The sequence below is a fragment of the Lissotriton vulgaris genome, chromosome 7 (assembly GCF_964263255.1).
Source record: "Lissotriton vulgaris chromosome 7, aLisVul1.2, whole genome shotgun sequence".
Classification (NCBI taxonomy): Eukaryota; Metazoa; Chordata; class Amphibia; order Caudata; family Salamandridae; genus Lissotriton; species Lissotriton vulgaris.
In genome coordinates, this window is record NC_141695.1 from 98,098,486 (window position 1) to 98,242,664 (window position 144,179).

The window sequence follows — 144,179 nt, forward strand, 5'->3', positions numbered from 1 at the left end:
CTCTGTGACCACTTGGGCCACCTTGTGGGAGGGGTTCAAGGCCATCATTAGGGGAGTCTGCATCACCAAGCATGTGGGGGCATTACGTGAGATTCGCGCTACTCTTGGCCGAGTGGAGGCAGAGCTATTGACGGTGGAAAGCGAGATTCTCGCTGACTCCTCACCGAGATGCGAAGCTAAGCGTCTCGAGCTGCTTTTTGAGTTCAGGGAAACCGCGGACAAGGAGTTGCGGTTTCTGAGCAAGTACCACACGGCACGCCGATACAGTGAGGGGGATCGGCTGGGCAGATTATTGGCTCAGCTGCTTCGCCCACCGCGACAAGCTGCATACATCACTGACATAATTGACGCACAAGGCACGCACCATTTTTCCACCCCCGATATTTGTGATATTTTTTGGGCTTACTACCGGCACCTCTACACATCTGCATTACCGGGGGTCGTATATTAATGAAATTGCCATGGTATACTTGGAAAAGTACATGCAGGACTTTCTGGCCCATCCCATCACATCGTACTCTATAATTGAAGCCATTGACTTCTTGAGGTGTTCTTCGGCGCCTGATCTTCCTGGCTTCACGGCCGACTTTTATAAAGAATACAAGGAGGAATTGGTACCCAGGCTTGTCGAGGTGTATGCGGAAGCTCTGGAGTCAGGTGTTCTCCCCCCCACGCTCAGAGAGGCGGTCATTGTTTTGCTGCCCAAACCGGGTCGCGACCCCTCGGTGTGTAGCTCCTATCGTCCGCTGTCGCTGCTTAATCTCGACTATAAGATTTTGGCCAATGTCCTGGCAATGCGGCTAGCGCTGCTGGTGGATACTACTGTTTCACCGCCCAGTCCGGCTTTGTCCCTCACAGGTCTACCTCCCTGAATCTCCGTACACTTTTCTCGGTCCTACACAGGATCAATCCCTCCACTCCGGCAGCCGCTGTGTTTTTAGACGCCAAAAAGGCATTCGACACTCTGTAGTGGCCTATTTTTCTACAAGTGATGCGGAGGATGGGCATGCCCGCAATGTTTGTAGCCACGGTGGAGCTACTGTATACGGCACCCATGGCTCGCATTTGCTTAAATGGTACCATTACTGAGAAGTTCACACTCTCCAGAGGCACCTGGCAGGGGTGCCCCCTATCCTCACTCCTTTTCATCCTTGCTATGGACCCCCTAGTGCGACACTTTCAGGAGAAACATCTCCATAGGGGGCTCCAATTCCGCACCGGCCCTCTCTTAGTCTCGCTTTGTGCGGACTATATGGTCCTGTATGTCCGTACCCCGGAGGCCAACCTGCAACCCTTTGGCGACTACTCGGGCCTCAAAGTCAACTGGCACAAATCGCAACTGTTTCCGCTCACCCCCGCCACCACACGGTCAATCAATCAAGGCATTTATATAGCGCACTACTCACCCGGAGGGTCTCAAGGCGCTAGGGGAGGGGGGGTCCGGTACTACTCGAACAGCCAGGTCTTGAACTGGCAAGGTGGTCCTGAGTCAGGCGGAGGTGGGTCGGGAGGGAGTTCCAAGTCTTGGCGGTCAGGTAGGAGAAGGACCTTCCTCATGTGGTGGCTCTTCGGATCCGGGGGACGGCGGCGAGGGCGTGGCTGGTCGATCGAAGCTGGCGTGTGGGAGGGTAGAAGTGGAGGCGGCTTTTGAGGTATGCTGGTCCTTGGTTGTGCAGGGCTTTGTGTGCGTGGGTGAGGAGACGGAAGGTGATTCTCTTGTTGACTGGGAGCCAGTGCAGATCTCTCAGGTGTCCGGAGATGTGGCTGTGATGGGGGATGTCCAGGATGAGTCATGCTGAGACGTTCTGGATCCGCTGGAGTCTCTTCTGGAGTTTGGTGGTGGTTCCGGCGTAGAGGGAGTTGCCGTAGTCCAGTCAGCTGGTGATGAGGGCCTGGGTGACCGTCTTCCTGGTCTCGGTGGGGATCCACCGGAAGATCTTACGTAGCATGCGCAGGATGTTGAAGCACGATGAGGAGATGGCGTTGACTTGTCTGGTCATGGAGAGGGAGGAGTCCAGGATGAAGCCCAGGTTGCGTGCGTGGTCTGTTGGTTTGGGTGTGCTGCCCAGGGCGGGGGGCCACCAGGAGTCCTCCCAGGCGGAGGGTGAGGATCCAGGGATGAGGACTTCCATCTTGTCCGAGTTCAGTTTCAGGCGGCTGTTCATCATCCACTTGGCTACTTCTGTCATCCCTTCGTGTAGGTTGGCTCTGGCGGTTGCGGGGTCGTTGGTGAGGGAGAGGATCAGCTGGGTGTCGTCGGCGTAGGAGATGATGTTGAGGTTGTGTTGGCGTGCGATGGCTGCGAGGGGGCTCATGTAGACATTGAAGAGGGTTGGGCTGAGCGAGGAGCCTTGAGGAACGCAGCAGATGACTTCGGTGGCTTCTGATCTGAACGGTGGGAGGCGGACTCTCTATGTCCTTCCGGCGAGGAACGAGATGATCCATTCCAGTGCCTTCTCCTGTATTCCAACGTTGCTGAGGCGCTGCACTAGGGTGCGGTGGCAGACAGTGTCGAAGGCCGCAGAGAGGTCTAGGAGGATGAGGGCCGCTGTTTCTCCGTTGTCGAGCAGGGCTCGGATGTCATTGGTGGCTGCGATCAGGGCGGTCTCAGTGCTGTGGTTGGCCCGGAAACCAGACTGAGAGAGGTCGAGGGATCCGTTTGTCTCGAGGAAGGCGGCCAGTTGGCCTTGCTCCCACCCACTGGAATGGTGCGAGGACTCTGTTAAATACCTAGGGATCCACATACACCCTGACATAGTGTCCATTATTCGTCTGAATTACGGACAAGCCCTGTATTTTTTTGAGGATAATACGGACCGGTGGCTCCATCTCCCTCTGTCTATGGCTGGCCGGATCGCCATCGTCAAGATGGTAGTCCTCCCCCGGTTTTTGTACCTTTTCAATAATATCCCGATCCCTCTCAACAAGTTTTTTTTCACACAGCTACGCACTGCCCTGTTACGGCTGGTGTGGGGCGGTAAAACCCCCCGCGTAGCCTGGCGCACACTTACGCTGCCGTATGAGAGAGGTGGATTTGGTGTTCCGTATTTTTATCTCTACTACTTGGTTGCACAGTGTTCGTATGCTCATTCTTGGTTCCATCCGGATGCCAGAATCCCACATTTGAGACCGGAGGCTGATGCGGCGCTCCCAGTCTCACTTAACGCAGTCCTCCCCAAGGGTCTCCCACGGGACCCAAATGACATACACCCACTGTCCACAACGGCCTGGGCTTGGGGCAAGATTAGAACCTTACTACACATAGACAAACTGTACTCCTCCGCTCTTCCTTTACCCAACCCGCACTGTCTCCCCATCACTGGCGACTCGTTCGTCCGTCGTTCGCTGTCTAAATTCCAGGTATTCACGATCGGAGACTTGTTCCCAGATGGTCATGCTTTCTCTCTGACAGAAGACCCCCGCTTCAGCGACCGAACATTCATGGATGCCTTCAATCTCACGAGACTCTGCTCGATGTTACGGGCTGAATTTCCCATATTCCCCCTTCCACCTGAAGACAATCCCGCACTTACATTCATTATACAAAACAAATCGGGGGCGCATGTGGTGTCCAAACTCTATGAATTGTGCTTGTCCTCTCTTCCAACGTCAGACGAGGTGGTGCGCGCTGCATGGGAGCGTGATCTGGGTACACAGATTTCTGACGACCAATGGGTGGCATGTTGTGCTATGACCAGGGATGTTTCCATGATTAGTAGACACAAGCTCATACACTTTAAATTCCTGCGAAGGATGTATCGCACACCAGCGCTTGCTCATAGAATCGATGCCAATAGGCCCCACGTCTGCCCCAAATGTAACGCCCCGCAGGCGGACTTCGCACATCTGTCATGGACTTGCCCGAGGTTACACACTTACTGGATAGAGGTCCACCGGGTTTTGGGGGACATGTTGGGACTGTCGTTAACTGTCACACCTGAAATTGTGCTGCTGGGCTATGTTGCAAACTTTCCCCGCCAGCTTTGTAAACTGGCGTCCATTTACTTCCTCTTGGCCAAAAGGGAGGTGGCACTGCTCTGGTGCGCGCGACGCGCCCCGACGATCACTTTATGGCTGGGGAGTGTGGCATACTGCAATGTGAATAGTGTGGAAGATTCGGAACAACTTCCAACCTCTTCCCGCCCAACTGACATTTGGGGTCCATATCGGCAATACATCGCAAAACTAGCTCAGGACACGCCATCCCAGTCACTTCATCCTATCACTCCTACTGGGGTGGGCTAGAGCAGAGCGGCTCGTACGCCGCGCTCGACTACTTAAGGCTGCTCGTGCAGCTTGCATTTACCCCTCGCTTCAAGGAGCTGGGTGCATGCCGTCTGGTGGTACTTTGCCCTTCGTAACAACTACTGTCTCTTGACTGATATTCATGGGGGTTTTTTTCTTGCTTGTTCAGTCCACTGCCCTTTTTTGTTAATGCATATCTGTGCTGGTTATATATGACCGCCCATTCGGGGATTGTGGGGTGCTTGGTGGCGTTTGCTGGGTCTGAGCTGATGAGGTTGCTTATGGTGGTAGTTGACACATCGCGAGCCGGCTGGCTGTATTGGTTTTGCAATCTCATGGATATGATTTTATTTTTTTTCACTTTGCTTTCAACTTCTGTGATGCTAATTTTTTTTTTGGTGGTTTTCTGTTACTTTATTAAAAAATATGTATCTTGTATCATTCTCAATGCCCAAATACGCAATACTACTGTGTACACCAGTTTTTCCGCGTGATGTTATATATAGCATCTGACATCTTTTTGTACTTGCTCTGTCCTTTGTTTTTAGCACTGTGGATTGCCTCATTCGCTTCAATAAAGTATTTAAAAAAATTAAAAAAAATAAAAAATCTTACAGTTTCTGTGCAACTTGGCTTTTGACAGTAAAACAAATATTTTTCAAATTTTTATTTTTCATTGTGACATATTATGTTTCCGTTTTTTTTTTTAACCTCTTTCCATGTTTTGGTAGTAATTGCTTTGAAAACAAAATTCGATCCCAGTAAACTATACATTTCTGAAAAATAGACAAACATTGTAAGTCATCAATATGTATAATTTTCTAAATTCGCTAATGTATATTTCACAATAGTAAATATTTCACTAAATTATTAAAAAATATATCCATTTGTGTTAATGTTTCACCTGTAATTTTTGTAATTTTTCCAAATAATGTAACATTGAATCGTCATTATCCTTCTCTTTTTGGGATATATAGGACATATAGGTTCTCAAAAAACCCAACCAATCCAGATTGAAAAACTGAACTGCGTCTTGCACTTGTTTATCATTGTTTACTGTGTTTCTTGCAATTTATTTGCTAAATATAAACAGAGTAAAACAGGTACAAATGAAAACAATATATTTTTGAAACAAAATGAAGAGTTTATAAGCAGCGTTTTTTGCATATTTTAAATATTGTGGCTACCAATGCAAGCATGTTCTTCAGTTGGGATATGTTTTCATGTTTTCCTATTTCCCAATTTTCTTCTTTATGAATTTTTTTTTCCAAAGGAATTTAATTTGGAGTAGCAGTTCGTCTATTAATCTGTTTATCCATACTTCTCCCTATAAAAATGCTACTTTACTTATGTGTGAAGGACTAGTGCCAGCAACAGGAATTAGACCAAAACTCAATGTGGTCCCACAACATTTTTACAAATAAAACTGCCCCCCATTTTGCCTTAAATATGGATTTTTACTCCTTGCACTTCCGCCACCTCGCAAAACCCTGCTAACCTATAATTTAAAAAAAATTATACACTATGGGCCCCATGAGTATGCTTGCTGGACTACTTTAGCTGTGTTTTTACTGTCTGCCAGCTTTCGGAGGTCCCACAATGCCAATTAGTATGCAACCGCTAACGTGGCAGTCTCATCCTGCATCTTTGACTTTTCCAAGTGTGCCACTGTAACCTGCCCCCGCCGCAAAGCCCAATAGTCATGTTGTTCTTTGCCATGGACCAAGTGGCACGCCACCTTATGTATGGCATTGAGGTTTGCTACCACATGTACCTGACCAGTGCAGCCCCCCACCCTTTCAACCCACTTTGGGGTCCACAACGGTCCCCCAAAGCAATTATTCCCATCTTTTCCACATCTGCGAAGCCACCATGGAAAGTGCTTCACATCAATTGTTTGCAATTATCAGGTTTAGTGAACAAAAAATAACTTAAACAGTGGACATAGTTAGACACAATAAAATGGAATAGGAACTGTGTTACCTTGAGCAGACACTAAATTGCACAAACAGACTTTTTATTGAAAATAATCATTTTTTTTATTATTTATTTAAATTATTAAATATTCTTTGTATTTGATGTGGTAAACCTTGTTTTAACACATATTACTTTTGTACTTTGTTTTCTTTTTCAATTAATACACTAATTAAATAATTTCAAATAACAAGTAAATCAATTACAGACATATTCTTATATCTAACATGGCTAGAAGACAATGGTTAAAGATGAAAAAAATAAAAAAACAAAAGTCTCTTAATGATACGTGTGTTTCGGCTACAAGCCTTCATCAGGGAGCCATGGTGTTGTGCGCTTAGTGCCACCTACACAATAAACACAGACAACCAAAAGAAAATACATATCAGTGTCAATTATTACAGACTTACTTAAACATTATTGTAACACAAAAAATATTTATAATATATACAAACTTTTCTTATAACAATTCTAAAAACCTAATATATACATGTGTTTACATATATCTAGTGTAATAGACCACTTGTCACGACATAAAGTCACTCTGAAACTGTATGTTTGTTGTGCTGTCTACAGTTATGTATTGTCTTAACCTCACATTATGATGGCACAATGTAGGGACCCTATGTGCTCTCTTTTACGTAAAAGGGGAAATCATGTTTTTCTATCACACCATCCTATTATGGATGGCGGTGCTTGTTATGCACCACCACCATACTAGTTCTGCCCGGCTGACAATCTGAATCATTGTCTGCCAGATGAAAAGAGGCGTACGCACTTTGCGTCACTTTGATACCCCCCGCCATTGTAATATGAACGTGGTTTTCAATCGTTATGATGTGGTTGATGTCGCCACCACCAGCTCAGAGCTGGTGAACATCAGGACATCTTAACGAGCCGCCAAGTTAAATCCAGTATGTGGTCACTTGTGTGGCTCTTTTCAGGTTCTGTGTCCCAGAATTCCCTGCAAGCTCCAAAAATTAAAAACATTGTTTTTTTTCCTCCCATTTCTGAGATGGAAATCTTACTGTATTTACAAAATTCTACCCACCAGTTATTCCACAAGTTTCATTATAAAAACGGTAGCTCGCTTGTGGGTGTAGGCTTAGTGCTTGCAGTAGGAAACGGTGCAAAATATAACGTGCACCCACAACATTTTTGCATTGGAAACGTACCCTTTCTTTTTTAAAGTGCCTATCTTTCTATATTGAATCCTACCTCTGCTGGTACCTAGTGAAACATCTGAAAGCTATACATTTTTGACATTTAGTTATCCAGGCAAATCCATGATGTTTCTAACTTGTATGCCTTTTACCATGTTCTGTTACCCAGAATCCCATTTTTAACATCAACATTTTTTTTTTAAAACAATCAATTTCATTCACATTCCGTTGATGGAAAGTTCCGCTATTCGTGTGGTTACATCAACTTCCACCCACCCTGCATTCTCCAAAGTTTCCGATTACAATTGCAACCTCACTCATGTGGTTGTTCCAATTACCCTTGTCATTCAAAAATTTTAGATGAGACATTAAACATACCTATCCATAATCACCTGTTTTTAAAAAAATGCAATTTTTTTGCCGGGGGGGGACCCTGCTCAGTGGCCATCTATTGAAACCTTACCAAACCTACACATTTCTTTAAAACATACATCTCTGCTAGTACACGGAGGTATGGCGTGTGTCTAACGCCCAAAAAGTTTACTACCTAGAATTACTTGCAAACTTTGTGGCCCATTACGATGTCGGGCGTATTGCCTCCGCCTGGCGTAGGCAATACGCCCGACATCCATTCCGGAATCCCCCCACCATATTAGTATGGCGGGGGGATCGGGGCGGACGGAAAGACCTTCCGCCGCTTTTCCCTCCCGGTCGCCTTGCGGCCGGGGTGGAAAATGAATAATTTCTTGGTGGTGTCTCATAGACACCGCCAGTCATATTACAATGTGCCAAATTGGATGCCTTTCCGTGGCGTCGATGCTGCCAAGGAAAGGCATGCGATTTTCACTCTGGGGGCCCCCTGCTGGCCCGCAGAGTGGAGGAGGGGTGGGGTGTGCACACGGGGGTACCTGTGGTACCCCCCAGCATGTGCATAAACAAAGTGACAGGCACCACGCGCTGCCTGCCGCTTTCTTTAAGCAAATGTGTGCACTCATTTTTAACATTGTGGCGGGCGGTGCAGTGAGCACCGCCCGCCACAATGTTAAAAATGGTGGATGTACCCGCCACTGTGGTGGGCGCATCCTAATGCAGACTTCGGGACCCCCTCACGGTCTCGTCTTCTGCAAGGGTATCCTAATGGGCCCCTTAATATTTACTTTAAAAAATCCAATTTTCCACCTAATTTTTTGTGATCACCATGCCGGCTTAAATATCCTTCCTTAAATTGTCTTCCTCAGTCTCACAAACAAAATTATCCTTCACTTTCTTTATTGTCAAAAACAGATTTGGCTCAAGTGTTTTTTTTCCAGCTTTCAAGCTATCTGGAATGACCGTTTCAAACCTTTACGACTGCTCTTATGAAAATGAGGCACTTGTACTTTAACTTTACTGGCATATTACCATGCAGCTGTAAATTCTTTGATCAAGGGTGGGAGATTTTTACATCTGATTTTTTTTTATACCAATTAACAAATGTATATTAAAAAATATTATTTAAATTATAACTTCAACTTGAAATACATTTTTATACATTATATTTTTTCATACCATTTTTTTAGTTTATATAACTTTTTGAACAGTTGTGTATATATTTTGTTACAAATAAGTAACAAAAACTGGACTAAACTAGTTTCACTATATAGTTCAACATTTTGTTATATTAGTATATTAATTTCTATTTATTTTATAATTTCGTTATACTATTTTATGACATGTTTTCCAAATTGAATATATTTTTTTCACACCTCTACTCTTATAATCTTTGATTATACTCACTTCAAATGTACACATTATCTTTTTCTATTTTTATTTGTTTTTTCTAGTATATTTTTTCCTCTAGCCCTATTAATGTTTGCACGCTTTTGGGGAGACAAGCTTGCATTTTCTTGCTATTGTTATCGGATAAGGGAACTTTACTTTTCTAAATATTTTTCATTTCAATTACTTTAATAGTAGAGGGGAGGTATTTAAGTTTATGAATCATATTTGTTGTGTAATACCTAGTTACAGTTCGATGTTTACTACCATGAAAACCTTTATGGTTTACCAATATGTATTATATTAGTTTCTTTTTATGATCGACATCACATGCAGATTTACCCACCGCTATATTACCATGGAGTAGGGTATTGTGGCGGATACAAATTCTGTCCTCCGCTTTTCAGTTGGTGGCAATAACACCTATTGTCACGTGCATGGAAAAGGCCCACTAATATGTTGACGTTGCCTATCAGGCACCATCCCCCATAGTAGGTTGTGTCCTATAATAGCCCTTTCCATGCCTTTGGTGCTGCTGTTTAAAGGCTCTTGTGAAGAGCCATTTGTGCTTATTTGCCGGCTCCTTTTGTGGGGCGGGTGGTGGTACCTGCATTGATGTGTACCCATGGTACCACCCCTTCATTTCCAGGCACCAACTGTCAGTCATTTTGTGGAGCCTGCCACTTTGTGCAGTAAAATGCGGTGCAAGCACCTTTAACATTGCAGTTGTTGTTGCTTCCCCCAACACTTCCTGCAATATCAAATGCCCAGGATTCGCTTGCCCTTTTTATCAGGCGCATCCTTATGTCTGTTGTTGGACCGCTGCATGTCTGGTGGGCGGTACCAATCCACCTCTATAGTGGCGGGTGGTTAAAATCCACCTTTCCTAGTAATCAACACATTAATCATTTTTCGTACTTTTTTATTTGTTTTAGGTCTAAAATATAGGCCTTCATTATGAGCTTTTTTTTTAAATTATATCACCTTAGGTTGTAGCCTTTCTGACTGAAACCGTCTGTTTCCCTTACGACTGGCTGATTATAAAACTGCCTTTCTGAATTGAAACCGGCTGGTTATTCACGCTGTCTTCCGACGTTCTCCAGGAACCTGTTCTTCAATATCAACTGGTATGTAATTTATATTGATTGCGATTTAAACTGTCTGGCTTACGATTCACTTTTTTATTTTGTATTTTTTTTAATATCCTGCTTTCACACATTGAAAGCATGTTTGAAATCTACTTCACCTAGCATCCTACGGTTGGTGTTTAATGTGATAACTAGGATGCCCACTTTAGGATCCCTGCACCATGTGGCAAGCACCTGGTATTCCCTAGTACACGGTGCATGGATGAACTCCATCTTTTATTTCCATGTGTGAGCTTGAGCTACGGCCACTTTAATTCCTTAGCACATGCTCTTATAGTTTAATTTGATAATGCGACTGCAGCGCAACATGTTTGCTTTTATCGTAAAAAGTTGGTTTGGACAGCTTTTGGAGGTTGCCGGTTATGTTTCCGCTATGGTGCCGTACAGTATTATAAGTCTTCTAAAGGTATTTCAATATTTTTGTGGATGAAGTTTTTCATATGTAAGTGTTTTAAAAATTTTCCACATCTTCACTTCAATGGTTGATGTTGTTATCATTTTTTTCCTACTTTTATCTTTATTTTTATAAATTAATACCTTATTTAAATTTTTCTTTTCTTTTATGTTTTAATGAAGCATTTTTTTCGCAAACTTTTTTTATATTTGTTTTTTAAACTTTATATGCTATGGATGAATTTATATTTCTCTTTCATTTTTTCTCATTTGTATTTATAATTTTTTTGTGCAAATTTCAAAATGAAATCCCAGGGTAAATATTGGGCACACCTGCATTGTGCTACAATGGACTGTATATATTTCATGTATGTCATTTCTGTGATTTATATAATACATTGTTCACATTTTCTAACATCTGTGTATGATTTTTAGGAGTGAACAATTACATTTATTTTACATTTTGCATTTTCGAAATCCATAGCGCTTATTGTGTATTTTTTTGTTTTTATTTTTGAATTATTAGATTTCTTAATGAATTCATGTTCTTTTTTTTTTAATTGATCATAAATTTTTTTTTTTTTTTAGAAATATTTCTATCTTTTCTTTTGTTTTTTGAACGAGGCAAGTGCCTTGTTAACAATTCCATTATCTGCAATATGTCCTCATGGCCAGTGACTCACCCATCACTTGTGCATGTGATTGTCTTTAACATGGCCTGTGACTGTGCCTGACTCAACTGTGCATCAAATCAGCATACCTCCTCTATCCTTTCTTTAAATGTTTTTGCTTTTATTAAATTAACTTTTTCAATTATTTCTCATACTTAAAGCCATTACATTTTTCATGGTCAGAAGAAGTTATATACGTTCCGGTTGTTTTGCTCAAGTGTTATGTTCTGTAGTCATGCAAATGATCGTTCACTTTAACCACTTGCATTGTCTGACCTAACTGATTTTTAAGGCATGTGACTTCCTCATCAAATTTCCTCTCATGGTTTACTTTCCGAGTGTTTATAGTACCTGTACACAGAAAACTGATACTGCATTGTCATACCAAATTGCATCTCAGTTAGTAGCACAACTGATGCTTGTTGTCAGTGGCCTTGTACTATGTTGTCCTTATAAGTTAGGTCTCCTGTTGGGGTTGCATGAGATACAAGTAAAGGTACAGCAACACACAGACTTTCTTAGATATATGCTACAGTAAAATTCATGACATATTGTTTTTCAGAATTAATTTGATACATTAAATTTTGCTATTCATAAATATTGTGTATGCAATATTTGCACTAAAATTTAAGGCGTGCAACATTATCCTAATCAAGAATATTTGTTTGAAGGTAAATAATACAGTTGTTAGTATTTTTGAATTTATTACTATATTTTACTTATATATCCAACTGAAGAATATTGAACTATAATTTTTTCCTTCTTATCAAATTATTTATCTTATTTTATACGATATAATTTTTTTTATTTTAGATCTCTGTTATTCCTTTTTTTTATAATGGTAATTGACATAATTAAAATGAATAAAAAAAATTCAATACCCCATTAATCTTCCTTTGCCGAAGTATTTAGGGTTTTATCTAAATAAATGCAATTTCGTAATCAAGCAAATAAAAAATAATATATCAAAAATATAACTAATAATTGTTGCTTCTATAATTCACTGTCTTGTGGGATTTAAGCTTCTGGAGCAGCATATAGTTTGTTGTTGTATAGACATTGACGGAAATTAATGAATTATAAATAATTTAAAAATTTTGCTTTTTATTACTTCTTTATTTTAGAAATAATTCAGTAAATTATATAATACAATGTTGGCACTAATGGCCTCATTAGGTTTGCCTTCTCATAATAACCCCGATTGGCATGGTAGCATGACAAGACCACCCTGAAGAGCAACGGCATAACTTTTGTTTTAATTATTTTTATTCTGCATTCCAAAGACAAACGCGGAGGTACGTGCCTAGCCATTAACATTGCGGCGGATGTTTCTGCAAGCAACAACTTTGCAATGTCAAAAGGACCATGTCCTGCATTTCCCTGCACTGTGTTTCAGGCACTGTACAGGCTTTGCCACCGGTTACCCACACCCCTCCAACAAATTACTTCCAGAATTTTTCGTGCTAAATGTCGACCTACAAAAAACAATCGCCGCAGGCATATCTAAGTTAACAAGATTGACATCCTAATTACAACATGTTAAGTACAAAAATATTGAAAAAAAAATTAAGCATGTTAAAAATAATTTTTTCTTTTTAAATTAAAAAAAGTGTTGAATACATCAAATAATATTTATAAACCATAATAACATACTTATAAATATTTGATATTTTAAATTAACAATTTATATATATACCATTATGTATAATTAATTAAACATATATATAACATATTTAATATTTACTTATTTGATAATAACTTTTACAACTTATTTTATTAACCCTTACATTAGTAAAAAATGTTAGAAATTACATATACATCTAAACATAAAACGATAACATAAATAAAAAATATTTGATTTAATACTTGTAAATAATTACATTTACTTTCAATAATTTCAACTTTAGTATTACACTAAATTATCAAAAATATTAATACAAATTTGAAATAGCTAAATAATTTCAAAAACTATTCAATCTCCCCCCCAAAATACTGTAATTTTAACATTTGGTGCTACAGTAGGTAAATCGTTTGATAGCGTAGGGGTAATAATTACTACTCCAACTTCAGAGGTGGCAACATTAGATAAAGTGTTGGGATTTGTTGTCGTTAAAACTTTAATATTCCAAATCCAGAGGGTGGAACAGTAGGGAAAGCGTTGGTTAACGTAGGGGTAAAAATTACTATTCTAACTCCAAATGTTTGAACAGTAGGGAAAGCGTTGGATAGCGTAGGCTTTACAAACTATTATTCCAACTCCATATTTTATAGCAGAAGGGAACGCTTCGTATAGCGTAGGGGTCGAAATGACTTTCCTACTCCAGATGGGTCAGCGGTATTGGAAGCATTTTATAGCGTAGGGGTTAAAATTACTGTTCCAACTACAGAGGGTGGAACAGTAGAGAAAGATTAGTATAGCGTAGGGGTAAAAAAATGTTATTCCTAATCCAGAGGGTTCAACAGTAGGGAAATAGTTCATTAACGTATGACTTAAAATTACTATTCTAACTCCAAAGATTTCCACTGTTGGGCAAGCGTTGGACAGCATAGAGGTACAAATTACTATTCCAACTCTAGAGGGTCCAAATGTAGGTAAAACTTTGAAAATCTTAAGGTTTAAAATTACTATTCCAACTCCAGGAACTGAAACAGTAAGGTAACGTTGGATATCGTAGGATTTAAATATCACATACTTATAAATAAATGTTAGATTTCTATTAAAGAATTATTACATTTTTAAGTACTTCAACACCATTTACAAAAAATTAATAATTATGAAAAGGCATTACAATTTAAAAATGTAATTGACAATAAATTAACAATACATAAAAATGAATATTAATTGACAAATAGAGTGCGTGGAGGGGTGCTGCTATCGTAGCAGCATCTGGTGTTGTGGCGTTCGTGGGGGCCAGGGATTCTGTAGCTGGGTGCGGTCCAGGCACAGACGGGCTTGCCTTAGGCACGCCTTTGGCGCGCGCGCCATAAGAGGGGGGGGAGGTGGGTGGGAGGAGCAGCTGGGAGCAGACAAATGAGAGCGGGCGGGAAACTGGAGTGAGGAACAAGGAGGGGTACAGAAAGCAAAAGAGGTCACAGGGCACAGAATAGCGCAAGAGGGGAAAAAGGAGGAATGAAACGAAAACAAAATAAACAATGACAACAAAAAGCAATACAGTAACAGTGAGCAACCTAGGGCCTACCACTGGCCACCAGGGATGAGGCGCAGGTTGTAGCCTGCAGGTGGAGGAGGGCCTCCAACTTCTTCCAGCAGCAGCGGCAGCTGGGCTAAGGCAACAGGCACACTGGTGGTTAGATTTTAAAGTTGGACCAGTGCGCTTGGTTTTTGTGTGAGGTATGGGAAGACAACGCGGAGATAAGAGGTAGAGCCGGCAGATTTTGATGGTTAGCTAGGGATAAGGTTCATTTCCTAGGGCAGAGATTTTGTTGCAGAAGAAGGATGAAAATTCCTCGCTTGAAATTAGGGGTTTAGGTGTTTGTTTGGAGGTTTTCGCTAGTTTGTTGGATTGGTATTTGACCAAGTTAACCAGCTTGCGAGGTCTATTTTTGGCGGTCAAGCTCTGTTCAGAAGAATTCTTATTTTAGAGTGGAGGATTTTGTTTATTGTCGGAATTCCTGGTCTGGTGGAGAAGTTTTAGATGGGTTGCTGATGGGTGTTTCCAGTTTTGTTCAGTCTGGCGAAGGGCTCTCCTCTCCTTGTTGAGGGATCCGTTGAACCAGGTCATCGAGAATATCAGATATAGTGGAGGAAGTCTCACAATGTGCTGCCACTTTCCCGTGATCAAGGTTCTTGGTGTCTCTAACCCATCGTTTGGTAATCACAGGTTGTGCTGTTCATGGCTCGTGGGTGCTAGGCAGGCGGATGGTGATGGCGTGGTGGTCAAACCAATCACAAGGGTCAATAGAGATAAGTTTGACCTAAGCAATGATATGTCAGAGGCTCCCACAAAACATTGGGAGGAGGGATGGCGCCTCAGCAATACAGAGTTCTCACTCTCATTGGCCCATTACATCCCCTTAGCTGGGCATCTTGGCCAGGAAAAGCCTTGGAGTAGGAAAGTTGCCCACTTCTACTGTCCAAACATTTACCAGAAAGTGAAGGAGTTTTGCAACACCTGTGTTACCTGTCAAGCCAATGGCAAAACGGGTACCAACCCTAAGCCCTATTTTGTTACATCCAAGTTAAGATTTTGGCATTTCACAAACATAATTCTAAAAGAATACATAAAAATGCATTAGAGATATAGACATAGTAGATACATTATCATCCATATAGTTAAACATTCAGCTCATGATGCATCTGCCACCAGCTGCACATCTTATACTTTCGGTGGCCTAACTGGACCTCATCGATCGGATTCTCATGGCTGGCTCACCAGCCCACCCCCTCCACCCTTACAATAAGGCGTGATTCCGGCAACTTCCAGTTACGGACGATATCTTGTTTCCCCAACAATGTGGCCATCCCAATAACGTTTCTCTCCAGTCTCAGTCATCTAACTTCCTCCAAGAGGCACAACAGGGCTGTCCTCAGGCACCCCCGTTCTGTCTCTTGGAGGAAGATCACAATGACATACAAAAAGCGTTGGATGCACATCCTCTTAAATAAGGCTACCCGTCCTATAGCGATTAGAGGCAGCAGGCCCCATTTCCACAGGACCTAGTCAGGGTGATCATAAGGGGCTGAAAACTAAGAGTCCAGGCCAGGGCTTGGCAGCGGAGAATATCTAGAGATCTAAATATTTGAAGGAGACAACATATCGAGATCGCAGGGTGCCAAGAATGTCCTCTTGTGTCTTCAACTGGTACCAACAGCGACTTGTTCATGTTTTTCTGCAGACCACATGCTTCACAATATGGGTTGAGACGTCTGGTGCTGAAAGACTGCAGGTCAGCCAGAAATAATAGGATGTTATCCACTTACAGAGCTTTGCGCTTTTCAGGATCCTCCTCTTAAAGCCAACCCAAATGTAGGTGTTGCATCTGATAATACGTGCAGAGTTAGATTACTAGGGTAAGTAATGGAGACAGAAGACAGCCCTGGTTGGAGCCCCAGACTACTGAAAAGGGCGGGGGATAGGGCTCAGTTTACCTGAACTTGGGATGCAGGGGAATTGTATGGTAGGCTGGTGAGTCTGAGGAAGTAGGTTCCAAAACATGCATGCTTCAGCACAGCTTCCAAGGTCCACGCCCCAGTGTAAAGGGCCTTTTCAAAGTCAATTTGGGCTAAGACCAGGGAGCTGCTCAAACGGGACAGCTGGGACAGGGTGAGTTGTACCCTCCGTGCACAACAGCAGGGGATCCTGCCAGGCTTGAGCCAACATTTGTTCTGGGTGGACTAGGTAACTCAGTGTCTGACTTAATGTAATCACTCTGACTTCCGCAAACACTTTGATGTTTATTTTTTTGAGAGAGATGGGCATATACGAGGTGCAATATTCTGCCGGTTGGTTGGCCTTGAAAAATCACACAATAATGGCAGTGCCCAGGTTTGGGGGTGAAAGATCCATGCTCTGCCATCTAAGTTTAGAGGGCCAGTAAGTGAGGGAACAAACGGGCCAGGTTGCTTTATTGGAATTTTACGGAGAACCAGTCTGTGCCAGGTGTCTCGCCCGAATTGAGATCTGAAATAGCTATGTTTATGTCCACAGTTGTGAGCGGTTGGTCAAGTTCTCGGGCCAGAGACAGCAGGGAATCAAGTGTAGGGGGAATGTCCTTTAGCAGTGGAAATGCAGCTCCTGTGGGGGTAGAGGGGTTGCCACTTAGAAGTCTTGATACACCGCGAGGACCTGAGCTACCTCAGGCATACTTTCATGAAGCGTTCCATGAGAATTACGAATGGCCGGTACGGTTCTAGTCAAGGCCGCATAAGGTGCCGGACAATATAAGAGCTTGCTAGATTGGTCTCTATGTTCGGAGACCAGCTGGGTCAACGCTCTCCCGCACTGCCTAGCATCCTCATTGAAGATCTCCTTCAGGGTGGCCAGAACAGATTCTCTCTATGGACTGGTGGTCCTGCAACTGTCGCTCAATGTCACAGAGGCCCAGCCACAAGTCCACCACTCCAGAGAGGATCTGGGCTTCAAAATCCCTTAACTGTAGCAGTTGGAGTATCTCCTTTCCACTTACATGGCCCTTGGTCAGACCCCCTTGGGGTGTGTTTGCTGGACACCCATAGGGGTTCCAGCAGAGGGCTCAGTATTACAGTTTAGCTTAAATGAGATCTGGAGTTCCTCCGCTATAACGTCAATACAGTCGTGGTCTACTAGATGCCAGGCGTTGAAGCGCCACATAGCTCGTAAGTAGACCGAAGAGTTTCCATTACAGAGATAAAGGGTGTGTGACCTGAGATGCCTCAGGGCAGGAAGTCATTGGATGGGAGCCAAATCTGACTGATTCAATCAGGATTTGTAGAACACAGCAGCTTCACCAGTGAGGGTCTCTAGGTCTGGAACCTAGTTTATGCTCTGCTGACATGTAAATGTACAAGCGTGAAGGGTTCCATAATCTCCAAGCACTGCTTAGGACATTTGAGTAGGTCTACAATGTAAGTTGGGATGAGAGTGTAATTAGGCACAGCCAAAGGGCCTCGGAAATATCCAGAAAGGGGTCGGAGACAGCGTTAAAAAAACACCACATCTACCGATCAGATAGTCCAAGTAGCGGGGGCACCACAAGGTCATGGGGTGCCTGCAGTGTCCAGTGCAACATATGTTGGGGAACGTAGGCAGATATTAAGTTCTGGTGTCTAGTCTCTTGAGTGCCCTCTGTTTCTATGTACCTCCCCTGCGGGTCAATGTAGGAGGAGGACAATGCCATTGGGAAGGCCTTGTGCAGCAAGATCGCAACCCCTCATGAACCTCTGAAGAAACAAGCATGAAAAACTCAAGTCACAGCCAAACCGGATGAGCAAGGGACAGTGGGACCCTAAAAGATGTGTTTCGTGGAGCATGACCACATCCTAGCGAAACCGCTTTATGTAACAAAGTACAGGCAATCCCTTATCGATAAAGAACATAGTTTACATTCTAGGAAATTAACATTACCATGTGTGGCAGGGCTGCAAAGTGGTGTACTGGCCACTCTCCTCATGAGAGGCCTCCCGGTCCAAATAGGGATAGACTCAGTGGAGCCATAGAGCATGTTGTATGTGAGTGGACCCAGTGGAGGAAATTTGTCGTTGGTGCCTGCAAAAGAAAGTCAGAACAATAAAAGGAAAACAGAACATTAACCCATCCCACCACACCGCCCCCCTCAACACATACTCCTAACTATGAAGCATCTGTCGCCAAACATTCAAATATAAAGAAACTAGTAGGGTGTCAGGATTACATCCTAGCCTCCCTGTTGCCCAATAGAAGGATCATGCTAGCTGACAGCAATTTCTGATTATCACAATAAAACAACAAAAGAACGTAAGAACACAGGATAACACTCCCTCCAACCCATAACCAAAAAGACTATATGTAATACAGCAATAGAGTATTTCACAGCTTATGTAGCAATGGTTGGCCATCCATGAAAGGGTTATTCTGCACCTCTCCATCTGCGGGGGTCAAGTGAGTGGCTCATGATCGCCATCTCGAGTCTGAAAGATTGTGGGGGTGCCAGAGAGCGACACCTTTGGGTCAAGAGCTTCTGGTTCACTCCCAGTAGGAGATGAGCTCACAGGGCTCGGAAAATCTGAATAATTGTATTAGTCCTGTAGGTCCAATACCTTGAAAAATCACCTTGACCCAACAGCAACCTACTTGACTTCAGTCTCTGAAAGGGGAGCAAATGTGACAAGATTTAAAGGCATCTTTATTGCTCATTAGCTTGGTGAGCAATAAAAATGCCTTCAAATCTCATCTTGTCACATTTGCTATGTTTTCAAAGACAGAGGACAAAAGTTAGTTAGTTTGCCTATTCGCCAGAAAGGGTGAGTAGGACCTAAAATTAGCTCTTCCTTAAATCTACCTCGCAAATGCGAGCTGGCGAGTGGATTCGTCGAGCCCTAGCCAGTAACCCTTGTCTCCTGTGCTGGTTCGTTCGGCCCCTGCTTGAGTGGGTTGTCTTTCCCCCATGGTACTCGAGAGAGCTCTAGGGGACCCAGCTGTCCTAGAGTTTGTGCATCTTCAATTCTGGTGGATCGGAGTAACCGTTGCCCCATTGCCCACTTCCATGCTTGTTGGGGAATGTCAAAGAAATAGGTGGAAGAGTTGAAAATTACTTTGACGGACCAGGAAGAGTTGAAAATTACTTTCAGACGGACCAAGAATAGGAGCATATATTGGATATGATGGGCCAGGAGTTTGTTGAACACCCTCAAACAAGCATCTGTGCTGCAGGACCACCCGGGTGTAGTCTGAAGACCATGAGCTTGGTGTTGAAGCGCATATCTTGATCCTCCTTGAAGATGACATTCCGATAGTGGTGGTTGAAGATGCAGCCTATCATGGGGCGAGAAACCATTACAGGCGGCCTGTTAGCCATGACCCGATACTCCCTCTCATCCAAAAAACAAAGAGACAGCTTTTCCAATGGGACACAAGAACAGAACCATGGCTCCAGAAAGCTGTCTGTCCCGGAGGTCTCAACCCCCTCTGGGAACGCAATGAGGCACAGGTTGTTTCTCAGGAATTGCTTTCGGCACCCTCTTTTCGTTCTTCCAGTGTATCCATTGTGGAGAGCAACTAGAGACCTGCAGTTTAAGGGTGGTCACTTAATCTTCAACCACGGAGACCCAGGCTTCAGCCACCCTACCTACTATTTTGTGAGTATCTTAGTGCAGGAAGATTACATCCACCCAGAACTTATCCACTTTTGTCTGTACTGCTTCCCTGGAGCCTTGAATTGCTTTGAGGATGATGGGCATGGCGGTTTATTGTTATTGATGGGAGAGTTGGTTTGCGGTCTTCCCGGTATGTGCAGTAGGTGCAATATACTAGTATTTTTGTGGCCAGTTTGAGTTGTGAGGGCTTGTCAAACCCCATCTCCAACTGCAGAGCCACTTTCGCCATGGGAGGGTATAGGCACAACACAAGTGGCCCACTTGCTATAGGGCAGCACGAGCAGCCAGAAAAGGCAGACATGAGGTGGATCTTTGAGAATCATCGTTGCTGTGCAATACCCCAATTAGATAGGATTCAGACTTCGGCAGTTCCCCACACTTATCCAAGCGCCACAGAGCCATTGAGGCAGTCTACAACATCTTAATCAAGAAAGGATATATAAAGCATGGCATATTACCTGTGAGGGTCTCAAGGCACTGGAGCTGCTTAACTGCTTTGTGGTGATTTGTTGATTCAAACAGCCAGGACTTGAGCAATTTCCTGAATTGCCGGGGTGATTGGGGTAGTCAGGGGGTGCAGTGGAAGGCCGTTCCAAGCTTTGGGCACCAGGTGTGAGGAGCGCCATCGGCTATTAACTTGGCAGATCCGAGAAGTTGTGTGCGAGAAAGAGGGAAGAAGATGGCAGGTGTCTGGTCGGTTAGTGGAAAGTTATGCTTTTGTTGATTTATGTTGGTCCTTCACTGTGCAGGGCTTTGTATGAGTAGATCAGCATTTCTAACGGGAATCTCTTCTGGATCTGGAGCCAGTGAAGCTTCTGGAGGTGGGGTGTGATGCTGGTCTGTCTGGGGAGATTGAGGAAGAGTTTTGCAGCTGAGTTTTGTATTGACTGTAGTCTCTTCAGGAGATGTGCGGTGAGTCCTATGTACAGAGTGTTCACACCGTCCAGCCAGCTGGTAACAAGGGCCTGCATAACAGTCCTTCCAGTGTTGAGTGGGAGCCAACTGAAGACCTTGCCAAGCATGTGTAGGGTGTGGAAGCAGGCAGATGAGAATGCGTTTACCTGCTTATTCAGAGATAGCTTGCTGTTCCAGATGACGCAGAGGTTGCATACGGGGTCTGTCAGGCGGGGGAATCGGCCAAGTTAAGCAGGCCATCATGCATTGCTCCATGATGAGATGTTGTTCCCAAAGATCAAGACTTCCGTCTTGTCCGTGCAGAGCTTGGGATAGTTGTCCTTCCAGTCCGCAGCATATATCATACATCTGTGGAAGTTGCCTCTGGAGGTGGAGGGCTCTTTTCGCCAGCGAGAGGATGATTTGGGTGTCAAGTGAATAGGAGATGATGTGGAGTCTCTGCGATCTGACGGTGTTGGCCACGGGATCATATGCATGTCAAAGATTGAGGGGCTGATGGATGATCCATGTGGGATGTAGATCTTCTCAGGTTCTTAAGTGAATGGTGGGAGAAGGATTCTCAGAGTTCTTCCGTGTGAGGTGATCCATTTGAAAGGGTCTCACTGGATTCTCATGTGGTGAAGTCTGTTGATCAAGAGGTGATGGGAGACTGTTGAAGAAAGCAGATAGGTCCAGGAGGAGGAGGAGGGCTGCCATTTTGCAGTAGTCCAGGAGGGCCCGGATGTCGTTGGTGGCTTTGATGAGGGCTGTCTTGGTGCTGTGATTGGTTCAGCATCCAGATTCAAAGTAGTCCAGGAGACTGTTGTGTTCTAGTTTGGCGAGTTGCTGGTTGAATGTCTGAGACCATCTGTTGGGAATGGGCCGTTAGATCTTCAGTTCCGCTGGGTCAGCAGATGATTTCTTCGGGAGGGACTGCAATTCAGCGTGTTTCAAGTCTTCAGGAAAGGATGCAGAGGTAATGAAGGTGTTCAAGACTTTGAGCTCATCGTCAATAGTCCTGCTCCTGAGGTTGCAGGTGGGGTGGTGACAGTGGTCTGTGTGTGAACCTGAGTACACAGAGTTCATAATGGAGATTGTGGCTTAACTTGTGAGGGTCCCAATTGGTGATCAGGTGTTGAGGGTGCAGTTTACGGATGTGAGCAGGCTGATGCGGTCGGCGATATGGGGTTACGGTTTTGAAGTGTTCATAGTTGACAGATCTGGTAATGGAAGAAGTTAGTCAGGGTGTCACATTTCAAGGGAGGGGATGGTGTGGTTCTTAGTGGCTGCAGGGTTGGAGATCTCATTCATGATGATGAACAGCTCCTTGCTGCGGTTTGTGCTGGCTTCTATGCGGTCTGCTTAAGCGTACGTTTTTTCTTTCGGGGTGGGGTGTAAATGATTTAGAGATGTCTTGAAGCTGCTATGGTTGCCTGTCTCGTTGTTAGTGTGCCACTTCCTTTCAACTTGCCTGCAGTTGCATTAGGTGGATTTCAATTCAGCAATGAACCAGCTGGCTCTTCTGAAAAGTCATGTGGATCTGGCTGGCTTAGCAGTGGTAATTAGGTCAACTCATTCTGTGATCCACTGGGAGTAGTTCTTAGCAGCCGTTTCTAGGTCTGGGAGGTGAGCGTTGGATATTGTCCCACTGTTTTTCGGATATATTTTTACAGTTTCTGCGCATGGAGTTGGGGGCATGGTGCCGGTGTTGGTAAGTCTTGAGATGGTGAAGTGGATACGGTAGTGGTTGGCCCAGGTGAGCTGTTAGAACAGGTTGAGCTTGACTAGGTCTTTTAGATGTGAAAATGGGGTCGAGTGTTGTAAGTAGGGTAAGTGACAAGTTGTTTGAGGCTAATTCGGGAGTGGATGAGGGTGTGGACGGGGGGTGGGGGGAGAGAAAGCACAATGAGGGAACACAATGTAGCAGATTTTTAACAATCATAGTCTAACAATACGGAGTGGAGAGACCACATCATAATGAAAAGTCGACAACAGTATCATCGTCGGGTCAGTAGGGAGAACACAGCACACTAGGAGGAGATCTAATAGATCAGGCAAGAGAGAAAACAGCACACTTGAGAGATAGTAGTATAGCAAACAGGCAGAGGAGAGAGTGAGGCACCCAAACAAGTCATGCCAGGTATAGGCATATGACTTCTTGGCTGTCAATAGTGGCCATCCACCAGTAGAACCATAATGCAAGCCTTGCCAAAGTGCAAAAGCCTACTTGGGCTCCATGCCCAGTGCTCAACTGCGAGGCTGCATACACCTGGTGATATTGCTATATGGCAATCAATGAGGGATTCTTTAAGTGCATTATTCACCCATGAGTGTTTCAAGGCGCGGGGGCAGCTCCAGTCAGTCAAAGAGCCAGGTCTTGTGGTTCTTCCTGAAGATGTGCAGGGTGGGGCATGTCGGATGTCGATCAGGAGCTCGTTCCAGGTCTTGGCTGTGATATAGAAGGATCTCCTACCCATTCTTGCTCTGCAGATGCACAGGGGTTCGGCGAGGGCAAGGACGGCGGTTCCTCTTGGGTACATGGAAGGAGATTCTGTCGTTGAGATATTGGGGTCCGGTGTTGGAGGCATTTGTTGCCATGGGTGACTATCTTGAAAGTTAGTCTCTTCTCAACGCGGAGCCAGTGGAGCTCAAGCAGGTGTTAGGTGATGTGTCCATGTCGAGGGACGGCGAGGACAAGTCTGGTTTCCGGTGTTCTGTGTGGTCAGAGACTTGTTGATAGTGGCGTGGAGGGCGTTTCCTTAGGCAAGTCTGATGGTTATGAGAGCTTGGGTGACAGTCTTTCTTGATTCGGGGGGTGGGGTCAGGGGAAAGAGTCCATTTGAAGGTCTTTCGTAGGATGCAGAGGCTGTTGAAACAGGTGGAGGCGACAGCGTGGACCTGTTGGGTCTTGGAGAGGGAGGAGTAGAGTACGATGCTGAGGCTCCGGACGTGGTCAGTGAGGAGCAGCTGAAGGCAGTCAGCCACTAGATGCTGTACCAAGCCAAGGGGGGTGGGAAGAGTCAGAGGACCTATGTCTTCTCTGAGTTGAGCTTCAGGCAGCTGCTGCTCATCCGGATTGCACCATCCTTCATTCCTTCCTTCCTGAAAGTGGAGTCTGCTGGTGAAGGGAGAGGATGAGCTGGGCATCAGTGGCGTAGGATACTATGCGGAGTCCGTGCTGTCCAATGATGGCAGCAAGGGGGGCCATGTAGATGTTGAAGAGCGAGGGGCTTAGTGACGATCCTTGGGGTACTCTGCAGTTGATTCGGAGAGGAAGGGTTGTAGTCTGATTGTTTGGGTTCTGCCAGTGAGGAAGGAGCGGAGCTGGTGGAGGGCCATTTCCTGTATGCCGTTGTTGTGGAGTCTGGTGGTGAGTGTGTGGTGGGAAACAGTGTCGAAGGCTGCTGAGAGGTAGAGTAGGATCAAGGCTTCAGTGGGTCCTTGGTCGAGGAGTGTGGATGTCGTCTGTGGATGCGAGGAGAGCGGTCTTCATGCTGTTGCTGTGGAATCCGGATTGGGGGGGGGGAATTGGTTCTCTGCAATTAATTTTGTTAGTTGGACATTACCGGTCTTCTCAGTGACCTTAGCCGTAAAAGGGAGGAGTGAGAGGTGTCTTAGTTCTTGAGGTCCGTGGGGTCTGCTGAGTGTTTCTTTAATAGGGGTCTGACTTCTGAGCTTTTCCAGTCCTCAGGGAAGATGCTGGTTTTGAAGGTGGCTTGGATGGTGTGTCGTGGTTCGGGAGCGATGGTGACTGTGGAAGATGCGCGGGGGTCCGGGGTCTGTGGGGGCTCCGGAGTGAATGCTTTTCAGGTTTGCTGCGGTGTCTTTGGGGGTGACAGGGGTCCAGGAGGAGATGGTGGGCTGGCTGGCGCTGCTGGAGGAGGGGGTGGTTTCGGAGTCAGGCATCTGGTCGTTGAAGTTTTCGTAGAGTCCCTTGATTTTCAGATGATAGTAGGAGCCAAGCATGTTGCAGAGGTCCTGGGAGGTGGTGATGTCCGTGGTTTCGCTGATGAATTCTTGGATGATGCTGAAGAGTTCCTTGGGAGTTGCTGTAGGTGGCGAGGATCTCGTTCTGGATGAAGGTCCTCTTGGCGGATGTGATGTGTTGATGGTATTCCGTCATGGCGTTCTTGAAGGTGGTAGTCTTCCGCAGATTTGCTGTTTCTCCAGTTTTTCTCGAGACGTCTGCAGGCGAGTCTGGCATCTTGGAGGTTGTGTAGTGTAGTTCCTAGTTTCCCACTAGGCCCTGCGCATTGGAATAACATAAACAGTAGTATTGACGTGGAACTGCAGATATTCCAAGGCTCCACTGACTATGCTAAACTTAATTGGGTTGTGTTACCAACTAGCTCAGAGGTCACTGGAAACTTTCTTCTCTGCATAGGAAGTGATCAGCTTCCTTGGCACAGACAAGAAGGGATTCAGTTTTCCAACAACCGTGCCACATGACAACTTTGCTCCTCAGATCAAGAGTCAATCTCTAGGGTCGTGTGAAACAATAGACATGTATTTCACTCAGTCAGTCTAGTGCAGTTTACTTTCACGAGATGTAGAGAATAGAGAGACGGGCGTTTGTCAATAAAGGGTTAACATTTATTGAACAGTCTTTCTTCTCGTACAAGAGAAATGTATTGCCACAATTGCAATAATTGTTATTATAAAAAGTACGTACAGTAAGATAAGTATTGCGAAATAGAACTGTAAAAGCATTGATATGGTTTCTTAGCCATACAATGGTTTAAAAGTAATAAAACATATATACAGTCATATATACATTAGGCTAACATACTCAACTGGTGCTTCTAACTAAGCCTACCCCAGTGTGCCTGACCTAAGCCTAACACGTGGAAGGGGAGTAAGTAAGTAGCTTTAAGTTAAGTTGGTTTTGCCAAGGTTTGTTTCAAGAATTCTCGTCTAAGGGTTTAGTCAACACCATACCTCTGAATAGAATGATGGAGGATTGGTATCTCCTTCAGGGGTCTCTCTCGATATCACAGTCACCTGCGAGGGTAAACCGGAAACGCTGTAGCTGGATTTCTCTACACGAGAAAGGCAGCGGCTGCTCTTCAGCGCGTCGAGGAAGGAGGGGGGACAGCGTCCGCGGGCAGCTGGAATCTGCTGGATGTCTTCGCAGGGGGACGACTGTTCAGCTCCTTAAGCGTACTGCACCATAGTTCGCGCTGTAGCGGCGAAAATGGTATCAGCAGCTTCACCACCACAGGATAGCAGGCTGCAGCGACAGAGTGCTAGATTTACCAACACGGGGTCGTGCAGGCAGCTGGCTTCAGTAGCTCGTACAACAGGCGATTGCTTAAGGCAACGTTGGTAATATTTATACCTGACAGGTGCCGGGTTTGACGCAAGTTTGCTGGACATAAGACGTCAATTAAAGATGTCACTAGGAAGTGATAGTTATCAGTTGCTCATTAGAGTTCCATTACTAATCAAAACATAGCAAGCGGGGATTTCCAGGTTTGCTAAGTTTTTATCTTGTTGAAGAACTCGGAGTGTTATCTAGGAATATCAGATAGTGACTACTGCTCTGTCATTGCACTAATTGGTCGCAAAGGAAGTGGCAGAGGGAACTATGCTGAAATGTGGCTCTGTTCGTGTGAGGCCAGAGATGACTTTTCTGAAAATCGCACTTGAACGGTTATGCCAATATAGGGAATAAATGGATTTATAGCCGAATAGGGGCATAAGGTCACAGTATCGATCAGGAACCTAGATAAACACGCAACAGTTGATGGTGATCCATGTGGCCTTACTGGGGCGCGGTCTATCAGGAATACATAGGGGTGCAAGCTCGTCTGCACAGTTGGTGATCAATTTGAAGAGTTCTTTTCCTGAGAGGTTGGGTTGGTCCTGGTGGTGGGGGCATCGCGGGTGAGGGTGCAGTTGAGCTGCTCCTCTGTGACCATGCTCCAGGTTCATCGTGAGCGTCTTGGGTTTATTGATAAGGAAGTGTACACAGTGGTGGTCCATCCATGGGGGTTGTGTGGTGTGGCCGAAACGGATGTTGTTCTCACCTGTCAAGATGGGGGTTGAGGCTGTGTCATGCCTTGTGGGTAGGTGTGGTGACAAGCTGTTTCAGTTCTATGTTGGCGAGGTTTTCCAGGAGAATAGTGGATTGGGAGGGGTGAGGGGGCGCTTGTGTGGTCGAAGTGGAAGATCAGGTCTGTGATGAGTATGTAGTCCATGGAGGAGATGCCGTGGGGTGCAATGAGGTCAGTGATGGCGGCGAATGAAGTCTGGAGTCCAGGAGGGTGCCACGAGATGTGATTCTAGTGCTGGTCTGGATGGCACTTTACTCATGCATGCCGAAGCGGGGGGGGGGGGGGGGGGAGAAAAATACATCCCAGAAGCAGAGTGCTATTAGTGATGGGTGAATAGAGGCGGAATGCTAGGTCTCTGCCGCCAGACAGCCTCCCTTCAATAGAGGCATGAAAGAGGGTCTATCACACCACGATAAAAGTGCCACCGTAAGCAACTAAAAAGGACACCGCATTGGGAGGCAGTCGCAGGTAGATCGCCGCAAGCGTCATACATGTGGCAACCATTCAAAACAGCTATCAGCGCAAACCCGGATAGAAGTTTTGCAGTCTTGGTGCCGGAAATGCCAGCCGACAGAGTGTTAACAAGGTGCTCAAATCAGTGTCTCACCTCAATCTCGGTCTCAATGTCTATCCTCACGCAGCGCCAGGAGGGGAAATCAAAGGGTGCAGCAGCCATTGTGCAGCTGCTTCGTTCACTGGTGTGAAGACGGCAGCCATATTGTATTCGGTCCTTCCCTTTCAATGATTGGGTTAGCAGGAAATTATATTGCTGTGTCTACAACAATTATGCAGCTTAAGAAGAACAAATTAAAGTTTTTTTCCCCAAAGCTATAGATGCCCTGACCTAAAGGGAAATCATACGGTATACTGGCAGGACGCAAGTCTGGGGAAAAGTCGGTCACACAATAACAAATAACATCAAATGTAAATGTAATAGCACAAGACCCTTCTAGGAAACCAATTTGACTGCAGGCTACCAGGCATTTAAAACTTACTCCATCAACAATTCTGTTGTTGCTTCTACATGAATAAAAGATCACCTGTCTCTCGCCTAGTTGTCCTTGGATCCTAAAACTAATAATCAAACTTAAGCAGATGTGACACAGAAAAGTAAAAAATGGTGAGAATGCCAACAATGTGTGATAGTGATTGAATAGTGAACATTATTTGGCATACATGGAATTCAGAGAAATCGAATGAGATGGGGGTGCGGGGGTTGGGGGTTATGGAGAAGTAACCTAGGCCTTAAGGCAAGCAATAGAAGTAGGTCACCATGCACTGGTTGGATAGCAATAGACTGTATTTGGTACAATGGGCTACATAGTACTCATGGTCCACGGTGCCATTCCAACAGCTGCCATCTGCATGCCACGCTCGGACCTCACACTATAAGAAACAAAGCAGCAACACAATGTAAAACAGGCAAGAGACTAATCATCAACTCAATGTATAATGGACAAGAGAAAATGGGACGTAAGAAGTTGAATAACCATGTTTAAGAAATCAAGGTGGATGATTTTTAAAGATACATCTGTCATGTGGATTCTGCCCGTCACGCTCAACTCTAAAAAAGGTACAACCGTTAATATATAACGGGTGGGGGGAAATCAAAGGAGAGCAAAATCTGTCACATGTTAAAGAAATGCGGAGAGAAATACCAAAACACGAAATTTGCCAAACTCACTGTGGACACAAAGCAGCAAGAAATGTGGTTATGTAAATTTTTATGTAAATTTTGAAAATACTTCACCTGCTTAGCGTGGCTTCTGCCTGCCACACTCAAACTTCACAAAGCAGAACACTAAGTGTTTACTGGGAGGAGGGTAAACCTGCTGTCCAAAGGTACATATAATAGACATTTCAACCGCAAGTTTTAGTAAACATTAACGCTTAAATACATGTTTAAAGCTCAATGCAGCATCCTTCAATGTGAAACCTGGGTACTGGACTGAGGCCAACTCTAAGGCTGCTGGAAATGATGGCCTCCAAAACATCAAGTGGCAAATGGGGGCTATGGAAAAAGATCTGAAGTCTTTGTGGGCCCAACATCAAGGGGACATCTCATACTAAATTGATATTTTGGAAGACACTGCAAGAGCCTTCTTCTCATCCCTATACAGACCTGACAGTGAGGAATGCGTTGCTTATGGGTTAGGGGTGCCCACCTGTGAGAGGTGGAGATAAGTGGCCTCTGGCCGAGTTCCAGCCCCACATCAACCTAAAAAAGTGAAGGGCCAATAAATCAGAGCTGGTAAAGCGCAACTACTCACCGGAAGGGTATCATGGAGATTTTGGGTGGGGGGCCTAATTTGAAGAGCCAGGTCATGAACTCGTTCATGAACCATAGAGAGCGTTTGTGTCTGTTGGAGGTTGAGGGAGGATGTTCCATGCCCTGACAGCGAGGAAGAAGGAAATGTCTTCTGTTCTTCTTGATGCGTGACACTGTATCAAGGGGAAGCTGAGCAATCTTTGGGGTACGTGGAACAAGAGTCGGTGGTTCAGGTAGGTAGGCCTGGAGTTGGAGGCTTATGTGGGTGAGAAGCATGAAGGAGATTCTCTTCTCAACGGGGAGACAATGTAGTGTCCGCAGGTGTTGGGTGACGTGGCAGTCTCGAGGTAGGTTTTGGACTAGTCTGGTGGAGGTGTTGTGGACGTTCAAGTTTGTGGGTGAGGTTTTCGTTGATCAAGCCGTAGAGTGTGTTGCTGTAGTCGTGTCTGCTGTTCGTGAGGGCATGGGTGACGGTTCCCCGTGCTAGTGAGGAATCCAGTTGAAAGACTTTCATAGTAGACGGAGGGTGTGGGAACAGGAAGAGAAGACGGCATTGATTTGGCAGTTAATTTTGAGTTCAAAGTCCAGGATGATTCTGAGAATGCGTACGTGGTCCGGGGTGGGAGGGGGATGGTGGGGCGAGTTTGGGGGTCCCAAGAGCAGGAGGCCACCATGTGTCATTCCAGGTGTATGGGTCCATGATGAGTACTTCAGTTTTGTCCATTGAGTTGTAGGCAGCTGTTCATCAACCTAGCGACAGCTGCCATTCATTCTTGGAAGTTGTTTGGAGATATTGCGTTCGTTGGATAGTGAGAGGATGAGTTAGGTGTCGTCTGCATAGGATACAATGTTGAGTTTGTGGGATCTGAAAATGGGTGCAAGCAGGCCATGCAGACGTTAAACAGGGCGGGGTTGATGGAGGATCCTTGGGGAACTCCGCAGGCAGTCAGTGTGAGATCCAAGAGGAATAGTGGGTGTGTGAACTGCTGCGTTCTGCAGGATAGGAATAAGCAGATCCAGTCAAGGACCTTGTTCCGAATTCCTGCGTCTTGTAGTCTGTGGGCCAGGGTGCGGTGAGATACAGTGTCAAAGGCTGTGGAGAGGTCCAGGAGGATGAGGGCCACAGTCTCTCCTCTGTCAAGGAGGGAGCGGATGTCATCTGTCACGGCAAGAAGGGTGGTTTCAGTGCTGTCGTGTTTCCTGAAACCAAATTGGGAGGAGTTGAAGAGGTTTTCTTCTATGAAGGAGGCAAGCTGCCTGTTTACGCTATTTGATGGCTTTCGCCGGGTAAGGGAGTAAAGAGAACGGTCTGACGTTTGAGGTTGGTGGGGCTCTGCCAAGGGTTGTTTCAGGAGAGGGTTGATCTCGGCGTGTTTCCAGTCATTGGGGAAGGAGGCGGTCTTGAAGGATACGTTGATGATTCATTGAAGCTCTGGGCGATGATGTTGGAATCTCTGTGATAGATGTGGTACGGTCAAGGGTCTGTGGGAGCCCCGGAGTTGGCTGACTTCATAGCCTTCGGGGTGTCATTGATGGAGAGGGCAGTACAGCTGTTGAGTGATGGCTGCGTAGAGTAGGGAATGGTGATTATAGGTTCTGTGTGTAGATGGTCTTGATCTTGTGGTGGAAAAAGGTGCCGAGTCTGCTGCAGAGGTACAGGTGAGGGGGGGGGGAAGACAAGACATTGGTCGTCTCTCTGTTGGGTTGGGCAAACTCCGATGATGCCGGAGAGTTCCTTGCTGTTGTGTGCGTGGGTGGAGAGTCTGTCCTGGAGTGCTTTCTTCCTTGTGTATCTGATGAGCTTGTGGCGAACAGCAGTGGCTGCTTTGAAGTTGTCAAATTTTGCTGTGGTTTTGGAGTTCTTCTATCTCTTTTTGAGGCGTCTGCAAGTTACTCTCAATTCTCGGAGTTCGGCGGAGAACCAGCTAGCTCTCTTGGCTTCTGGGTTGATAGTTTTCTTGAAGGGGTGGGTGATGTTGGTGCAGTCGGTGAGCTAACTGTGCAGGGTTCAGGCAGCGTTGGCTGGGTCGTCATCCGTGTAGGTGGGAGTGGAACTTCTGAGGGAGGCGTTGAGCTGGTCACTGGTGTTCCAACTCCTGCATTGGAGCTGGTGTGGACGTTTGCGGTTGATGTTGGTTTTGAGTGTGTGGGTTGTGGTAGGATCTGTTGGGAGTCCAATGTTGAGGGGGTAGGAGGAGTTGGGGTCTTGGAGGTTGTTGAGGTGGGAGTGGAGTTCTCCCAGCAAGGTGTAATACGTGGAGGTGATGGCTTGCGGGATGATGTTGGTGATTGAGTTGGAAAAAGGTGTGTGGGGTCTATAGATGAGGGTGCCTCAAAGGGTGGTAGTCGGGTTGGTCTGCATGTTGAAGTGAAGGTGTTCCATCAGGTCTGTGGGCCTGTCTGTGTGGGTGCTCCGTCGGATGTTGGATTTGTGAGCGATGGTGATGCCTCCTCTGGGGGGTCCTTCTGAGTGATGTTGTAGCCTTTGGGGATGGCGATGGCAACACCAGTTCCAGGAGTCGTTTATCAAGGTTTCTGTGAGGAGGGCGACATCGTAGGAGGTGCGGTCGAGGAGGTCCCAGATTTCCTCCATGTGTATGTGGAGGGAACGGACACAGAGGAGGATACATTCCAGGGTTTGGGGTGCAGTGAAATTGTGGCAGTGAGTTGAGGTGGGTCCTGGGTCTCGGCGAAGGCGTGGCAACAGTGGCAGCAGATAAAAGGTCAGTGGGTGTGAATAGATTAAGAACCCTTGCAGTTGTCCAGGCCTGTGTTGAGTGCCTATAGGGCAGAGTAGATGCTGCACTGGCGGCCGGAGGTCCAGGGTCCCTGGTGATGGCCGCGGTTGGGACGCGCATATATGCCACAAATTATTATTAAGTAGAGGGTTAGCAGGGAGATGGCAGGACCATTCTGGAGGAGCCGCAGTGGAGAAAAACATGGGGGGGGGAGGGGAAGAGGCGAGAAATATGAAAGGAACAGAAAAAAAAAATTTAAAAAAAAAAAGGAACAGGAAAAGGCAAGGAAATGGGAAGCAAAAAATGAAAACTTAAAGGGCAGACATAAGGAGGAAAGAATTAGGCACAGAAGGGGAGACGAGCAGGAGGCACAGAAGCCTCGAACACCATTCTTGCAGCGATGGGGTAGGCAGTTAACGGTGGAGCTGCCTGAGGGGAAGAGCAGTATTCTGACCAGAAGTTCAGAGGTCTAGGCGGATTAATTCAGCAGTCAGAGCCTAGGAGGATCAAGAGTGGCAATAACACATGGAGCCAGGTCAGGTTCTCTTCCACAAATGGGGATAACCTTCGCTCTGTTTGCCACCGTCAAGTACAAGCAAAGTCAGCACTTCTGCAGACTGGTGTTTCAAAGGCATCTGTCACTCAGACATGCGTTCCGCCTTAGGTGGATTGTGGGACTCCTGTATGCCTTCTGGTGGATACCACTCCTGTCTCACGTTCTCAAGAATATTAGGACCAACTGGATCAAATTTTTCAAGAGGACCCAATTTGGGCACAGAAGGTAATGCTGGAGTATCTGTACTCTGATGAGGCTATGTCAACGGGAGGACCTGCTATTGCAGTAGCAGAGCTGGGTTCTCAGGCCAGGCATTCGCAAAATCCATGTCCATGCATGGAGAATGAGCGGCGACAGCTGAACATGTTTGATCTTACTCCAGAGGTGATGGACATACTCTTGGCTGCGAGGCATCCCTCAACAATAACGAAACTATATATATATATATGTCTGTTGCTGGGAACAATGTGTTGACTGGTGCAGTACTTGGAACCCAAAAGTGTGGATCCTCGATACAGATTTGCCCCAAAGACCATCAGGTGGGTGATCAGCTCTTTGTGGAGTTCACTGTAGTGAACAAGCATCAGCATAGCCAATAGGTCTCGATTTGGGACTTTACATGTTTTTTGCCATGAAGCACATTATCCTGGAAGCTGTGCCACCGGGGATTGAAGAGCTATACAATTATTACACACTTGATCATGCAGCCTGATTCAGGAATACATGCTTGTCTCAGGAAACAATAATGGACATATTCCAACGCTTTATAACGCACAGACAGAAAGACAAGTGCATTGATGCAATTCAACCGCTCAAAATATTCTGTGTGCAACTGAAATACTAGAGCAGTAAACAGCCTATGAAAAAAAAAAAAAAATGAAAAACATTTCAATGGCGGAAAAGTCATATCCCTCCTCCCCCAGGCCTCTATTCACCAGGCGCCCTTCTCCAGAGTTTTCCACTTAAAACAATGCATGCACCATCTGTACCAGCAGGCCATGGTCCCGAACTGTGTCCCAAACCCCTGGGTACAGGAGCACTAAACATGGCAACAGCCTCCAAATATCCCATTTGTCAGGCACGGAACAAATAATAAATAAACAAACAAGGGTGGCAATGGCTGGGAGTCCTAAACTATCTAAAGGAAAAGTGGAGAATTTAGAGCAATGACAAAGGTGGCTTAAAATGACGGACAATCTACAAACATTGCAAGTACCAAGAAATTAGTGAAGCAATTAATCATATCAGAACACCACATAACTACAAGGGGGAGGTCTATGTGATCAGTCCCACAGTAGTAGGACCAGTATCTGCAGTTTTACTGCAGCCAGTACACACCAGATAGTTGCAGGTGAGTGTTGTCTATAAAATCTGGTTTCCTGACCTACTTTTTCCAATTTCATCACAAGTAGCAAAGCCAACTACCTCTTTGGCAGTATCCACATTCCCGCTGAGTGCAAGTGATGTGAGTTTAAACTAAAAAGTGTGCAGGCCAATAGAGGCTTGGGCCAGATGCTTAGCTCTGGTGCCGCATGAGGGCCCCTTGAGAAAAAAGAATCCAAGCTTTCATGTGGCTCCTGGTTGTCGCCCACACTAAACTAAAGCACCACAAAGTAAACACATTATTAACATTAACCTTTGATGTAAACTACGAGAGGTCACATGATGCTCATCCAGAGGCTGAATGAGCAATGTAAAGTCAGAAAACCTATCATTTCTTCCAAGCTTCTCCGCTTAACCAATTAGTTAAGAATGCCCGTGTCTGAAACGTGAAGCTTGAAAATTTAGTTTGGTGTGTGTGCAAATCCTGCATTGCCAATCCCTGGCGAGTTGCCCTGCTACTGCTGAAACAATGACAATGGCGGTACCAATGGGTGAGGCGGACTGGCCTCAATGGTCCTGTGACCTCAGTGACAGTCAATGTTGCTCTAGGGAGTGCTGCTTCGTGAGATTACCCACAAGGCTGGAGATGAACTTCAGTATGGATTGTAGTGGACAGGCCTTCAAGCTTAACCCACACTTCCACTGCTAGGGTCCACCTGCTAGTGCTAGGAGAGCAGGGCTTCAAAAGGTCCAGTGAAGCCATCTAAATTCTAGTATGGAAATGTGCTCCCTCCAGAGAATGGTCTGGTCATTAAGGCTTAACCATGGTTCCTCAGTTCCAAATTGAACAGCTCTGGCCGTAGTGCCACATCCTTTCTCTCTTACTGAACACCATAATGCCCCACTGAGAGAAACTTGCAGTGCTTTCAGCTACAACCCAATTGGGCCCCGCTATAAACACCTGGTTGCGACTCAATTCAAATTATGCACTAGAAAAGAGTAAGTAATATGCAGCCTGAAAAAAAAGTAACATCCTAGAAAAAGCAAACACTCGTAGTGAATGCAAGATTTCGTAAAGCGTGTCAAATATAAGCAGGAACAACATGGTAAACTTAACTCTTTTACATTTTTCAGAAATCAATAAGAATTTTTGCCTGATAAGTTAAGTACATGACAGCAGTATGGTTTATAAAGACCACATTCCTGAAAACAGAGCAACGGTATACATTTTATAAACTAAAGTAAGCAAAAAAGTAGACACATATCGTATTAAAAGTTTAACACTCCACGCATCACAGAGTATTGAGTACCTACATGAATAGTGCACTTCCCCAACCAGGGAAAAGAATACTTTTCAAACAAAAAGAGCAGAAAACAACAGTAGCGCGTAACTGGCAAACTCTGTAAAGTGGCCCTAATGTGTTGGGGTGTGAATAAAACCCAATCAGGCCACTTTGCGATCACTCTGGCTTGTTTGATTTAATTATTTATATTTCAAACCTTTTTTCCCCCTCTCCATCTTGAGGCTGAACTTTGGAATTCAAAAATGTTAGAAAGACATTTCCAGCAAAAATGTTGCTTTGTTTATCCATTTCACAGGGGGAAAATGAAGGAATGGAGAAAATAGAGGGTAAGAGTCGGTGTTCTCACTAAGTGAGGAGCGAGACAAAGAGGGAATGGGGGCGGGCGTGCAGCGGCAGCGCATAAGTGGAGAATGTGCTTGTCTGATTTGGGTAAGAAGGAAAAGACGGTCAAGTCCTTGTCCTGCTCTGCCCACCCGTCCTCGAACGGCCAGGGAGGGCTGAATCTTATCTACAGGCCTTAGTTATTACTGACTTTCTAGGGCGCATTTTTAAAATAAAAGGGAGGGGGTGAAAGAGTGATATATCCATTTGAAGGCCAATGGAAGTTGAGGATTAGCATTGGACTGAGGAGCACTAGGGGGTACATCAGTTTGACCTGTTCACACCAGACCCCGCAGCTGAGCGTAGCAGGGATTAAACAGGACACCTGGGTACTGCGATCATTTGGTTCACCCACATGATACTTGCAAAACTACAAAGGCGACATGCAGGCATCGACGAGCCCCTCTCTCCTGCTCACTTATACCTCACATGCTTTCCCCACGGCGGCAACCACGCAGAGCACTGTGGCGGCCACGGAGGCCCTAGGAGACGCCTTCCATGAGGTTGCCATGTGTGCTCTCTGGGCCGAGGGGAGTGCCATCACACACTCTGGTTCTATTGTACAGCACTCTGACACCTTCGGGTAAAGTCTGCGCTTTAAAGAATGCATTAAATAAATAAACTCAGAGGGGCTTGACCGCTTCTGGATTGCCTGTCTAGCCCCAGAGCCCTTCAGCTACGCGGCCCACTGAGAAGCAAGTGGTGAGCACAGTTAGATGCGTTTATAACAAAGCCTCTTAATGACCGACAAATTACACAACGCGCAGTACCTGAACCAGCCTCTCCTGTCTTTAATTACAACCGATATGTATGTGACTATTATTCTGTGTGTTCTACAGAGAGGCACAGGACTGGATGAGCATGAAGACTGAACACCTTTATGACCAACTGACAGACAATGTGAGAAGCTCGCACTGTCTTCAGCATCTGCTCCCGAGCTCTGGGTAATGCCCAGTCAAGAACACCCATCCACAAACTAAACTCATCCAGTTCATCCAGTTCACAATATACACTATTCAAGAGGCATATGTTGCAGGAAATAAATGACAAAGACATCTAGAAAAACAAGTACTCTTAGGTAATGCAAGGTGAAATAAAACATGTAAAACGTAAATAGGGACTGGGCTGCTAACATGGGTTACTTTAATGGATTTGACAGGCATTGTTAAGTAAACGATCAGTGTTTTGCCTGTAAGGTTAAGATTATAAATATAGGGCCCTGTGGAGACCGGTTTCAAAATCGGTTTTTAATAACAGTCCGGTGTCAGATCTGGCAAGATCTGCCCCACTCAAAGTCCTGTTTATAACGAGAGATATTTGGCTCTGTAGATACTAACCAAAGCGCTTTATGTAAAACAAAGATACAGTGTTGCTTTACCCTCCCGGATTATAGCAAATTTCTGCTCTGAAGTACCTAAAATGAACTATAAAACAGTAATAAAAGAGATGTTACACAAAGCAGCCAACAACCCAAAAACGACCAAAACTAGTATTTCACCCACACAGCACGAAAATGAGACCAGCATGCAAGGCGTTAAACAACTTTTCTTCTGGTGGTGTTCAGGCTCAATTCCTTGCTGTCAGTGCTATTGTGTAATGCAAGTGTGTGGAAAACCTGGCTCTGTGACTCATCATATCAACATTCTAATGGCACCAGGGGAGCAGCAATGTTCTGCCACTGTGCCAGTATAAACAAGTGTTTGCACTGAGTATTACTATAATTATTCTTCTTTCTTGATATATCTACTTCTGCTGCTGGAGCTCCACCATCCCACCAGGAGATAAGATGAAGGCCATCACAAAAGGAGATTGCCATCTGGTGTTTATTTGGGGAGGATGAGGAATGTCCCTATGGTCCCTTCCGCCAGCCTGGCCCACTGCCCCTTCCCATCCACACCATCACCAGCACTGACAGCAGTCAGGATCCACCACTGCTGCCACCCAGCGGGAATCCCCCCCTTCATCATCAACAACAGATGGTATCCTCTTCCATGTGGGTCAACAGAACCTGGATCAAGAAGGGGCCCCCTTAACAACTGCCTGGATGCCCTCTAGGAAAGCCTTTTTAATAAATGTTTTTGTGTTGGAGAGACTTTTGTTGTGGGTGAAGAGGGTGGGAAGGGGAACAGAAGATTGAGGAAATGTTTGGACTTGGGACACTGTTGGGAAATTGAAGATATTTGTTAGTAGAGACGGGTGGGCCTATTGTGGGTGTAGAGGCTGGGTTTTCTTTGTAATAATAAATAGGTAATTTATTTCTTGCATATCACTTACAATCTGTCTTTTGCCTGTGCACATAGCACTGCCTTCTGTTTTTTGTTGACAAAATGCTACCCTCTGAACAGTCAAATAGTGTGCACATTGATTTATCCACCTAGACTTTCCCTATCTGATTCTGAAATCCCTTGCCATGTATATATTTGCTAGGTTACTTACTTTACTAATACCCGAAAAATAGCTCGCTGCCAGAGTGGGAACAACACAGACTAGGTCTGACTTATTGCTTGATGAGTATAACTTTTGCCACTTTTGCAGTACTTTTGTAGCACTCTGCCACTTATCAAAGTGCATAGTATACTAGTTAGCTTTACCCTTGTCCTACTACTCTTTGTAACTACATTGACCACTGGGGGGGGGGTATGCCTATGTTTCTTGGCTACAACATAGATACAAACATCGTAATCTTTTTTAAAGTTTGCTAACTAAACTAGTTCCCTTCACTTCTTAGTCCTCTTACCAGAAGGGTTAAAATGATAACTGGTACCTCTCTCAATCTTCCAAACCTTATTACATGGCTTCACAAGGTACTTCTTATTGGTGGTGGTAGGATAAGTGGGCTAGCGCTAACAGGAAGCACATCACAAGCGATGTCCCACTCTCATCTAGGTGAACTCCAACTGTTGGATTATTTAGAAGGAATAACTGTCACAGGCAACTAGACTGAAATAAATCAAAGAGTTAGTGGGTTGTTCATTATTATATCTTATCAAATGCTAAGGCCAGACCACTACCACACACATACCTCCTATTACAAAACTAACAGTAGTAAATTCTGTGCAATTGGTAGCTAGTATTTAATTCATTGAAACAATTAAAATTAAACTCACAAAATCCTTGACTCAGAGGTGAGCCCAGCAGGTTAAGAATTTCAACAACACAAGGCCTGATTCAGAAATGTAAAGTATGTTACACTTCTGAGGTTAGTTTACTTACTCTTGCGATGTAAGTTTATGACTCATAACCTTTCCAACAGTTACTTTAAGAGTAGTAACTTTGAGATTAGTGAATAATCCCATTCACGTACTTTAAAAGGAGTTACTATTACTAGTTAGTTACTAGTAGTAAGGTTAATACTTGTCATGGTAACCTTCTGGTAGTTCAGTCAAACTGCAATAGTGACATTATAGCAAAAGTTCAACTTTACCTTTGTGAATCAGGCCAGACAGTGGACATTAGTAATACGACTTATCATGAAACATTGGAACAGATATTGTTTTGACTCTGCACTATGATGAAAAATTCAATGATGTTAAATATCCCTTTCATGCATGGGGGTGACTGTGGCTGGTGTGGGCTATTGCTCAGGTAAGGAGATCCTTCAGTTGCTTGGTTTCACTTTCACCACATCCTCCCCAAGTGTGTGATCCACTTATACTGTAAATTCATAAGTCACACCTCAATATATCACACAGACTAGTGGAAGAATGTTAGGGTTTGATGAATGGAAGGGAACGGGTAGTTGGGGAAATATGTGACAAAGAAAAACACCAGACAACATTGTTCATTAGTACAATTAGCAACACATCATCATCATCAAATCTGTTGTGGAAGGAAATGAAGAAATGACACAGTTCAGCTAAATGCATTGCAAACAGTCCTTCAGCCCCAAAGACCCAAGTTATATGAAAGGGCAGAGGAGAAGCCGCTTAACATCTGGCATCCTCTTATAAGATGGGGAAGGGACTTAAGACTGATTCGGACACTCCTATGATTACACCATGTCCCCGGTACTAAAGGGGAGAAGGTCTGGTGACCCAAGTAAATGTCGTCAGCCTGGTGGCCCCTAGAGATCGAGTACGGCTGTAAAGGTTCCACAAAGACTTGACACGGTGAGATGAGGAGAAAAAAAAAAGACCCAAGTTATATCTAAATGTTCTGTCATCTAAGTTTGAAAAATACAAATCATGGAGAATTGTACCAACACAGTTCTAAAAATGATGATTGTTAAAAGAAAATGTATATGTATATAAATGCCAAATTGAGTTGTGCATCTGCAATCTTTTTGGAATGTCTGTGTTGGGTGGCTAGTTAAACCAATCCAACAAGGTAAGCCAGAGTGTTATGTAATGTATGTGTCTTGTAAATCACACTGCTGCCCTGAGGCGTCGTGGCGCTGTAGACCGCTGGGGAACCCGTCCTGGCTATCCCTGTGGGATGGTCCCTACTGGGTATCTCCAAGGTGAAACCAGGCATCCCCGGCGAATGTGGGGGGCTGTTGTAGAGATGAGGCAAACTAATGCCCAGAGTTGCCGAGTGTGATCCCTGGTTTGAGTAGGCACCGAGGCGAGAATTATCAAGTCCGCTGACCCTGGTCCACGACCCTGCCGCGTCAGGAATTGAACCCTGGTCCTGGGCTGTTCTCTGCTTCCGAGTCTGCCGCCTCCAACCAGTGAGCCACACCACTCCACTCCATGGAGTTTTCATCTTTTGTGCAGAAGAAGGGAAGGTCTGTGGATTGTAAAAGAGACAATTTGTAAAGTCCATGGAAAGGAGAGAAGGCAAAATTCATGATGGACCAAGAGGCAGAGCAACAGTATAGGCTGCTGGAATCATGATGACTCATGTGCGATTAACTAGGAGAAATTTTACAAACAGTCCCAGACAAGGAGCTCCATGATTCTCACAACTACCATAGCATAGAGCATCCATCATAATATCATTGACATGTCTGTCTCCAGTCATAGCCCCCTCAACCACAACCACTCCATTAGAGGAGTTTGACAATTGAGCCAGCACACTACTCAGCATTTCCCAAATCAAAGCACCACTCTCCACTGAAGCCCACAGGACTGAGTAGGCCTCTTTAGATCATGCTGGCTTTCCTTAGAACTTGAAGTAAATAACTTCTGTAACCTGGCTGGTGATAACCTGGCTGTTGAGATAGTCCTGTCTGACTCTGTCTGACTTCTAAGTTCTAGTTTTCCTCACCCTAATGAGAGATAAACCTGTAGTGCACTGCTGTAGATGAACAAGAAGTGCAATAGAATGGGATTATTTGTTGTTTAGATTGTATTTGTTAACTAAACTGACAGGTCTTTGAATAACCAGAAAAGAATTACAGCAAAGAGTAGACTATTCAACTCTGCCTTAATATGAGCACTGCTCCACTCTTTGGTCAGGTATGTTGTTTAAATGATACTGCACTGATGATACAGTTTGTACCTATTGATTTTGTTTGAATTTATAGATGGCATATTATTCTTGTATTATATTATAAGTTTCAGTTTGGTTGGAGTGTTTTTAAATATATGTCTTATTGGCACATTCAGTGATTACTTTTTTAGTCCTATCACCATGTAAATCAGAAATTTTTCTTTCGTAGTGCATGGTTTACTAGGTCTGACCGGCAAGGTTTTTTATTGTTTATATGCAAGATCCTGCCAAAGCAGTCCAGTCCGGAAATGTCATAAGTAAGATGCAGACAGTAACAATTGTAATATGTAATATGTGATGTAGCAAAAATGTGAGCAAGGCCACTCAGTGACCCCAGGACACATGCTCGCAAGATGCACGAATTTGTGATTTTGAATGGCATACTAATGTCACTTTTATGCTGTTGCAATGGAAAACATTCTTTTATATATGTGTTCTATGTTTTTGCCATTTATATTTGAGCACAGAAAACACCAACAAAGATATTTTTTTTCAAAAAGAGTGGACTATGCAAGTGAATCTAGCTAAGTTTGAAAAAAGGGCCAAAAATCACTTCCAGGCAGAATAACCCTTCAGCCACCAAACATTGCAAATCTTCAGTTTCTGCGACCACAATCAATCATCACAACCCACACTTACTCAATAATATCACTTATTGGTGTAATAATTACCTGTTCCAATCCAAGATTGGTAGTACAAGTTGTCTATTTGTGTATATCCTCTTAGTCCCATGGTAGCAACACAATGGCAGTCTTGGAAATGTATGCTCTTTAGTGGGGCTGCCCAGCTAGGGAATTAAAAAAAAGAATAGGGATGTGACGGAGGCAGGCATTGTCTTCATATCCTATAAGAGGATAGAGAGGCTTCTACTGTGCACACTGGTCCAACTCCAATCCAGTCATATATGTGCATAAATGATGTGGACTGCATAGTTCAGAAATCAAATATATCTTGTTCCTCTATCTCTGTCCATTTTTTTTGGGGGGGGTTAAAAGCAGTTCACCGATAAAGTAAAAATTCTTTGTGGCCTACTCAGTCATTAAAGCAGAGTTCATCCTTAAACTCAAGGGGTTCGCCCAGAAGTTGGTCAGCTAAGGCACTTGAGAGTGGCCAATTGTCGTTTTCCTCCTCCTTTGCAGTTTCAGGAAAGGGGTAATATTGTGCTATGAAGTGTTGGTTCATTTAAATCATAGTCACTCTCTGCAGGTTTTGACGCTAGAGACTGATGCTTCTGACTGTGACAAATGTATGAGCTGCTCTGAACAAAAGCTCAGCAGACACATGTCTACCTGACAAGCAAGATACTTTATTGCTACCCTGCTAAGCTCTGGCCATTGGTACATCTTCCAATACTAATAGACCAATGGGTTTTTATCTACGTAGATCTCTTTTGGGTCATCCAGATAGTCATGGACCATCCTCTGAATGATCATGGTGCTTCCACTTACCCACCCTCTGTAGACTACCCCTCTGTAGTTGATTTAAGTCCTGTCAGTTGAAAATAAGGCAGAGCAGATGTTGGGTTCAATTCTTCTGTTGCTGGTTTTGTTACTGCTGTTACCAGTATTGTTGTTGCTGGTGTTGGGTGGAGTGAGACAAAAGCACAGGCCTCTCTGGAGATTAAAGCCGGCTGCATACCAGAACGTCTGACCAGGCCTCTTACTTCCAGATGTTCTTCTTCCATGTTTTTCACTTTCTCAAAAATTCACATCTTGTATTGTGAAACAAAACTTTCTGAAAAAGGAATGGATGTGGACAGTAATTTTTTGTGTGTGGATCATGTATTGTGGCACAGATGTACTCTTTGGAGAGCACAATGTCTTCTTGCAGCCTCGGATTAACATCCAAGCGCAGGATTAGGCTCTCAATCGACTCATATGCTTCTTCATTCAAACCTGCGAACCTTTGCAACACCTTTTTTAACAGGTCTTGCAGCAAATGCAACAAAGGGATAGCTTGGCCTATCATACTTTCCTTCTTGCTGACTTCCCATGTAAAAACCACATAAGGAAGTAGCATTTGTGTCAGGTATTTTTCTATCTACATGGTCACGCTTTTCCCAGTTGCATTCCCTCCTTCTTGAAGGACATAGTCAGTGATTGGTCTGTTCTGCTCCAACAGATGTTGCATCATATATTAGGTCGGGTTCCAACATGATGGCACCTCCTGTATGAGTGCTTTAACCAGTACTCTATTAGCACGCTAAATTATCCTCAACTGCTTCCGGCTGTAAAAGAATGACTGGAATGAGTGCAGATTCTTCTGCAGGTGACCAGTATGTTGTTGACTATGTCTTCTTCTTTGTGAAAGTCCTACACAATCAAATTGATACAATGTGCCAAACACAGCACCCTGATATATCCATCATCTGCCATGGCCTTGACTACATTACTGCCAGTGTCCATGGCTACAAATCCAATTCTGAGACCTTGCTGTTAACATTTTCCCAGATGTTTGCAGCTGCATGGGATTTCTCCATGGAGAACATCATTACTGTTACATGCTGCCACGCCCGCCTAAAATGTTCTTCAGTGCTCAGATCTGCAGATTGTTGTTGCCTAACCCTCCCATAAGAGATTCAGTGTGCAGTCATAGACAAGTAATTAGTTGCTCGACAACTGGTCCACACGTCTGTTGTCAGGTGGATAGTGTGAACAGCACTCTGCTGCAAAGCTCGTTTGACCAATTGCAGTGCATCATGAATCATGATAGTCTGTAGCAGCAACAACGGTAAAAAAAAAGGTCAAGCTGGGAACCTTCCTTTGGGCAAAAGGCCTACACATCTTCTAAAAATCCCACTCCGTCTGCAAAAAAAAAGGAGAAGGTCCTGCAATGACATTTTAGCAAGCTTCCTGTTGTACAAACATGCCAATGTGTGGTATCTTTCATAGGGCCCTCTCCTGCCTAAACATGCCAATAATAATTGGATTGTTTATTTTGTGGTGCTAGCAAACTGATGCAGGAGACTTCTGGACAGATCCAGGAGGTGGTAAACTCAATGTGCGTCTTAAGGGAAACATCACTGTAAGAGGTGGTGTCTGCAATTGGGTCTTGTGCCATTTGGAGGTTGCTGATGCGGGAGATGCTGGCACACTGCTAGAGACAGAGCTGTTTGGTAAAGCTGTCATCCACTTCTGGTTCATCACCTCCTAACATGGTGATTGGAGCTGATACCCCTCTCTAATCACCACCAGCAACACCAGCAAATTTATTTAATGTGCTGGCCCCACACATTGCATGATATTTTTTCATTTCGGTCATTTGACCTCCAATACTATAGTGTGAACCAGGCTTACCACAGTGAGCACTAGCGTGGCAAATGGAGCATATCGCAATGTTACCCTCCTACTTGCTAATCGTGAAGAAGTCCCAAACTGGGGAGGATAACTTTTTTAGTGTGCCACACCCAATATCTGAAGAAGACTTGGAGAAAGGTAGGTGTACTGATTGTCTATCTGCTGTGCATACTTTGACTTAGGTAGGTATGAATGCACATCTCAGCAGGGGCCTTACAAATATGGATGCTGGTGGTGGAACATGTGCCAACATCCCTGTTAGCAATTTGAATAAAGGATGGAATATAGGTGTCCGCTGAGTCGGCCTCCATACTGACAATCAATGGCTTATCCTCATTACTGTCTCTTTCCATAATTCTAAGGCTTTTAGGAGCTTTCCTTTTCCCTTGTCTCTCGTGGTGGGTTTCGGACTCAGCCGGGGTCCTGTCCATGTCGATGTCATCAGAAGGGGAGAGCCTGGAGAACATGGTGAAATATCCTTTGTGTTTCTTGCTGGAGATCAGGAAGCCAATGGTTCATCAAGAGCTACATCTTGCTCAGCAGGAATCTCAACCTCCTGTTCTGCTCCTACTTCAGGAAGAACGGTTGCTGGCTGAAGCTCCTGTTCTCATTGGTCAGTTTCCTGCAATGTTTGGGCACTTTGCACCTGGGACAAATCTGATTCAGACTCACTGCTCGTCGCCATGATTGCAATGCTGCCTTGCTGGGAGACATTTCCTTGGGCCTAGATTGGGGTGGTGCCTTTGATGCAGGAGTGCTGCTCCCAGCTTGCTCCTTGGAGGATGGTGCAGCAAACAAATCACGTTTCCTGAAAAAATTGGGGGGCTGTGTGCCAGTGGGGGCAATCTGCTTCTTTGTCTCCTCTTCACTGGCCACCTTCTTGGCAGGAACACTTTTCTTTGGTGCTGTCTTCAAGCGCTGTCACTTAGCACATAGCAATAAAAAACAAGAGCAACCCATATGTCCCTTTGAACTGGGTTTTAGCTAATTAGCTTCAGTACAATCGTTCACAAGGAACTTGTTTAAACAAGGATTTTTTACTTTAGCAACTATCCCACTTTTTGCAATGATTTGATCACGGACCATAGATAACCATTGTATCAACAATCAGTACAAATTGGTTTGAACTATTCAGTGTATGATTCTAAATCTAACTAGAGAAGACTAGCCCTAAAAACAGATTTTTTTTTAAAACACTCACTTCAGTCGAAGTTGGTGATATTTATTTGCAAATACAAGTTCTTAATAAAAAAAAGTATATGTTGTCACAAAACACAACATATATTGTTACTATTTACAAACGTATTAAGAGGTAATGAGAGTGATTTATGTGACCCCAGTGCAGTGACAATAACCAACATGTGATCACAAAGTGACTGTTTTAAAAATAGAAAAGTCAGTTATTAGAATTCAAAGGATGTTCTTTATGGATTCTGAATAAATCGTTATGTCCTATAGTTTGCTCTACTGTTCTTTAGACTATCATTTACTGGTTGCTGTTGACGTTTTGACCCCACTACGGATATCAGGGTCTCTTCAGGACAGGAATTCCAGGGACTTGGGGCACTTCGGTATTTGCCAAGACACCAATTCTCTGGACCGTTAACTCTTCATGGTCCAAACCTCAATCTTGGGTTATAGGAAGGTGAACCCACCAGAGCAACAGAATGCCATCACCTTAATGGGTAGGAATTCCTGATATTCATTAAGGGGATTGCTTCAGTGATATGCCTATTTCGACTACGTGCACACAATCACAGTATTTGTTCTGCACCCAGCTTGCCACAAGTTCAAGAATGGGATCAAGGCTTGCCACGATCTGGCAGCCTTATTCCCTTGTACAGTGGTATCCCATATACCCAGAGCCAATAAATTAAACGCTACTAGTAGGCTTGCAGCGCTTCTGGTGCCACCCACCATAGTAGCCTTTCAATCCTGTCTCAGGCCACTGCCATTGCAGGGCCTACGCTAATAGTTTACTGCTGCCGTGGCGTGGCACATAAAGTGGTTGCCACATAAGCAATTCCGCTTTTACTTCATATCAGTCACCCCTAAGGTAGGCCCTGACTAGCCCTATGGGCAGGTGCAGTGTAGGTAAAGGTAGGACATGTGCCTTAACTGTGTGGCATGTTCTGGTAGTGACAAACAGCCTATTTGGTTGTTCACTGCTGTGAGGCTGCCCTCTCACTGGGATGCATTGAGGATTCCCTGATATGTGCTTCAGTGTTAATTACTGACATGAGAGGAATAGCACAGTCACGTTTGGTATGTTTGGAAAATTAGTGATAAATCCTGCTTATTGGTGAAAGCAGATGTATTATTACTATTTTAGAAATGCCACTTTTAGAAGTTGGCATTTCTGTGTGCTATGTGTCTTTGTGCCTGCCTGATGTTTATTGACCATCTAGTTCTGACTGACAAGGGAGAGGGGATGTGCACTCACTCCAGCCAGTCCCAGGGGGGTTGAGGTGTGTTCTGCCCTGCCTAGGTGACTGAATTTGGAGGGGTGGGAGGAGTTGCACTTGCACCTAAATAGGGCTACGCCTGACTGCCACAATGATGGCTCCACCCCCTGTGGTGTATTTGAAGCTCAGGCTTACCCTGTGAATTGGGGGTGTTGTGTACTTTCAAATGCAACTTTAAATTGCCCCTAGAACTGGTTTGGGCTGGGCTCAGAGCCCTGTGCCAGGAAGGAACAAATACTTTGTGACTATAAGTACTGGATCTGTGACCCCATGTTTTTGTCTTGAACTGGAACTAAAGAAGAACACCCTTGCAAGAGGAATGCCAGGAGGAACTGCCATGGGACTCCGCTACTGCCTACTGTGTCAAGTCAAGTCAAGTCAAAGATATGTTTATTATGATCGTAATCTTTAAACAAGTGCAAGGGTCAGTACCACAAGTTTAAAATATTCATATAAAAGGTAATAAAAACATTGTCCAAAATGTTCCAGTATCGTTTAAAACTCTTACACACCCTTAAACGTTTCAAAACAACGGCAATAAAATTACACTAATAATAAAACTTATTATCCCATTAAAACACTTTCATTACATTTCATTGGGTTAAGATTCATAAAATCCTATAGATTCCTCCTGGCTTCTTAGTAAGCTCTGTACCACATTTATGTATTTTCCTAGGGCAATTGCAATGTTAATAGTGGGCATTTCAGTTAGAAGGTTGGCCGCCTGCGCCCTTGTTCTTATATCGTGTTTTAAAAATACAGGGCGCAACCACAGTTTCCGCTGATCTAGAAATGTCAGACAATCAAGAAGGGTATGTACCATGTCTCCTTTGGAGCCCAAATTACACCTGCAGCACCCTTTCTGGTCTAACATTTTTGATTTAAGGTATTTATTTGTTAACCCTGGATTGATCCCAATCCGCAACCTTAATATCTCCTGCCTATAGCCGCGATTAGGTAGGATGTCTAAATAGGGAAACCAGTTATCGTTTGACCAAGAGTTCATCATAAATTCTACTGATTTTTTCTTTTCTAGATATCCCATATCAGTCTTTCTGGATACTTCCTTGCCATTAAATTTCAGCTCACTCTTAGTACAGGCTATTTGATACGTTTCCTGATTCGCCTCTACCTTTAGCCTTTTACAAACCTGCAACAATCTTTCCCTACAGGCTTTTGCCCATTTTAGTTCACTATTTTGGATTTCTTTCCTGCACCATTCTGCCACTTTTTGCCCATCTGTATCTTCCAATCGTTTCCAAAGTCTGATTATTGCCATTTGTACTTGTACGTCCCAGGAGTTTGTACCTATTTCTGTTCTTATAGCTTGGACCATAGATGATTGAGGGAGGGATAGAAGGCTTTTTAGGCATTTCCCTTCCACCAAGTCCCAGATTCCCTTACCGCTCAAATAAAGGATTTCTGCTCCGTAAAGGACTTGTGGGGGTATCATTGCGTTAAAAGCTTTTAGCAGTGGTCGGTGCGACATATCACCATAGTCCCGGTTAAACATTTTTAGTCCACAGATTGAGGTATGCGCTTTTGCTTTTTGTGTTTCCATATGAGTACGCCAGTTTAGTGTCTTATCGAACCAAATCCCTAGGTAGCGATATTCTTTGACCGTCTCCAATTTAAGATCACCTAGATACCAATTAAACCTACTTGCCTTTTTCCCAAAGCATAACATTTTTGTTTTATCTAGGTTTACTGTAAAAAATTTGCTGGCACAGTATACATTAAAAGCGTTCAACTTTCTCTGGAGGCCTATCTCAGTCTGGTCTACTATTACCAGGTCGTCTGCATAAAGTAGACAGGGCACCTTTTTTCAGTCCATTCTGGGACTTGCACTACCCTCAACCTCTAGATAGGCAGGAAGATCTGACAGGAAAATGGAGAATAGCTGTGGGGCCAGAACGCAACCCTGTCTTAAGCCGTTGGCAATGGGTATTTTTTGCGTCAGTGACCTCACAGTGTCCCTGATGACTTGGGCCCAGTTTCCTCTGTGTAATTCCTTTATTATAGTCAGTCGGTCATTGGGAATTTTTACCTTCATTAATGTTTCCCATAGGCAGTCTCGGTCTACTAAATCGAAGGCTGCTCGGAAGTCAACGAAACAACAGCATAACTTGCCATTTTGTTCCCTTGACTTCTTTACCATTGCCCACAATGCGAAGCTGTGATATATCGTGGAGTGCCCCTCCCTGAATCCTCCCTGTTCTGTGGGCACGATTTGAAACTCCTTAACCCATGCGTTAAGTTGATTCAGCACAATTTTTGAGAAAACCTTCTCTCCTATATCTAGGAGGTTAATCAGTCTGTAGTTTTGTGGTGCATCCATGCTCCCTTTCTTATGGATTGGCATGATTATTGCGCCCTTCCAGTTTGGTGGCATTATGCCTTCTGTTAGTATTATATGTAACATCTGGGTGAAGAATCTTGCCCACCACTTTACTTCTGACTTCAATATTATTGCAGGAAGGTTGTCAGGTCCTGCCGCACGAGTTAGCTTCAGTTCTCTTATTATATACTCTATTTGTTTTTCGTTAAACTCAGATTTAAGGTCTTTCGATATTTCCTGCCATTTTTGGATCTCTAACTGATCTCGAGGAGCTCGTACCCCATACAAATCCCTTATATACTCCTCCCAGGCTGCCTCACTGACGACACATTTCATTTCTCCATCTATTGGGCCCGCTGCTGCCTTTACCAATTTCCAGAATTGTCTTAAATTATTTCCTTCAATTGCTTCTAGCAGGTTTAACCAGCAATTCTCTTTTTATGATCTTTTTGCATCATTAGCCATTTTTTTAAATTCTCTTTTCAACTTGTTTATACATTCCTGTCTCTCTTGGATGAAGTTCTTTTTTTGCCTTCCTTGTGCTACCCCTATCTCCCTTTTTTTAGATTGGCACTCGGCAGAGAACCATTTCACTCGTCTGGCCGGGGGTTTTGAGCTAATCTTTTTCTCCTATTTTAATTCTATTCTTAGACACTGAACCACTAGGTCTATGAACCATTCCAGGTTTTTATTCTTTACATTTTCTGGTTCAACTCTAATTTGCATAGCCTTCAGTTTTTCCTGGTATTCCTCCGTAAGTCGTGTCGTTACACGTTTAGGATACTCAACTTCCTGTGGGATCACTTTGTCTCTAGGCATCTTTCTTCCCCCAAATATCGTTAAATACAATGGATTATGGTCGCTCCCTTAATTTTGTTCTATCTTGAAGTCCCATGTAGTCGATTGGGCAATTCTGTAAGCCTATTTTTAAGGTCTTCCCTGCTGGGCAATCTGTCTTCATTCTACCATTCAGACATTGGAGATCCCTACCTCCTAGGAAGTGTACTAATTCCGTTTTCTGTTTTAAGGTCTCACCTACCGGGAAGCTAGCGTGGTTTATTCCATACACCTCTAACAGTTCTCTATTCCAGAGGTCGGCCTTCTTTGAGTTTAGTTTATGGTTTAAATCCCCCATAATTATCAGTACATCCGATGCATATTTTTTTAGTAGAAGGTCGACATCCTCTTTAAAATATCCCATCTCACTCTCATACTCTGCTCCAGTATCCCACTACATGTATACATTCATTACAGTCAACATTTTGTATTTCATTTCCAAGGTCAACAATTCTAGTCTACAAGCCTGTACCCATTTACATTTCATTTTTAACGATGTTACTTCTCTCAGAACTTTTGTTGATACCAGTGTCAATAATCCCCCCGAAGGGCAGCCAAACCTTTTTCCCGTGGCCGGGCGACTCAATTGTAGATATCCCTCGATGAGTGGGGTTTCGTCGCATGTCCAGGTCTCTTGTAGGCAGGCAATTTCTACTTTATTTACTATTTCCTTTATATATTCTCGCTTTAGCTCATTGCCTAAACCATTTACATTCCATGTTAAGAGACATAGACAATGCGGCACCCCCCCATCCTATTCTACCTCACTTAGGCCCCCCTCTTCTGCCCCTTCCTCCGTATAATTCTTGTTGGGGTCTCCCACATAACTACTACATAGAGACCAGTTATCCCATGAGGCATCATTTCCTGTATTATTTATTACTATGTTCATGCAGCTACGGTTTTCTTCTTTATCACTATATAACTTCACTTGTCTCCTCTCTAGACCTGCGTGATTTTTTAGAAAGGTGCTACCTGTGGGGATTTTTACTTCCGTCTCTGGAATTACCCTTATTCCCAGTTGGTTTATCTCACTAGTAGCTTTTAGAATTTCCGTTTTTACCAGGTCTGAGTGAAGTGACACTTTAGGTATTGCCTTACCATTTTTATTTTCTACAAAACCAATTTGCCTTAGATCGTTTGTACTGGTCCCGCTCAGTCTACTGCATTTGGCGAATGTGGTCAGAATCTGTGCCCTATTTAGGGGGTTCGTTTTTCTAACCAACTTTCCCCTTAGTATATCCATTGGTTGTTATCCACCTCTAATAATTTTTTGGGAGTTTCGTATTTTGACTGTCTGCCCTTTGTTCTCCCAGGTGGCAACCCTTTGCTTTCCACTCCTGCTAGTACTCGTGCTTGTGAGCTATCGACTCTATGGTCATTTTTGGGTTGTCTTAAGGCTATCCTTACTTTCTGCTTTACATTGTGTGATGTTGTGGGTTTCTCCTTCAACTCCTTACTACTCCAATTTTTCCTTGATACTATCTGGGTCTTTGTTGTTTTAATCTCTAATTGCGAGGGTCTGATCGGTACGTAGACCGGTGCGGAGGCATTTAGGCCTGACTGTGCCTCCCCTTCTAGTTTCTTCCCTTTTCTCTTTGTTGTTAAATTCAGGGCCCGCTTCTTACCAACCCTATTCCTAGTGGGGGCCACTGCATACACACTGCGCCTTTTCATCAGCATTGGGCATCTGGAAATATATACCTTATCTGATGCCTCTACAGATTCATTTACTATACTTTGTTCTATGGGTTGGGGTGTAACTACTAGGTTTACCACGTCTGCCTCTGCAGGTTCATTCTCTACGCTTTCTTCAATGGGCTGGGGGGTAGCTACTGGGCTTAACATATTTGGCATTTGACTCTTAATCCCCACCAGTTCCTCTTCAATCTTTTTTAGGTACACTTTCCGAGCTTTCAACACTCCATTATTTGCTAGTGTTACTTCTAGAATTCCTTGTAATGTCTTCTGTAACATCAATATTAGTTCCATCAAAGATGATGTGGGTGTTACAGAGATATCCGAGTCCTGTGGGTTGTTTATTTCTGGATTTGCAAGATTTCCCGTTTTCATAGTGTCTTGCTGTGATAGGTTTTTTTGGGCATTTTGATGTTGCAGGGGTTGATCTGGTGCGCCTCCCCAGACAAAGCTCGGGCTCTGACTTTCATTTCCCCTTTGCCCTTCATCTGCCTGCTGTGTGGTTGAAGGGAATGTCCTCTGCTGGAAGGCCCTGCATGCTGGCCTGCCTGCGCCCTGTTTTCTGGTCCTCTTCTAAATAAACCATAGCTTTGGGGAGCGCTTCACGTGCCCTGCATTAGCTCGTATTGGGGTACAGGTGAAGTAACTTGTGGGTCTGATTGCCAAGATGAGTGCTTAATTTTTTGCCACAGAGAGCATGGTTTCAGTGAAGGAAGAAAAGGAAGCAGCCCGGTGAGCGTTGTACTTGGTGGTGCTCCTCACCACATGAGAAATGTGGGGGTGCAAGACGTGGAGAGCTAGAATATCTGCGATGTCTCACCCGGCCCGGGTTTGGAGCAGTTGCCTAACAACTGAAAGGAGGGGAAGGCGGCGTGCCTAGTGCACCAGAGTGCGAGGGCTCCAACGGAAATCACAGTGACTGCTGGGCCTAAGGATAGGCGGACGCCTTGCCAGAGCAGAGACACGCCTTTGCTCCCGAGGCCCAATCCAGTAGGGGCGGCAGGAGAGCATCCCCCTTAGGTATTTCCTGGACCGGCAAGGGCACCGTACGTTCGCAGGCAGCTGTCCTTAGTTCAACCTTGCATTTGCAGGAGATCAAGTGAGGTCTCCCGCCCTTCCAGCATTTGTGCGTCCCTGGTCACAGTGGTGGCTTACCGGGGATGAATGCATACAGTCCAGAGGGGCCATAAGTGGGACAGCTGCCAAAGAGCTACCATAATTCCACTAGATGGAGCGCAGAGGCTCTTGTGTCGTAAGGAAAAACCCAAAGCACGGCGTTACCTATAATTTGCCCTGATGTTACAAGCCTTCTATACCTTGTGGTGACATGGTAAGGGGTATAATTGCCAGATCCACCTAGTATACACAGTGATGATGTTTCCACCTACCACCTGTTGTGATGTTGTGTCATACTGTGAAGTTTATGCCATAAGGCATTCACGTTTGAGATGTCCTATAGTGTACAGCTGATGTTGCTGGTTATTTCTATATATGTGGTCACTACAGGTGGTTACTATGGTGCACTGTGGATAATATGTCTGCATAATGTTTTATGCTAAGTACAGTTCCTACCAGTAGCTATTGGTCCCTAACTGTATTGTTGATGACAGTGGCCCCATTAGCCAAAGGGATTGAGATGCAGCTGTGAACGACAAAGAAATTGAACTTGTTACCAGACGTCTCTCTAGGTCACCCACTTCCACCTTCCACCCTTTGCATTCTGATATACTTATTTATTTATTTATTTTATTTATTAATTGAATTTATAGAGCACAACAGCTACCCATGAGGGTTTCCCGGCGCTAAGAGACAGATCAACAACATCAGGCAGAAGATTTAGAGATCGAAGAGCCAGGTTTTCACCGCTCTGCAAAATCGCATATGACAGTTTTCCATACGAATGGCCAAAGGAAGTGAGTTCCACAGTCTGGGTCCTAAGTTCACAAAGGAACTGCCGCCCATTCTGGTGAGTTTAAACTTTGGTACATTGAAGAGATGATGGGATGAGGAACAGAGTGAGCTGGCAGGAAGGTAGGGGCTAACAAGGGCCTGAAGGTAGAGGGGAGCTGATCCGATTTTGATCTTATGCATAAAGCTCAAAGCTTTAAACTTTATACGATTTTCAACACGAAGCCAGTGAAGCTCTCTCAGGCGTTCTGTAATATGGTCACGTTTCCTACAGCCACAGAGAAGCCGAGCTGCGGCATTTTGTACCAGCTGAAGGCGCCATGTGACGGCCTTGGTAGACCCCAGGTAGAGCACGTTGCCGTAATCTAATCTCGAGGTTATCAAGGCTTTCACAACAGATCTCTGGGTGTTTTTAGGGAGTATCCAAAAGATTTTACGCAGTCATCGTAGGATGGTAAAACAGGTGGCTGCGACTTTGTTGACCTGATCTTTCATGGATAGTCCCCTGTCGATAATTACTCCCAGGTTTCGCACTTGTTCAGATGAAGTAGGTAGGGGACCCATGGTAGTAGGCCAATGTCTTAGGTTCCAGAGGTCGGGTTTGTTACCAAGGACCAGGACCTCAGTCTTTCCGCCATTTAATTTGAGTAAGTTGCTGTTCATCCATCCAGATATTTTGCTGAGTCCTGCTTGCAGAGGGGAAGGAACCGTGGGATCAATTTCAGATAGTGAAAAAACAATTTGTGAATCATCAGCATAAGAATAAATGTTTAAACCAGAACATTGTGCAACATAAGCCAAAGGTGTGACATATAAATTAAAAAGGAGAGGACTAAGGATTGATCCCTGGGGTACACCATGGGGGGAGAAGTAGCTCTTAGAGGAGGATGACTTAGAAAACATTTGAAAGGTACGGTCAGACAAAAAGGATGCGAGTCAGTCCAAGGCTTTATTTCCAATGCCGATGGTAGCAAGAGATTTGAGAAGGATACTGTGTAACACAGTATCAAAAGCTGCGCTGAGATCAAGTAAGATCAGCGCAACTGTTTCTCCTCGATCCAAGAACAAGCGCAGATTGTCTGTAACGTCCAAAAGGGTCGTCTCCGTAGAGAAGCCGGGGCGAAATCCAGACTGGGATGGATGTAAAAGGCTGTTGTCTGTTACAAATTTTGAGAGATGAACATGGATGTGACGTTCCAAAATTTTTGAAAATGCCGGTAGTAAAGAAATGGGACGGTTGTTGGCGGTCACCTTAGGATCGACCAGCGGCTTTTTCAAGAGTGGGGTGACCATAGCACGCTTCCAACAACTGGGAACGGTTGCAGTATCAAGCGAGTGGTTTAACATTTTGCAAATAGTGGAAAGATGTGAAGAATTCAGAGAGCGTAGTATCGGGGCGGGCAACAGATCCAGTGGGGATCCTGATTTAACTTTGCTCAATATTTCTGAGAGATTTTCCGGGCAGAGATCAGGCCAGGACAACAGTTGAGGCAAAGGTGACACCAATGCGTTGACAGCCTCTTCCCTGGTCTGAGGAAAAGTTGTGGAAACATTTAAGTTGCTTTGGGCAAAAATGTCCTGATGTGTATTTGTAATTTTGGAAATAAAGTATTGGGCAAGCTCATCGCATTTCGTGCTGGATAACTGGGGAGTTGTTTCCGTGGTCTGTGAACCAGCGAGCTCCTTCACCACGTTAAACAGAGTTTTTGATTTATTTATTGCTTCGTTGATAGTTTTATTGACGTGGGTAGCCCTGGTTGTATCACACGCCTTATGATAGCATTTCAGCTCAGTTTTGTAGGCGGTACCAGGTATAAGGGAGTAATCTTTCCTCCATACTTCCTACTTGTGCCCCTGGTCAATGTTGAATATGACCACCTGAGCCAGTGTAACATGAATGGGCCTGAGTTGGTAGATAAGGACAGTCTTAGGTCCCCCAGCCATTTACCTTTTCCCTCCTTGATTTTTCCCCTTTCCCAGGCAGTTATAATAAGCAATAAGTCGGGTATCGGTGAACAGAGTATGTACAGTACCTGCCCACAATAAGCATCTGGAGTCCTTATCAGCAACCGGGATAGGAAGCCCATCTTTCACCGAGGGGGGAGCATCAAGAGCGGGAGGGAGTACCAAAAGGAAACGTCAAGTGATGGGGTGTAAATGTAAGAGAGCTAGAACTAACTTGCAGCATAAAAAACCCAGTACCCTCTCATTTAATGCCCATTTCTGCCATGGCAGGCGCACTGGACTCCTTCCATGTATTGATGACGAGTTTGTTGGACTCAAAGCTGGGCCCGATAGTCAGTCGCTTAACCGCTATTGAAAAATGTTTAGAGGCCCCCAAACGTGGTGCCTCATCATTATTATTGGGAGGGACCAGGGTTAAGCAAGGTCAATGTAGTGCGCAGCTACCCATCATGAATAGTCCGCCTAAACTATTAGGGGCCAGTTACAGACACAGTTTAACTTACAATCACATTTAACTGCAAGTCAGGTAACAGACATGCAAGGGAACAGTCTAAGCTCTATTAGTGCAGCAGCTACTTTAGGAGGAAACCACAACAGGGTTAGCCTGCCAAATCAGTTTCAGCCAGGTCCAGTCCCCCGAAGACAACTAACTAGAAAGCCATCAGGTAGTCAATCCCAGGGATATCGGGATCTCGTTCCTCAGCAGTTACTGATTATTCACTTACCACCAGCATCCACTCCTTATGTAGTGGTATTGGGGAATATGCGAACTCTCCCTCAGGGTTCCAGAGAGGATTTTTGCCAGTTAAAAAATAAAGTCTTACACAGGTTTTCGCTTAATACCTCACTGGGAACTAGGTTGGAGAAAATATCAACATGTTATGTAGAGTAAGTTGGATAGGTATCTCATGCAAATCAGGCCCGGGGGACAGTGTCAATGTTGATTTTAAGAAACAGCATAAAGGAGAAAGAATACTATTTCATAGTCATACCCTGTCAATTGTGGATCAAAGTCGACCATTGTAGCTTTTCCACTTGGTTACTTTTATAAACCTGTTCCGCCGGGGTGCAGTAACATGCTTACCAATGATGTGGTTCCACCCGATAGTCTGATACCATAAATCCCGCCTGCCACTTGGCTATCAGCATCTGCCCCATCGCTAAATTTTCCAAGGCAGATGCCTTCACTGTGGTAGAATATTGGTCCCCCACCTTGGGGGCTCTCTAATAGGTTTACCCCCTTGGCTATGCTGGAGGCATGTGACTGACTTATTAGTCCTGCTCCCACGGTCTCTGGTAGGCTGCCTCCCCAGCAGGATCCTGTAGTGTTAAGTAAGGGGGATATAAGAGGGTTCGCTAATAATGAAATATCCTGGAACATTACTCGTTTGGCAAATACATTTTCTGATCTTATGTGGTTGGCCTATGTGAAACAATTTAGTATTACATGTTTCCAGGAAACATGGTTATTGGACTAAAGCTTATTTTTGGAGGGCTAAAAGACCTTTTTCATCTCTTCTTTTACCTCTTTGTCTGGCAGACCAAAGGGTGGTCTTGTAATATACATCTGAATAGCACTGGAATGTCAGATTCAATTCTTGCCCTCGACAAGCTCATGTTTACAGTTCTAGGTCCTAAGCAGAGGGGCATACAAAATGTTTTTCGTAAACTTTTATAATGCAACATTATGCTCTAGCGATGTGTGTGACATCACACTGTTAGGAACTTTAATAAGATGACACTGAACAGAAGATTTGCACAACCTTATGGTCATGAGGGACTTTAATATACACCCGTATGGGGACCCTGAGATTACACGTTTAAATGACTTGGGATGTCCAAGGGCAGAGGGGCTTCACTTGGAACATTCTGTTCAGGGGGAGGTTCTGAACTGCCTCCTACACATATTTAACTTGATATCTCTCATGTCCTTGGCTGATCCGTTAAGTACGGCCTCTGTCCCCTCCTTTAAAGGGAGATGTAGCGGTGCATTTATTGATTTTATTCTAGTTTCTTCCCTCTCACAATTTTTATATCAAGGTTTTATTATTGAGGACTGTGCTTTCAGTGACCATAACCCCCTCTGTGTTAAACTAGGAGGCCCCTTATTGACCAGCCAATGAAGATTTGAAACAAAGGGGGTCATAATACCGACCAATTAGAAGAGAAGGTTACGTTGGACACAGATGTCTCCAGAGAGTCTTTATAAGTCAGTATAAGAATCTTGTGCTAGTGAATTTGCACTGTGTACCTCATTGGGTACTTCCCCGGAAGAGGTAATAAGTGCTTTAACACGTCTCCCTAGAGTAGGAGAATTTTTGAGTGCTCTGGTATGCGGCACCGTTTTCACAACCCCAAAATGGTTTGATTTGTCCTGCTCGCTGGCTTCAAGAAAACTGCAGGAGGCCCTTGATGAGAGTCCCGGTAATTAGGATAAAGCATGGAGGGAGTTGTCAGAAGCTAGTACCCTTAAGAATAGCTCCAGGATCTGGAGCATTATTAATAAACCCTTCCTAATTCATGATGAAGTTGGGGACTTCGGTGCACATATTACCGAGGACGAATGGGTGCTCCATTTTCAAACTATGTTTGAAAGTCCGTTAGAGCAACCATGTCAGCATGGTCAAGGGGTAGATGCACAGGTGTTAACCTTCGAATTGGGGGAGGTCATGGATGGCATTATTGTCATGACAAGTATGAAGGTGCAGGGGCCTGATGGTAGCCCCCAGGCGTTTGTAAATCTGAGGTACCCTTTTGGGCTCCTGTGCTTACAGCTGTTATTAATGGAGCTGCTAAGAAAGGATGCCCGGAGTCCTGGGCCATCTCGACCATTGTGCCGGTTTTTAAAAAGGGTGACCACGGTAGTACACATTGTTACAGGCCCATCTTGCTGTTGTACTCAGTAGTCAAGCTGCTGGGTTGTGTGCTACTAGATAGACTGAGCACCTAGACAGAGGAACAGAAGATACTCTCAGAGGTACAATTTGGGTTCCGCCCAGGCCCGTCAACCATCACCCAATGTCTCAATCTAAGTTTGATACTTAAGAAGTACAAGGTGGCACAATCTGGCACTATTTATCTAGCCTTCATGGACTTGATCGGGTGAATAGGGCAAAACTGTGGATGTCCATGAAGGATATTTAGGTTGATGTTTCTATCGCCCATTTTTTGGCTGACCTTCACCGAACAACTAGGGCTAACATTAGATTTTCAAATGGGCTCCGGGTGTCCCGGAACTTTGACATCAAAAGAGGTGTACGCCAAGGGTGTATTTTGGCGCCTTTTTTTTAACCTTTACGTCAATGATCTAGATAAAGCTCTTTTATCAACCAGGGTAGATTATCTCTGCGCAGGCCCTCGAAGCCTCCCTGTTTTACTCTGCGGATGACACAGTCCCTATTTCCAGGACTGCTGGGGAGCCCCAATCTCTGCTCGTCGCTTTCTCTGATTTTATGTTGGAACTTGATCTAAACATTAATAACTCAAAATCTTTTGTTATGGAAGTGGGGAGAGGCCCGAAAAAGAGTTTTTAATTCAGGGTAGGTACAGTTAAGGTACCCCGAACCGATGTTTTACCTCATCTCTGGGTTATCCTGGAGGATCAGTTTTTAATGGGGTCTGCTTAAACAAAGGAAGAAGGGGGACTTGGCGCGGGTGAAGACAGCTATTTTCAACTTTGCCTCTAAATTGGACAATAGACCTTAATTCTGCACTGTTGAAGATCTACCAAGCAAGAAGTGTAGCCACAGCCGCCTATGGGAGTAAATGATGGGGGGACATTGTGACAGATGTTTTTCAGGGAGACGAGAATTCCTTTCTAATGCACATGTTAGGTGTACCCCAGGTCACGCCCAACCTGGTGGTACACGAGGAATCAGGGGTACCTTATCTAAGCGATACTTTCGCACTCAGGCTCTTGAGTTTTTTGGCTAAAAACCTGGTTAAACGAGAGCCTAATACTTTGCCATTTGATTTTAAAGGATTGTATGTCCCTGCATCATGCAATTAATATACCTGGGTTTAAATACATCAAGCACATCTCTGAAAAACTGGGACAAACTGAATTTTTTACTAACCCTGATTTAATAACCAATATGGATGTGAGGATAATAATGGAGTCCTTTATCTGTTTAAGAAAATTGGAAAGGGAAGAGCTGGAGCTGCAGAAACCAAGCATCTGTAAATTTTCAATACTACTGACGACACCATTAGCCGAGCCATATATCCTGGGACTTTTATCTGTTTATGAACGGTTTTTATTGACAAGGTTTTGCTTTAACCTCTTTCACCTCCTGCTTGCCTTTCCCAGGGGGTGCAGTAGAGGCCAGCAGCTTGCATCCTGTGGCTGTGACGGTGAGTCTCCACAGGACCTTCTACATTTTATATTTGTCTATAAATTTTATGAGGTTCTGAGGAAGTCTTTTTTAGTCCCTATTTTAAAGAAGCTGAATTTTGCTCAGGTGCGCCCAGCTCTCCTGTATCTACAACAGGACAATTGTATTTTTTTCAATGTTAGTTATCTGAAATCTGTGGTGAAGTACAGGGCTTGTCTTGACTAAAAAGGGTTGAGTGCTTTGGGCTTATGGTTACCATTTTTAAGTTTTATTCACTTTTATAAAATAGAACTCTTTTATTGAGAGAATAATTTAAAGGGGAAAATTGTTGATTTAGGAATTTTAACTTGATGTCACCAAACAATCGGATATATGGTATGACGTTGTTTTGCAATGTTTAATGGTGCTGACCGTTTACAATTTTATAATACCTTATCATTGTGTCACTCTGTTTTATGGTAATTATGTTACAGTCGACCATGGGACTATTGATGTAAAATTGTGCTGCTATTACGAATATTTAATTATTTTTATGTTCTGTCAACTGTTATGGTTTTATACTTCAAAAACTGAATGAAGTTTATATTGATTGATTGGTGTAATCCCTGTAAAGTAATTATGAGTGCCTTTTGGCACAGTTTAATATATGTGATTGTGTTCCAATGTGTTTTTATGGATGATACAAAGGCTATTTTTATATAACCTTGTGTGGAGCTTCTTATGTGGTGTGCCTAGTGTGTCACTGCTGTGTGAGTGTGTTGCGAAAATGCTTTAAACATTGCCTCTGGGATAAGCCTGATGGCTTTGCCAAGCTAATAAGTGGGTCGGCAGGGGTTATCTTCAGTGTGTAACTGCCTTGCCCTGACTAGAGTGGTAGATTCTGCCTGGCTTGGGTAAATACCCTAGCCAACCAGAAACCCCATTTCTAACAGATTTTATTCATGCAGACAATATAATAAGTGAGGTTTTCCCATTCCCAAATAATTAACAACAATAGTGTACCCATTGACAAATGCAATCCAAACCATAACATAATATTTCAATCAGGATAGCAACAACATACAAATATAAAGGTTAGCTTTATGTGCCTCTGAGTTGAGACACATGTGGCAGGCAGGAGGATGCGGGGAAAATTTAATAAAAGGTGAATGGTGGTGTGCCCCTCTAGCTTAAGAGATCTATGGCAGGCAGGGGGTGTAGTGCAGTCCAGGGAAAAAATGTAATAATTCTTAAAAAGGTGAATGCTGGTGTTGTCAGCCTATGGCCTAAGACACCTGTGGCAGACTGGGGTGCAGGCCAAGGAAAACTGTAATAATCCATAAAAAGGTGACTGCTGGTGTGGGCCTATGCCCTAAGAGACCTATGGCAGGCAGGGGTAGTAGGCCAGGGAAAACAAATAATAATCCTTAAAAATGTGAATGCTGGTGTGTGCCTGTTGCCTAAGAGACCTGTGGAAGGCAGAGGGTCAGGAAAAAATGTAAATATCCATAAAAAGGTGAATGCTGGTGTACGTCTGTGGCCTAAGAGTCCCCTAGCAGGCAGGGGGAACTGCTGGCCAGGGAAAAATGAATAATCCTTACACAGGTGAATGTGGGTTTTCATCCATGGCCTATAAGACCTTTGGCAGGCAGGGGGTGTAGGCCAGGGAAAAAAATTGAATAATCCTTAAAAAGGTGAATGCTAGCATGTGTCTATGGCCTAAGAGACCTACGGTGCACAGGGAGTGCAAGTCAGGAAAAAAATATAATAATCCTTAAAGAGGTGAATGATTGTGTGCAACTGTGGGCTAAGAGGCGTCTAACAGGCTGGGGGTTCAGGCCAGAGAAAAATTGAATAATATAAAAAAAACGGTAATTTGTGGAGTAACACTAGGGACTATGAAAAATCCTTTGGGAGGCAAGAAGGGGCATGGGTAAATGGAAAAAATGCATATATTATTATATAAACACTGTACATACATATTATAATGAACCAGGTTCACATTAAACTGATATCAGTGAAAAAGTACAATACTGAGCAAAAAGCAAAGCCCTCTTCAGAATCCCTAGAAAATGGCTGTGGGAATGGAGAAAAGGGAATTTATTTAATACACTGGCCACATGTTAAAACACCAACAAAGGAATGAGGTATGGACAACAAAGAACACATCCAGGCCTATGGCTAAAGCACCCAGACTGGCTACAAAAATGGCCAGTGGCCACATAGTCAAGAAAAAACAAGAAGCAAGGAAGTATGGACAACAAAGAACACATGCAGGTCATTGGCAAAAGCCCACTGGCTGAATACAGAAAATCGCTGCCAACCACATGGTCAAACAAGAAGCAAGGAGGCATGGACAACAAAGAACACATGCAGGCCTATGGCAAAAGCACACTGACAGGCTGCACAAAAAGACCACTGGCCAAATGGTCAAACAACAGCAGTAATCAAGGAGGCATGGACAACAACAAACACATGTTCGCCTATGACAAAAGCACTCTGACTGGCTACACAAAATTCCCAGTTGGTCAAAACACAACAAACAAAGTTGCATGGACATTAGAGAACAAATGCAGGCTTATGGACACTGACTACACATAACGGTTGTCAGCCACAAGGCATGAAGGACAAAGACAAAGTGTCAACCTATGGCAAACACACACACACACTGGCCAGACAAAGGATCAATGGTAAACAATGAAGAAAATACACACTATTAATTTCTAACAAAATTAAGTGAGCTATAAAATATTTGAAACAACGCAAATCTTTCCAAGACTGTAAATAATATTTCCCAACAAAATACAGTTTTTGCAGAAAAATATGAAATGCAAAAAAAAATGCATTTTTATTTAATCGCATGCCACCCCTGGCTTACATCATAGATTTCACACAGAAACAGTTGTTCCATGTACCTAATGACTAGTTCTGCCTGGATGGCCCATGGGCAGACTGGGCCACATGGTAAAATAAATGAATAGTGCAAATTCAACAAACATGGGGTACATTTATTAACTGTGCAATCTTTTTCCCTTAAAAAAGATTAAAAAAATTAAATGCAAGAAAATGCTAGGCCACTACTGTAACTCCTGGCCACCCACCATAACCACAATTACATTTAAAAATTGAATACAAGTAAAAACAAACACTGGTTCTCTATTAAACATATAGTGCCATGAAGTCTCTGACCATCAATGGTAGCAAAACAGAGTATGGTACTAAGGCCGTCTCCCCGTTTTAAGCGGAACCCCACAATTGAAGGAGTACCCACAGAAATAGTCAAGCAGTTTGACTATATGGGAATTCGCTTTTCAGGGAATCTACATGGGGTAGCCAAATACATAAAGCAACTTTAGCTCTGCAACACATTGCAGGTGGGGTATTGAAAGTTAGGCATAAAGTTGATGTAAGAAGCATTAGTGTAATTCGGTAAATATATAAGTGAAGGGCAGGGATAGCTGCACTCAATGAGCTCTGGGATTATGCAAATGTTCGATCATCCAAGTAGCTGAGAATAACTACTTAAGAGCTCGGCTGATGTTTGGGCCGGGCACTCCCTTAGTGGTACTTTATGCAGAGATAAAATTCACCACAATTAAGGAAATTGCTGCTCTCAGGCCCAATCTCTACTAGGCTAGGCTGATAAGCAACCCTAAGGCAGCAATACATTTGAAAACCCCAGAAAAAGTTACCTACAGTGATGATTGCAGAGGGGAGTACCTGGTCGTCTCATGTCCAGAATATCTTAAACAACCTACGGAAGAAGTAGCTTTGGTCAGTCGCCTGTAGAGTCAGACAGGATACTGAAGATCTAATCAAAGAACGGTACCACATATATATGTATACAAGGAAGAAGCAAGGTTCTATTGCATGAATATTTTAGTAACACCTATGGGTTCACCTGTATTGAGCATTTGGACGTGTTACACCCCAAACTAAAAAGAACGTGTAAACCATACGCTGGGTATTGAGCCAACCAGGGACTACTTAATCTGAATCTACAGGATTTCCACTGGATTTTATCACTGAGAGAGTAGTCTACCATTTTCAGTAACAGTTTAGCTTGATAACCTAAGAGGCAGTGCACACTTTCAATCAGCCACTGTGCTACCTGCTAAGGTGTTAACCAGCACGCTACTTAAATTGTATGCACCCTCAATGTTCCTTTGCACTTGTACCTTCCACATCTGGCAAAGTGGCTGATTGTTTTTATTGGGATGTAATATATTGTCTAAGTGCTTTCATGAAACTTAGATGATAGTATTGTATATGCTTTTTAGGCAAAAGGCCATGGACTATTTGTATATCTTTTAATGTTTCTTTACACCTTCACTTTTATATGTTTGATGAATTTGTTGACAACTATATTGGAATGGAATGACTAGCCTAGCCTAGATGTGATTGTGTAATCCAGCTGATTGCACTAAACACGTTTTTAAGAAACTAGTTGTGAATTTATTGTGTTTTTTTATTTGCATTTTTAACTTATGTAAGACTGACAGCTGAAACAATACATAAACAGCCTTATACAAAAAAAAGTAAAGTAAAAAAAAAAGCAGGTGATATCCGAAGCCGCCAATCCGAACCAAAACAACACTCCTTTGCGCCTGGAACCCAATCACTACTGTAGACACCATCCGCCTGATGAACTCCATCCACTCAGGTTCTCCAACCGACCCATGTCCCCACCACATCTTCAACAAAGCAGACTCCATCCTCACACCCCTTCTCCGCGATGTCATCAACTGTTCCTTTAACTCCGGTACCTTCCCGGAAAACTGGAAACATGCTGAACTCAGCGCCCTTCTGAAGAAACCCACTGCAGACCCCCTCAGAACTTAAGAACTACCGCCCCATCTCACTCCTCCCATTCCCCGCCAAAGTCATTGAGAAAGCCGGAAGAACCCAGAGAGTCCGCCTCCCTACATTCAAATCAAAGGCCACCAAAGTCATATGCGGCGTACCACAAGGATCATCTCTCAGTCCCACCCTCTTCAACGTTTACATGAGCCCCCTCGCATCCATCGCGCGACAACACAACTTCAACATCATCTCCTACGCAGACGACACCCAGCTGATCCTCTCCCTCACCAAAGACTCAAACACCGCCAAAACCAATCTACATGAAGGAATGAAAGAAGTAGCTGAGTGGATGAAGAACAGCCGTTTAAAACTAAACTCCGATAAAACGGAAGTCCTCATCTTAGGATCTTTCCCCTCTGTCTGGGACGACTCATGGTGGCCTCCGGCCCTGGGTACAGCACCCATACCTACAGATCACGCACGCAACCTGGGCTTCATCCTAGTCTCCTCCCTCTCAATGACCAGACAAGTCAATGCAGTCTCATCTTCATGCTTCAACATCCTACGCATGCTTAAAAAAATCTTCCGTTGGATCCCCACCGAAACAAGAAGGACACTGGACAGTCACCCACACACTGATCACCAGCCGACTGGATTATGGGAATACCCTCTACGCCGGAACCACAGCCAAACTTCAGAAAAAACTCCAACGCATCCAAAACGCCTCTGCCAGACTCATACTGGACATCCCCCATCAAGCTCACATTTCCGGTCACTTGAAGGAACTCCACTGGCTCCCCATCAACAAGAGAATAACGTTCCGCCTCCTCACCCATGCACACAAGGCCCTCTACGACCTAGGCCCCAAATGCCTCAACACTCGACTGTCCTTCTACAAACCCACCCAACAATTACGATCTTCCAGCCAAGCCCTCGCTGCAATTCCGCGCATCCACAAATCCACCATGGGAGGAAGATCTTTCTCCTATTTAGCGGCCAAGACCTGGAATTCTCTCCCCACTCACCTTCGCCTTACTCAGAACCACCCCTCCTTCAGAAAGCAACTAAAAACCTGGCTATTCGATAAATAATAATCCTACCATCCCTCAGGCACCTTGAGACCCTATGGGTGAGTAGTGCGCTATACAAATTCCAGAACTTGAACTTGAACTTAGATCGACCTTACCATCACCAGCATCCATTAAGTACCAGCATATCCGCCTCCCTACTTTCAGTCCCTAAAACTATTCTAGTCAATTTTGGGGGATTTTCAGGTTAGGGAGAGGGTATAGACCAATGCCTTTTGAGGCAAAGACTATTTGCTGATATGACTAGATCAGCAGCCCAATGCCCATGAGTTTAAACCGATGGTTGATAACTTTAAGAGTCTAGGGGCACCATCAGGGATAGTCCAACAGTCTAAATTGAAAGTCATTCATAATGGTCAATCCTGGGTTTTTTAATCTGTCGAACAGGTATATCAGTTTCTGCAGAAAAACTTTGAAGAAGGATAATTTTGCAGGCAATCACTTCTGACTTCTGGTTACTTTCAGTTACCTAAGTGCCATGACAAATCACTCACCTAGGGGAAGGAATTTTACAGGGGGAAGATGTGTACATTGGAGGTTGAGCTCCGGCTTTGTGGGGAGTCTCTGGCAGATTAGGCTCGTGGAGCAGGGGGGGAGAGAGAGAGGGAGGAGTGAAAGAGCTCTTCAGGGTAGGATTAACCCTTGACCCCTGGGTCTTGTAAGCTGCTCCACCACTGCCTTGGCCGCCTGACTCTGCCTGACAGTGCTGCTGTGTCCCACTACTCGAAGCCACCAGTTTAGTCCCGCTGCAAGATACTCTGTTTCAAATCACCTCACTGTTCATGTATTCCATTCTTTTAGTGCCTGGGATTGGGTTACTCAGTTTTCAGTTTTTAACATCTTTATTTCGATTTTTCATCATAAAAGACACACATATAAACAAAAATTACATAAAATACAATTAGTGTGACAAAGTCATAAAGTCATAAATATTTGTATGAGCATACTAAGCAAAATCAGAAAAAACAAGACAAGAATAGTTAAAACAAGACAAGAATAGTTAAAAATCTCAATTAAACATACATATAAAGACGTCAAGAGAAATTTGTAAAAACATTTAAGCATATATTAATATGAAAGGCAGATCATCAATACTGGTAAAGTCAAAGACCAAAAAATAGTAGACTAACATGTTATATGAGTTATTCAGGTCAAGATGCTATGAGCTGACTTAATCCTTATTAGCCAAGCCCACCCAAGGAATTTGGCCAATCCAATGGTTAGCCATTCAGAAGTGTTGGTTCTCAAAATGTACAATGCTTCACTGCTCACTCGGGTGTTTAGTCTAGTACATATAGGTTTTAGCCACTTATAACGTGGTTCACGATAAGCAGTACAAACAAATAAAAAATGACCTAGTGTTTCTTTACAATCGGTACAACAAGGGCAGAAGGTTGACTCAGTCTTCTGCCAGCCACTAGTAAAAGCCCTAAGAGGCAGTGTACCTACACGAAACTGATGGTATAGTTTCCTATCTAATGTTTTAAGGATAACATCCCAATATACTTCTTTATGGGGAACTGCTTTATGGAGCAAAAACTGGCCTGTCAAGTTCGTTTTCTCAGAGAGAGCGACGTGTTCCGTTTTTACCATGGACCAAAAGAGAAGTTTAAATTCTTTCTTTGTAGGAAAGGTATGAGAACCCGGCTCAGACCAAAGCAAGGGAAGACCCATTTCAATAAGAGTATTCTTAATTAGCTTTAGCCATGGTATATCACCCGCCCCTTGTTGCATTCTCACATCCTGTAATTCAAGGGCAAACATGGCCAATTCCGGGGTAGACCATATGCGTCTCCATAACGCCACCATCCTATAGAGGGCCTGGTGTTTAATAGAATAAATGCCCATATCCATCAAGAGTGGAAGGACTGGTGTTGAGGGAGGGAGACTGACTAAATTTCGAAGGAATTTATTCTGTATCCTATCTAGGACAGCCAAGTCCACACAACCCCAAATATCGGCCCCATATAATATGGCTGAGCTAATTTTAGCACTATAAATTTTAAGTGCGGGCAGTACTCTTTTGGTCAGGGAACACCGCTGCTCCTTAACTAGACAACCGGACAGGCGAGCAAATTTCAGACTGAGTGCCGCTATTTGCTCTTTCCATCGCAGCCTATAATCCAAAGTAACACCAAGATAAGTCATTACATCAACCTGCTCCAGTCTAGACCCATTCATTAAAACATGGCCCCTCAATGGTTTTTTCTTTGTCAGGACCATGAACTTGGTTTTATTAATATTGATTTCAAGATCGTTCTCATTGCAAAAATCCATACATTTATTTATTGCTACCTGTAAACCCTTCTGTGTTTTGGCCAGTATGAGAGTATTGTCTGCAAAAATTAAAAGAGGGAATTTAGTCCCACCCAGTGAAGGAGCATCAGTAGGGGTTTCTGAGAGGAACTTAACCACCTGATTAATGAAGAGTATGAATAGGGTATGAATAGGGTGGGGGCCAGGACACAGCCCTGCCTCACACCGCGGGTCACGGGGAAGGATTCGGTAACCTGGCCCTGGCGACCCCATCTGACTCTTGCAAAGTTTCCCTCATGCATCCTAATGGTGAGTTCTAGTAGTGCAATAGGGACCCCCATCCTTCTCAAAGCTGCCCACATCTTCCCTCTGGGGACCAGATGAAACGCTGATTTGAGGTCCACAAATGCAGCGAAAATCTTCCCATCTCTCAGTAACACAGTTTTCCAATAGATCATAACAAATCTTAATATCTGATCAACTGTGCTAATATGAGCCCTGAAACCCGCCTGCAGTGGAGACAGAATATCGACTTCTGACATCCATTCCCTAACAGCATTCTGGCTATTACCTTTTGTAGGGCATCGATGAGGCTGATGGGTTGGTTGTTTCCCGCATCAGATCTATCCCCTTTTTTATGCACAGGCAAGATCTCAGCCCCTTTCCAGGAGTTTGGGATCCTAGTCCCTCTGGCTATCGCATTTGCTAAAATTGTTATGTACGGGACCCAGTGTGTTTGATCATACTTAAAGAGGTCCGCAGGGATGCAGTCCATGCCGGGGGCCTTGCCATTCTGCACTTGTTTAAGAGCAGAAATAACTTCAGTTTCAGTAAAAACAATGTGATCAAGTGAGGGCACCTCAGACTGAACACTGGCATCTTCCCTACTAATAAGGGAGATCCGTTCCGTGTTGCTGAACTGCGCCTCTTAGTGCTTGACCCATTGCTCTGCAGGGACATGGTTTACCGGAGTATGCAGTTCCCCCGACCCTCCCCATTTCACAACCTCTCAAAATTTTTGTTGGTTAGATGAGGTACTTGCCTGATATAAATCTAACCAACGCTGATCATCCCATTTGATTTTTGCCACTTTTAATGCTTTCCTATAATTAACCCTAGCTATCCTTATATCCGTAGGTGATTTGGATTTGATAGCAGTTAACAGAGAGCTATGGGCAATACAACAAGTCTTGTCATACCATTTCAACCTAGTTTGTGCTGGGCCATTATTTCTTCCTTTTACGGGTTCAATAAAAAAAGACTTTATTTTAGTAAAAAGAGACTCATGAATCGTCCGGATTTGATCAAGTGAGGTTCCAGCATCAAGTATGGGTACCATCAAATTTGTAGCCGCTAAGACCTCTGTGGCAACCCTATTGGTAGTAGCAGGGTTGTCTAGGAACCTAGCCCATCGTACCCTTCTGCAATCATTCGTAAGACCAGCGTCTGCTGTAGCAATATTGGTTGCAGAATTCATGAGGAGACCCTCATACATTGATAATTTTATTACCAGGGGATTATGATCACTCTCTGGTCTTGTGACTACTTCCATGTCCACCAATATTTTCCAAAACTCTATCCTTAACAAAAAATAATCAATGCGGCTCGATTTCTGGGAATTATCAAATGTTACCTTTCCCATCAAGTCTGATTTGGTCCTTCCATTCGCTGCACGCAAATCCCATTCAAGACAAAGACCCAACCACTGCATAACTGCCTCCGTAACTTTTTTAATTGGAGGAATAGACAAAGGGGGAATATTCCAAATCTGATCAATTTCCCCATAACCCCCACTGTCAAGATTAGGAAACGGTTCGAAAGAACAGTTGAAATCTCCTGCCACCATGACACATTTGTCTCTACTAATATTATTCAATAGGGAGTCTAGTTCAGCTACCACTCCCGCAGGCTTCCCACCTGGTTGCCCTCTTGCATATATATTAATCAGGAAAAGGTCCTGGTTATTTTTACCGGTTAATTTCAAGGCTAAAATGTCGTTGCTCGGAGTGGGAAGGTCTGTAATAGTAATAGCTAAGGATTGTCTTATCCAAATAACCAGACCTCCTGAAGGGCATCCCTTAGGTCCTTTACAGGCTGGTTTATAATAATTAAGGTAGCCAACCCGATAAATAGCGTCAGTTGACCAACTTTCCTGTAAGATAATTACATCATGTAAATCCATAAAGGAGCCCCAGTCAGCCTCTGACATTTTCCCCTTTAAACCCGCTATATTCCATGACAAGACTGCGAGGGTGTGAGTTGGTTTCTCTGCCGTATTGGCAACTAAGTTCACAACATCCTCAGAGATCGAAGGTCTAGGGATACTGGATGAAAATGTTTCCCTTGTTACCACCCTCTGTGTTATTGCACTTGACCCTGAGACAGTCTCCTCCCTAAGGGCACTCACGTTATTTGGGGAGCAGATTACTACAGCACTAGAAAGCCCAGTGACCAAAGGTTCTACGTCATGTCAATCCACACCTTCCAGACCGGAAAGGGAAGCAAACCGGTTCGCAAGGTGGGGATAGAACATTGGATAAAGCGGAGTGTCAAAATGAAATCTCCCTCTAGACCTGTCCCTTCTGGTGTGATGAAACGGAGTTTGGGATCTATTTGCATATAAAGCTGGATAAAAGTAATGCAACGATAACGTTTGCACATCCCCAACTCTTCCGAATCTTGGTTCCCTGCAGATGTATTCAGCAACCCAAGGCTCTCTAAAACTAATTACCACACAATCCCCCTCAAGATCTTTCTTACCATAACCTATCCAATCCACCCTCCTTACATTAAGTATTTCGGGATTTAAGTTAGGAGGGAGTGGCCGGTTTTTATTGAGCCAGAATGTAACCTTATTATAAAGATCCTTGTGTGTTTCCCTCTTACCATCTACAAGCGGAGCCACGCCAGTTAAGATGATAGTATAAGGCACTGACTCTGGTGGGAGGTTCACACACTGTTTCTTTGGGATGGGTTTGGCGGTGGGCTGGTGGCTTGTGTTAAGGCCCCTAGTGGAAATGGGGTTTTTCTGGACCTGAAGATTTTTTACAGGCTTAGGCCTTGAAGAGATCTCAGTAGAAGTTGCTTTCTTGGGAGCGGGTACAGTTTTTTGCGGGGCCTTTGGTATAGAGGGTCCCGTTTTAGAGCTATTACCTCCTGCTTTATTATTCATGATGGTGGGCTTCGGGATGGTCGGGACAGGAGGGGTCAGACCAGCAGATGCTAGGCTGGCAAGGATTCTGTCAGAGGTCGCTATATTGTCTTTCACTAGCATATCTAAGGAATCCATTTTAGTGTTTAATAACCTTGTCCTTTCAAATAGCGGTAAGAGTAGAGATTTAAATAGCAACTCAATTTTAGCCAAAAATATCCCTTCTGTGATGCTAATTATGGTCTCACCTTCCCCTGACTGGACAGCAGCATTAGTGTTAGGTAGCTGTGGGGGGGATGGAGTGACGTTTCCCAGCCCCTCAGTTTGTTCCTCTATGACCGGTGAGTCTATCCTTTTGCGTTTCCCAGGGTTATGAGTGGGTGTATGTTGTGATTGGGAAAGGGAATCCATTTGTTCAGTACTAATATTAAGTTTTGGTGAGTCCGAGAGACCAGAATTCTCCCTGGACTGATCTAGGTAAATGGTCCCACCGTTTGGTAAATTATCATGCGCAGTATTAAATGCACTTTCTTGGTTTGAACCCACTATCTCCACAGTGTGAGTCTCAGGAGCAGTTGCCAACACTGCTTCTACATTGTCAAGAAGGCTATCTGTGTTCAACGTGGAGAGTGGGACAGGGGAGACAGCCTCATTAATTTTTCCTAGTGAGGAATGCTTGCCTGTAATGATATCAAGCGAAAGGCGTTTTTCAACTAAGGCGATCTCCTTCTCCAGTATAGCAGTTGAACGTTTAAAAAATTGATCAATTGTTCCAGTAAAAGTACCATTGGAGGTGGAGACCTGAACTTGCCTCTCTTTACCAGACCTTAAAGTCATTTTTTTTTAAAAAAATACAACGAGCGAGATTAATACCAACCTCAGTAATCAATCAACAAAGCCACAAGATTTTTTCCTTCCAAATATGTGGACTCAAACGTCACTTTAGACTCAAACAATAGAAAATAATTTATACCAGTTAAAAAGACTTAAAAATAGGAAGAAAATGTTAGTAAGATGGCCCAGCCCGGCCTCCTTTGGCCCCTGACGGCCACAGACGGTCCCGCCCTTGTCCCGGGCTTCTCCCGGGACGCTCCCGCGTCGCGGTATAGAGACCTCCCCTATATACGTTGGTCAGTGTTAAGTGAGGGGGGCGTGTCAGGCAAGGAGAGCGGCCCGATGGCAGGGGGCGAGGGTAGCCGGGACTTCTGGGACACGAAGTCCGGCCCCTTGCGCTCGCAGCCTTGCCTGCTAAACTCTGTCCTCTCTTAGCCCCTCAGACCAAGTTGCTCCCAGTGGCGCTGCGGGACCCGCGAAGCGGGTTCCGCGAGGAGTGGGATGAAAGGCACTGGAATCCCTCTGCTTCACCAGCATCCAGCACGACGATAGCGAGGTGAGAAAAAGCGTCCCGCTGCCTCCAGGTGCTGCAACCAATTTAAGATGATGAGTGTGAGGGGGGCGTGTCAGGCAAGGAGAGCGGCCCGATGGCAGGGGGCGAGGGTAGCCGGGACTTCTGGGACACGAAGTCCGGCCCCTTGCGCTCGCAGCCTTGCCTGCTAAACTCTGTCCTCTCTCAGCCCCTCAGACCAAGTTGCTCCCAGTGGCGCTGCGGGACCCGCGAAGCGGGTTCCGCGAGGAGTGGGATGAAAGGCACTGGAATCCCTCTGCTTCACCAGCATCCAGCACGACGATAGCGAGGTTTTGTGGGCTTTTGCTGTTTTGTGGGCTTGCATCGTGTCATTTCCTCACCTGTCCCGTTTTAGCCCATAGCCTCACCCACCCACTCTTGCTGTTTTCCCCTCAGGTTTTCAGCCTCTGCAGGTTCCCTCTCCACTCCCTCACGCTTCCCAGCCATCCCCTCCCACCTCTCAGGACTTCTTATGCAGACGTTGCATTGCTGTGCGCCAAAGACAAGCTTGTCTGTGACCTTCTGTGCCTGGACTATGCCCAGCACCTGGAACCCTGCCCCTCTGTTCTCCCACAGATACTCTGCCACAAATCTCTGTGACCTGGGACACTGATGCGACAACAACTGCTGCCTCGCATCGTCTCACTCCACAGTGGACCTTTCCCCTGCATCCGCTGCTGGTTCACCTCACCCCTAGGACCAAATGCCATTGCAGCAAATTGAACCACACCATACCCATCAGGGGAGATGTCCCCGCAACAACTCAGATGCCTCCTGATCAACTTCAAGTTGCTCTACATATAAACCACCAAAGTCTGGGACACCACCTCCACCCTCAACCCCAATGTAATCTTTATTTCAGAGACTTCGCTCACCCCTGCATCCATCCCAGATATCCCCCCAGCAACACCCATTGGCTACAAGATTAAACACTGCACCCGAGCCAACAGACATGGAGTTGGAACTGACATCGTACACATAGAATCGATCATCTGCACCACCACCGATGTCGAGACCTCACCGATCATGCAACACATGAATTTCCAGTTCTGTACAGACAACAAATTCACCATTAAAAGTACCCTCGCTTACAGACCCCTAGGACCACAAACCAGACTCAGAGTCACCATTGTCAAATTCATCACCCCTCTTGCCATCGAATTCGAACACTACGTCTTCCTGGGAGACCTCAACTTGCACTTGAACAACCCCACTGACTTCAACTCCACCGACCTCCTGGAAGAGTTGGAGAACATTGGGCCGGAAGCAGATGGTCATAGACCCCACTCAAAAAGCAGGACACAAGCTGGACCCCATCTTCACATCCAGTAACAAAATCAGATACAGCCACACCATTGAACTCTCCTGGTTGGAGCACTCCCTCATACACTTCACCATCGCTGGACCTCTCTGCACCAACATCAACTGTTACAGCACCCCCTCCCCCAGCAGGACCAAGGTCACCCAGCACTATTGGACTGACGCCCTCAAGATCACCCAGCCCAACATAACCACTGGCCTGAACCTGGCAGTAGAGAACTTTGACACCTGGATTACTAGCTCTGACAACTGAGTTGCCACCACCAAATCTGCAAAAATGCACAGGACCACCAAACGAGCCAGCTGGTCCACCCCTGAACTTAGCGTGTCAAAAGACAGGTGTAAACAGCTTGAAAGAAGATGGTTGAACTAGCAGGAACAACACTGATGAAGCCACCTTCAAATCATCCGTCAACATCTACCATGCCAGCTCAAAGCTGCAAAAAAGGAGCCCCTGCCACACCTGATCGTGACCAGCACCAACCAAGACAAGCAACTGTTCACCATTGTCAGAGAGTTCACCTGCCCATCAGTCACCAAAAACTTGATCCCCTCCTCACAGGAACTCTGCGACGCTCTCGCCAACCACTTCCACAACAAGAGAAACAAATCGTGTGCACACGCTTAAACAATAAGTGGTCCTGAAGTTAGGACTCGAAAGTTCAGAGCAAATTTTCTTGATGATGAAATGAAAGTCACACACCAAATGTTCGTATGTGAATAGGATTTATGACTCAATTTAAGTTAGTACATGTGATAATAGCCAGCCGATGGGTTTTGTCACACCGTGAAGGAGATGTGACTCATCAGGGCTGTAAAACTTGGGTGTAGTCAAAAGCTTGGTGGCGGTTCAAAGGTATTGCGGGCCACATGTGAGCATTAAAAATGATTCAATGTATGTCCTGCTCATTTGAGTAGCGAGATCATAGAGTCTATACGGGTACGTCCCAGACTCTAACAGGGACCTAAAGAAAGGAAGGAACGCACTGGTGTGTGCGGGCGTCAAGCATTCTGAGTCCGGGTAGTGGACTCAGAACGCTTGACGTCCCTGTTAGAGTCTGGGACGTACCTGTCTAGACTCTATGATCTTGCTACTCAAATGAGCAGGGCATACATTGATTCATTTTTAATGCTCATACGTTGCCGGCAATACCTTTTAACCGCCACCGCGCTTTTGACTACACCCAAGTTGTCACGTGTCGGCTGGCTATTATCACATTTACTGACTTAAATTGACTCATAAATCCTATTCACATACGAACAATTGGTGTAGATCCATGTAAAAGCTCTGGCCAACAAACCTAGTATCCTGGGATTTATTTCACACACCTTCTATGCAACAGCTAATGCTGTAGTAAGGGGGGGAACGGCAATTTTTATAGTAGGTGACGGTACATGTGAAGTAAAACAGATCTCCCGAGAGTCACAGGCTAGAAGGATTATGGTGAAGCTAAGTGAGCATTCCAAAATTATACGCATTATCAGCTATAATGGGCCAATTGAAAATGATGCTAGATTGGCCAGTTATAATTGCGGGTGACCAGTATAATTCAGGTCTTTAAACTTGATTGTTAAGGCACGAATAAATAGAAAAATAAGTCTTCGATTAGGTATTTGCGTAGTGATCATGTCATGGTGGATCCTTGAGGAGTTGATCACCTCCAAGATAGAATGTATACATGCTTTTCTAACCAATACAACTCAGCGTTCAGAATCTACTTCTTTTTTGTTTCCCCCCCTATGGAACAGGATACAGTCTTGCCGTTTGTCAAATCCCTTCTCAGACCACTCAGTCCCCTGTATTATACTGGCTTCAAAGTATAATACATACAGTAAGAAGAGTATTATGAAATAATACTGTAAAAGCATGGTATAGTTTCTAAGCCATAAAATACATACATAAATAACAATGACTAAAAGTACTCAACTGGTGCTTCTAAAATACGCCTACCCCGATGTACCTAAACTAGGTCTAGTACGAGGGAAGAAGTAAGTGAGGTGTAGCATAGGTTTAGTATTCTTTGCCAATAATCTATCCAAGATTTCTCTTAGGGTCTAATCAGCTCTGTACCTTGGTTTAGAATGAAGGAGGTCTGGTATCTCTGTCTCGGGACTCGATTTCCCAACATCCTGCAAGGAGAGCTTGTGAACACTGGAGCTGGATTTCTCAGTAAGAGAAAAGACAGCGTCTCTCTCAGTGCGTCTGCTGGAGGGTCGGCTTCCTTCGGCACTTGCTGTAGCGAGCTGTGTCGGGCAAATAGATAGCCGAACTCCTCCAAACCACCGTGTGATTACTAGGGCAAGTGTGGGCATATTTATACCTTGAAGGTGCCGTGTTTGACGTAAAGTTGGACATAATAACGTCACCAAAGAATGGCAGTTCTTTGAAAACTCCATTAGTTCTTGGACAAATCAATATTCAAGCAAGGGAACGTCCCTAACTACTGAAGCCGAGTTTTCCACGAAATCGTTGTGGCTTTTCGGAACTAGTGGAAGTATCCATGCCTGTATTTGGACAACATAGGTTATGTCTAAATATGGTTATGATTTCTATTCCTATATAAGGACAAGGTGATAAAGGGCATGAATCGGGAAAATTACACTAGGGTCCTAAAATGCTATAAAACACCGCAGCATGCTTTAAATGCGCCCCCAGAAAGGCGATTGGCCGCATATTTGTTCAACATGTCCCCGACCTCAGCAGTTTTGGAGGGAAGTCTTTGGCCATATCAGTGATAGATTTCAAACAAAGACCGACCCAGATTTGATAGGCACTTTATTTGGGCTAGATCCACTATCAAACAAAATAACGGTGCATCAGAACCAATTCTTATTGTCGCCATATTACTATCTAAGGGGCAGATTTAAAAGTAACTGACGCATCTAGATGCGTCAGTTTCCTAGCGCCAGTGGCAAATGTCCTTGCACCACCATGGATGCGCTTTATTTACAATACAGTGCTCCCTGGTAGCAAGGATTAACAGATGCGTCAGAAATTCTTTGCTTGTTAAAGTGAGCAAACTCCAGCAATGCGTCCCAACCGAAAGGTGAGTCCCATTCAAGCCCTCTGTCATTCCTTATGCCTAGTCTGAGCAGGCGTAGGGATTTTGAAGCAGTGAAGGCGTAGAGTGAGGCAGTGAAATCTTGTAGATTTCACTGCAGCAGTTCTCAATGGCTTTTTACGCAGGAACTCCCACCCTGCATACATTATACCTGATGCGTGTATAATGTGATGCAGGCATTTGTAATGTCTTGCATCTCCCTAGATGTGTCAACCTGTAAATTGGCTGCATTGTGTGTGCCACCATTGCGTCAAAAAAAGTGACGCAAAGGCGGCGCAAAGAGGCACAAAGGGGTTGTAAATCTGCCCCTAAATCTCTAATACTGCAAAGATCGTGGTCCTCTGAGATACCCACAGTGAACATATGGGAGGCGACGATGAACAGGATCAGGCATAACAAACAGCTATATGCCCAAAGAGTGGGCGTACATTAAACACTTTCGGCAAACTTGGCATGATTAGTTTGAAGTAACTGCATTTTGAAATTTTGGCAATATATTATGTTCTTTTGTTAACAAGGGTAGCTAATTTTTTTCATCAGTTGGTATTGTTTTGTGTGGGGATGTATGAATTTAAAATGAACTTGCAGGTTCTATTTATTCAATGTATTTCATGATTTTTTTTTTCCTCATTTGCCTTTACCCCCATGTAGGAAACACCAACCACCACTAGGTGTCTAGGTGAGCGAGCCCAGGAATCCAGGTTCTATCTCACACCAGGACACATATATCTTATTGGCGGGAGAGGGATACTACAAGTTTAGGGCCAGCTAATTCACTCCATCAAGGTATATTACCACCTGTTGGACCTCGGTGTTAATCATAGGAGACCCGTAGCAAAAGGTCCATTGAGCAAAAAAGGCATAATCATAGGACCCGGGGAAAAAAAAAACGGAAATCCTATCTCCACTGTACCAATAAGTCCCAAAAGGCTACCTTTTTTTTGCTACAAGATCTAACCACGTCCACCTTAGAAACCTCATATAGGGACGTCAGCCAGCCCGAATGTGTTGGTGGGGCGGTGTCAACCCTAAACTTGCAAATTTGTCTCTTTGCCAAAAGAATTGCGTAAAAGAGGAATGATCTTGCATGGTCGGAAATATTTTCGTCAATACCAAAAATAATTAATGGGAGAGTGATATTCAGTGCAGTATTGAGTATCGAATCCAAAGAAACCTTCACTTCCTCCCAAAAACGAGATATGGGAGGACAATATTTGAACATTTGCAAGTCAGATGCTTCTGACAGGTAACATTTGTTGCTTATTTTCCCTGGCAGGAATTTTGATAATTTTAGAGGAGATAAATATGCACGGTGTGCCGTGAACAGCTGATTGCCCCTCAACCATGCTGGTTTCACTATTTTATGAAGAAGATTAAAGGAAACCATCCACAGCTGCTTACAGTGGAAGCCCAACTCACCTCCCCATAACTTATCGGCAAGTTTGAAGTCCCCATCTATCTCCTCTAAGATCATCCAATACCAAAGTGAGACCTCTTTGCTGCCCCTGACCTTACCACCAGCTGGTTTTCCAAGTTGCTGTCATTTCCCAGGGGGAAACCCTTCCTACACATTGCCTGAGCCCAGCTGTTCAGCTGCATATATTTAAACCTTGAAAGGTCCGGCCCAACTCTCTCCCGTAGTTCGTCCCAGAACAAAATTGAACTCCCTGCCAGCAAGTCTCCCCATTTCGAAATCCCGGCATCCCTCATGGGACTCGCCAGTCTGTCCTTAAGACAAGATGGAGTACCTGGGGAGTCCCACAAAGGTGCAAAGTTGGAAAAATAGCTGAGCCCTATTTTCTTTCTAATTGTTGACCAACTTCTGGCCAAAGATTGAAGACATTTTAATTTTACCTTTTTGAAGAATTTTTGGTCTCCAAACTTAAAACTTAAAAAGGAAGCCGTCCAGTGGTAGATCAGCACCTTCTTACATAGCCCGATATATTTCACCTCTAGATGTATTTAAGGGTGTTTTTAAAAGCATTCTGGAGTATGAGAGCTGAAACGCCCATGTATAATATTGAAGGTCGCCTTCGCCTCAACTTCTTGCACGCTAGTCTAGAGGTTCTATATTTCCATATAAAGGAGTTTATCTCCTGTTGGCATTTGTCTATCTGTTTAGTGTCAAAAGCCAAGGGGATGGAGTTGAAAAGAAATGTGTATTTAGGCAGGATAGACATCTTTACTAGATTTGTCCTCCCCAAGATGGATAAGGGAAGGTAGGCCCAAATCTTTAGCTGTTTCTGACATTCTTTAAAGACCCGTTCAAGATTGTATTCTGCGGTTTTACCGACTTCCTGAATAATTCTAACTCCAAGATATCACATGGAGGGAGCCACGTCAAATTGTGTACTAGTGATGTTCCACATCTTCGAAAAAGCCGTGAGACGCCAACAGCCATCTTCTGTTTGTGCGTCTCTGCACTTGACAAGCGGCCTTAGCTAGCTCGTTTGACACATCTTCGAATAAGCCGTGATACGGCAACAGCCATCTTCTGTTCGGTCGTCTCTGTATTTGACAAGCGGCCGTAGCTAGACTCGCATACTCTGAGTCTGTAATCTTGGAAGTTTACCGAAAAATATGATATGGATCGTGACTGCGCAAGCTCCGCTATCTAAACGGCCTTAATTTGATTTGTGTATACTGAGTCCCTCACCTTGGGATCTTTCTGAGTATAACGGTATTGATCGTGACCGCACCATTTCCAATGTGCGCGGCTGTGCAATTTATCTTGAACACGTTGAGCAACTATTCTCTTCCTTGTGGGGATTTGTCTTTAGCCCCCCTTTTTGAGACCGCGTGTGCAGCATCTTGAAGCACGCTCCCTTGGGATACACACAAAGGGCCATCTTTCAATCGTATGTGTGTGTACTCTAGTTTCCAGAAAGAATTGTTTGTGGCTCCTGAAGCAGGCGTTCTTTTAACGCCGAAACGCGCGTCGATGAAATTAATTGCCACTTTTGGTATTAATTAAGTGTTTTTAAACTGAATCTTTTGTAATTTCGTTCTATATAGTAATGGTTTTATTTTTACTGTATATTTATTAGTATGTATTATGTTTTATATGATTTATGATTGTAATATGAACATTTATTAAAAAACAATATAGTTTTATAATAGAGTGAATTCTTATATGTTCCTTTTTTTGCAACCTTGAGTCCCATGCTGTTGTTGTGATTGCCTAGGATTGTTATTTACAAACTTGTGATGTTCCAGGCCACAATTTCAGTTTTATTGGCATTTACTTCGTACCCAGAGACTTTGCCGAACTCCTCCACCCTCTTGATAACTGTGGGAAACGCGAGGTCTGGATCAGATGTCAAAATAAGGATGTCATCTGCGTAGATGGCTACACGCCTTTCCCACAAGCCAAAACTAAAAGATGGAATATTAGCCTCCTCTCTAAGAATCTGAGCAAAGGGCTCAATACAGAGGTTAAAGAGGGGAGGGGAAAGCGGGCCGCCCTTCCTTGTACCCCTTGAAATTTTAAAGGCCTTATTAACAAGGAGTCTAGCTGTTGGAGCTTTATAAAGGAGTGCAATCACCCGGCAGAAACCATCACCTAAATTAGATTTTTTCATCACCGCTGCCAGATAGGCCCAGTTGAAACTTACAAAGTCTTTGGTTGCTTCTAAGGTAAGGGTGGCCAAAGGAAAAGAAAAAGTAGAGGCGATATCTATGGCCCCAACTAGATCTTGCATGAGGTCTGCTAATTGTCTTCCTTTTATAAATCCTTTTTGATCCTGATGAATAATCGACTCTGCAACACCCCCCAGCCTTTTAGACAAAATAGCAGCAAAGATTTTATAATCGATGTTCAGGAGTGATATTGGGCGGTAAGACCCGCACTCTGTCGGGTCTTTCCCTGGTTTGGGAATTAAGACTACCGTCGCATCACTCATGACTTGGGGGGTCCACTCCCTCCGGGAGGATATTGTTAAAATCAGTAGTCAAGATTGGGATAACCTCCTCACTGAGAGCCCAATAGAGTTTCCCCGGTAAGCCATTGGGACCGGCCGCCTTCCCTCTCTTAAACTGTCTGATGATAGTGCTCACTTCTTCCTCCGATATCTCTGCCTCCAAGCGCCTACTTTGCTCAGATGAGAGTCTAGGCATGGAGACTTTGTCGAGCCAGGAATTTCTCGCTACGTGATCTTCACAGATATCTTCCTTGTAAATAGCCTGGAAGAAGTCCTGAAATGCATTCCCGATATCTGAGTTCGAGAGCCGGGGAACTGATTCGCCCTCCACCCTTATCTCTCTGATGTAATTTTGCGCTTGATCAGCTTTTGTTTTCCAAGCGAGAATCTTGCCTGCTGCCTGCCCGAATTCAAAATGAGACATTTTGCTCACCTCCAATTTCCTAGCGACCCTAGCTTGTAAAAGATTTTCAAGTTGGTTTTTCAATAGGGCTAACTTTTCTTGATCTTTGTTTGATGCCATGTGGGCGCCTAGTTTTTGTTCGATAGCCTTCATATCTTCCTCATGACTATTAACATTTTCTGCAGGGATTCCGTTCTACAGAACTGTGCATAGAGACTTGGAACCTCAGTGAATTAGGGTGTGCCAAAACTCACCTTAGTATCCAAAATCCCCTACCAGACTAGCTACAGTATCTCATTGGTTATTACAAACTCCCAATGCTTAGACAAACCAGAAAATGGACTTAGTACACCTCAGGTAACGTGGAACACATGAACACTCTTTTGTTATACAATAATTTCAATCCAGAATGAGAAGTAAATGAGGACGCATGCACATTTGAAATGTTTATTTAATATTGCAGTGTTCTCAAACGCAGTATCTTAGCTAATACAAGCAAACATATTATAAGAAATAAAGTAATCAGCAAAGTTACTAGTCCATAGAATAAAAAAGGTGAAAGCATATTAAAATGCTACTGCGAATAGGGTTAAACAACTCCTAATTCTCACCCTCCCTCGCTAGTATATTATATTATATCTAAGAAGGTCTCATTGGGTTTTAGAAGGGCGGCCCCATACCTCAAGATCCTAGTGGTAAGGGATCACATCATCTTCCACCAGTTCTCTTCATGCGAAGCACCATCAAGTGTGTGTGTGTGCTCTGTGCAAAGCAATATAAAACGCGCCTAAAGCCAGAATTTGGCTGCAGCTGCATGTATGTTATGTCTAGGAAGGTGCAAAGATCAGACCTCACAACAACCACTGTGTCGAGTTATCCTTGAAGGCTTCAGCACTCACTGTACAGACACAGCTCTCTAAGCAAAGCTGATATCTGAGTAATAACATATTATTCTTGTGTGAATCAAAACACTCTACTAGGTTCAAAGCTAAACCAACAGTTATGTGTCGTGTGCAGAAGCAGCAGAAAGGTAAAATGGCGTTTAAACTCCTAATAGGCTCATGCTAACTCAACACAGCATATAGGCAAAGCATAACTATATGACACCCTCCCATGATCCAAGCACGGATAAGATAAGATAAGATAAGATAAGGAGCTCCTTTTTTGAAATGCAGAGTTCAAGATCGATAGTCAGTTAAAATTTGAGTAAGTGAGAAAAAAAATATTTTCGTCACCCAAAAAAAAAAAAATCTCACCAACATGACAATTTTGCGTTCACTTTAATCAAAGTCAATAGGGCCGGGTCTCAAATTTTTTTTCATAATTCCCCCCAAAAATATAACGAAAAAGTTCAATGGCAACAAAGGCCTCGATTGGTCTCAGCCTAGGACTGAATATGCAAAATAAGCAGCAACAGCTTTCAAAAGGAAGTCACTGTTATCATCCGAAAACCATTCAGCCATCCAATTCAATAGCGGGAAAGAACATACATGCTCTTCAATTACCGGAGCATCTAGCACCATCAGAGGACAACTCAGTGGGTTCTCAATGAAGCTGTGTGCCAAGAAATCTTGCGCCGCTGCGAATAAAGTCCAATGACCCAGTATTCCATGCATCGCTGCCAAGGCCATAAACCCTCCGTCAGAACAAAGCAATTCATGAGCAACTAAGGGGCTCATGAGTTGATTAAAATCCACTTCAGGAGGCACCATATTGCAGAGACACAAATCCAGGGCCCAGTTGAAATCGCAGCTCAGGCAATGAAAGACAGGCTTGACACATGTGAAATAGGACAATCGAAACGATAATCCATATGCTGCGCTTAAGGTGGCGAGCGGCAGAGCACCATAGTAGTCAAGCATCCTGTTGCGAAATAGTGCCAGCCGCGACAGCTCGTCTTGGAACACAGGATGTGCATCCATTTTTAAGAAAACAAAATAGCACCAGAACGCCTGCAGCCAGCGTCAGTAAAACGGGAAATCCACCAAATAGGCTAGAAAAGGTTAAATGGAAGAAAGCAGGAATGACTCCAAATATCTTTTCAAATGAAGTCACAAGACCACTGCTAACTTTTTTAAAGAAAATGCGCCAGCCCCGATGAGGAGGATGTGTTAAAGATTGTATGAATCAGTTCACTGAAATGCAATGGTAGGTCAGTATTTAATAAAGCATGCACCTCTGTGCGGGTGTTAGCCACGTGAAGGACAAATGTTTCACAAGCTGAAGTCAGGGCAACTTATTTTTGTGACAATAGGGCTCCTATTCGACTCATCCCATTGAACTCTGCTTTCAAGGTCGGAATCCTCGGCCAGATGGAAACATTCAAGTTCCCATGCAGGGTGGATATAACACATTCTTACAGCAAACCACACGTTCACTGACTGTAACCACATAAGCAATGCCTTTTATTAACCCACAGCAATCTTCATTATTTAAAAGTAAATAACTGCTGTTTGCCAGTAATGTAAATGTGGGGACGATTGCGGGCACGGGGGTACCTTTCAAAACCGAGGCTAAATTAGGCTGTTCTTGATTACAAGAGCCTTGTAATTGAATATGTCTACACATTAATGAGTGATCCAGTGTTCCTGTGCATTCTTCACCTTTGAGATAAACTTCTTTTCCTTCCCTAAGGCATCTGTATGTAAAAGGAAGCGACCAGGCTTCATGGAGATAGGAACTACCAAGAGGCTCATATCTACCATTGGCAAAATATTTCATACAATTTGTACATTTGAATAGAGCAAATGGTAAACTTATTAACCCATGGATAAGACACGTTGCAGCAGTGGCCTCAGCCACAGAGAATGGTAAAGACTCCAATCGTTCAATGTGTAACATGGAGAAAGATGCATCTCTCATTGAAAGCAACCCCTGCTTGTCAGTCAAATTAAACGGGGCAAATAGAGACGAGACATTCATGTAATTCCAAGGCACTTTTCCGGCCTTAAGTGTCTGCAGGGTCCACGCAAACTGCATAATAAACGCAATTGATTTTGACCATGGTACAACACAGACACTTCGGGCCCGATTCACAGAATGAACTTACTACTTTTGGCATTCACAGAATGCACTTACTACTTTTGGTATTCACAGAATGAACTTACTCATTTCGGTTTTCACAGAAGTTAGGACTACTAACTTTAGGACTCCTAAATGCCTTCTGTGAATACCGAAAGTCTTAAAATTATGATTTTTCTCAATTTAGTAGTAGTAAAGTTAGGACTACTAACTTTAGGATGCCTAATTGTCTTCTGTGAATACCGAAAGTCTTAAAATTAGGATTTTTCTCAATTTAGTAGTAGTAAAGTCAGGACTCCTAACTTTAGGACTCCTAAATGCCTTCTGTGAATACCGAAAGTCCTAAAATTACGATTTTTCTCAATTTAGTAGTAGTAAAGTTAGGACTACTAACTTTAGGACGCCTAAATGCCTTCTGTGAATACCGAAAGTCTTAAAATTACGATTTTTCTCAATTTAGTAGTAGTAAAGTTAGGAGTCCTAACTTTACTACTATTAAATTGAGAAAAATCCTAATTTTAAGACTTTCGGTATTCATAGAAGGCATTTAGGAGTCCTAAAGTTAGTAGTCCTAACTTTACTACTACTAAATTGAGAAAAATCCTAATTTTAAGACTTTCGGTATTCACAGAAGGCATTTAGGAGTCCTAAAGTTAGTAGTCCTAACTTCTGTGAATACCGAAATGAGTAAGTTCATTCTGTGAATACCAAAAGTAGTAAGTGCATTCTGTGAATGCCAAAAGTAGTAAGTTTATCCTGTGAATCGGGCCCTTCATCTTGCACAATATCAACAGCAGATGACACTATTATCCAAGGTGTAAATGCGGGAAGAAAGCGTGGTAATGCTATTATCCACCACAGCAAGCAATTAGCTTGATCAATAGCCCTAAGGCGGGTAGCCGCCTCAATCTGTGATGTTTTCCAGATTTCATTATAAACTGCATATATCCATCTTCTAGATCTACCTCTAGCAGGGCCTTTTATGAAATCAGTAAAATCAACATCATCATTCAGTTTAGATAAATGCAGTTTAACAGACGCGAAGGTAAAATGTTTGAGGCAATTCCGACATAATTTGCCCACTGAATAAGTGGTCACTGAATGGTCACTCTCAAAACGGGTATCGACCCTAACCTGTGTAAAGCCAGCAGCTAAACCCAGAAAACAATGTTGGCACGAGTCAGCACTTCTGCGCCAGAGCAGCCAGCCTTTGGGATCCAAACTGGACATGTTAAAGGAGGAATTTAGTAATAGAGTTTGCAACTCCCTGATGGAAAATGTTGTAGTATTACCCCAACCTGAATATTCTTCCGAATCAGGGAAGGAAGGAGTATTTAATTTTTTAGAAGTAGCCAATCCGAAGCATGTTGTCTAAGAAATGGGAGAATTCAAAAACAACATATGATTTGGGATGAGACATGCATGGTGCAAAGCCTCAGTGCCTTGTACCTGCCAACTTTTAGAACCCCAAACAGATTTAAGGTCGACTGTTTCCTTCCACAACTCGTAACCTCCAACAGCTAACTGGTCTAGAAAGGACTTCGAGTACAATAACTTAGTATCGGTAAGTCTAACCTTGGACATGGACTTTTCTGACATTTTAAAATAAAATGAAGCGGGATTGGACTGATTAAAGTCAGTAAAATAAGTGTACTTTTTCAAAAAGGTACTTGAACTGCCTTGCAAAGGAACTGGGCAATGCTCTCACTGTGTATAATTTACAGTACTCCTCCTGGAGTTAGTTTTATGTAAGTAGTGGTTACCAAAATGTAGGAAACAAAATAATTAGCAGATTCTAAATACAAATCTTCAGCATCAAAGGCAGCATAATATTTCAAATCAGAAAACAATTCTTCTACGGCCTGAACATCCCAATCATCAGAACGTATGTTTTGTTTCACTTCATCCCCCATGTTAACTCTAAGCACATTAGGGACATTTATAACCTCAGTGGGGACATGGATTTGAAATTTAACAGCATCCCATACAATCCCTTCCAGGACAGGCCAAGCAGTGATGTTAACAAAAGCCAAGTCTCTCTTTAATCTGTGGGCAGAATGTGACGAGGAATGGGGTGCCAATGTTCCATTAAGATGATGAATGCATGTTCTCTCTTCGACATAGTGTTCATTGACGAATCGGAACAAATAAAACACAAAGCCAATTGACATATAAAGGTAAATCGCGAAAGCATCTGCTAAAAACTGTAATTTTTTTGTAAGGCCAGATTTCTGCCAGACAACTGTTTCTATGCGTTGGCTTTTAAGACAACTCATCCCGGGTTTTCAACAGACGGGTGCGGCGGTAAATTTGCAAAACCCGGCCAAATTAAAAGTTATACTAAAAGGGCAAACCAAATGTTTTAGGTCAGAGATCCAGGCTAAAGAATATCTGGAATCTATATAGGTAGTAAAGTTGGGTGTGATAACCTAGGATCAAGTTAATTGTTAAGGGACCGATTTGGCTTTGCGGGGGGGGGGGCTCCTTTTGATTTTAGGGGGGGTAGCTGAAGAGGGTTATGGTATTTCTGCCTTTTTTGCTCTTTCCTTTTTCATAGTAATATCAGCATAATATGTTATAAAGATGTGGTTTTTTTTCCACAGGTCTCAGAGGACAGGAGCGGGAGTACACAGCACTCCATCAATGCAGGGACTAATAGTCCTTGGGCCTCATATGTTGGGAAGGATGGGTGGGGGGAGCCAGGGCAGGGGGGGTGGAAGGGTTTGGTGAGGCTTCTAGGGTTTTGGTGGTGGGGGGGGGGAAAGACAGCAGCAGGCATGATAGTCGAAACAATGGGTTGCTTAATTCAGAGGGCAGGGATAAGTCAAGCAAAGTACCCCAATAAGGAGAAGAGATGTGAGGAAGAATGGTTTAATGGAATTTTATTTGGTCATTTAAGTACGGAAAAAGTTTAAGATCTGCACCCTAAACATTTGGGTTTAAATGATCCGAAAAAACGTCAAGTGTTAGCCAAATTAATTCAGATATTATATGTTGACATACTGTGTTTACAGGAAACCCATGTGGCCTGGGCTAATAGGGATTATTTAAAAAAATATGGGATTGGAGTTGGTCGTTTGTTCTAAACAAACAGGTATTAAAAGGGGGTGGCGATACTCAAAAAACGGGGAGTAGGGAAATGCACAAAGATACTGGCAGATAAATGGGGTCATTGGGCCATTGCCGAATTGAAGTTTGGACAGCGTAGATTTAAAATTTGTAATGCTTACGGCCCAAACTTGGATGATGCAGAGTGTTGGACTTGACCCTTCTGGCAGGTTCACCCCTAATCTTTTTGCTTTAATCTGTGATCTGTGTGGATGATTTTCTGGTCTGTGCGCACTTTTTCCCTGTGTCCCAGAGTAAAGTGCGTGCATGTAGTTAGACTGGCCTGCTCTCCTTTAGGGATGCATGGGGAATGTCTGTGTCCCTGGTAGTTCATGATGCGTGGGTAGTGCAGACTCGAATTTGGTATGTGCGAGCTCGTGAGAATGAATGCTTCGCAATGGTGTATGTGGCATGAGTGTGTCATGTGTAGAAATGCCACTTCTAGGACTTGGCATATTAATGTAAAATATGCCTGGCGTGTGATTGGCTGGGGCTGGCTGGTGAGCCTGGCTCCAGGAAGGCTGGATGGGTCTGCCCGGTGGTGAGTGTGAGATTAGCATGTTGATGGCTTGGGAGGAGTGCACCTGGTCCCTGATGGGCCTGGACTTTCCCCACACAATGCTGGCTCCACCCCCTGTAGTGTGACTGATGACCCTAGCCCTGTCAGTGAATGAAATGGATGGTTGAGCTATCAAGGGTACTTCAAAACCAGCTGCGACTGGTTTCCCCCCACCCTGCACCCACAGACAAAGGGTTTTACAGTATAAGAAGGGACTGTGTCCCCATACAATTTGGTTCTGTTCTGCTTTGGATCCTTGCCAGAGGGGGCTGCTGCTGTTGCTGGGGCCAGGAGGACCGCCACTTGGATTGTTTCCCTGCCTGGAGACCCAGTGTGCTGGCTCTGGGCCCTGCCTTGCCCCCCTGCCTGCCTCCAGACCCTGCTGGAGCTTGACTTTGTGCTTGGAGAGCGCTCTCCCTTGTCCTCAGCGCTGGGAGCGCTTTGTTTCTGCCTCTTAGCGCTGTGAGCGCTTTTCCCTGCCTGTGTAGCGCTGGGAGCGCTTCTCTGTGTCCCTAGCGCTGGGAGCCTTTTTCTTTGCCGTGAGAGCGCTTGGGAGCGCACCGATTGCCAAGCCGGTGCCACCCAGCATTTGCCCAAAATTGCAGCGCATAGCGAGTGCCTATCTCGCTTTATATTTTATTTAAAGGCTGGTGCCTACCTAGCATTGCCCCGTGGTATTTTTATTGTTTACAAGCCGGTGCCCACCCGGCATTGCCCGTGATCACCGCCGCAGCCCAGGAGCATCGAAAACTGTTGCGGGGCCGCTGCCTAGTGCGACCCGGAAGTGCTGGGCCGACCGGCCAATCGCTGTGCGGCCCCAGAGGCCGAACCGGAAGTCCCACCCCCGCAGCCGAGCAGTGAAGGGAGAAGCAGCCGGCCGTGTCCCCGAGGCTCCTGGGAGGAGAGGAGCCCCGTGTTGCCCGAAGAGGTGAGCCAGCAGTGATTCCCGCCCCTGCAGCACCAGTGAAGTCCCGGTGAGTGCGGGGACAGGGTCCTTTGAGTTTATTTAGAGCGGTCCCGGTTGGCAGCGGACCGCTCCAACGACCCTTGGCATTTGTTCCGAGTCTCCGTGAGGGACTCCCCCAATGCCCCAGTTGTCTCTTTGAGCCCCGAGAGGCTCCAGGCATTGAGAAGGTGACAGAGCGGCCCGAAAGGCAGCGGGCCGCTCCAACGTGCATAGTTGCTCTTTGAGCCCACGAGGCTCCATGCCCATATTTGTTTTCAGAGCCTGAGTGGCTCATAAGTGCCATTATATTTGATTTGCGAGTCCTGAGAGGCTCTTGGGAGACACGGGCAGTTAGTTGGTTAGAGCCCCGAGGCTCCCACGCTGTGTCTCCCCACCAGTGTTCTTGAGCCCACGAGGCTCCAACGTTGCTCATCTTGATTTACAACTGTCCAGCACTTAGTGGACAGTTGCTACGTTTAGGATTGTGTTCTGTGCTGCCTGCGCAGCCTTCCCTGACAATTTGGACTCAGGGCATTTCAGCCCTTGCGAGGCCAGTTGGCCTGAGGGACAGTTCTAGTGTGGTGCTATGTGCACCCTGCGCATTGTAATTTACTGATGTATGTGATTCCTGCGCAAATGTTCTACCTGCACCTCTGAATGTGTTTTAATGCCTCATGTGCAATGTGTTTATGTTATTACCTTTGCTAAAAGTGACCTGCTTAGGTATTCTATGTTTTATCCCCTTTGCTAAGAGTGACCTACTTAGAGGATTGTTTTATGTTCCATTACCTTTGCTAAAAGTGACCTGCTTAGGTATTTTATGTTTTATCCCCTTTGCTAAAAGTGACCTGCTTAGAGGATTGTTTGTGTTATTACCTTTGCTAAATGTGACCTGCTTAGGTGATTGTTTAGGTTTCCTTCTCTTTGCTAAAAGTGACCTGCTTAGCTGATGGTTTTCCTTTTATACGTCCTGATAAGGTCCTAGTTCCCTGCGGGATTTTCCTACAGTGTTTTAGGGTTGCGTAGGAGGTATTTACTCTATACCAGTGATTACTGGTTGTGTGCTGCATTTACTATTTTGGTGCCAGTCATTATATGTTTATGTGCTAAGTGTTATGCCTACAAGTATTATTTCTAACAAGTGCCTACCCCGGACAGTGGTCCATGTGGCCCTGTCCTGTACATAATCCCTTGTAAATTCTGCCCGTGCCTGTTGGCACATTGTAAAGTTTGTGTGTTATCTAATGTGTTTTTACTATAATACAAAGGCTATTTTTTATATAACCTGGTGTGGAGTTTCCTTTGTGGTGGGCCTTGGGTGTTGTTGCTAGGTGCGCGCGCAAACGCTTTACACATCGCCTCCGAGATTAGCCTTGTTGCTCGTGTCACGTTACCTAGAGGGTGAGCAGGGGTTATCTTGGTGTGTAACTCCCTTGCCCTGACCTTAGACTTGGTGATCCCTGACTGACTTCGGCGTGAGCCTTGGCGGGCCCGGGGTCCCGGGTCTAACACAGAGCTTTTTATTTTTTTAAATCTCGAATTGGCACAATGGATTACACCTGTTTTGCTGGTTGGAGATCTCAATATTAATATTGATGTTGATTTGCCAATAAGATCCAACCAAGTTTTCCCTGGTAGAAAGAAGTTAACATACATAGCAATACGGCAATTATGTCTTGATCATGGCTTATACGACGTTTGGCAGGCAAAACAACCTGCTGATCCAGGATTTACTTTTTTTTCAGCTCCCCATTCAAAATGTATTCGTCGAGATTATGTTTTCTCCACTTCCGAATTTTTACCTAAAATTAATATAGAAATATGCCCAAAATTGGTCTCCAATCATAATCCGGTGGTAATCGACTTGGTGCTAGAATTAGAGGGACAATCAGAATTTTCCCCATGATCTTTTGACCGAAAACTGTTACTAGACAAAGAGTACTGTCAGTTTATGTCCCAAATTATCCAGTTTTTTGTATATAAATAAAGGCTCAGCAACACAGGAAATAGTTTGGGACGCATTTAAATCCATTGTTCGGGGTGAGACTCTAAGCTTTTCTTTGTTTAGGAGTAAACAGTTGCACCTTAAACAACGACATGAGTTTAATCAGGTCCTACAGGCAGAGGAAAAACTGGCCGAGGTCATAAGACTTGGGGCTGATGTAGAAGAACGAAATCAAGCTCAAAAAGACCTCACTATCAAAAGGGCAAACGTGTATGCCAACATTGCTGAACAAACGGTGCACAACTATGTACAACAGAGGGAAGCTGCATATGAATTTGGGGGAAAAACAGGTATAATTTTGGCCAAAAGGGCAAGGGAGAAAGCGGTATATAATGAGATATTGAGAATTAAGGAAGTGCAGGGGGTCATGCAGGAGACAAAGGAAGGTGTGTTGACTGCCTTTCCAAGAGTATTACCAACTGCTATATAGTAATGACAATATGACGGAATCAGCCGCGGCTGATTTGTATTTAAATGATGTTATTCCGGTGACCCTCACTGACGCTCAATACGAAATATTATCAGCACCACCACACTGGGGAGAAATCGAGATCGCAATTAATGGGCTAGCTCAGGAGAAGGCTGTGGGGCCCGATAACATTCCTTTGGAGTTTTACAAGAAATTTAGAAATTTATTAAGAGAAAAATTAGTAACGGTATGCCAGCAAGCTTTCTTGGGAAAGGCTCCGCACTCTTGGTCTGAAGCCACTATTGTGGTGTTTAAAAAGAAAGGCAAAAGAAAGGATGAATTGGGGTCTTTCAGACCCATATCACTTCTCAATTCTGACAGTAAAATATATTCAAAAGTGATAGCTAATTGTTTAAACGAATTGATGCCAGAATTTGTTTCTCCTCGACAACTTGGCTTTATACTGGGTAGAGGTACCACAGACCACATAAGGCACATAATTTCGCTGTTGGATTGGTCGGAGGGGACTAGCTCTCCGGTTGGCGTGGCCCTGTTGGATGCCGAAAAAGCGTTCGACAGGGTCACGTAGGCTTTTTTGTGGTCAGTTTTGATAAAAAAGGCCTTCCAAAAGAACTAGTTAAAGCAGTAAAATCATTGTATTCGCAACCATCCGCTGTGATTCGGATTTCAGGGAAGACCTCAGGCAGGGTGCGGATAGCGAGGGGGACGAGACAGGGTTGTCCCTGTTCCCCCTTGCTGTTCGCGATGTATATTGACCCGTTTATAAACAAACTGGAAATGAATCCAGCAATTAAACCTGTTCAGATTCATAATAAGGATTTTAAAGTTTGCGCATATGCAGACGATATTGCTATAGCTACATCTGAAATTGCTAGTGCATTGACGATTATAGTGAAATCTACTGAGGAATTTGGCCAGCACTCTGGATACAAATTAAATATCGAAAAGACACAATTTATCCACTCGACAGTTGGCCATCCTGATAGTGTAAAGTTTGATAAAGAGGCGACCTATTTAGGAGTCAAGATTACACATAAAATGGAAGATATTATACCTATTAATATAGACCCCATAATTGGATCTTCTAACAAACTACTCGAACATATGAATAATTTGAAGCTTTCCCTTTTAGGGCACAGTAACGTCTTAAAAATGCTTATTCTTCCTAAGTTTGTGTATTTGTTTCGTTCTATTCCCCTTATGATCGCATCTGGTTATTTTGTTCGTATAGAAAGAATGTGCTCGAGATTCCTCTGGGGATACCATCGTGCTAGGAGAGCATATAAGTATTGTGCATTTCCTAGAGAGAGAGGGGGATGGGGTATTCCATATTTTCAGTTTTACCATTGGTGTGCATTATTTCAACATATGGGATTCTTTCGGAAGATCCCACTGATGAGTATTTAAAGCCTTCTATATATGAAATGCTTTTGGGCACAGAGGCTAAACAGTGTCTAACCCGTGTTATTGAACCTAGCTACCACAAAAAAAACTAAATTTAAGATCTTTATAGCGGCATATTACATATGGAGGAATCTAAAAAAGAGGTTTTGTTTTGGCCCAAACATTAATATTTATACACCTTTGAGAGGTTGAACTTTTTTACCTGATCTATTTAAAGATGGGGTGATACAGCGGTGGCATAACTTGGGGATACGCAAATTTGGGGACATGTTTCAGGGGAAGGAGTTTGTATCTTTTGAGTATTTGATGAAAGAACACCAGGTACCCCGTCTTGACTTTTTAAGTTTCTGTATGATGAAAATATCACAATCCATGATCGGCTTAGAGAAGATTGCTTTGCTTGAAGCATTAAAGAGCCCATAGAAATTAGGGCCTTTATATCAATTATTTGTTGAAACACTAAAAGATGATTTAGCAATTAGAGCTGATAAATGGCAGAATAAATTGGGTATAGAATGTGTCAGCTTAGAGAGAAGTATTGAGATAGCTAGCAAAGTACTGTTGAATGGACCCATGATAAGTCAGCACTTCATGTCAATTTTTGAGCTTTATTACACACCAAGTAAATTAGCAAAATTGAACTCAGGGCGTGGGACGACGTGCAACCGTTGTAGTTTATATTCAGCAGATGCTGTTCATATGTTTTTTGAATGTCCAGAACTGGGTCAATTTATTGCCGACATAGAACATTTTGCTTTGAGGAGTTTAGGTATTTCAATTCAACTCACAGCTTCACTCGTGATCTTAGGTTATGAGGAGGGGTTGAATCAACAAAGAGTTGGGGTAGAACTAGGATTTATTTTTATTTGCATGTCGGCATACCGCTCTTGTGTCACGTCTCACTGGCTAGACACTGATCCACCCAATTTTATAATGTGGCAAACAAAACTTTTATCTATGTTTTATTTTGAAACAGCATTATATAAAATGAAAGGTATACAAAAGAAATGTTTTGGCCGACAATTATGGTCTCCAATTGCTAGATGGATTGGTTAAATAAACTTGTATAGGATGCAAAATGTGAGGGCTTTCCTGATGTATGTGAAACAGTGTCAAATGAAAACCTTGATTCTGTGGCGAGACGAGTTTGTAAATAAGGCATCGATAAGTCAGTTGGGTAAGTGTAGTCAATTTCATCAAGTTGAGTACCAGGCAATGTACTCAATAAAGGACTAGAAATAGGAGGCATCTCGATGTCCACCTCTGGGTCTGGATTCGAAGCAGTGGCCAATACAGAATTTCTAACAATCGAAGGACAGGATACTGCCGGTGTCATACTAACTCTGTATACCACTCTGTGTATCTTGACATTGTCAATGGAGATATACCTGTTTTCCTGTCGATTTTTGAAGAGGTGGTAAAATGACTGTTCTTGTGCCCTTCACACCAAGCACAGGAACTGGAGCTCAGTAAGAGGGACCAAATTCCTTCTTGTTTTCGATCTTCTCCCGAACCAATTCTCTGACTTGGGGTAGCCAGCCAACTATCGGGATCTGCAACGCATCATCCGAAGTGGAGGGCAAATTTTCCTTTGCAAGACCGTCTCTTGTCTTTTGTAGAGCCTGTAAAACATTGCAATGTTCATCTGCGTCAAAGGAGGCAGCAACAGCCACCGAGTCTAGACCGTCAAGGTCCGGTACATACATCTTGATACCAAAGAGCATTTCGTATGGGGTCCGCCCGCCCAGAGACCTTTTAGGGAGATTATTAAGAGCACGCTGCATGCCATTGAGATGGGCTAGCCAGTTCCTGCCAGTGCCTATAACTCGAGCTGTCAATGATTGCTTTAAGTCACGGTTCATTCCTTCCACTACACTATTACTCTCAGGTCTGTATGGAGACGAAAATTTGACTTGGACCCCCATCTAAGCCATGGCATCCTTATACGCCTTAGAGGTGAAAGCAGGACCCTGATCCGAATGGAAGGTACCACAGGCAAAAATTCCTACAAAGACACGCAAATCCCTTATGACAGTCCGTGAATCAGCGCTGAGGTGAGGCCACACCCACACAAAGTGCATGCGTCAACTGCGACTAAGACGTACTTATATGCAGTATCAGAAGAAAAAGGACCGCAGTGATCTAAATAAACACAACCTAGTGGTTTATTAGAAATGAACAATTGTGTCTGGGGTGTCACATTGAAGGACATAATCGCGCGTCTGTTTGTACAGTCCCTGCCACCAAAAACACTGGTGCAATTGAGACACAGTGGCAGAAACACCCGCATACGCAGATGCAACACCTTCATGTGCCGCTGTGATCAATGTATTTCTGCGATCTGAGTTGGGAATCAATCTCTCTGCAACGTCAGGTATTTTCACATAAGGAACCTTATCCGGACTTAAGTGGTATGTGTACTTCGAGGGGAACCCCTTAAGATATTTACCTCCCTTCTCAGTGGCAGCAACAGTCGCCAAGATATCATCATCAATCTTACTTTTGGACCGTGTAACAGCTGCAACCAAATATGTCGATACTGCAGATTTTGCCGCCTCATCAGCATGCGAGTTACCAACAGCGTGAACTCGAACACGCTGATGACCGAGAGTATGAATTAAAAACACAAGCGGCAACTGCTCTTTAAGCTCAGCCACTCGGACCCAGATCATTTTATGCTTTGTTGTGCTACCCTTGGAATCACGAAAATCATTCTGAATCCAAAAGAACAAGTTCTCATTGTAAGACTGGGCACAGTAGTAAGAATCACTCACAATAAGAGTCGTCACACTAGGATCAGAGTACTCCAATGCAAGCATCAGAGCCAGAAGCTCTGCCAATTGTGCAGTGCAGTCCCCTATAGTCTGCGTGTGCACGACTCTGGACTTGAACTCATCGTTCACCATGGCACCTACCACAATGGCGCATGAGGAAACGTAGGCGTGTTTAGAATTATGCGCAACCTGCGCCGAACCATCAGTGTATATGATGCAATGGAAATCCTCCAAAGGCCGCATAGCCAAAGGTGCAGGATGAACAAATTTGTACTTCAAAAAGTCCTGCGACCGTAAGGAGACATCAAAAATAAACGTGACATCTCGAGACGTCAAAGAAGCAGCCCATTGTATCCACTGAGGGTGCAAAGCTTTAGAATTAGGTACACTGGCTTTCGTAACTGCTTCTAAAGCAGGACACGGGGTAACAACCAACATGCGTTTTCCCTGTGACAGAGCACGTTCCTTAAGAATCGCCATCTGTACAGCTGTTAAAACTTTCTCCACAGTGAAAACTCGCATTTCAGCCGAAGTGTACAAGCGTGACTTGTAGGCAATAGGTACTGTGTCTCCTTCGTTAAAAGTAAGGTAAGTGAAACCCAACGTCCCAGGGATGATTCTTATCACCAGGTTGGTGTGGTTGTCACGAGTCAGTAAGAATTTAGAAGCGAGCAGATCAGCCTGCAATGATTGCAGAATAGCTGAGTGCTCAGGCAGCCACCATGATTTGGTAAAAGGAGATTGTATCAAAGCATACAAAGGCTTGATACGCTGGGCATATTCCGGAATGTATGTCCTTCCGAAATTTAAAAAACCCAGCAAAGACTGTAATTTTGTCAGAGTCTTCGGAGAGCGCAGTTGTGCGCATTTCTCCAAGAAGTGAGGAGCTAATCCTCGACCTTCATTGTTGAGCTCATAGCCCAGGAACAACACTCTGCAATGTGCGATTTCGCAAAGTTGAATTTGTAACTGAAGTCCGCAAAGCTACAAATTAAGCGGTCTACTAGACACAGATGCTCCCAAAGTTCGTCGTCCGTGAGATAAATGTCATCCACATACGAGCATGCATCAGGGTCGATTCTCTCCAAGAGAGAGACTATGCGGGCAGCAAATACCCCAGGACTATTTTATAGCCCATTGGTAAACAGCAAAAAAATTTCTGTACGCCGCCGCATGTAAAGCTGGTCCATTGGAAACTTAGACCATTCAAATGGTGGGCATAAAAACCGTTGGGAATGTCAAGCGTGGTCTTAAACTGCTTACGCACAAGACTATCCACTGAGGCAGAGGCGTGAGTATTCTGTACTGCACAGTAATGGCAACGTGAATTTAAATGCCGGTAATCCAATACCAAACGATATGAACCGTCAGGCTTGGTCACAGTAAAAAGAGGGTTATTCATTGGTGACACACATGTTTCAATGACTCCTTGATATTCCAATTGTTCAAGGATTTCTGCAACAGAAGCTTTAGCTTCACGTCTTATGGGATATTGAGGTTGAGGCTGTGGCTGTGACCGCAAAGGTATTTCGTGGTGTGGGAAAATTCATCCCAACCACAGTGTGTACAGTACAGAGGCGGCGCTAGAGCCTTAGCCCACTCTTCTGCAAAATTCAGCGCATGATCCTTCAAGACCGTGTGCGCGAAACTAGGGAGGATTAACTCCTCACCTCTTGGAGCTGCGAGAACAAAAGGTGGGGGCCAGTCAGCCTCCGCTAACAAAATGTCATAGGTAGGCTTAAGATTTTCCCAAAATATCCCTTTTATGGTACGGTATATGTCACCTTCAATTAACAAGACTATTTCATAAAGTCTGTCAGGGGGAGCAACTCTAGTGTCAGCTGTTTCTACAACAACATGACGGTCATTCGCTGTCACCTTCAGTAGTGGACGCAGTGCCTCTAGCACTATGGTAATCTCCGCCGCGCTGTCCAGCAAGGTCAGAGCTCATGTCTGATTCCGAAGCTGCGTTCTCACTATCTGTGGCATATCTCGCTGTTAATGCGGCGACCTTTTTCTTTTGAAACTGGGGTCTTTTCGGTGAAGAATCGTCCTGCTTGCCTTTGCCGTCTTTCGGGTGGGGCTGGTCGCGTCCTTGCTGGCCACCCCAACCCCTGCCACCTCCTCCACCACCGGTCGCCGAGGCGCATGACTCCTGAAAAGAACGAGGAGAGCGTTGATCAGACACCTGAAATCGATGAGGTGATTTTATCGTCACGCGATCGCGCAATTCATTAACACGTTCTGGGGGCGCAGGTAATGGAGATGCAGGACGAGACTCCTGTTTCTGTTTTTGTTGCTTTCCCTGTTTTTGTTTCTTTGGCCAATTTAGTTTTTTGGTCTTAGGCTGGTCGTCGGTTTCTGACTTCTGCCCTTGGGGTTGTTTTTTCTCTTTAGTAGAAAAAGGCTTGAGACCCCTACTATTGCGGCCCACGGTTTTTTTAAGCCGCCACAATAATCCTTGCTAACTGTCTGGGTTTATCGACATCGGGAATCACCTGCAAAGCATTGGCTACCTGAAAGTTCACCGCATCCCCCTTGACATTTGCAAGAATGAGATCGGAAAACACATCAAAGGAGCCACATAGGCGCATACCCAATTCAATCACAGCCTCAAGTCCGTGAACACGCTTAAGGACCATTGGCAGGACAGTTATAGACGGAGTGCCGTAACACCTCGCATAGACTGCTGCAAATGTTCTACCCCAGGTCTCACAGTCACCAATTTCAGGGGTCAAGTCTTTAGGCAAGCTAATTCTCAGAATCCTGTGTTTCTCACCAGGAGTTGTGTTAGGAAATACAGCTTCAAGCTGGTCAAACTTTTCGGCAAGCCAGAAAGGAAAATCATCCTTATCCTGGGGACGCTTGCCCATCACAGCGTTGATCATTACAGGATTGAGCTTCATGCCGCCCTGTCCAGCAGGAAGAGCTGCACCACCTGGGGCCCCGCACAGGAGATTACGGGTTCTGTATTGCACTAACGACCTATTTACGCTTATCACGACTGCATGTAGTCGTCTTAACTCAACCACGGAACACGCTCCGTGTTGAGGATGAGGAGTAAATCCAGCCAAAACAGGCCAATTTGTGCCTGGAATGGACAAAGGACCTAACCTCGGAGCTGTCAAAGAGTGGGGTAGGGCGCCATCAAACCAAACGCGGTGCTGCCAAGTATCTATAGGAATCTCCTCTGCCCTATATGGAGTATATTCCTGTGGCACAGCTGTGGGATAGTACGTGTCGAACACAGTAGTATTTGCGTTACCAGCTGGGAAGGTCACCCACGAGTAAAAAATTTCGTAAGGGTAAGCCACCTTTTCACTCACCACCATATTCACGGCCATGCCATCCACCGGAACATTATAATGCTGCAAATGATTACGCACCACAATTCGACTATGTTGCGGAATGTTCATCGCCGCCATAGCAACACAGAAAGAAAGAGGTACCAAGTAAACTTTGTAGCACAACTGGGTAGTAATTCAAGAAAACCGTTTGGAAAGATTCAAGCTTGAATAGACCTATACAAATATAGGTAGGTGTGTCCGACACCACCGTCAACCGGAAACAATAGTGAAGGTGTTAAGAACTGAATATTGTACTACTCAAGTGTCATTTAATAAGACCACCAACGATTGGGCGCCATGTGGTAGGGATTCCGTTCTCCTACAGAACTGTGCATAGCGACTTGGAACCTCAGTGAATTAGGTTGTGCCAAAACTCACCTTAGTACCCAAAATTCCCTACCAGACTAGCTACGGTGTCTCATTGGATATTACAAACTCCCAATGCTTAGACAAACCAGAACATGGACTTAGTACACCTCAGGTAACGTGGAACACATGAACACTCTTTCGTTATACAATCATTTCAATCAAAAACGAGGAGTAAATGAGGACGCGTGCACATTTGGAAAGTTTATTTACTAATGCAGTGTTCTCAAACGCAGTATCTTAGCTAATACAAGCAAACATATTATAAGAAACAAAGTAATCAGCAAAGTTACTAGTCCATAGAATACAAAAGGTGAAAGCATGTTAAAATGCTTAAACAACTCCTAATTTTCACCCTCCCTAGCTAGTATATTATATTATATCTAAGAAGGTCTCATTGGGTTTTAGCAGGGCGGCCCCATACCTCAAGATCCTAATGGTAAGGGAAAACATTATCTTCCACCAGCTCTCTGCATGCGAAGCACCATCAAGTGTATGTGTGTGCTCTGTGCAAAGCAATGTAAAACGCGCCTAAAGCTAGAATTTGGCTGCAGCTGCATGTATGTTAAGTCCAGAAAGGTGCGAAGATCAGACCTCACAGCAACCACTGTGTCCAGTTATCCCTGAAGGCTTCAGCACTCACTGTACAGACACAACTCACTAAGCAAAGCTGATATCAGAGTAATAACATATTATTCTTGTGTGAATCAAAACACTCTACTAGGCTCAAAGCTAAAATAATAGTTATGTGTTGTGTGCAGAAGCAGCAGAAAGGTAAAATGGTGTTTAAACTCTCAATAAGCTCATGCTAACTTAACACAGCATATAGGCAAAGCATAACTATATGACAGCTCTACTGGTAATACAGCCCTCCAGAAGGCTTTCAGAGCATCCCACACGGTTGAAATGATTGCAGACTCAAAGTTAGCCTCAAGTAAATGCTGAGTCTCCGATCGAAGGAAGGCAATTTCGAATGTATGACGTTTCAACGAATTCTGTTGCCACGCATGCCTTTACCACGCATGCGTTACAACGGAATTCGTGTACCACGCATAACCTTTACCTCGACTATTTGCGTGGTGACGTCATACGTCGTTAAGAGGAAACGGATTTTTTTCCGATTTCTCTTTAACGACGCTGATTATGTGCAGATTTTGACGTGACTTCTGGTGAGTTTTTTTTATTTGGGGGGAGACCCCCCAAACCCCTCTTTTTTTACTATTTACCTTTACCACATATGCCTTTACTACAAACATCGTAGTAAAGGTATGCGTGGTAAAAGCTTTAGTGGTAACCACGCATGCGTTGTACTGCATGCGTGGTTAAAGATTTCGTGGAAACGGCTTCGTTGTAAAGGCCGTTTCCCGGCAATTTCGTCCTCCTCTAATAAGATGGTGTGATCGAAGGACCATGAAGCGTGTCTAGGCTGCTGGCCAGATTTTAAACTGAAAGAAATAGCTGAATGGTCAGAAAGATGGGAGGGGAGATATTCTATGTCCTCCAGCGAGTCTTTAAGACTGTAACTGAACAGTGCATAGTCTATTCTTGACAGATGCTTATTTTTTAGGTTCCGAAATGAAACCCCCAACTTTTCCCCTACCCTTTCCCTCTATATATCTGCAAGCCCCATCTGCGTCATTATTGTCCCAAGGACTTGCCTAGATTTAGAGAAGACACAGGCTCTGGAGTTAGGTGATTTGTCGAGTTTAGGGTTTAGAACGATGTTAAAGTCCCCGACCCAAATTAAAGGCTCTTGAATGGCCAGCAGATGGCCACGGATAGTATCTAAATAAGAAGGATCGTCCTGGTTTGGACCATAGTATCCTACCAGGGAACACAACAGGCCACCCAGCGAAACCCTCAATAAGAGCCATCTCCCGCTGTTATCTTTCCTATACTCTACAATTTGGGCCTTTTCCTGTTTTGTAAAAATAAATAAAATCCCTCTGATATTTGCAGATTGTTCTGTGCATACAAAAGTGTCTATCCATTTCTGTTTCTTTAATATGTCGAAGGTCTTATATTTTAGGAGATGTGTTTCCTGTAAGGCAATGACCTGTGCCGGGGAGTCTCTCAAATATTGACGAATCCTGTCCCTTCTACCCCTCATGCGCAGGCCATTGACGTTCCAGGATAGATAATGTATCAGCGTCATGCCTTTACAACTCCCTTCACAGTTACCTCCACCTTCCCCAGAACCTCCTTATCAAATATTCCTAATTCTGTCCTGGACCTTATTGTCAGAGTGTTCTTATCTCGGGAACCTAAACCCTGGCAGTGACCTAAACTAAGCCTTATAGGAAACTGCAGGGGTACTGACCTATGAGGAATTTTTTCAATTTCAACCCCACCACCCCACGTGGCACAACTTCCCCCCCAACGCCTGGAAAACCCCTCCCTACTTACACTGGCCTGGTGTATTGCCAGTTTTATGCCCTCAGGCCACCCCCCTTTCTCTACCCACCATACTTATAAACCAGTTAGCAACCTTCCACCCAATTAGCCTGGAAGAAACAAGGCAGTCAATCTTAACCACAAAATCTGGGTCCCCATTTGACCCCTGTCCCATAAGACTCCTGCATCTCATGGTAGATGAAGTAAACCCTATGATTAACGAAATCGTAAATCATTCACTTTCCACGGCCAATGTGCCACTGGAATGGAAACTTGCGGCAGTGAAACCCTTACAGAAAAAAACCCTTCCTGACCCTGAGACTCTTTCCAATCTGCGACCTATCTCACTTCTTCCAGCATTATGTAAGATCGCTGGTTAACAAACAGCTGACCATGTTCTTAGAAGTCAACGAGATATGGCATCCCAATCAGGCGGGGTTTAGAGCCCAGCATTCAACAGAATCGGCTGTACTGTACACAGCAGACACCATTCGTACTGCCCTAGACCAAGGAAAGAAGGCCGTCCTGATTTTATTATACCTGTCGGCGGCCTTCGACATGGTCTCCCATGCCATCCTATTAGATCGGCTAAAAACATCGGGCGTGAAGGGGACGGTACTAGAGTGGTTGGAAAACTACCTAAGGGACAGGAGACAGGTGATAACCCTGGGGGAATTTACCTCCACGGAAAAACATCAGACGATGGGAGTACCCCAGGGGTCCAGCCTTAGTCTGACATTATTCAATGTCTACACTGCGCCTCTGATTAAACTAATATCATCCTTTGGCATAGAGGTAGTAGCATATGCCGATGATACGCAGTTAATACTGGTTACGGATAGGGACAACCAGTCATGGGAAGTAACATTCAAGGAATGTTTAACTGCCACCTTCGATTGGATGCGGAAGAATCACCTAAAATGTAATACAGGAAAAACAGAGATCATTCTGCTATGCCCAAATAATGACTTTATTCCCAGGCAATGGTGGCCAGAAAGGGCAGAAATACCGCCTCATACAACCATAGTTGCTCGGAACCTGGGGGTCACGTTTGATTCCAATCTTGCCTTCAAGCAGCAGGCAATAAAAGTGGCAGGAATGTGCTTTGGTTTAATTAAAAGCCTGAGGAAATTCTTTGATATACTCCCTTTGGAGGCGAGGAAAACTGTTGCAGTAGCGTTGGTAACGTCGCGCTTAGATTATTGCAACAGTTTGTATGCTGGCACAAATAAAGAAGTAACTTACAGGCTTCAGCTAGTGCAAAGCGCTGCTGCCAGATTGGTGCTAAAATGGCCAAAAAGATCGTCAGCCTCAGGGGCATTAAAAGCTCTTCATTGGCTTCCCATTGTAAAAAGGATCCTGTTCAAGGTTTTGATTATAACATTTCGAGCAATGCACAAAACAGGACCACTATATCTACAGAAAAAATTCAAGAGATACTGCCCAACCAGAAGCCTACGATCATCAAATTCTAATACTCTGGTGTTTCCTAGGTTTCGTTTAAAAACCCGTGGAGGAAAGTCCCTGGCAGTACTGGGTGCAAAGGCTTGAAATACTCTGCCTCCTGCCCTGAGAACTCTGGATAAAGAAACAGAGTTCCGCAAAGAATTAAAAACTTGGATATTTAAACTGCAAGATAGCATGGCCAGAACTCTAGTTTGATGCCTGCCTCTGTTTTTGGTCCAACTCTGAGTCACTTTGTCATCTGGTATTTTGCCGGAGGTAGCGCCTAGATGCTCCATTGGAGCGATTGCTGCGCGATATAAATAAAATTTTACATTACATTACATTACATACTACTTGTCGGTGCAGGGAAGAAGTGCATTTTTCTTATTATTGTTTTTTCTTCTCTATATCATTTTTCTTTTTTTTTTTAAACCACCACTGATAACAATTTAATTTTATATACACTTTTTTTTCAGATGGTGACATTTTTTTTTCTTATTCTTTTATATATATATATATATTTTTTTTTCACACGATTGATTACTATATAGTGCCTCCCTCTAGACACAATTGTACTTTGTGCCCTAGAAAATAAAAGAGAATTGATTTACATGTTCTGTAAAAAAGGGACATACTCTCTCTAACCTAGCTTATACTTCCATCGAGTTTCCTCCCCCCCGTGAGAAATCCCTTAGGGATTCCAACATTTCATTAGCCTCAAAGGGGGATCTGAAGTTGCGCATCCTATTATTAAACATAACTCACAGAAAGGCAGGAAATCTCATCTGCACCGTAGCGAGCACAGCTCTGAATTTCTCCATCCTTTGGCCAAGTTCCCATTGTCAATCCAAAGTGGTCTTCGAAAAATCTGAGCGAACCTCAAACAGGAATTCCGGACCTTTCAGTGTTTTAGCTTTCAAAGTCAGGTTTAGGATCTTTTCTTTTAGTGAGTACGTAAGGAAGTTAACTAATATTTTCCTGAGTTTAACTCTGTGCCAGGATTCAAGCGAAAAGGATCTCTGTGAATCCTTTGAATATCTTTCTCCAAGATGTCAGATGATTCCTCAGGTTCAATGCTTCTTTTAATAGAACTACCACAAAGATCTAAATATCGCTCCCTTCTTTCCCCTCTGGAACCTTCAGAAGTTATTCCTACTTGAGTAATTTTTTAAGGATCCCACTCTCTCGCGTATGGCGTCTCCCTCTCTTTGCAGAGTTTGAATTTTTAGTTCTGCTGAACCCAAGTTTGATTTAGGCACCTCTACAGAACCCTCCAAGGATTCTGTCCTTTCATGCAATCGATCCACTTTTTTCTTGAGAATGTGGCATGCAGCCCTAATTTCAGACTGATTTTCTGTCGATACCAAAAACCCATTTCTATTGTCCTCCTTCATTGATGCTAACTGTCTGGGTTTATCGACATCGGGAATCACCTGCAAAGCATTGGCTACCTGAAAGTTCACCGCATCCCCCTTGACATTTGCAAGAATGAGATCGGTTACCACATCAAAGGAGCCACATAGGCGCATACCCAATTCAATCACAGCCTCAAGTCTGTGCGCATCCTGAACACGCTTAAGGACCATTGGCAGGACAGTCATAGACGGAGTGCGTAACACCTCGCATAGACTGCTGCAAATGTTCTACCCCAGGTCTCACAGTCACCAATTTCAGGGGTCAAGTCTTTAGGCAAGCTAATTCTCAGAATCCTGTGTTTCTCACCAGGAGTCGTGTTAGGAAATACAGCTTCAAGCTGGTCAAACTTTTCGGCAAGCCAGAAAGGAAAATCATCCTTATCCTGGGGGTGCTTGCCCATCACAGCGTTGACCATTACAGGATTGAGCTTCATGCCGCCCTGTCCGGCAGGAAGAGCTGCACCACCTGGGGCCCCGCACAGGAGATTACGGGTTATGTATTGCACTAACGACCTATTTACGCTTATCGCGACTGCATGTAGTCGTCTTAACTCAACCACGGAACACGCTCCGTGTTGAGGATGAGGAGTAAATCCAGCCAAAACAGGCCAATTTGTGCCTGGAATGGACAAAGGACCTAACCTCGGAGCTGTCAAAGAGTGGGGTAGGGCGCCATCAAACCAAACGCGGTGCTGCCAAGTATCTATAGGAATCTCCTCTGCCCTATATGTAGTATATTCCTGTGGCGCAGCCATGGGAGTGTATGTGTCGAACACAGTAGTATTTGCGTTACCAGCTGGGAAGGCCACCCACGAGTAAAAAATTTCGTAAGGGTAGGCCACCGCTGCACTCACCACCATATTCACGGCCATGCCATCCACCGGAACATTATAATGCTGCAAATGATTACGCACCGCAATTCGACTATGTTGCGGAATGTTCATCGCCGCCATAGCAACACAGAAAGAAAGAGGTACCAAGTAAACTTTGTAGCACAACTGGGTAGTAATTCAAGAAACCCGTTTAGAAAGATTCAAGCTTGAATAGACCTATACAAATATAGGTAGGTGTGTCCGACACCACCGTTAACCGGAAACAATAGTGAAGGTGTTAAGAACTGAATATTGTACTACTCACGTGTCATTTAATAAGACCACCAACGATTGGGCGCCATGTGGCAGGGATTCCGTTCTCCTACAGAACTGTGCATAGCGACTTGGAACCTCAGTGAATTAGGGTGTGCCAAAACTCACCTTAGTACCCAAAATTCCCTACCAGACTAGCTACGGTGTCTCATTGGATATTACAAACTCCCAATGCTTAGACAAACCAGAACATGGACTTAGTACACCTCAGGTAACGTGGAACACATGAACACTCTTTCGTTATACAATCATTTCAATCAAAAACGAGGAGTAAATGAGGACGCGTGCACATTTGGAAAGTTTATTTACCAATGCAGTGTTCTCAAACGCAGTATCTTAGCTAATACAAGCGAACATATTATAAGAAACAAAGTAATCAGCATAGTTACTAGTCCATAGAATACAAAAGGTGAAAGCATGTTAAAATGCTTAAACAACTCCTAATTCTCACCCTCCCTAGCTAGTATATTATATTATATCTAAGAAGGTCTCATTGGGTTTTAGCAGGGCGGCCCCATACCTCAAGATCCTAATGGTAATCTTCCACCAGCTCTCTGCATGCGAAGCACCATCAAGTGTGTGTGTGTGCTCTGTGCAAAGCAATGTAAAACGCGCCTAAAGCTAGAATTTGGCTGCAGCTGCATGTATGTTAAGTCTAGAAAGGTGCGAAGATCAGACCTCACAACAACCACTGTGTCGAGTTATCTCTGAAGGCTTCAGCACTCACTGTACAGACACAACTCACTAAGCAAAGCTGATATCAGAGTAATAACATATTATTCTTGTGTGAATCAAAACACTCTACTAGGCTCAAGCTAAAATAATAGTTGTGTGTCGTGTGCAGAAGCAGCAGAAAGGTAAAATGGTGTTTAAACTCTCTATAAGCTCATGCTAACTTAACACAGCATATAGGCAAAGCATAACTATATGACAGCTCTACTGGTAATACAGCCCTCCAGAAGGCTTTCAGAGCATCCCACACGGTTGAAATGATTGCAGACTCAAAGTTAGCCTCAAGTAAATGCTGAGTCTCTGATCGAAGGAAGGCAAATTCGTCCTCCTCTAATAAGATGGTGTGATCGAAGGACCATGAAGCGTGTCTAGGCTGCTGGCCAGATTTTAAACTGAAAGAAATAGCTGAATGGTCGGAAAGATGGGAGGGGAGATATTCTATGTCCTCCAGCGAGTCTTTAAGACTGTAACTGAACAGTGCATAGTCTATTCTTGACAGATGCTTATTTTTTAGGTTCCGAAATGAAACCCCCAACTTTTCCCCTACCCTTTCCCTCTATATATCTGCGAGCCCCATCTGCGTCATTATTGTCCCAAGGACTTGCCTAGATTTAGAGAAGACACAGGCTCTGGAGTTAGGTGATTTGTCGAGTTTAGGGTTTAGAACGATGTTAAAGTCCCCGACCCAAATTACAGGCTCTTGAATGGCCAGCAGATGGCCACGGATAGTATCTAAATAAGAAGGATCGTCCTGGTTTGGACCATAGTATCCTACCAGGGAACACAACAGGCCACCCAGCGAAACCCTCAATAAGAGCCATCTCCCGCTATTATCTTCCCTATACTCTACAATTTGGGCCTTTTCCTGTTTTGTAAAAATAAACAAAATTCCTCTGATATTTGCAGATTGATCTGTGCATACAAACGTGTCTATCCATTTCTCTTTCTTTAATATGTCGAAGGTCTTATATTTTAGGAGATGTGTTTCCTGTAAGGCAATGACCTGTGCCGGGGAGTCTCTCAAATATTGACAAATCCTGTCCCTTCTGCCCCTCATGCGCAGGTCATTGATGTTCCAGGATAGATAATGTATCAGCGTCATGCCTTTACAACTCCCTTCACAGTTACCTCCACCTTCCCCAGAACCTCCTTATCAAATATTCCTAATTCCATCCTGGACCTCATTGTTAGAGTCTTCTTATCTCGGGAACCTAAACCCTGGCAGGGACCTAAACTAAGCCTTATAGGAAACTGCAGGGGTACTGACCTATGAGGAATTTTTTCAATTCCAACCCCACCACCCCACGTGGCACAACTCCCCCCCCAACGCCTGGAAAACCCCTCCCTACTTACACTGGCCTGGTGTATTGCCAGTTTTATGCCCTCAGGCCACCCCCCTTCCTCTACCCACCATACTACTTGTCGGTGCAGGGAAGAAGTGCATTTTTCTTATTATTGTTTTTTCTTCTCTATATTATTTTTCTTTTTTTTTTTAAACCACCACTGATAACAATTTAATTTTATATACACTTTTTTTTCAGATTGTGAACATTTTTTTTTCTTATTCTTTTATATATATTTTTTTTTTTTCACACGATTGATTACTATATAGTGCCTCCCTCTAGACACAATTGGACTTTGTGCCCTAGAAAATAAAAGAGAATTGATTTACATGTTCTGTAAAAAAGGGACATACTCTCTCTAACCTAGCTTATACTACCATCGAGTTTCCTCCCCCCCGTGAGAAATCCCTTAGGGATTCCAACATTTCATCAGCCTCAAAGGGGGATCTGAAGTTGCGCATCCTAATATTAAACATAACTCGCAGAAAGGCAGGAAATCTCATCTGCACCGTAGCGAGCACAGCTCTGAATTTCTCCATCCTTTGGCCAAGTTCCCATTGTCAATCCAAAGTGGTCTTCGAAAAATCTGAGCGAACCTCAAACAGGAATTCCGGACCTTTCAGTGTTTTAGCTTTCAAAGTCAGGTTTAGGATCTTTTCTTTTAGTGAGTACGTAAGGAAGTTAACTAATATTTTCCTGAGTTTAACTCTGCCAGGATTCAAGCGAAAAGGATCTCTGTGAATCCTTTGAATATCTTTCTCCAAGATGTCAGATGATTCCTCAAGGTTCAATGCTTATTTTAATAGAACTACCACAACAATCTAAATATCGCTCCCTTCTTTCCCCTCTGGAACCTTCAGAAGTTATTCCTACTTGAGTAATTTTCTCAGGATCCCACTCTCTCGCGTATGGCGTCTCCCTCTCTTTGCAGAGTTTGAATTTTTAGTTCTGCTGAACCCAAGTTTGCTTTAAGCACCTCTACAGAACCCTCCAAGGATTCTGTCCTTTCATGCAATCGATCCACTTTTTTCTTGAGAATGTGGCATGCAGCCCTAATTTCAGACTGATTTTCCTGCCGATACCAAAAACCCATTTCTAATGTCCTCCTTCATTGATGTAAGGAGGGCCTCAATTGAAGGACAGGCTAAACTCTCTGCCCCTCCTGAAGTTCCAGCGTCTGACTGGGGTGGTGTAGGCAGGACAGGGGTTTGGGTTGAAACCAACACACCCTCCCCCGAAAAATCGGTATCTGCAAGTGTGGTCAAAAGGCTGTCTGACCCAACTGTCTGATCTGTGAGCTCTACTACGCTTACCAAAGGGGCCATAGGAGCCAAAGGTAGGTCCCAGGGTTTAGCAGAAAAATTAGTGTGGTGAATGTTCAAAACCTGAGGTAGCACCTTAAAAAAAGAGCGCAGGAAAGGAGTAATACGTATTGAATTATTTTCCGTGCAGTTTTTTTTAGCCCCCACTCTCTGTGTCTTTATAGGGACTTTAGCAGCAGCCTCTTTTACGCCCCCTCCTTTCACTTGGGAAGTCTGGCTTAGGCTACCCCTCTCAGTACCCACTGAACTGGCCTCAGCCCTTGTGTTTGTCCCCGATGGAGCCTGTGAACATTGACTGCCCTTACCCTTGCCCTTCCCCCGATTGGTTTTTGCGGCTTGCCTCTTGCCCCGCTGCTTGATGTTAGCAACAAATGTGGGGTCACTCCCGTCTCCACCCTTCAGCAGACCTCTGTCCCCGACCCCTCCTTTCCGGCACACCCACTCTCACTGCTCTCGCCACCTGTGGCTCCTGAGTCGTCCATTGTCCTCCCAGTGCCCAAGCCTCCCGGGGCACCGAGCTGCTCCACCACTGATGAAAACACTGGGGGGACCGCCGAAGAGAAAAAGGCACTAATTGTTGGACCGCCAGTAGCCCTGTCTCCGCTTGAAGTGCCTCCACTTGTACTGACGCTGCCGCCGGCGTTGCCCCTGAAGAGACCGTGGGCGGCCGCTTTGAGGCCGCACCTCAGCTCCACGGCTGCTAACTCCCAGCGCGACAAGAAGGCGGGGTATGGAGTCCGCTTCGCGTCTCCGAGGCACATCCATGAAGCAGGGCCGCTCCAGCAGGTATGGATATAAGAGCAAAGGGAACAAAAACTCTGCTACATATGCTCTTGTTTCGCCGTTCTACAACTTTCCGAGCACCTTCCACGCTAAAAGTTACTCATGCAGGCTAGGAGAGAGGGGGCTCTAGCGAGGAAGCGCGCAACCGCCTAACACGCGGGCGCCATGTTTTCCCCCCATATCGAGCCTCCTCTCGTTCTGCGTAGTATTTCATGATTTTTGTCTAACTAAGGATCTTTAACCATAATTGGCCAATATTCTTGCAAATGATATTTGGGGCACAATGTGATATTTCGATGCTTATATTCTGATACCATCACTACACATGAGGGTTTTGGCTGCAGAATTAAATGCAACATTTCATTGGTGTAATAGTAACTTGGCTAAACAAAGTTAAAAAGTAAGTTCAAAGTTGAAGGTAATGCAGTTTGTAATTAATGTTAAGCTGATGTGGTGCTCCACTGGTGACATCCAAAAATTTAGGGGCAGATTGTTCATTATTTGATGCAGCGCAACACAGCACGTCAACTTGCTGCAGTGTGTCAAATGGAGAGGGCAGGAATGTGCCATTTTAACCAAGATATGGTGCATTCCTCTTCTCTTCCTGCTCTGGTGCACTATATGAACCCCTTGCACAATGGTGCCAGGGTGCCTGCATTGCAGACAGGATTGTTTTTGTGCAGGAGGAGACACCTTCCTGCACAAGAACAGTCCTTAGATGCGTGTTCCTCTTTCTAAGTGTGCCACAGAAGGCACCACACTTAAAAAGAGGAAACAACAAGACGAAATAAAGATATTTTTCGGTTTTGCGTCTCTATCAGGAAGTAGTACAATTTAGATGCTTTGCCACCTTCACCTGTCTCAGTAAACCTGGTAATGCACTGTCACAGGAAATTAAAACAAGACCCACACCTCCCAATAGGTATCAAAAGAGTTTTATTGAAGGAAGTAATCCAATAGAAAAGAGTACAAAAGTATACACATCCGACTGTTAGTCCACAGACCACTCTTCACAATCAGGATTTGTATTGAGTGGGGATTTTCTTGACGCTCCCTCAGTATTAAAACTGTATCCAATCCATCGACAAATATCACCACTGTCATGTAAATCCTACAAACCTGTATGGGATCTGCACGTTTAGACAACATAGATTGTGGGATTGGTGTCCAGATTGATTCCACACACCCCCACCGAGTATGTTCGCCTGTATACCAGCTAGCTCACAGTTTCACTACAAGCTCCTCATACCCAGCTATTGAACATGACAACTCTCTGCCGCCAGGATCAGTACAGTACTTTTTGCTCAGTCACTCGTGCTCACTTTGTCTCGGAGAGAAACACAGAATAAACAGCGGGGATGTTTTCAATAAGCATTTATTGAACCAGCGTCATTCTAGTGTAAAATAGGTGTGCTGCAACAACCATAAGACAGAAACAGATATAAAGATTATAAGCACCAATAGGGTAAATCGACGGTAGATCCTACCATAGTGCTAAACCAATGAAAACAGGCAAGTATAAAAAAGCATGACAATAATAATGTGTACTCCTACGATGCAACTCTAACTAGACATACCTAAGTGCTAAGTGTGCCTAGCATGTATGTAGTTGTAGAGCCAAGAATCCCCCTAGGCTGATGCAACCCCTTTAGCTGGTGTGAGTGGCTGTGGGACCCCATATTGGTCTCGAGATGGACACTCTGCCAGGGATTTCAGACCAATGCAAGCTGGAGTGTCTGTGTGCAGGAACCTCAGCGTCTGGTGTCAGTGTGTCATCATGGAACTCTTTATCCTCTGCCTACCTTGGCAAAGATGTGGTGTATATATCCCCAAAAGGTACCCTCAGGGGATTCTACCTTGCTGTTTCATGTCAGCAGGGATGACCCTTATACATAGGTATTATGCAGAAGATGGCAATACCGCTGTGATTCTGAGAATCCTTATGCATAATTCATGAGGCTGGTTTTCAGGGAAAACCTTACAACATTTATGCAGCGCTTAGCTAGGTAAAAGGCCAATATAACCTGTTATGTAGTGTAATGGTAGGGTAAATGTAGGTGAAGATTTAGGGGACTACTCAAGCCTATATTGGGGAACCCTATGAAACATAACACCCACTCCTCATCTTACCGGATGACATACTAAAAAGTAAATGCCTTTCTAATCAAGCATTAAACATTATTAAAAAGGTGGTTACAAAGTTTCAAAAATTAACAAAATCCCTCAAAATTAAACTCTAAAAGGCCTTTAAAAATATGTTCATTTATTTATAGTCTGAGCCACTGAATTCATCTGAAAGTCATGGAGCTCAGCAATAGCATAGAAAGAAAACCAATTTTTGGTTGTTTTGAAAAAAGGCGGAATTATTCCTAGCACACGGAGAGCCAAAAACGTATGTGGCCTTTGTGGGAGACGCAACAACATCGCTGATTGCCTTACCAGACGACAGTCCCTCACTGTTCACGTCAATTGAGCAAAGATGATCTTTCTCAGTTCCCACATCTGATGCTGGGGAAGTATTTGTAACATCCAAAGCCTGTATGCCTCTAGTAGAGCCAGTGTCCGATCCAAAAATAGATGAAGCGTCCAGTGGTGGCTCTAAGAAAGCCAACATCAGGTGTTTTAAGTAACCTGACAGTATTGCCTATCACATATATGGCCAGTGAAAACTCTTGTGGCCACTCCTCAGTGTTAACACCGGACAATTAAGCCTCAGCCCATAGCCAGCAAAGATATGCGCTTCCCCCAGGGACTTAATCCATGTGTCTTCCTTTACCACGCTCCCCTCTTTCTCTCCAATAAGGAATTCAAACAGAATACTGCAGGAAGAAATTAAAGAAATACTATGAGAAAGGAAACTTAACCACAAGTACCATATTCTACCATTGGTGGTTACATAATACGGCCCTAAAAGGGTTCTCAGAACCCCTGCAGATATGCCAGTGACAGCAGCCCAGTGCAACAGTGCACGCACCTCCCCGGTTCACATGCCTGAAGCTGTGACCAGGGCCGGCTCAAGGCTCATGGTGGCCCTGTGCAGGGAGCGTAGGTAGGAGGCCCCAGAAGAGGGGGTCCGGGCGGGGCGGAGTATGTAGCAATCTTAAAATTAGTACCTTTATAACATTCTGGGCATAGTTTAACTTTGACGACTTTGTTAGAAGAGACACTGCACATATACGATAATTGATTTCTCTCCCGCATTTTAAGCTGCTGCTGTATAATATTTGACAGATACACCACCCTATACTATTGCGCCGGCCACTATGAACACTGGAAGGCATTGGACATGATCTATTATGCACTAGTTACTTGTAGCAAGAGTCACAGTGACATGAACATATGAAAGTTCAGTTAGTGAAAATTAAAACATATCAAGAAGTGCCATGTTCCAAGTGACCATTTGACACACATAACTGCCTACAATGGATTCTGAAATTGAAAAAAAATACATATACAAAACTATGCTCAGCTTCTTGCCTAAATAAGGGAGAATCGTACTGATTGACGAAAGCATCCAATTTTAATTTCAAACCACAAGTAAAGTGAAAGTTGCCTTCGTCATGCCAAGCTATAAAAAACACAGATAGACATCACTTTTATGTATAACAGTCGAAAACGTAACATGGGCCCCCAGATCCCCTGCGGTGCACACCCTGCTTTACATTAAAAATAAGATTGGTATATCTAAGCGAAGCGAAATTTTACGATCACTCGCTTGAATTATGACACTGATAAAGGTGCACGAGATTTGAGCATAGGAAAATCAATGCACAGGTGACGGGAATAAAATGAGCAGGGCTCTTACTAGACATTACAATTAAATATCCACCCAGGCTCTCTGACTCGCGGGCACAACCCGGGAAAATATCTCGTCTGATTTTGCATATCTTGCCTATTGAAATATAACAAAAACCACCTGCATCAAAGGCCCCGTTCAAGATTTGGTAAATGCAAGCAGGGCGAACACAGACAGATAAGTACCCCCGGCCTGAATCCTTGCAGTCCAGGCAATGTGCCTTTCGAATTTATTTTTGTTTATTCTTCACATTGAGTAATTAATGACTGTCGTCTTTTTAGGACGGAGTTTAAGTTTTGACCTTGCACCTTTATCAGTGTCATAATTCAAGCGAGTGATCGTAAAATTTCGCTTCGCTTAGATATACCAATCTTATTTTTAATGTAAAGCAGGGTGACACCTGAGGGGTGTGCACCGCAGGGGATCTGGGGGCCCATGTTACGTTTTCGACTGTTATACATAAAAGTGATGTCTATCTGTGTTTTTTATAGCTTGGCATGACGAAGGCAACTTTCACTTTACTTGTGGTTTGAAATTAAAATTGGATGCTTTCGTCAATCAGTACGATTCTCCCTTATTTAGGCAAGAAGCTGAGCATAGTTTTGTATATGTATTTTTTTTCAATTTCAGAATCCATTGTAGGCAGTTATGTGTGTCAAATGGTCACTTGGAACATGGCACTTCTTGATATGTTTAATTTTCACTAACTGAACTTTCATATGTTCATGTCACTGTGACTCTTGCTACAAGTAACTAGTGCATAATAGATCATGTCCAATGCCTTCCAGTGTTCATAGTGGCCGGCGCAATAGTATAGGGTGGTGTGTCTTTCAAATATTATACAGCAGCAGCTTAAAATGCGGGAGAGAAATCAATTATCGTATATGTGCAGTGTCTCTTCTAACAAAGTCGTCAAAGTTAAACTATGCCTAGAATGTTATAAAGGTACTAATTTTAAGATTGCTACATACTCCGCCCCGCCCGGACCCCCTCTTCTGGGGCCTCCTACCTACGCTCCCTGCACAGGGCCACCATGAGCCTTGAGCCGGCCCTGTGTGCAGGTGCACAGTTTGCACATGCCTAAAGCCGGCCCTGCTGTGACTCTTGAGAAGAGTCACAACTGCCCACCCCCCAGGTTGTCTGGGGTATCTCCAGCACAAGATCTCCTTCAAATTCCACGCATAAGGCTGTGTCGCTCTGGAGGAAAATCCTTCTCGTACCTAGCTCCAAGGTACTGGAATGAATTACTGGATTTCCTTCGAAAAATGGACACCTACAGCACATTCAGGAAACAGCTTAAAGCCTTCCTATTCTAGTTTCATTTGCTCCCTTTCAGTCACGGGAAAAATGCTAGATTCCGCCGAGATGCCCCGGGGTGAGTCGAGTGCTATACAAAAAGCATTAACAGAACATAGCATAACATAACACCTTGGAAGTGCTCCCTCAGGCCTCCGGTCGAGGTCAACGTCTCTGTAGTGCATGTGGTCTCAAGTTGCATCAAAGTAGCACAGTCGGGCTCCTTGGGTTGGGTTCCTCCCCAGTCCGGCTAGAGCCTGTCATTTTCTCATCCTCTTCAGAAAATGCACTCTCTGCCCCGTTCCAACGCTGCCGCTGCCATCGATCGCCTTCCGGGTTCAACGTCACACTGTTGTACAGTGCTTTGCTCAAGGAGGGGAGATATGTTGTACAGTGCTTTGCTCCTTCCTTGGGCTAGCACTCTAGATCTCTCCTTGCGTTCCTATTCTGGAGCTCTCCTTCGCCTGGTTGGCAGTTGGAGCTTTGGTTGGACGAGGAGCTGACCTACTATCTCTGTGCTGCAATAAAGCTTATCCTAAGCTTACCTGTACCAGATGTCTGCATCTTATTTACATCACACACACCTTCCTTGCTTGCTTGCTGTTCTGGCCTATGAGCCTCCAGTGCTTGATGAGTGGATGTGGTCTCAGACACGACTAGAACACTAGCCAGTGCCCCTGCAGTGCCCCTGGCATGGTCCACCCGTCATCCCTGCTACATGCACCAGAAACCATGGGTGGATGTATGGGAGCACCCATGCTACAGCCATGTAAGACTCTGGATTTGGCAAGCAATGCAGGGCCACGCATGGTGGCTTTGTGTAACTTGGTAAATCTGATTTAAGGATTTTGTTGTCCTTGCACCACTATGTGTGACTCAAGGGCAATGCAAAGCGTTGGTACATCTGGGCCCCTGTGTTGAAAGAGGCTCACAACCAAGTGCACAGGTGCTATAGGCAATTATTCTGAAAGTGAAGGAAGATTTAGCTATTTTGAGCGATAAGCTAGCAATTCCAAGGAACCACACAGTAAAAAGACTAAACCCAAGGCAGTCACTCTTAGTATGTAGGTACAAATCACTTTTCCTCCTTAAAAATGTGTAATGCAGGAGGAACAGGTGTATACTGTTGGGGTGATTAATTCTGGTCCCATGAGTAGGTTCTAGACCACTCAGGTTGTAATAACGAGATGTGCTACTCCGAAGCACGGAGGCTGATGATTAAGATTTGGCAGGTGCCCAGTTAAGGCTCTGGGGCTAATCAAAACCCCTAGTACAATAATATTTCAGTTTATGTTGTAAACTGCAATTTCAAGGCAAGTGACTGCAACCTCTGCAGTGTTGGTTGCTTATGGGCGATGACCCTTCAGTGTGGCAGGCCTCTCAACCAAGACTGATAAAATTCACTTCATGGAGAAAATGAGCACAACATGCAATGAGGAATTATAGTTTTATTGTAAGGAAAGTAGCATCACCAGCACCTTGCCAGTGTCTTCCTGTGGGCAACTCATCAACCAACTAGGTGGAAATGTAACATTCCAAGTGGGAGAGTGTTGGACAATTCAGGAAAATGGCTGAGGGAAAGATAAAGAATAGGGGGAACATCGCGAAACATACCAAGTGATAGAATGCTTCAGAAAGTACATATTCAGAGCCTTCAGCCTGCATATGACAATACAACATCCATCTCCTCAGATGAGTAGCATCACCAGGTGAGTCATGTGTTTTTATGCTTTTCTACCTAGCTGCTTTAGACCTGACCTCTGTGGATGTGCAAAGGCAGTGTTTTGAGGAGTCTGCCATTGAATGTGGAACACTGCATCAGTAGCTACCTTGAGCAGGGAGTGCTGATGGCTGTCAACTGTACCAGCCTTGTGGGGAAGAGGAACAGAGAAGGGGAGAATTTGGTGCCAGCATAGTGATGCAATTAATTCCAAGACACAATGGAAGAAATAACTCTGGTTATTAGCGTCCTCCAGCTCCACTCCAGTGACAGCAATAATTCTGTCACCTACATTCTACCTGAACAACCACAAGGGCAAACCATTCAAAAGAAGAAGAGAGGGGGACACAAAGGGGAAAAGAATGGTCTGCCTTCCTGAGTACTTGAATACAACACACATGTGTGCAAAGTACCCAAAAAGCATTGGGTTCGAGACTTTGGGTTCCTTAATGGTTGAATGTTCCCCTGTCTGGCTCTTGTAAAACGATTCCATACACATTCTATAGAAGTAAAATTCTTTATTAGTAAACTAGCAGCCCGTCCCGACCTTGTCCGGGAGCAACAGGCTTCCCTGACCCCCGCCCGCCCTGACATTGTCCAGCAGCCCGGGACCCCGCCCGGCCCATCCACCGCCTGCCCCGACCCCCGCCTAACCCGACCCCCGCCTAACCCGACCCCCGCCTGCCCCGACCCCCGCCTGCCCCGACATGGGTCCCCTTACCTCAGCCGCCGCTCCTCCCGCCTGTCCGCTGCTCGCACCGCCACTGGCCTGTCCGCTGCTACTCACGTTACCGCTCCTCCCCCGCGCCATGTCCGCCGCTCCTCGTCGCGCTCCTGGACGCCGCTCCTCCCCACGCTCCTGACGTGAGCACGCACGTCGCGTCCGGCGCTACTTCGGAGGGGCAACTTTTTTTTTTACTGTACATTTTTTAAATAACGTTTTTTTTTTATTTATATAGCCTATAACCATCTACACACCCTGACTATTCCAACGGTGTATCGGGTGTGTGGATTGACGCTGTGGTTCCCAAGTTTACCCGCCTCAAAGGCTGAAAGTTCTTCCTTTATTATAGTAGTATAGATTCCAACATAGATGTGAGGGCCAACGTGGGTGAAGGCCATGTCGGGTCTGCTCAGGTCAGTCATCAGCTGTCATCTGTCAACATTCGAGAAAGCACATCTGATGACGTGACCAGATGGAACAACGAGTAGGATGTCCCAAAGAAGACACATAAAGTATAAATCATGACACATCTACCTCCTTATAAAAAACACAACAAAAAGGAAGCAAGACCATATTACTATATGTTGTTACACAAATAAATTGGGAAAAACTAAACATACAAGTGAATAGCATAAACATTACACAGTTTGAAATATTGCTAAATAAACATTGCAAGCATTAGAGAAGGTCAAAATATGAGTATATCATATGTAATAAAGCATAACATAGATAGTTTGTAGGAAACATCCGTGAGTTACTCGGATACGGACATAGTGCCAGATGTATTGTAGTGTAGTTCCTATATTCCCAATAGGCTCTGTGCATTGGAATAATATATCCTATAGATGAGACGTAGGACTGAGGTCGACTAGGTCTCTATAAAATATACTAAACTTAATAGTGAGTGCCAGCTAGCTCAGAGGTCACTAGAAATTTTCTCGCATTTACAAGAAGGGATTCGTTTCTCTCAACCGCATAAACATGACCACTTTGTTTCCCAAGAAAAAGAAATATATCTCTAGAGTCGTGGAAACAATAAATAAGTATTTCACTCAGTTAATTGTGCATGCTTCGTTTGAACAGAGTTTGTAGAGGAATAGAGAGACAAGCGTTTTCAATAAAAGGTTTATTGAACAGTCTTCTTTCTCATACAAGAGAAGTGAACTGCTACAATCGTTATGCAGACTGCATAGTATAATACGTATAGCGAGAATAGTATTATAAAATAATACTGTAAAAGCATTGTATGGTTTCTAAGCCATATACAAATACATACATAAATAAAATTGACTAAAATACTCAACTGGTGCTTCTAAATACAGCTACGTCAATGTACCCAACCTAAGTCTAGTACGCGGGAAGAAGTAAGTATTGTGTAGCTTAGGTTTAGTTGCTCTTTTCCCAAGAATCTACCAAAGGTTTCTCTAGGTTCTAATCAGCTCCATACCTTGGTTAGAATGAAGGAGGTCTGGTATCTCTGTCTCAGGACTCGATTTCCCAACACCCCGCAAGGAGAGCTGGATTCTCGGCGAGAGAAAGGCAGCCTCTTTATCAGTGCATCAGCTGGAGGGTCGGCTTCTTTCTGTACTTGCTGTAGCGAGCTGCATCGGGCAAGTAGATACTCGAGCTGCTCCAAACCACTGTAGTTTGCCATAGCAAGTGAAGGTATATTTATACCTTGAAGCTGTTTAGGAATGCCATAGATTGACGTAAAGTCGGGCATATGAACATCAGGAAAGAACCCCTTGGGAACAGTTGTTCTTTGCAAAGTACATGAGTTCTTGGACAAATCAATATTCAGGCAAGGGGATGTTCCCTAACTGCTTAAGTCGATTTTCCAAGAAATCGTTGTGATGTTTCGTACGGGTGGAAGTAGACATGCCTGTATTTGGGTCGCATAGGCTACGCTGAAATAAGGGATTGATTTATATGCCTTTATAGGGGCAATGTGAATTGTACGTATATAAGGGCATGAATCGGGAAAATTCACTTGGAGCTCTAAACGCCACACAACACCCACTCCACTTTCTTATGTATGACATTACTAAGTTCTAAACACTTTAAAACATATATAAACATGATGTGTGAAAAACCCACCCAAAATACATAAAAATGCATTGGTACTGGTTGTACACAAATTTTTAAGCATTGTTTCATTCAAAGCATATAGATGACATTTGAAAATGCTATCCGAATGAATCACGAAAATACATTTATGAAATGGCTCTTAGGCCCAGATGCAACAAAGGAAAATTTGGTCACAAAGGAGCAGATTCTCAGAATCTGCCCCTTGCGCCCGGTATTTTTGCATTTGGGATGCATAATCCCAAATGCAGAAATCGCAATTTAAGAAATCGCTAAATTGCGATTACTTAAATTGCTATTGCATTTAAGGAATCTCAAATTGAGATTCCTTAAATGCAATGCAATAAAGTTAAAAAATTAGCGATTTCGCTAATAGGGGGAGCAAATTACCGTGGAGCTGAACTTCTTGGTAATTTGCAATGCACCAAAGTGCATTTTTCAAAGTTCCATTTTACACACAAACGTGCCCTTAGGCCCTTAGGGCATGTGTGTGTGCAAGATGTACCCATATGCAGATTTAAGGGGTGCAACAGCGTCTCCTTTCTGGTGAAGAATTGGCTTGGTAGTTTAGTCTGCCCTGTTCCCATGATGCACTGGGCCAGGGACAGACTCATTTGCATATAGCCAGGTTCTGAGCTGGGATGGTGCAGTGAGATAAATAACGGTGATGGATCAAGCCCTGATCTTTGGACTGGGTAAGAGTGGTCTGCTTAATTCAGACACCCTGTTCATCACCACCCCCTTTTCTGAATCGTTTTTGGCCACTATAGGTGTGGCAGGGTATACTCAGACATGAGTCCCTTTCTCACTGCACCATCAGGATTCAAGCAAGCCGGGCCGAAGACGGCTGAAATGCCAGAAACCGGTCCCCGGTAGCTTGTCTCTTTTCTGGTGAAGAATTGGCTTGGTAGTTTAGTCTGCCCTGTTCCCATGATGCACTGGGCCAGGGACAGACTGATTTGCATATAGCCAGGTTCTGAGCTGGGATGGTGCAGTGAGATAAATAACGGTGATGGATCAAGCCCTGATCTTTGGACTGGGTAAGAGTGGTCTGCTTAATTCAGACACTCTGTTCATCACCACCCCCTTTTCTGCATCGTTTTTGGCCACTATAGGTGTGGCAGGGTATACTCAGACATGAGTCCCTTGCTCACTGCACCATCAGGATTCAAGCAAGCCGGGCCGAAGACGGCTGAAATGCCGGAAACCGGTCTCAGGTAGCTTGTCTCCTTTCTGGTGAAGAATTGGCTTGGTAGTTTAGTCTGCCCTGTTCCCATGATGCACTGGGCCAGGAACGGACTGATTTGCATATAGCCAGGTTCTGAGCTGGGATGGTGCAGTGAGATAAATAACGGTGATGGATCAAGCCCTGATCTTTGGACTGGGTAAGAGTGGTCTGCTTAATTCAGACACTCTGTTCATCACCACCCCCTTTTCTGAATCGTTTTTGGCCACTATAGGTGTGGCAGGGTATACTCAGACATGAGTCCCTTTCTCACTGCACGATCAGGATTCAAGCAAGCCGGGCCGAAGACGGCTGAAATGCCAGAAACCGGTCCCCGGTAGCTTGTCTCCTTTCTGGTGAAGAATTGGCTTGGTAGTTTAGTCTGCCCTGTTCCCATGATGCACTGGGCCAGGGACAGACTGTTTTGCATATAACCAGGTTCTGAGCTGGGATGGTGCAGTGAGATAAATAACGGTGATGGATCAAGCCCTGATCTTTGGACTGGGTAAGAGTGGTCTGCTTAATTCAGACACTCTGTTCATCACCACCCCCTTTTCTGAATCGTTTTTGGCCACTATAGGTGTGGCAGGGTATACTCAGACATGAGTCCCTTTCTCACTGCACCATCAGGATTCAAGCAAGCCGGGCCGAAGACGGCTGAAATGCCAGAAGCCGGTCCCCGGTAGCTTGTCTCCTTTCTGGTGAAGAATTGGCTTGGTAGTTTAGTCTGCCCTGTTCCCATGATGCACTGGGCCAGGGACAGACTGATTTGCATATAGCCAGGTTCTGAGCTGGGATGGTGCAGTGAGATAAATAACGGTGATGGATCAGGCCCTGATCTTTGGACTGGGTAAGAGTGGTCTGTTTAATTCAGACACTCTGTTCATCACCACCCCCTTTTCTGAATTGTTTTTGGCCACTACAGGTGTGGCAGGGTATACTCAGACATGAGTCCCTTTCTCACTGCACCATCAGGATTCAAGCAAGCCGGGCCGAAGACGGCTGAAATGCCAGAAGCCGGTCCCCGGTAGCTTGTCTCCTTTCTGGTGAAGAATTGGCTGCCCTGTTCCCATGATGCACTGGGCCAGGGACAGCCTGATTTGCATATAGCCAGGTTCTGAGCTGGGATGGTGCAGTGAGATAAATAACGGTGATGGATCAAGCCCTGATCTTTGGACTGGGTAAGAGTGGTCTGCTTAATTCAGACACTCTGTTCATTACCACCCCCTTTTCTGAATCGTTTTTGGCCACTATAGGTGTGGCAGGGTATACTCTGAGATGAGTCCCTTTCTCACTGCACCATCAGGATTCAAGCAAGTCGGGCCGGAGACGGCTGAAATGCCAGAAACCGGTCCCCGGTAGCTTGTCTCCTTTCTGGTGAAGAATTGGCTTGGTAGTTTAGTCTGCCCTGTTCCCATGATGCACTGGGCCAGGGACAGACTGACTTGCATATAGCCAGGTTCTGAGCTAGGATGGTGCAGTGAGATAAATAACGGTGATGGATCAAGCCCTGATCTTTGGACTGGGTAAGAGTGGTCTGCTTAATTCAGACACTCTGTTCATCACCACCCCCTTTTCTGAATCGTTTTTGGCCACTATAGGTGTGGCAGGGTATACTCAGACATGAGTCCCTTTCTCACTGCACCATCAGGATTCAAGCAAGCCGGGCCGAAGACGGCTGAAATGCCAGAAGCCGGTCCCCGGTAGCTTGTCTCCTTTCTGGTGAAGAATTGGCTTGGTAGTTTAGTCTGCCCTGTTCCCATGATGCACTGGGCCAGGGACAGACTGATTTGCATATAGCCAGGTTCTGAGCTGGGATGGTGCAGTGAGATAAATAACGGTGATGGATCAGGCCCTGATCTTTGGACTGGGTAAGAGTGGTCTGTTTAATTCAGACACTCTGTTCATCACCACCCCCTTTTCTGAATTGTTTTTGGCCACTACAGGTGTGGCAGGGTATACTCAGACATGAGTCCCTTTCTCACTGCACCATCAGGATTCAAGCAAGCCGGGCCGAAGACGGCTGAAATGCCAGAAGCCGGTCCCCGGTAGCTTGTCTCCTTTCTGGTGAAGAATTGGCTGCCCTGTTCCCATGATGCACTGGGCCAGGGACAGCCTGATTTGCATATAGCCAGGTTCTGAGCTGGGATGGTGCAGTGAGATAAATAAAGGTGATGGATCAAGCCCTGATCTTTGGACTGGGTAAGAGTGGTCTGCTTAATTCAGACACTCTGTTCATTACCACCCCCTTTTCTGAATCGTTTTTGGCCACTATAGGTGTGGCAGGGTATACTCTGAGATGAGTCCCTTTCTCACTGCACCATCAGGATTCAAGCAAGCCGGGCCGGAGACGGCTGAAATGCCAGAAACCGGTCCCCGGTAGCTTGTCTCCTTTCTGGTGAAGAATTGGCTTGGTAGTTTAGTCTGCCCTGTTCCCATGATGCACTGGGCCAGGGACAGACTGATTTGCATATAGCCAGGTTCTGAGCTGGGATGGTGCAGTGAGATAAATAACGGTGAAGGATCAAGCCCTGATCTTTGGACTGGGTAAGAGTGGTCTGCTTAATTCAGACACTCTGTTCATCACCACCCCCTTTTCTGAATCGTTTTTGGCCACTATAGGTGTGGCAGGGTATACTCAGACATGAGTCCCTTGCTCACTGCACCATCAGGATTCAAGCAAGCCGGGCCGAAGACGGCTGAAATGCCAGAAACCGGTCCCAGGTAGCTTGTCTCCTTTCTGGTGAAGAATTGGCTTGGTAGTTTAGTCTGCCCTGTTCCCATGATGCACTCGGCCAGGAACAGACTGATTTGCATATAGCCAGGTTCTGAGCTGGGATGGTGCAGTGAGATAAATAACGGTGATGGATCAAGCCCTGATCTTTGGACTGGGTAAGAGTGGTCTGCTTAATTCAGACACTCTGTTCATCACCACCCCCTTTTCTGAATCGTTTTTGGCCACTATAGGTGTGGCAGGGTATACTCAGACATGAGTCCCTTTCTCACTGCACCATCAGGATTCAAGCAAGCCGGGCCGAAGACGGCTGAAATGCCAGAAGCCGGTCCCCGGTAGCTTGTCTCCTTTCTGGTGAAGAATTGGCTGCCCTGTTCCCATGATGCACTGGGCCAGGGACAGCCTGATTTGCATATAGCCAGGTTCTGAGCTGGGATGGTGCAGTGAGATAAATAACGGTGATGGATCAAGCCCTGATCTTTGGACTGGGTATGAGTGGTCTGCTTAATTCAGACACTCTGTTCATCACCACCCCCTTTTCTGAATCGTTTTTGGCCACTATAGGTGTGGCAGGGTATACTCAGACATGAGTCCCTTTCTCACTGCACCATCAGGATTCAAGCAAGCCGGGCCGAAGACCGCTGAAATGCCAGAAGCCGGTCCCCGGTAGCTTGTCTCCTTTCTGTTGAAGAATTGGCTTGGTAGTTTAGTCTGCCCTGTTCCCATGATGCACTGGGCCAGGGACAGACTGATTTGCATATAGCCAGGTTCTGAGCTGGGATGGTGCAGTGAGATAAATAACGGTGATGGATCAGGCCCTGATCTTTGGACTGGGTAAGAGTGGTCTGTTTAATTCAGACACTCTGTTCATCACCACCCCCTTTTCTGAATTGTTTTTGGCCACTATAGGTGTGGCAGGGAATACTCAGACAAGAGTCCCTTTCTCACTGCACCATCAGGATTCAAGCAAGCCGGGCCGAAGACGGCTGAAATGCCAGAAGCCGGTCCCCGGTAGCTTGTCTCCTTTCTGGTGAAGAATTGGCTGCCCTGTTCCCATGATGCACTGGGCCAGGGACAGCCTGATTTGCATATAGCCAGTTTCTGAGCTGGGATGGTGCAGTGAGATAAATAACGGTGATGGATCAAGCCCTGATCTTTGGACTGGGTAAGAGTGGTCTGCTTAATTCAGACACTCTGTTCATCACCACCCCCTTTTCTGAATCGTTTTTGGCCACTATAGGTGTGGCAGGGTATACTCAGACATGAGTCCCTTGCTCACTGCACCATCAGGATTCAAGCAAGCCGGGCCGAAGACGGCTGAAATGCCAGAAACCGGTCCCCGGTAGCTTGTCTCCTTTCTGGTGAAGAATTGGCTTGGTAGTTTAGTCTGCCCTGTTCCCATGATGCACTGGGCCAGGGACAGACTGATTTGCATATAGCCAGGTTCTGAGCTGGGATGGTGCAGTGAGATAAATAACGGTGATGGATCAAGCCCTGATCTTTGGACTGGGTAAGAGTGGTCTGCTTAATTCAGACACTCTGTTCATCACCACCCCCTTTTCTGAATCGTTTTTGGCCACTATAGGTGTGGCAGGGTATACTCAGACATGAGTCCCTTTCTCACTGCACCATCAGGATTCAAGCAAGCCGGGCCGAAGACGGCTGAAATGCCAGAAACCGGTCCCCGGTAGCTTGTCTCCTTTCTGGTGAAGAATTGGCTTGGTAGTTTAGTCTGCCCTGTTCCCATGATGCACTGGGCCAGGGACAGACTGATTTGCATATAGCCAGGTTCTGAGCTGGGATGGTGCAGTGAGATAAATAACGGTGATGGATCAAGCCCTGATCTTTGGACTGGGTATGAGTGGTCTGCTTAATTCAGACACTCTGTTCATCACCACCCCCTTTTCTGAATCGTTTTTGGCCACTATAGGTGTGGCAGGGTATACTCAGACATGAGTCCCTTTCTCACTGCACCATCAGGATTCAAGCAAGCCAGGCCGAAGACCGCTGAAATGCCAGAAGCCGGTCCCCGGTAGCTTGTCTCCTTTCTGTTGAAGAATTGGCTTGGTAGTTTAGTCTGCCCTGTTCCCATGATGCACTGGGCCAGGGACAGACTGATTTGCATATAGCCAGGTTCTGAGCTGGGATGGTGCAGTGAGATAAATAACGGTGATGGATCAGGCCCTGATCTTTGGACTGGGTAAGAGTGGTCTGTTTAATTCAGACACTCTGTTCATCACCACCCCCTTTTCTGAATTGTTTTTGGCCACTATAGGTGTGGCAGTGAATACTCAGACAAGAGTCCCTTTCTCACTGCACCATCAGGATTCAAGCAAGCCGGGCCGAAGACGGCTGAAATGCCAGAAGCCGGTCCCCGGTAGCTTGTCTCCTTTCTGGTGAAGAATTGGCTGCCCTGTTCCCATGATGCACTGGGCCAGGGACAGCCTGATTTGCATATAGCCAGGTTCTGAGCTGGGATGGTGCAGTGAGATAAATAACGGTGATGGATCAAGCCCTGATCTTTGGACTGGGTAAGAGTGGTCTGCTTAATTCAGACACTCTGTTCATCACCACCCCCTTTTCTGAATCGTTTTTGGCCACTATAGGTGTGGCAGGGTATACTCAGACATGAGTCCCTTGCTCACTGCACCATCAGGATTCAAGCAAGCCGGGCCGAAGACGGCTGAAATGCCAGAAACCGGTCCCCGGTAGCTTGTCTCCTTTCTGGTGAAGAATTGGCTTGGTAGTTTAGTCTGCCCTGTTCCCATGATGCACTGGGCCAGGGACAGACTGATTTGCATATAGCCAGGTTCTGAGCTGGGATGGTGCAGTGAGATAAATAACGGTGATGGATCAAGCCCTGATCTTTGGACTGGGTAAGAGTGGTCTGCTTAATTCAGACACTCTGTTCATCACCACCCCCTTTTCTGAATCGTTTTTGGCCACTATAGGTGTGGCAGGGTATACTCAGACATGAGTCCCTTTCTCAATGCACGTTCAGGATTCAAACAAGCCGGGCCGAAGACGGCTGAAATGCCAGAAACCGGTCCCAGGTAGCTTGTCTCCTTTCTGGTGAAGAATTGGCTTGGTAGTTTAGTCTTCCCTGTTCCCATGATGCACTGGGCCAGGGACAGACTGATTTGCATATAGCCAGGTTCCAAGCTGGGATGGTGCAGTGAGATAAATAACGGTGATGGATCAAGCCCTGATCTTTGGACTGGGTAAGTGTGGTCTGCTTAATTCAGACACTCTGTTCATCACCACCCCCTTTTCTGAATCGTTTTTGGCCACTATAGGTGTGGCAGGGTATACTCTGAGATGAGTCCCTTTCTCACTGCACCATCAGGATTCAAGCAAGCCGGGCCGAAGACGACTGAAATGCCAGAAGCCGGTCCCCGGTAGCTTGTCTCCTTTCTGGTGAAGAATTGGCTTGGTAGTTTAGTCTGCCCTGTTCCCATGATGCACTGGGCCAGGGACAGACTGATTTGCATATAGCCAGGTTCTGAGCTGGGATGGTGCAGTGAGATAAATAACGGTGATGGATCAAGCCCTGATCTTTGGACTGGGTAAGAGTGGTCTGCTTAATTCAAACACTCTGTTCATCACCACCCCCTTTTCTGAATCGTTTTTGGCCACTATAGGTGTGGCAGGGTATACTCAGACATGAGTCCCTTTCTCACTGCACCATCAGGATTCAAGCAAGCCGGGCCGAAGACGACTGAAATGCCAGAAGCCGGTCCCCGGTAGCTTGTCTCCTTTCTGGTGAAGAATTGGCTTGGTAGTTTAGTCTGCCCTGTTCCCATGATGCACTGGGCCAGAGACAGACTGATTTGCATATAGCCAGGTTCTGAGCTGGGATGGTGCAGTGAGATAAATAACGGTGATGGTTCAAGCCCTGATCTTTGGACTGGGTAAGAGTGGTCTGCTTAATTCAGACACTCTGTTCATCACCACCCCCTTTTCTGAATTGTTTTTGGCCACTATAGGTGTGGCAGGGTATACTCAGACATGAGTCCCTTTCTCACTGCACCATCAGAATTCAAGCAAGCCGGGCCGAAGACGGCTGAAATGCCAGAAACCGGTCCCCGGTAGCTTGTCTCCTTTCTGGTGAAGAATTGGCTTGGTAGTTTAGTCTGCCCTGTTCCCATGATGCACTGGGCCAGGGACAGTCTGATTTGCATATAGCCAGGTTCTGAGCTGAGATGGTGCAGTGAGATAAATAACGGTGATGGATCAAGCCCTGATCTTTGGACTGGGTAAGAGTGGTCTGCTTAATTCAGACACTCTGTTCATCACCACCCCCTTTTCTGAATCGTTTTGGCCACTATAGGTGTGGCAGGGTATACTCAGACATGAGTCCCTTTCTCACTGCACCATCAGGATTCAAGCAAGCCGGGCCGAAGACGGCTGAAATGCCAGAAACCGGTCCCCGGTAGCTTGTCTCCTTTCTGGTGAAGAATTGGCTTGGTAGTTTAGTCTGCCCTGTTCCCATGATGCACTGGGCCAGGGACAGACTGATTTGCATATAGCCAGGTTCTGAGCTGGGATGGTGCAGTGAGATAAATAAGGGTGACGGATCAAGCCCTGATCTTTGGACTGGGTAAGAGTGGTCTGTTTAATTCAGACACTCTGTTCATCACCACCCCCTTTTCTGAATCGTTTTTGGCCACTATAGGTGTGGCAGGGTATACTCAGACATGAGCCCCTTTCTCACTGCACCATCAGGATTCAAGCAAGCCGTGCCGAAGACGGCTGAAATGCCAGAATCCGGTCCCCGGTAGCTTGTCTCCTTTCTGGTGAAGAATTGGCTTGGTAGTTTAGTCTGCCCTGTTCCCATGATGCACTGGGCCAGGGACAGACTGATTTGCATATAGCCAGGTTCTGAGCTGGGATGGTGCAGTGAGATAAATAACGGTGAAGGATCAAGCCCTGATCTTTGGACTGGGTAAGAGTGGTCTGCTTAATTCAGACACTCTGTTCATCACCACCCCCTTTTCTGAATCGTTTTTGGCCACTATAGGTGTGGCAGGGTATACTCAGACATGAGTCCCTTGCTCACTGCACCATCAGGACTCAAGCAAGCCGGGCCGAAGACGGCTGAAATGCCAGAAACCGGTCCCAGGTAGCTTGTCTCCTTTCTGGTGAAGAATTGGCTTGGTAGTTTAGTCTGCCCTGTTCCCATGATGCACTGGGCCAGGAACAGACTGATTTGCATATAGCCAGGTTCTGAGCTGGGATGGTGCAGTGAGATAAATAACGGTGATGGATCAAGCCCTGATCTTTGGACTGGGTAAGAGTGGTCTGCTTAATTCAGACACTCTGTTCATCACCACCCCCTTTTCTGAATCGTTTTTGGCCACTATAGGTGTGGCAGGGTATACTCAGACATGAGTCCCTTTCTCACTGCACCATCAGGATTCAAGCAAGCCGGGCCGAAGACGGCTGAAATGCCAGAAACCGGTCCCCGGTAGCTTGTCTCCTTTCTGGTGAAGAATTGGCTTGGTAGTTTAGTCTGCCCTGTTCCCATGATGCACTGGGCCAGGGACAGACTGATTTGCATATAGCCAGGTTCTGAGCTGGGATGGTGCAGTGAGATAAATAACGGTGATGGATCAAGCCCTGATCTTTGGACTGGGTAAGAGTGGTCTGCTTAATTCAGACACTCTGTTCATCACCACCCCCTTTTCTGAATCGTTTTTGGCCACTATAGGTGTGGCAGGGTATACTCAGACATGAGTCCCTTTCTCACTGCACCATCAGGATTCAAGCAAGCCGGGCCGAAGACGGCTGAAATGCCAGAAGCCGGTCCCCGGTAGCTTGTCTCCTTTCTGTTGAAGAATTGGCTTGGTAGTTTAGTCTGCCCTGTTCCCATGATGCACTGGGCCAGGGACAGACTGATTTGCATATAGCCAGGTTCTGAGCTGGGATGGTGCAGTGAGATAAATAACGGTGATGGATCAGGCCCTGATCTTTGGACTGGGTAAGAGTGGTCTGTTTAATTCAGACACTCTGTTCATCACCACCCCCTTTTCTGAATTGTTTTTGGCCACTATAGGTGTGGCAGGGTATACTCAGACAAGAGTCCCTTTCTCACTGCACCATCAGGATTCAAGCAAGCCGGGCCGAAGACGGCTGAAATGCCAGAAGCCGGTCCCCGGTAGCTTGTCTCCTTTCTGGTGAAGAATTGGCTGCCCTGTTCCCATGATGCACTGGGCCAGGGACAGCCTGATTTGCATATAGCCAGGTTCTGAGCTGGGATGGTGCAGTGAGATAAATAACGGTGATGGATCAAGCCCTGATCTTTGGACTGGGTAAGAGTGGTCTGCTTAATTCAGACACTCTGTTCATCACCACCCCCTTTTCTGAATCGTTTTTGGCCACTATAGGTGTGGCAGGGTATACTCAGACATGAGTCCCTTGCTCACTGCACCATCAGGATTCAAGCAAGCCGGGCCGAAGACGGCTGAAATGCCAGAAACCGGTCCCCGGTAGCTTGTCTCCTTTCTGGTGAAGAATTGGCTTGGTAGTTTAGTCTGCCCTGTTCCCATGATGCACTGGGCCAGGGACAGACTGATTTGCATATAGCCAGGTTCTGAGCTGGGATGGTGCAGTGAGATAAATAACGGTGATGGATCAAGCCCTGATCTTTGGACTGGGTAAGAGTGGTCTGCTTAATTCAGACACTCTGTTCATCACCACCCCCTTTTCTGAATCGTTTTTGGCCACTATAGGTGTGGCAGGGTATACTCAGACATGAGTCCCTTTCTCAATGCACGTTCAGGATTCAAACAAGCCGGGCCGAAGACGGCTGAAATGCCAGAAACCGGTCCCAGGTAGCTTGTCTCCTTTTTGGTGAAGAATTGGCTTGGTAGTTTAGTCTTCCCTGTTCCCATGATGCACTGGGCCAGGGACAGACTGATTTGCTTATAGCCAGGTTCCAAGCTGGGATGGTGCAGTGAGATAAATAACGGTGATGGATCAAGCCCTGATCTTTGGACTGGGTAAGTGTGGTCTGCTTAATTCAGACACTCTGTTCATCACCACCCCCTTTTCTGAATCGTTTTTGGCCACTATAGGTGTGGCAGGGTATACTCTGAGATGAGTCCCTTTCTCACTGCACCATCAGGATTCAAGCAAGCCGGGCCGAAGACGACTGAAATGCCAGAAGCCGGTCCCCGGTAGCTTGTCTCCTTTCTGGTGAAGAATTGGCTTGGTAGTTTAGTCTGCCCTGTTCCCATGATGCACTGGGCCAGGGACAGACTGACTTGCATATAGCCAGGTTCTGAGCTGGGATGGTGCAGTGAGATAAATAACGGTGATGGATCAAGCCCTGATCTTTGGACTGGGTAAGAGTGGTCTGCTTAATTCAGACACTCTGTTCATCACCACCCCCTTTTCTGAATCGTTTTTGGCCACTATAGGTGTGGCAGGGTATACTCAGACATGAGTCCCTTTCTCACTGCACCATCAGGATTCAAGCAAGCCGGGCCGAAGACGGCTGAAATGCCAGAAGCCGGTCCCCGGTAGCTTGTCTCCTTTCTGTTGAAGAATTGGCTTGGTAGTTTAGTCTGCCCTGTTCCCATGATGCACTGGGCCAGGGACAGACTGATTTGCATATAGCCAGGTTCTGAGCTGGGATGGTGCAGTGAGATAAATAACGGTGATGGATCAGGCCCTGATCTTTGGACTGGGTAAGAGTGGTCTGTTTAATTCAGACACTCTGTTCATCACCACCCCCTTTTCTGAATTATTTTTGGCCACTATAGGTGTGGCAGGGTATACTCAGACAAGAGTCCCTTTCTCACTGCACCATCAGGATTCAAGCAAGCCGGGCCGAAGACGGCTGAAATGCCAGAAGCCGGTCCCCGGTAGCTTGTCTCCTTTCTGGTGAAGAATTGGCTGCCCTGTTCCCATGATGCACTGGGCCAGGGACAGCCTGATTTGCATATAGCCAGGTTCTGAGCTGGGATGGTGCAGTGAGATAAATAACGGTGATGGATCAAGCCCTGATCTTTGGACTGGGTAAGAGTGGTCTGCTTAATTCAGACACTCTGTTCATCACCACCCCCTTTTCTGAATCGTTTTTGGCCACTATAGGTGTGGCAGGGTATACTCAGACATGAGTCCCTTGCTCACTGCACCATCAGGATTCAAGCAAGCCGGGCCGAAGACGGCTGAAATGCCAGAAACCGGTCCCCGGTAGCTTGTCTCCTTTCTGGTGAAGAATTGGCTTGGTAGTTTAGTCTGCCCTGTTCCCATGATGCACTGGGCCAGGGACAGACTGATTTGCATATAGCCAGGTTCTGAGCTGGGATGGTGCAGTGAGATAAATAACGGTGATGGATCAAGCCCTGATCTTTGGACTGGGTAAGAGTGGTCTGCTTAATTCAGACACTCTGTTCATCACCACCCCCTTTTCTGAATCGTTTTTGGCCACTATAGGTGTGGCAGGGTATACTCAGACATGAGTCCCTTTCTCAATGCACGTTCAGGATTCAAACAAGCCGGGCCGAAGACGGCTGAAATGCCAGAAACCGGTCCCAGGTAGCTTGTCTCCTTTCTGGTGAAGAATTGGCTTGGTAGTTTAGTCTTCCCTGTTCCCATGATGCACTGGGCCAGGGACAGACTGATTTGCATATAGCCAGGTTCCAAGCTGGGATGGTGCAGTGAGATAAATAACGGTGATGGATCAAGCCCTGATCTTTGGACTGGGTAAGTGTGGTCTGCTTAATTCAGACACTCTGTTCATCACCACCCCCTTTTCTGAATCGTTTTTGGCCACTATAGGTGTCGCAGGGTATACTCTGAGATGAGTCCCTTTCTCACTGCACCATCAGGATTCAAGCAAGCCGGGCCGAAGACGACTGAAATGCCAGAAGCCGGTCCCCGGTAGCTTGTCTCCTTTCTGGTGAAGAATTGGCTTGGTAGTTTAGTCTGCCCTGTTCCCATGATGCACTGGGCCAGGGACAGACTGACTTGCATATAGCCAGGTTCTGAGCTGGGATGGTGCAGTGAGATAAATAACGGTGATGGATCAAGCCCTGATCTTTGGACTGGGTAAGAGTGGTCTGCTTAATTCAGACACTCTGTTCATCACCACCCCCTTTTCTGAATCGTTTTTGGCCACTATAGGTGTGGCAGGGTATACTCAGACATGAGTCCCTTTCTCACTGCACCATCAGGATTCAAGCAAGCCGGGCCGAAGACGACTGAAATGCCAGAAGCCGGTCCCCGGTAGCTTGTCTCCTTTCTGGTGAAGAATTGGCTTGGTAGTTTAGTCAGCCCTGTTCCCATGATGCACTGGGCCAGGGACAGACTGATTTGCATATAGCCAGGTTCTGAGCTGGGATGGTGCAGTGAGATAAATAACGGTGATGGTTCAAGCCCTGATCTTTGGACTGGGTAAGAGTGGTCTGCTTAATTCAGACACTCTGTTCATCACCACCCCCTTTTCTGAATTGTTTTTGGCCACTATAGGTGTGGCAGGGTATACTCAGACATGAGTCCCTTTCTCACTGCACCATCAGAATTCAAGCAAGCCGGGCCGAAGACGGCTGAAATGCCAGAAACCGGTCCCCGGTAGCTTGTCTCCTTTCTGGTGAAGAATTGGCTTGGTAGTTTAGTCTGCCCTGTTCCCATGATGCACTGGGCCAGGGACAGTCTGATTTGCATATAGCCAGGTTCTGAGCTGAGATGGTGCAGTGAGATAAATAACGGTGATGGATCAAGCCCTGATCTTTGGACTGGGTAAGAGTGGTCTGCTTAATTCAGACACTCTGTTCATCACCACCCCCTTTTCTGAATCGTTTTTGGCCACTATAGGTGTGGCAGGGTATACTCAGACATGAGTCCCTTTCTCACTGCACCATCAGGATTCAAGCAAGCCGGGCCGAAGACGGCTGAAATGCCAGAAACCGGTCCCCGGTAGCTTGTCTCCTTTCTGGTGAAGAATTGGCTTGGTAGTTTAGTCTGCCCTGTTCCCATGATGCACTGGGCCAGGGACAGACTGATTTGCATATAGCCAGGTTCTGAGCTGGGATGGTGCAGTGAGATAAATAAGGGTGATGGATCAAGCCCTGATCTTTGGACTGGGTAAGAGTGGTCTGTTTAATTCAGACACTCTGTTCATCACCACCCCCTTTTCTGAATTGTTTTTGGCCACTATAGGTGTGGCAGGGTATACTCAGACATGAGTCCCTTTCTCACTGCACCATCAAGATTCAAGCAAGCCGGGCCGAAGACGGCTGAAATGCCAGAAACCGGTCCCAGGTAGCTTGTCTCCTTTCTGGTGAAGAATTGGCTTGGTAGTTTATTCTGACCTGTTCCCATGATGCACTGGGCCAGGGATAGCCTGATTTGCATATAGCCAGGTTCTGAGCTGGGATGGTGCAGTGAGATAAATAACGGTGATGGATCAAGCCCTGATCTTTGGACTGGGTAAGAGTGGTCTGCTTAATTCAGACACTCTGTTCATCACCACCCCCTTTTCTGAATCGCTTTTGACACGATAGCACCCTTGAAATCTCAATCTCAATTTGTGATTCTCTAATTGAGAATCGCAAATTGAGTTTGTCTTTCCATTCATTCCTATGGGCCTCTAGGCCCATAGGAATGAATGGGGATGTATTCCTTAAATGCGATTCGCAATTTGCGAGTCGCAATTAAGGAATTCTAAGAAATCACTATTTTTAAAGCGAGTTCTTCATGTATAGCATTTTGCTATTCCTTATTAGTAAATCCTTATTTTTCGCTAATAAGGAATCGCAAAATGGATCCTTGATGCATCTGGGGATTGATTACTGAAGAAAAAATCGCGACTATTCCATGGCAGATTATATACACTGTTTGAATGTGGACAAGGTCAAATATTGTCTCTTGGAAGTTTTTCAAAGAATTCTAGTTCTCTATGAATAGTTCTACCATGAGCAGATTACTTTGTGCTAAATGAAAAATGCAAATTTGGAAAAACAAAAGCTTGATAATAGAAAAAGGAGTTCCAAAGTTAGAAACTTGTTTTGGAAAAATGAAGGTCGAATTCAGAGCCTCTCAGAACACTATGTGCCAATTCAAAAGTGAGTGTTATTGTTTGGCGAAAACATCAAATCTTCTTAGTCTAAAAAGAATTTTTCTACCAGTGCAGGTGAAAGTTGGATTACCTCGTTAAGAAGATCAATTGCACAAAGATGTGAAGCATCACCGTCAGCGTTGGTCGTGTTAGCAATGTTCAAATTGGATACCTGTGTGCCGCTCTCCTCTCGTACCTTACCGTCAGCATTATGCATCTCTGAGATCTCAATGAATTGCGTCATCAGAATTGGTAGCCGCTGGGGACAACACTGTGCATGGGCCTTCACCGGGTCCAGCAAAGCATCAACATCTGTTGGCATGACTGATGGGAGTGTGAGACAGATGTCTAACACGCATTCCTCTCCACATAGCAGGCATCGTAGAACAGGTAAGATGCAAACTTGCCAGATTGGTCTGAATGACATAAACCATGATGTATTTAATTCTCTTAAACAAGTTAATCCCAACATTTGGACTATGCGGTCATTACACTTTATAGCCGGAAGAATGTTCTTCATGGTGAACTGGGTATTGCTTGTGATTTGCCTTGCCATATCAGAGCAAAAGGATCAGAAATAGTATCCCTGCTGCGAGTCCCAAAACGAGAGGCAGTCTGACGAACACTGAGTGCACGAAGTTTGGAAATATTCCTGGGACTGCTTCAAAGGGTACTAACAGTCCCAAAAAAATCGTCTTAAAAACATGTACAATACCACTCGTATCAGACATGTTTAAGATATGACCTAACATTTCTGAGAAATGCACAGGGCAGTTTGTAGTTAATAGGGTGTGTATCTCTGCAGAAGTCCTTGCGATTTGCAGATCATACGTTTCTTTGGCTGATGTCAATGGCACAGTTTTTTGTAAAAGAATGGCTTTCATTCTGCTCAAAGTATCAATTCGTATCGAAGAGATGTTCAATGAAGACCATAACGGTCGACTCCCGATCTGTCTTGGTTTTTGGAAACAATACTTGCATACAGCAAGTGACCCTGGCTGACACAGTTACGAGATAGGCTAAACCTGGCAACATGCCACAGCATTTGTGATCATTCAACATTATGTAACTTCCATTAGAAAGTTGCCTAAAAATTGGATCAATCACTGCAGCTGGTGAACCTTGCAGGTGGCAGGATAAGTTGTTCGAGGAACCATCACAGGCCCTGTGTAAGTTAATACCCTGACATAGGAGAGAGCCGCTCTGAGCTTTCTCAAAATTATTGCCAATAAGAAACACTCCTTTCACTCCACTCCATCATCTGTGTGTGTAAGGTAATTCCCAGGATGTCTTGATGTGTTCTTTACCTAACCTTTCATATAGGCCTGCTGGTATACGTTTTAAGTAATACTGAGAATGGAAAATTGTAACAGGCAGAGTGATTGTACCGTGCATTGTCCATTCAATGTCTGGTTTTTCAGCGAATGTAAATGGAAATCTTTCTAGTTTTTCAATGCTCAGCACCGTATAGTCTGCTCCCCTCTGTGCCAAATTGATTTGTTTATCTGTGAGATTAAATTCAGAAAACAATGACGTTGTATTGATTAAATGCCAAGGCACATAGCCTGGATGAAGGTTTACTAACGTACAGCCTAATATCATTATAGAATGCAATTGCAACTGACCACGTTGCAACATGACCAAGTCCTGTTCCATTATGTCTATGGCAGAGGATACTATGCTGTTCAAAGAGTATATCCTGGATGATAGAGTTGTAGACCCATTGTCAACTACAGAGAGATTTCTCTATATTAATACAATCAATTTCTCGTATTCGATCTGCAGTCTCTGCTTGCGTAATCTTCCATGCTTCATTATACATGGCATAGATACCGGCGTATACAAAACGTTTATGACGCGGTTTCTTAGGTCCTTCTAAGAAGTCCCTCAGGTCAGCACCATCTTTCAGTAAAGATCAGTGTACTTTCACTTCCTTCTGTGTAGATTTGTGTAGCCACTCAAGGAACAGTTTCCCTATGCTGTATGATGTTACTATCCCTGGATGCTGTCTCTGAGCATATCTTGGATCTGGCCTAGTATATGTGAACCCTTGTATCTTATTCTGAAATCTATCTTGACAGTTGTTTGTGTCTGCGGGCCAGATAAACCATTTTTTCCAGCAAAATTGTATGTACGCCGACCACCCCCTCTGAAGTGTAACTGCTATCAGTTGTGGGTGTAGATATGAACTGTTTGTTTAAGTCTTATATCTTGGCTAACCCAAGACAAGATGTCTGTTGAACAGTGTCATTCAAGAACATTATTTGTTTTGGGATAATGCAGGCTCTAAATAAAGCTTCTAATCCCTGCACCTGCCAGTCTTTTGTGCCACAGAAAGTTTTTTTCTCAATGTTGTCTTTCCAAAAGTCAAAACCTAATGTGGACGGCTGAGCATAAAAGGCCGCAAAATAAATGTGCTTTGTATTTGTCAACATTCCTGTCCTATTAACATTTTTAAAGTAAAATGATTCTGAATTTGAAACATTATACCCTGAAAAGTATGGAAATTTGCCAAATAATGTTTTTGATCTACCCTTTGGTGGCGTAGGACAATCTTCCCATTGGTTATAAGTAAATACATTTCAAGGATTTGCAGATTTATGCAAACAATGATGACCATAGTGATTATAACAATACATTTCTTCATAATCTGATGAACCTTCTAAGTATTCATGATTTGTAAACTTTGCAGACATTTCTAAGACTGACATCAGATTATTAACAGTCTCGAAGTCCCAATCATCAGAAAAGGTACTAGATGAAACAAAGTCACTCAAGGAAATTTTGAATTGTTGTTGAATCTTCAACAACTCCGCCGGACCAAGAATGTCATATTCAGTTCTGTCCCAAGCTATACCACCTGGTATAGGAACGGCTGTGATGTTCACTGATGACACGTCTCTTTGTTCACGATGAGATGATTTGTGTGGCTTGAAGAGTAAGTTGATGTGCTTATTTGCTGTGTTCTTTTTAACATATCTTCCATTTATCAGCCTTCCCAAAGTAAATTCAAGAGTCAACCAAAGTAGAAGAAAAAGTAAAATCAACACAATCCAAAATTCAATCCATGGTGAAACCAGATAAGTCTTTTCCAGTTGATGAAAAAGTTGTGTTGCGTGTTCTTTAAAAGTTCTTTTTGCTGGCGTCGTTTCAGGTTCACTGGGATCCTCGGAAAACGTATCAAAGTTAATGAAATAGCCAGAGGCAGTTCTGTCAATTATAGGGATTGCATCAGGATTTGATGAAATCGCTGGAACTAGTTGATCACTTGTTACATTTGTATAGTCAGTAGCTATTTCATTGTAGACAGGCGATTCTTGACGAACTGTTATTTGGGTCTCAAGAGGTACAAGTTCCATGGCTCTGTTGCATAGTCCTTCTTTTCGCACTGCAGATTCTTCAAAGGTGATGAGTCCCTCAGTTTAAACCTCTTGGATAGTAGCCAGATTTGGGCATCTGCTACATCTTTGGAGTCCACTTGGCCTACTACTTATGATCGGCCACATGATGTGGTTTGACCAGGTTGATGGACACAAACCTATTCTCCTTTTTACCAGCAAGGGGCGCCAGTAAGACTGTTCTTGAGCCGTAGATGGCTTGGACAGGTACTTGTTGTCTGTAAGAAGGCTCAAATTCTTTCTTGTCCGCAATCTTTTCTCTGACTAGATCCCCAATCTTTGGAATCCAGACAGGTCTTGCTAGGACGGATGGTTTCTCTTCAGTTTCTCTTCAAGCCAAACCATCCGTCTTGCTAGGACGGATGGTTTGGCTTCAGGAGTACATTACTTTGTCTGGATCTTATTTCAATTAAGTCCTGAAAAACAGCCAAATGATCTTTGATATCAAAGGGTTTTTGTTCTACTACTGAAGTGTGACAATCGAGGTCCTGCACAATCATTCTATTTCCAAAAAGGATTTCATATGGAGTGATACCCCCTAGAGAAGTTCTCGGCAGATTGTTAAGACTATGTTGGACACTTATTAGATGTCTAACCCACCCGTCACCCGAGCCTAATACCCTAGCTGTCATAGATTGCTTTATGTCACGGTTTTTTCTCTGCACTACCGAATTTCCGTTAGGATGGAATGGACTAAAATACCGTAATGCAATGCCTATATTGTCCATGACCTTTTTGTAAACTTGAGAGCTAAACGCAGCACCCTGGTCAGAATGTAGCATGCCGACTGCCTATGTGCCGATGAAGACTCGCAAATATTTTATAACAGTTCGAGCGTCAGCCGAACACTGAGGCCACATCCAAATGAATATGTCCAAATATTTGTGGGACCGCATTTGTCCACAGGGATGTCTGCGTGTAGAAAGCCTAATGCTGTCTAACAATGGTGTCTGTACTGGGCTGGCTATACTGTAGTCAGGTATCTGGCGGCATTCTCTGCTGAGATCTCTGTTGCAGTTATGGCAGTTAATTATGAATGTGTGAATGTGACCATTTATAGGTGCTTCATGTATCAAAGCTACTCTACGTTTCCAGTTTGGAATTACCCTATCCCCACTCCAGGAATACGAGCAAAAGGAATGGAGTTTGCGTCAATTATGTATGAATATTTGAGTGGGTAGTTTTGAGGTCACGCTGCACCACTGCCTTTGCTTGTCGCATTGACAGCTAGCATTATTTTGCCGTCTATTTTTTGTACGAGTGATTGCAGCTACGGAAGCCGTTTGCACAGCTACCTTTGCGGCTTCATCAGACAATCAATTCCCTGCAACGTGAACGCCATCACGTTGATGACTCAGTGTATGTATCACGTGAGCTTTTTGTACTTCTTGTCGTAACTGAACTACTTGTTCCCATAGCAACTTATGCTTAATTGGGCCACCATTTGCATCTTTGAAACCGATTTCAATCCAGTTCTGCAAGTATTCATTGTAAGATTGAACACAGTAATATGAATCACACACTATTAGTGTGGGGAATTCGCAATCAGTATTTTCAAGCACTATCTTGAATGCTTGTAGTTCAGCTAGCTGAGCTGTTCAATCTCCTAGAGATTGAGTTTTAGTGACCATTGGTCGGAATTTGCCATCTCGCCAGCAACCTTTAACGATTGCGCATTCAGCACTATAAGCTTGTTTACCCCCAATAGCGGGCTGTGTTGATCCTTCTGTATAATTTATACATTCATACTTCTCTAGAGGCAGAATTCCAGTAGGCAGAGGACATTCTTGTTCATATTGTAGAAATTCTTGTGTTTTCAAATTATGGTCGAAAACTTATTCAATGTCTGTTTCAGCAAGAGAATTAACCCATTGTATCCATCTCTGATGTAAAGCTTTTGCATTCGGAATGCTCGTTTTCGTCACTGCCTATAAGGCAGGTACAGGAGTACCAACCATTATGAGCTTACCCTGTGCGAGGGCTCTCTCTTTTGCTACTGCAGTTTGAACCACTCTCAGAATTTTTTCTGTTGAAGTAAATTTCATTTCTGCTTGTGTGTACAAGTGTGATTTGTAAGCTATTGCAACTTTTTCTCTTTCATTAAAGGTTAAATATGTAAATCTGCATCTTCCTGGAAAGATTAGGATCACTAAGTTGCGTACGTTTATGAGAGTCTGTAAATGTGTTGTTGCCAACATGACTGTTTGGACTGAACGCAAAGTTTCTGTGTGTTTTTGTGTCCAATTAACTGTTTTGAAATCTGCTTGGATTCATTCGTAGAGAGGTTTAACTCTTTCTGAATAATTTAGAATGTATGTTCTTCTGAAATTTAGGAAACCTAGAATTGACTGTAAGTTTCTCAGCATTTTTGGAGGTTGGAGCAGCACACATTTCTCTAGAAAGTTTGCTGCCAGGCTCTTGCCTTCACTTGATAACTTGTATCCTAGGAAAAGAAAGTTAAGTGGGCAATTCTCGATTTCTTACAATTGAATTTATACCCTTCAGAGGCGAAGCCAAGTATTATGGTGTTCACCCTGTTCAAGTGCCTATCCAAGTCATCGTCTGTTAGATAGATCTCATCGACATATGATAATGCCTCATCATCATAGGTTTGTAGTAACTCTGTTACTCTGGCTGAAAATAACCCTGAACTATTCTTGAATCCCTGAGTGAGACAACAGAATTGACACTGTGTCCCCATGATTGAGAAAGCTCATGTGCAATGTTTTGACAGAAGAAACTGTTGGGAATATCTAATGTGGTGTTATATTTTTTACGCAAAATGTTATTCATTAGTGCTGACTGTGTGCATTTTGTACTGCAAATGTTTTGCAACAAGAGTTTAAATGTCTTCCTTGAAAGGAATGTATTCCTCTGGAGCTTCATCTTCTTTGTAGAAGTGAAACACTTTTGTTCTTGGATTTGCTTCAGGGAAGATTATCCATGAATAGAATACCTCTGTCTGATGATATTCATGTGCCTCTATCACAAAAACTACCCTACCACCTCTTGCTGATAAGCCATTTCTTATAAGTTTCATATTGATGGCTTTCCTGAAAGTTTCTGGGACGCTTATAGCATCCGAGTCGGTCTCTTGGAGACCTGTTATGTCAAAAGCTGCTGGATTTACTGCAGCTCCACCGTTCACGGTGTCGTTATCCAGCATTTTTGTTTAATGAAAGATTGCAGAGCAAGTTTCAAGGAAACAAAGATAAGGTGCACAATATTTTGGAACAGGTTGAAATAACCAAAAACTAATACAAAGGATTTTTCGTCCTACTCGGCTATAGCAGATATTATCCCTTTACCCACTCCAGACGTCTATTAGAGTATTTTACGGGAAAAAGGGGTCTCTGAGAAAAGCACGACTGAGTTACTTTAGTATCTAGCGTTAAATTAGTGCATAACCAAACGTTTGGCGCCATGTAGTCTAGTTCCTATATTCCCAATAGGCTCTGCGCAATGGAATAATATATCCAATAGATTAGACGTAGGACTGAGGTTGACTAGGTCTCTTTCGAATATACTAAACCTAATAGTGAGTGCCAGCTAGCTCAGAGGTCACTAGAAACGTTCTCAAATTCACAAGAACGGATTAGTTTCTGACAACCGCATAAACATGACTACTTTGTTTCCCAAGAATAAGAAATATATCTCTAGAGTCGTGGAAACAATAGATACGTATTTCACTCAGTCAGTCCTGCATGCTTTGTATCAACAGAGTTTGTAGAGAAATAGAGAGACAGGCGTTTTCAATAAAATGTTTATTGAACAGTCTTCTTTCTCATAGAAGAGAAGCGAACTGCTACAATCGTTATGCAGACTGCAAAGTATAATGCGTTCAGGGAGAATCCTTATCCTTACTAATATTATAAAGAGAGAGCCCAAACCTTTGAGGCGGGAGATTTCAGTAACCACAGCACCAATCACAACACCCAATACAGCGTTGGAAAGGGCAGTTGCAGCAGAAGGACATAGGCTATGCAGACGGCCACCATCTTTTATTTTTTGCAGTGTTTTATATAGCACGAACTTGACCCGAACTGAATCAGGTATCAGAGCACTTTACATAGCACCAGTTACGTTACATGAGGACACACAATCATTTTTGTTAGGCACGGGGAGATTAACTGATTTGCCCAGAATCACAGGATGTTTGGCGTCGTTACCAAGACTCGAACCCATATCCCCAGGTCCGAGGTCGAGCGCCTTAGCCGTTAGGCCAACTCCTCTATACATTTAAAAGGTAAAAGAACCGTGCCAGCAAAGTAGTCCCTTGTGGGCTTGTCTGCATTGTGCTGTGGGCGTGGGCTAGGGGTGTGACTAACGCTGGGGGCGTGTGGTACGGCCATCACATCGTGGGCTGTGGGTGTGTGCTGGGGGCGTGACAAACGCTGGGGGCGTGTGTCCGCCCTTCATGCCACGTGAGTCGTACATACAAGCGCCAATTACGTTGCTGTGCAGCATCAAGGGGCACGCTAGGGACGTGACACGCTGGGGGTGTGAGAAACGCTTGGGGGGTGTGTCCGGCCTTCCTGCCATGTGAACGCAATTGGGCCGCCTCAAGGGGCACGCTGGGGGCGTGAGAAATGCTGGGGGCGTGCGCTTCGTTCCGCCCTTCATGCCATTATTAATATTATTATTTATTTGATTTGTAAAGCGCTACAGCTACCCAAAAAGGGTTTCCCGGCACTGATGTGGGTCGTACACTAATCAGAAGATCGGCTGCTGTGGTCGTGTGCTGGGGGCGTGACAAACGCGTTCACCTGGAGGCCTGGGAAGTAACGTTACTGCAGCCTCTCCTGCGTGCTGTTACTGAACTCTTTCATTCAACGAAATTACACGCGCCTGCTGCCATCAACCAGGGCTCTAGCCGGGCTCAGGCGGCGGATCTGTACACTAATTACACGTGCCTGATAACATCAACCAGGGCTGCAGGTGGGCCTCAAGCGGGGGAACACGCACCTGCTAACATCAAACAGGCCTGCATCTGGGCCTCAAGCGGGGGAACACGCAAATGAGCGTGTCTGCGGGGACAATTACTGCAGCCTCTCCTACTCGCTGTCACTCAACTCTCTCATTAAACGGATTTACCCGCGGCTGATAACTCTCTCATTCAATGACATTACACGCACCTGCTAATATGAACCAGGGCTGCAGCTGGGCCTTCTCCGTCCCTATTCTAATGAAACAAAAAATGTTGTCTACTGCGAGGTTTTAAAATAAATTGCCCTTGCCAAATAGACACATTACACACATTCTATTTCATACCCGGACAACGTCGGGACGGGCTGCTAGTAGTGTTATAAAATAATACTGTAAAAGCATTGTATGGTTTCTAAGCCATCTAAAAATACATACATAAATAACATGGTGCTTCTAAATACGCCTACCCCAATGTACCTAACCTAAGTCTAGTTCGCGGGAAGAAGTAAGTATTGTGTAGGATAGGTTTAGTTGTTTGGCAGCTTCTTGATCAGTGCATCAGCTGTAGGGTGGGCTTCCTTCTGCACTTGCTATAGTGAGCTGCGTCAGGCAAGTAGATAGTGAAACTGCTCCAAACCACCGTAGTTGGCCATAGCAAGTGAAGGTATATTTATACCTTGAAGGTGTTTAGGAATGCCATAGATTGGGGTAAAGTCGGGCAAATGAACGTCAGGAAAAAACCCCTAGGGGACAGTTGTTCTTTGCAAAGTACATGAGTTCTTGGACAAATCAATATTTAAGCAAGGGGAAGTTTCCTAACTGCTTAAGCCGATTTTCCAAGAAATCGTTGTGACGTTTGGTACGGGTGGAAGTAGCCATGCCTGTATTTGGGTCGCATGGGCTATGCCTAAATAAGGGATTGATTTCTATGCCTATATAAGGGCAATGTGAATATATAAGGGCATGAATCTGGAAAATTCACTTGGAGCTCTAAACGCCACACAACTGTACCAACATTGCCTTTGGGGGCGTAGCTTAGCCGGCTGCAAAATGGCCACACTTTAAGTGGCCTCTGTCGGCCAAGCCTTTTATCCGAAAAGATCCTGCAGACACCCTTGACGCAGTGGCCCAGCACCCCGCAGCCTGCATTTATCTTGCCCTGGGACACCTGCTGATGCCACTATCGGCCTCCTGGGCCGCAACGGAGCCATGCTGTGCCACCTGACTTTTCCCATCGGGCCCGGGCCCCGCTGCTGAGGAGTCCCGGCCTACCTGCTCTTCAGCTGCCGTGGCCCTCCACGCATGGGTGTCTTCCTTATGGACTTCGTGGGATCCGTGACTACTG